The 144179-nt window shown below is 44.4% G+C and overlaps 7 protein-coding genes across 29 annotated transcripts in view; 3 read left to right on the top strand and 4 right to left on the bottom strand.

The window, feature by feature from the left end:
• zbbx (zinc finger, B-box domain containing) overlaps positions 1 to 631 on the bottom strand; it is a 35623-nt gene extending 34992 nt beyond the window's left edge. The window contains exons 1-2 of one of the 2 annotated variants that reach the window (XM_076989136.1): positions 554 to 631; positions 91 to 254 (exon numbers count right to left, since the gene is read on the bottom strand). In XM_076989136.1, coding sequence (XP_076845251.1) covers positions 91 to 152 — 62 coding nt within the window. In that variant the 5' untranslated portion in view covers positions 153 to 254; positions 554 to 631. Of the gene's footprint in view, positions 1 to 90; positions 255 to 553 lie in introns of those variants that run through there. The other variant, XM_076989138.1, reaches the window with a different exon arrangement.
• A 26003-nt stretch (positions 632 to 26634) lies between these two features.
• On the bottom strand, positions 26635 to 46141 carry LOC143490535 (cilia- and flagella-associated protein 337-like). Of its 3 annotated transcripts, none has more exons than XM_076989133.1 (20): positions 45924 to 46141; positions 45105 to 45243; positions 44147 to 44590; positions 43851 to 44027; positions 43533 to 43704; positions 41230 to 41397; positions 40960 to 41108; positions 40345 to 40578; positions 39870 to 40034; positions 39522 to 39637; positions 35628 to 35758; positions 34689 to 34790; positions 34458 to 34601; positions 34131 to 34318; positions 33141 to 33338; positions 32446 to 32621; positions 28825 to 28949; positions 28417 to 28578; positions 27525 to 27669; positions 26635 to 26787 (listed from the first exon to the last, which is right to left on the bottom strand). In XM_076989133.1, exons 2-20 carry the CDS (start codon positions 45183 to 45185, stop codon positions 26745 to 26747), a joined length of 3120 nt encoding a protein of 1039 aa, XP_076845248.1. In that variant the 5' UTR covers positions 45186 to 45243; positions 45924 to 46141; the 3' UTR covers positions 26635 to 26744. The 3 variants fall into 3 exon arrangements, with proteins under 3 accessions (XP_076845248.1, XP_076845249.1, XP_076845250.1); XM_076989134.1 differs by having other exon boundaries at positions 28432 to 28578; XM_076989135.1 differs by lacking the exon at positions 28417 to 28578.
• Positions 46142 to 48445: 2304 nt separating this feature from the next.
• Positions 48446 to 56647, bottom strand: pdcd10a (programmed cell death 10a). Its single transcript, XM_076989228.1, has 8 exons — positions 56498 to 56647; positions 52949 to 53114; positions 51473 to 51526; positions 50565 to 50682; positions 49863 to 49989; positions 49461 to 49539; positions 49270 to 49352; positions 48446 to 48988 (listed from the first exon to the last, which is right to left on the bottom strand). Exons 2-8 carry the CDS (start codon positions 53036 to 53038, stop codon positions 48907 to 48909), a joined length of 633 nt encoding a protein of 210 aa, XP_076845343.1. The 5' UTR covers positions 53039 to 53114; positions 56498 to 56647; the 3' UTR covers positions 48446 to 48906.
• Positions 56648 to 56841: 194 nt separating this feature from the next.
• On the top strand, positions 56842 to 88474 carry serpini1 (serpin peptidase inhibitor, clade I (neuroserpin), member 1). Of its 4 annotated transcripts, XM_076989212.1 has the most exons (10): positions 56842 to 57172; positions 78309 to 78456; positions 80338 to 80609; positions 82932 to 83162; positions 83654 to 83848; positions 85250 to 85454; positions 85651 to 85760; positions 87075 to 87161; positions 87677 to 87766; positions 87967 to 88474. In XM_076989212.1, exons 3-10 carry the CDS (start codon positions 80354 to 80356, stop codon positions 88041 to 88043), a joined length of 1251 nt encoding a protein of 416 aa, XP_076845327.1. In that variant the 5' UTR covers positions 56842 to 57172; positions 78309 to 78456; positions 80338 to 80353; the 3' UTR covers positions 88044 to 88474. The 4 variants fall into 4 exon arrangements, with proteins under 4 accessions (XP_076845327.1, XP_076845334.1, XP_076845317.1 ...); XM_076989219.1 differs by lacking the exon at positions 78309 to 78456 and having other exon boundaries at positions 80298 to 80609; XM_076989202.1 differs by lacking the exon at positions 78309 to 78456 and having other exon boundaries at positions 80295 to 80609.
• A 2683-nt stretch (positions 88475 to 91157) lies between these two features.
• Positions 91158 to 94520, top strand: LOC143508793 (uncharacterized). 2 transcript variants are annotated; one of them, XM_076997420.1, is made up of 7 exons: positions 91158 to 91337; positions 92015 to 92132; positions 92783 to 92876; positions 93010 to 93140; positions 93441 to 93583; positions 93867 to 94064; positions 94220 to 94520. In XM_076997420.1, the coding sequence occupies exons 1-7, from the start codon at positions 91327 to 91329 to the stop codon at positions 94329 to 94331; spliced, it is 807 nt and encodes a 268-aa protein (XP_076853535.1). In that variant the 5' UTR covers positions 91158 to 91326; the 3' UTR covers positions 94332 to 94520. The 2 variants fall into 2 exon arrangements, with proteins under 2 accessions (XP_076853535.1, XP_076853536.1); XM_076997421.1 differs by lacking the exons at positions 91158 to 91337; positions 92015 to 92132 and adding an exon at positions 92155 to 92498.
• Positions 94521 to 96210: 1690 nt separating this feature from the next.
• Positions 96211 to 115701, bottom strand: golim4a (golgi integral membrane protein 4a). Of its 3 annotated transcripts, XM_076989130.1 has the most exons (16): positions 115072 to 115701; positions 109971 to 110045; positions 109390 to 109439; positions 108735 to 108788; positions 108392 to 108542; positions 108015 to 108097; positions 107571 to 107654; positions 106793 to 106954; positions 104683 to 104832; positions 104303 to 104595; positions 103901 to 103974; positions 102437 to 102501; positions 100011 to 100190; positions 99708 to 99776; positions 99467 to 99553; positions 96211 to 98156 (listed from the first exon to the last, which is right to left on the bottom strand). In XM_076989130.1, exons 1-16 carry the CDS (start codon positions 115256 to 115258, stop codon positions 98040 to 98042), a joined length of 1881 nt encoding a protein of 626 aa, XP_076845245.1. In that variant the 5' UTR covers positions 115259 to 115701; the 3' UTR covers positions 96211 to 98039. The 3 variants fall into 3 exon arrangements, with proteins under 3 accessions (XP_076845245.1, XP_076845246.1, XP_076845247.1); XM_076989131.1 differs by lacking the exon at positions 107571 to 107654; XM_076989132.1 differs by lacking the exons at positions 106793 to 106954; positions 107571 to 107654.
• Positions 115702 to 125253: 9552 nt separating this feature from the next.
• Positions 125254 to 144179, top strand: part of ppfia1 (PTPRF interacting protein alpha 1) — a 58658-nt gene continuing 39732 nt past the window's right edge. For 7 of the 14 annotated variants that reach the window (XM_076989176.1, XM_076989145.1, XM_076989147.1 and 4 more), the window contains exons 1-2: positions 125254 to 126099; positions 127548 to 127808. In XM_076989176.1, coding sequence (XP_076845291.1) covers positions 127548 to 127808 — 261 coding nt within the window. In that variant the 5' untranslated portion in view covers positions 125254 to 126099. The remainder of the gene's footprint in view (positions 126100 to 127547; positions 127809 to 144179) is intronic. The other 7 variants (XM_076989183.1, XM_076989149.1, XM_076989169.1 and 4 more) reach the window with 2 other exon arrangements.

The following is a 144179-nucleotide window of genomic DNA, read 5'->3' as shown; positions in this document are numbered from 1 at the left end:
CAGCCATCATAATTTACATAACCAATCTGCAAACTCTAATAATGATGTAAAATCTTAAAGATGGAAGAGGCTCAGAGGAGAATAACCAACCTGACATTTAACTTCACTGATTTGGGCTTACTGGGGAAGACAACGAAGTCGTTTAAATTCATGGCGCTGGTGTTGATGTGGGATGCTATTCCAAAAATAATTTGTCTTGTATGGCTTTGGGCGTCTTCTTGAAAAACAAATGTTTTGAAATGGCCAGAAAGTTGCTAAAGGCAAAACACACAACACAACAAATTATTAAAAGGACCAACAACAGAGCATGTAATTTTAGCAAGATAACTATATTTCCAAATGCATGTGACTTTCTAGTTTTATTATTATTATGTAGTTCCTAGTTAGGTTTACTAAGGTTAGCCAACAGGAGCCAACATGCTAGCTACATAGCTACTTAAGTACAGTCAAAGCTGTGTCGAATACAATAACGTGTGAAATAAATATACTGATACAGGTGTGTTTATTAGCATATTTTATTTATTAGTATAGGAGTGACCAAGCGGACACTCACCTTGGGCGATCCCAGCTCACTAAAATAAACGTTTGTTTAGGTTGTATAACTGAAGCGCTTGTCAGATTGTGTACATGTGTCTCTATGGGAACGCCAGTTCACGCGAGAGTTGGCGCGGTGGCGCTAACGGGATGATGGGTGAGCAGCGCCACTGTGGGAGGCGGAAACGCCGCATAAAAGTCCTATTGACTACCAACCGCTGTAATACTTTTGAATGTATTTATTAAAATGTCTATGTTAACGTTTGCTCACCTCTGACCAGTGTCATTGCTAGGCCCAAGTTACTGAGGTACGTGCTTCAGTAAAATGTCACCGAGCCCAACTATAATCACGGGGATAAAAGTCCATACCAAAGCCATAAAGCGCCGGTTTTAAACCCGGACTGGTGTGCAGACACAAACATTAGCGAATGTGAATTTACTACAGCCACTACAGTCCCTATAAAGCTGCAGCATATTCCCAACATTTGAACACTTTCATGGAGAGCTGGCTTCTTTCAGCTTCTCTGTTCCCTTTGCAAATCCGAACAAATATACGCAAGTATTTACAGGCATGAAAATCTGTCACCTTTCGGCGAAATTCGCCGTTTTGAAGTTGAAAAGGGTGACCTACGTGAATCGTGTAGATCCGATGAGTTTTTTGTTTGGGGGTTTGGGGGGGGGGGGGGGGGGGTCGGGAGATTATATTTTAATTATCATATTGACTTAATTAGCAAACAGAGCACTTCCGAAATTCGCTATTTCAATGACAGTGGCCAGCAGTTTCCGCCCAGAACCATCATAGAGGCCAAATAGCGTTTCAATCATACGAACGTTCTTCATTCATGTTATTCATTTACTGCTAAGCGGGACGAGAAGCAGGACCTAGTGCTACACCGCGGACAAGTCAGAAGAGCGTACATTTACCAGATCGTACATTTACCACTACATTTACCACATCGTACATTTACCACTACATTTACCAGATCGTACATTTACCACTACGTTTACCAGATCGTACATTTTTAATTGGGTGGATTTAATTGGGTTATTAATGGTTTCAATCGTTTTCATATTTTGCGGTAAAACAAAGTTACTGCCGTTCGCTACAGCGTTGAACACTGTCAGATCTAACCACAAGCTCTTGTGATAATAGGCCCATCTATCTACCTATTTAAGTTCGCGTCAACCCCGTGTAGTTAACGGTGACATAAAATAAGAAACAAGATTTTTTTTAGTGTGTCTGTAGTTGTAACTGGTGAATTCAGGGACGTGTGAGGAGAACATTCGCGCCAGGGCTGAAAAGACTGAAGATGAAGTTGTAAACTCTTGTCGTTTGAGTCTACCCTGTGCTTTAGCTCATGTTAGAAAATAAAAACACGTAAACCTGGTATTTTTACAATAATTTTCGCCGCTGATGTATTTATTGGTTCATTAAGACGTAATGGTTTTGACTAAGCCATCCGGAATGGCGAAAGCGGATTCTTGCGTTTACGGATTGCGTTTACATTGAATCCATTGACATGACAGTCAAAAAAATTTTTTTAATGGATTTTACTATATTTTACGGAGCCCGTAAGGTGACATCATGTAAAAAATAAATAAATAACGCGTGGCCACGACTTATTAACGCGTGGGAACGAGATACTAACGTCGCCTTTCACACGCGGCAACAAAGTTTATTTTTTCACAGCAAAGCAAGCAGATCCCAGGGATGTTCGCGAACTGACTGCCCAAGGAAGATAAACCTGGCTTTATATAAAGTAATACTTAATTATCTTGTTCGCACGCGTTAGTAAGTCGTTCGCATGCGTTAGTAAGTCGTGGCCACGCGTTATTATATTTTTTACATGACGTCACCTTACGAGCTCCGTAATATTTGGCATCACCTGTCGCTGTATCCCCGTACACCAGCAGCCACCCCCATCCCCTAAACCCCCCCCCCCCCCCCCCCCCCCCGTCGCAGTATACCCATGACGTCACATGTCAACGCCCCGTCGCCGTATCCCCATGACGTCACATGCCCCGCCCCCCGGTCTTCTCACCTTTTTAACCCCTGACCCATTTTCATGCCTGATTTAAAATCCACACAGCAAATAAGGTAATAACAGTAAATATGTTAAGGCTAATTATAACTATATAACCTACCAAATACCCTACCATATTAGTTTACTAAAGCAAATGAATTAGTTATATTAATAAGGAACATTGCTAACTACCATAAACTTGATCATTATATCTTGTACAACAGTAAAGTGCTAAGATACAAAAGAAGCAACCTCATGTGTGGTATTGATGGTGCCCTTATAAATAAAGAGGCTGCATCCAGCCTCAGACTTGATCCCACACCTGCCAGCTATGTCTGTCCTGCCGGCGACTGGCAATGAACTGGACTCTGCGAAGCCCAAAGCCATGTGGACCACGCCCCCCTTGCACCAGGACATAAAGAGTCGATAATAAGATCTTACTATTTCCCCGGGAAACAATAAGCCCAGTTATTGAAGGTTTGACCTAATCAAGAACCCACTGCTATTATAAAAATGCCCGCAGAGGGGTGAAGAGGGGTTAGCAGGGGCACAGCTGCAGCCTGAGAACAGGACAGTGGCATCTCTCGTATTAAACCAGTCCTAAACCTTTAGTCCTACACTTCTGTTGTGACCATTTCATCCACACCTGACTGATCCGACACCAGCTCTTTGAAATAATAATAATGCTTATGTTTGACTTTAGGCTAGTAGTTCAGTAATCAAGACAGACATACTGTGTGTAGGTTAGGGTACAATTTTTTCTTAGTGGATTTTGAAGATGTGGTTGTAATTCTCCTGCTTTAATAAGCTCTTTGTTATATTTTATATCAATAAGATAAAAGGCCTCTAGCAAGGACAGCTATTAAATCTATTCTAGCCAAAACCACTCATCTGAACAATTGAACTTCATGTATTTATGAATTGGTCTGTTTGTCCTGGTTGGAGATGTGTGCATGAACTGTTGCAGCAATAGTGGAAAAGTACAAAGCTCTTATCTGACTACCATTTTATACTGAGAATTTATTCAGAATATGTGAAATACTTACCTAATCATGACTGAATGTGTAAAACAGTGTGTCTGTGTGTGTAAGTGTGTGTATATGTGTGCAAAAAACCTACCCATGTCTGCCCATAACATCACAAGTACAGACTAATTCACTGGCTTCAGGCTTCATTTGTATTCATCTGAGGCAGGAACGTTCAGATCTGCAATCACAGAGGGAGAAGAACAGGGCACTTCCCCCAGCAGGTGCCCACATTTTCTACCACTCTTACTACGCTGTGCACCACTACCATGGAAGGACCCATTCCTCAAATAATTCCTCCTCTGGCCAGCCTCCACACTCCAGCTGGGGTACGTACGGCACCCCCTGCTGGGGACGCGTGGGGATTCGTGAAACCGCGGCGGGGTGCCATCTTTCATATGCACCACTTAATCAGCTGGACGTAGGATTTCACAAAAAAGAAGTGTAGTCCCATGGTAGCAGTATAGCCAGAAATGAGAAAGAACAGAAAAGGCAGGTAAAAGGGAGAGGCACCAAAGCAGCCCCGCCTCGCCCCTCCCCTCACACCCCCCCCCCCCCCCCCCCCCCCCCCCCCAGGACATGAGCAGTACATAAATATCCCACCTTGCGCAGCATAGCAGTTCCATATGAAAGCAGGTTTGTGCTCAATGTACGAAAATTTCAGGACTATTAGATCCATTACGCTCGGCCATTACCACACCTGATTCAAAATGTCATGTGTAAGTTCGGCTCCTCGCGAAAGAGGTGACCAGATCTGACGCAGAAAGAACCCTTTACTGCCACGGTCGAGGCAACTCGCAGTCATTATGTGTGTGCACATTATGTTCAGTGCTTGTTCTGTTTGTCGGTGTTAACGCACGTACGCGTCTCGTCTTGAGCAACCGTCCTGAAGGAGCTTTCGTGGCTTTCAGTTCTATCAGCATTCCGAGCGATTTTCCAATTCTTCATCAGCCTTAGCCGTAATGAAAAGGAGTCAACAGCACTACATATTCAAAACACGAATGGCAAGTGTGTGGAATTTCAATCGTGAGGGTGCTCTCTGAACAAGACCTTAATAAACACCATCAGCCTAATACACGCAGCACAGGACCCTTGTAGGACAGTTCGAAGGCCAGTAAACACCACGTCTACTGTGACCTGACAAGTTAAAAGCTTCTTTTTTTTTTTTTTACTCAACACTGTCATGCGAGTGTGACAAGAGGTCTGACAGGCTTGTTAGACTTGGTCAGCTGGGCTGCCCACTCATCTAGATGCCCCTGCTCCACACAGCCGTGCTCAGTGAGAGGGCACAGGGCAAAGGTCTGCAAGGTCAAGGGGTCAGATTGTGCATCATGTCACTCTGCGAGCAGTTGAAGATGACGGTGATATAAGAGGAAAGGGAGTGACGCCGAGCATGACCTCCACCACCTTAACCCCACCCCCACACCCCCACACCCCCACCCCCGCATCTCTGTGGAGGAGCGAGGCTACCAGTGACCTTTTCATGGGCAAAACAGACACTCTTCCTGACAGCAGCAGCTTCAAACATGCACCATGGGGAAAAGTGAAGAGAGAGAAACTCAGAGAGCAAGAGAGAGAGTAAGAGCCAGAAAAAAAAAAGAGAGAGAGAGAGAGAGAGAGAGAGGAAGAGAGAGCAGAAGAGATACCCACAGTAGGAGTCTGAGCTCCGTCAGATAGTAGGCGAGAGAGAATCCTGGTGTGAGAAAAATACAAAGCGTGAAAATCGGCAGCTCTCAGGGTTTTGGTGGACCGTGCTGTGCCGGCCCGACCCAGCTGGCTGAGAGAGCAGCCCAGGACCGCACAGCCGTCTGAGCAAAGCGCCCTCTGCCTCAGCCCGGACTCCAGCAGAAGAGAGGCTTCCTCCCACTATGGGACCCAGACGAACTCGGGTCTCTGCAGTCCACTGTGCTGGGAGCTCCCCACAGAAAGAGAAGAAGAGAAGAAAGGATGGCAATAAAGACACATGAGTGAAGGGGAGAAGGAGACTAAAGAAATAGTCTGAACCACCATGTATGGGAAGGTTCAGTCCCAGTACTGGGTATGTGCTAATGCATGTGTAAATTAAGTGATGTTTTTGTTTTGTTTTAGGGAAGATTTTGATTTATTAAAATGGAAAGACTGCAGAAAGCAGGGGGACTTAGTCTTGGGGTAGCAGTGTCAGAGAGAAGCTACTACATACCAGAAATCCATTCCTGACAAACATGTCACTCCTCATCTCTGACAGCCTAGTTCAACACACTCTATCACAAGAGCCAAAACATACACGTCACCAGGTTATTACAACGTTGCACTCTAACTGAGGCGGTTAAAAGCTCTGCTCAATCACGCTGGATCAGATCCTTCTCATGCTGTGATGGCAGGTTTTCTGATATAAGAAATACAGCACTGCATTATCTGCGTTCCATATGGCTCCCTCCCTTATCCGTACGCCATCACTCCTCTCTGCTGCGTTTTAGACAGCGGGGCTCTCAGAAGTGAGTGCGTGGAGTACAAGCAACACGCAGCTCACAACAGCTCGTGCAGTGGTGGAAAACGGTTTGCCACCAGAAAAACGTTCTCTCGCCTGCGCTACCATCTAGAGGCACGGGACTAAACATATCGCTCTTCCATTCCAGAGAGGAGTTTAGCCTGCCTGCGACCCCTCCCCACCAACCTCCACCCATCACCTCCACGCCGCACAAACCCGAGGCTTCATAGGATTTCAAAACATCGAGCCGACTCCTTATCCGGGCCTGTTGTTAAGAACAATCACTATGCGATTGATCCTGTTCTCCTCACGGACACCGCAGGGAGAGTGTGGAATCCCCCCCCCCCTCACCTGAGGTTTGATCCGGTGTCAAGACTCCTCTTCCCAATCTCGGTGTGGCAGTACGATAAGGCGGGCTCTACCCTGGCCACACTGCCCCTGTAGCCAGGTGATAAGGCACTTTCGCTGTGGCCATTCCTGCCACCCCGTGCACGTCTGAATGCTGTGCTCACCCCCTCCAAATCCCAGGGGTCCGTATGATCCACCTCCAGTCATGGATGAGGAGGAAGGTCGATACCTTCCTGACGGAAATGCCAAGCAAAACCTCTTCAGTCTTTGTGTGCTGCAGTGTTTATTTATCAATCTGTTGAGCTTGATTAATATTGTGTTCATTCACTTTATTGTCATGATAAAGTCGAAGGATTCATTCGTCTTTATATAGAGCGTCTGTCGCACTGTTTTGGTTCAGGAGGGCGTCACCTCTGGCCATCCAAGGTTGGGCTCCCCAGAGTACCGAGTGCCCTCTGTGTCTGTCGCCTTAGCCATCACCCGTGATTCATTCATTCATTAGTGGCTGGTTTGATACCCCACTGTCAAAATAAAGTTGTCATGCCACTAGTTGGCAGTTCTGAGCATTTCTTATGCCTGTATTCGTCCACCTGATTTTGCCCCCAACAACCTTTATTTAATTCCAGTACGATTATCCTTGTTTGTCTGGCTACTCTTTGACTCCCAGTTTTGCTGAATTGCAACTGTTCCTTGGATTATTGTGGAGCTCTGGATTTGTTTGTTTCTGATTCTAAATTCCGCACCTGGTCCCACATACTTTGGAACTAAAATGAAAAGTTGTCTAAATAAAAAAAATATTATTATTATTACTACCATTATTCAAGCCCAATGGCTTAACAGTCAATATTTGTACTGCCTAACAGAATGAAGCCTAATGTGCGTCATTGTAATCTTCTTAGGATAATCTTTTAAATCCCTCCTTATAAATGATGTGCAGATTACCTTAGCAGACTGTTTTGTGGAGATTGTAGTCCGGTCAGTCTTTGATGTGTCACTGGATTTAATCATCAGTGAGGGTGCTTGTCAGTGTATTCAGTCTCTTCCTTCAGTAAATAACCCAAATGCTTATTTAACCGTGACTGTCTCAGCAAGGTAGCAACACCAGCTGAGAGGCTGCTGTGGTCTTTAATCACCCAGACATTGTGCCACACCATATAAAACTGCAGGTGATGTCTGCCTCATTTTGCCCCAAATACTTAACAACAATCAGTCCTCCATTTTTCCGTTTCACAACACGTATGTGTAACGTGGCTCGCGCCACGGAGCGAGGAGACGGACACAAATGCTGAGATGAGCGAGATTTAATGAAGGGAATACCAAAATCAGGGTCAAACAGGAATGCACTGGTCAAAGCCGAAAGGGAGTCCGAACACGAAACACTGAGCGACATGACTAGAGACTTAGAAAACAAAACACGGGTAAAACGTAGAGTAACTGAAACAAACAGACAACAGGGCAACTGGGCAGCAAACGGGGAGTACTCACGAGACAGGGTAACGGGCAGGACACAGAGACAAAGCGTATAGCACAAGGCATAGACAAACAGCATGAACAACTGAATAGACAAAACCACGGATACCAGACTGGGGAATGACGGGACTTAAATACAATGACATTAAACGAGGGGCAGGTGACGGTAATAACAAGGAGCGTGGTAATAAACAAGGAATCACGAAGACAAACGAGCGGGGCGGGATAAACAGGCACGGAAACACAGACACAAGGGAACCCGGAGTGACAGCCAAGGGAGGGGGCGAGGCCATACGTGACAGTATGTATTACAACATGTTTCACAACACGTATGTATTACAACACGTTTCACAACACGTATGTATTACAACACGTTTTACAACACGTATGTATTACAACACGTTTCACAACACGTATGCATTACAACATGTTTTACAACACGTATGTATTACAACATGTTTCACAACACGTATGTATTACAACACGTTTTACAACACGTATGTATTACAACACGTTTCACAACACGTATGCATTACAACACGTTTTACAACACGTATGTATTACAACATGTTTCACAACACGTATGTATTACAACACGTTTCACAACACGTATGTATTACAACACATTTCACAACACGTATGTATTACAACACGTTTCACAACACGTATGTATTACAACATGTTTCACAACACGTATGTATTACAACACGTTTCACAACACGTATGTATTACAACATGTTTCACAACACGTATGTATTACAACACGTTTCACAACACGTATGTATTACAACACGTTTCACAACACGTATGTATTACAACACATTTCACAACACGTATGTATTACAACACGTTTCACAACACGTATGTATTACAACATGTTTCACAACACGTATGTATTACAACACGTTTCACAACACGTATGTATTACAACATGTTTCACAACACGTATGTATTACAACACGTTTCACAACACGTATGTATTACAACACGTTTCACAACACGTATGTATTACAACATGTTTCACAACACGTATGTATTACAACACATTTCACAACACGTATGTATTACAACACGTTTTACAACATGTATGTATTACAACACGTTTCACAACACGTATGTATTACAACACGTTTCACAACACGTATGTATTACAACACGTATGTATGTAACTTTCCATTTCCCGTCATTCCAGCAGCTGGCACCGTCTGGCCGGAGAGGTATGAGAGGGCCACACAGCGGGGCCCTGGCCAATCCGGGGGGGGTATGAGAGGACCACACAGCGGGGCCCTGGCCAATCCGGGGGGGGTATGAGAGGACCACACAGCGGGGCCCTGGCCAATCCGGGGGGGTATGAGAGGACCACACAGCGGGGCCCTGGCCAATCCGGGGGGGTATGAGAGGGCCACACAGCGGTGCCCTGGCCAAACCGGGGGGGTATGAGAGGGCCACACAGCGGGACCCTCCTGGCCAAACCGGGGGGGTGGGGGGGGGGGGGGGGGGGGGGGGTGGGTGGATGAGAGGGCCACACAGCGGGGCCCTGGCCAAACCGGGGGGGTATGAGAGGGCCACACAGCGGGGCCCTGGCCAAACCGGGGGGGGGGGGGGGTATGAGAGGGCCACATAGCGGGGCCCTGGCCAAACCGGAGAGGTATAAGAGGGCCACACAGCGGGGCCCTGGCCAAACTGGAGAGGTATGAGAGAGCCACACAGCGGGGCCCTGGCAAGCCGGGGGGGGGGGGGGGGGGGGGGGTATGAGAGGGCCACACAGCGGGGCCCTGGCCAAACCCATAAGGACATGTCCTGGCACTTTCTCTTTAAACACCTACTGATTAGACATGGGCTAAAAGCGCTTTAATTTCATGGAAGAACACACAGAAAGGGCAGGAGATGAGCACACTGACAAAGGCAGGTTGTGCATTATTAAAATTAGGGCAAAAGAGTGAAAAAGTAAGAGGGAATGAGAGAGAAAGGCAAAAGGCATGGGGGATGAAGTGGGAGGTGGGGATGGAGATGGAGAGGGGGTGAGGGTGGGGATGGGTTAGTGGTGGGGGATGGGGAGGGGGAGGGGGTGAGGAAAGGGTGGAGGAGGGGGAGGGGGGTGGGATAGGATAAGGGTGGAGGAGGGGGAGGGGAGGGATGGGATAAGGGTGGAGGAGGGGGAGGGGGTGGGATGGGATAAGGGTGGAGGAGGGGGAGGGGGTGGGATGGGATAAGGGTGGAGGATGGGGATGGGGGCAAGGGAGGTGCTGCACTGAAGATGCAAGAATGATCAAATCTGTTGACTGTGGCACCCCACACCTCCATCTGACTCCCCTCTGACTCCTCACACCTCCCTCTGACCCCCCACACCTACCTCTGACTCCCCACACCTCCCTCTGACTCCCCATGCCTACCTCTGATTCCCCACACCTCCCTCTGACTCCCCACATCTCTTCAGCATCTCTCCCTCTCCCCCCTCTCACCACTGGACTCTTTGCCCTGGAGGGACAAGTGGGGACGTTTGCATGCTCAACCCGTTCCCTGACCCACTACAACATTCGTGAAAAAATCAGAGGAGCAGGATATTGGAGAAGAGACAGTATCAGTGGCAGAGACTTGGAGCAGCATTCCGGGACGTTATTCCGATAGGGTTGGGGTAGAGGTTCACGCCATTCCTGAATGATTTAGTATCTAAAATGACCCGCAGCCGATGGAGTAATATACCTGCTCTAATACATCACCGTTGCCCACGGCTACAGAGAGGAAAGGCTGCTCTCCAGTACTGCTGTTTCATTGGACCAATGTCAGATTGGATTATACCAGTTATCGTTAATCTTTGATGGGACAAACAGTGGTCGTATGGTTGTAATGAGCAAAGCAATCTGCTGTATGTTACATTAGATTACATATATCTCTACATGTTACATTTACAATATTTGGTAGGTATTACCAAGAACAGCACCTGTGCTCTCTGGGAATGAACAGGATGGTCTTGGTGTTGAGGATCGACCCCTTGATCTACCTGCCCTACCTGGTGGCTGCAGTAGCAACATGTATCTGCTGTTTCCACCCCATTCGGTGCCTGAGACGAAATGGCAGATACAGGATGGGGTCTGATACTGATTGTGGTCTCAAGACATGAATTTCTAGCTGATCCTGCCTAACAACACCTTCAGTAGCCTGCATAACAACACCTTCTGTCTATACTGATGACATTTTTTTTCAAAACTGGTCAAAGTTATTATATATTACTTTCCTGTGGATCATCAGAAATGATGGTCTGTCATGAACCAGTGACCTTGAATGATCTTGACCCATGAGGACCGCTGCAGTAGCCCCTTAATAATACACACACACACACTATCAATATCAGATCATAGGACAGGTAGTCATCACCATTAGTCTATGTGTCTCAAGCCCTATCCTGGCCGTCAGGATGATGAAAATGCTTGGTTCTGTGTGTGTGTGTGTGTGTGTGTGTGTGTGTGTGTGTGTGTGTGTGTGTGTGTGTGTGTGTGTGTGTGTGTGTGTGTGTGTGTGTGTGTGTGTGTGTGTGTGTGTGTGTGTGTGTGTGTGTGTGTGTGTGTGTGTGAATGCTGTAGTCTCACCTCCCTCCCTTACATTAAACTTAATAAAAGCACAACGGACAGCTGTCAAAAGAGGATGGAAAGAAGGCAAGAGAAAAATGATAAACAGAAAGAAAGGAAGAAAGATGAGTGTGAGAGGGAGAGAAAACGAGAGAGAAAGAGAAAGACTGGGAGATGAAAGCACAACAGTGGTTGAAATGATGCAGTCGGAGGCAGGCTGAAAGTACGTATGGTACACGTGCTGACATGACTGTGTGATTCATTAGGATATCACAGATAAAAGGACCCAATCAACAGAATCAGTAGCAGGACTTACACAGTCACCCAAGAGGTGCAAATAGGGCCTCTGTACAAAGTCACCCACAGACCCCTGGGAGAGGAGAATGGGAAGAAGTCTGTGTGTGTGTGTGTGTGTGTGTGTGTGTGTGTGTGTGTGTGTGTGTGTGTGTGTGTGTGTGTGTGTGTGTGTGTGTGTCCATCTCGCCGGCCTGGCCAGCTTGCTGTAATGAGGGGCAGGTGGAAGCTGACCAAAGGGGCCCTTTATAGAGGGATCACATCATTAGAGACACATTAGAGAGAGAGACAGACAGACAGACAGAGAAAGAGACAGACAGACAGAGAGAGAGAGAGACAGAGCAAGCTACCAAGAGATACTTTAATGAGCTCGTACATGTACAGCACTGTGATATGTAACTCAATCATTGGTCTCTCCTTCACACACATCTTGTTTTATAGTTGCCTCTGTGGGGTCTTTCCATTAACATGTCTATAACTGGCAGTAAATAATGCTGTCTGAAACTAACCGTAACCTTCACCTTAACCACAATTATCTTAGTCAATAAAAGTATTTTTGTGGCAACTCTTATATTACACCACCACTATGACATTGTAACTGCAACATTCATTGCAGTGTAATTCATTGCAGTCAATGTCTAACAAAACATTAATAATATGTACCATGTAACATGGGTGTTCAATAAAGGCCATTGATAGAAAAACATATAAGGACCCTCAGAAAAGCACCGTCTGAAGCAGCTATGGCCTTGGCAGTGGTTAGACTGATTTGGTCATTATAAAATATGAATATGATTGAGCCACTCTGTCTGATTTAGACTGGTGTTCCCGCCTTTTTTAGTTTTGCATGGCAGTCAGGCGCTACGACGTTCTGCTATAACATTTGCTGAAACAGCTTGGGATTCATTCATTCAGCTACCAGGCCACTGAGACCACAGGGTAGTCCCACACCACCACCACCACCACCACAACACCGCCCACACCACCACCACCCATAATAGTCCCACACCACCACCACAACACCACCCACAACACCACCCACACCAGTACCACAACACCACCACCACAACAACACCCACACCAGTACCACAACACCTACCACACCACCACCACAATCAGTGATGGCTTAGTTACCTTGAAAATGTAATCCGGTTACTGATTACTCCTTTTAAAAGTAACTTAGTTACGTTACTGATTACTTGATTTTAAAAGTAACTACGTTAGATTACAAGTTACTTTTACTGAAGTTACATTCAGCAGCAAAATAAATTTTTCCACGACTCACTTTATTGGAAGTGCATTTTTAACAGTAACAATGTATTGAAGCAGGTTCGGTAACCGAGGCAGAAACTGCTTAATCCAAAAATCCTGAGGAGGGAAACGCACTGTTCGCTCTCTCACCTCTTCCCCACTAGTCTGCTTCACCCCTGGCGCGCGCAGGTACCCCCCACCAGCATCACTTAAAGGGCTAAGACTCCTTGAGTGGTCAAGTGCCTGTCCATTTCTTTACACTACCACATATCGTTACGGACAACACTGCACAGAATGACGTGAACGTGCTCACGCTTTCACAGGTTCGCGCGCAGCGTGCGGAGTCGATCGCTACGTTCAGACGCAAAAGTAGAACTGAGCCAAGAAGAAAGCAAATATATATATTTTTACTAGGGAAAATAAAAATAGTAACGCACAGCAGTGGGGAACCGTCAGGGCCCTCTACGCCCTCTCAGAGGGCCTAAAATATTCTTAAAACATAAATATATATATAATATAATTTATCCAATTTTATTTTATCTACTTACAGTTTGACAATCAACATCTAAACAATTACAAAAATATAAGCAAATAAATTATTCAACCGTGTCTATTCAATCTGTGTTGGAAGGTGAGGGGTTAAGTGGAAGCCTGTGAGCCTGTGTCTCCCCCTATCAGGACTGTGATGCCCGCTGTTCGTTTACAGAAGGCCTGGCAGTTATAATTCAGCGCAATACCAGTTTCAAATGACAGTAAAATTGACCAATCATATCTTCCCTCTTAGTGGGCGGGCTTAACTGTATGATAATTTCCGCCCGCTAGCTGTCGTTAGCTTACCACCGCTAGCTAGTTTCGATTCATTCCTTTGATGCCCTCGTGCGCGTTGTTTACATATTCCGCTCCCGAGGAACACAGAGCTGTGAACCTTATTTTGTTGGAACCTTATTTTGCTTAAGAAGTTATCTAGTTCAGATGTTATTGTTTATTGCGTTTCTAAAGCTGTACTGTCGTCTCAATTTTTATTTTTATTTTTTATTGCAGTTAATTAGGAGAGGAAACTATTTTTTTGGGGAGGGGGATGGGTCCAGGTATAATGGTCACGGTTCGCTACTGACGCACAGTTATTTGGATAAGTAACTTTAATCTGGAAATAGCAACGCGTTATAATACTCGTTACCGAAAAAAGTGGTAAGATTAGAGTAATGCGTTACTAAATAACGTGTTACTGACATCACTGACCACAACACCACCCATACCAGTCCCACACCACCACCACACCAGTCCCACACCACCACCCACACCAGTACCACACCACCACCTCCTACACCAGTACCACACCACCACCCACACCACCACCCACAACACCCACACCACCACCACCCACACCACCACTCAGTACAGTGTGCAGTGTTTTCTGTTCTCCAGGGGTAGTTAGACATAATGTTTCAGTGACATGATTTTAGCCAAAAGTTCAGCAATTGTTGGCCATGTTACACTTAAACACAAACTCATTTTTGAGAAACTCAAGCGCCATTAACCAAAAATGTGTGTGTGTATAGGCTATGAGGACAAGTGCACCTGTGTGTGTGTGTGTGTGTGTGTGTGTGTGTGTGTGTGTGTGTGTGTGTGTGTGTGTGTGTGTGTGTGTGTGTGTTTTGATTGGAACTGACTGGAATACCTGACTCCAATTACCCTCTTTTCAAGAGGTCAATGTTCTAGATCAGGGGTCTTCAACACAAATTACCTGGGGGCCACTATCCAGGCAGTGCTCTCCAAGGGGTGCCGGAATAACAAATATGACAAATGCAATGAACAAATATGAATATCAACACTTAAAATATACACTCATTTCAGCTCTAATTATTCAGTGCTTGCTACCAGAAACTTTGCAGTGCTTCTGCGTAGACAAATGAGCAACATTTGCTATAACAGAGTTTGTGGTCAACACCATCATAAGCGTTTGCAGATGGTCATCAGTCAGTCTGGATCTGTGCTTTGATTTATTAAAGTTCATAGCAGAGAAGAGTTTTTACAAACAGATATGTACTTTCAAAGAGACCTCCATGTCTTCCAGCTCTAGGAAGACTGCGCTCAGATATCTAAGAAAGTGTCCAATAATATCTGGTTTCTCTTGTGCCTCTCAAGATTCTTGCTTTGACATCGCTGTTCCATTATAGATCATATGAACCATTACTGGTGCACTATCTATATCAAAGGATCACAGTATCTCCAAATATCTGAGTCTTGAAGCTGGAATATCTCTGGTCAAACCTCTACTGTAGGTTTTCAATAGCAGCAACTTCATCATCATCATCACTACTGACCCTCTTTCCTGTGTGATGAATTCAGTTCCTGTAATCTATCAACTTTTTAGGTCCATGTGGCTCAGAAACATACAGCCTGTCTTCATTCCTGAATTCCTTGGTTGTGTCTCACCTCAGAGCACCTTTGTAGCTCCTTTCTGTTCAACCTCACCTCTGTACGGTAAAAGACATCACCATATGCTGCATCACGTTCTATAAATGCTCAGTGTCTCAAATGCATGAAAATGAATTTCACCACAACTGACAAAACACAGTAAAATTTTAAGCATTTATAATTTATAATGCCTGTTTACAAAGAAAATCTGAAGCTTCATGGGATCTACATCTTCCAGCTTTCTTTCAATCACATAATCTACACACTCTTTCTCTAACTTTCTCTCAGTCATGTGAACTGCTCACTCTTCCTCCAAATTTCTCTCAATCACATTATCTACACACTGCTCCTCCAGCGTTCTCTGAACCAGCACCACTACACCATCTTTTCTCCCTGTTACTGGTGCGACGCCGCCCACCATTATTCCAACCAATTTATCCCAGGGCAAGCCAGCACAGTTGATGACATCACACAGGAAATCCTGGAATATATCATTAGTGGCCTTTACATGCACTGGACATTCAAATAGCAGTTATTCAGTCACCTCAAACTGGTCCTCCGACAAATGCAGCGAGTTTAGCATTTTCGTCTTATGTCTGTGCTCTCATTGAGTGCCAGTGGAAGGCACTGAATCCTCATGCCTTCATGCACAGCTGATTAGAAATGTCATCAGACCGTTCACCAATTTGCTCAGCCAGTGCATTCGCGGACAGACTTTCTAATTAAAGTTGCCTTTTCTGGGCAGATATACGCAACCTGAAGCATGCAGTCTTAGGAACTGTTTCTCTGCTCCCCCGTGATGAGCCTGCTGCTTCATTTTCTCTGTTAGATTAAATTAAATAAGATTAGATTCGATTCCTTTTATCGTCTTTGCACAGAGTACAAAGAAATATGAAATTGAGAAGGCAACAACACAAGCAACAAGCTTTAAAATAGCAACTATATATATAAGATATATATAAGATATCTCTTTAATGTCAACTGAGTTGTGAGGCTGTGCCTATAGGCATGTTGGCAACATGGCTCCACATAGAAAAATATTGACAGAGATGTTGAATAATCAGACTGTGAAACTTCACATAGATAGAAGAAGGTACAGTAGGATTTATCTCCAATTAAACTTCAGTCAAAATACAGCTGCAGCAGTAATCACCAAGTATAGAACAATCTATAGTACCACTTACTGAAACTAGAGGCAGTGCTCATAAAAAAACACCACAGACAGTCACAGTCTAGAGAACCAGGGGTAAGTACTTGGCACAGGGACTATCAATGAAAAGCAGAGTGTCTGACAGGTCAGACAGTACAAATGACATTACGTAAAGTCAATCTCTATGAACGGAATCCAAGAAAAAAAAAAAAAACATGGTTGATTTCCAGCACAAAGATGCAAGGGTAAACTCTGCATGAAACATGGTTGTGGTAAGAAGCCTGGTGAATATTGAGAGCCCATTCTTTGGCCCAATGAAACTAAGATCAATTTGTTCAGCTCAGATGGGGTCCAGCATGTTTGGCATAAACACGGCAAGGAGTGCCACAGTGAATGCACAGTCCCGACAGACAAAAAGGGGGGGGGGGGGGGGGGGGGGGGCTGAGATGATTTGGGGCTGCATGAGTGCAAATGTCATCAGACGTTTAAAGATGGTACCATGAATGCCGGTGGCTCTACCAAACTATCAGATCAGATGACTCCCAGTCACCAGTATCTTGGCAGAAGAGGAATATTCCACCATGATAATAATCCAAAGCTCAGTGCCAAAATCATAAAGAGTTTCTAAAGCAAAAAAAGTGAAAACCTCCACTTGTCCAAGTATGCTGCCTGTCTTGAAACTAATAAAACCCCTTTGGGCTATTTTAAAATGAACAGTAGAGCAACACAGCTCCTCCACCGCAGAGCAGCTGAAAAGAAATAGTCTCTGAAGAACGGCAGAAAATATCTGCAGGATCTTGGGTCCTCCATGCCAAAGAGGATGGATGAGTCTGTCATCAAAAATAAAGATAGACATACAAAGTATTGAAAAATAAGATTTCAATCTCAGTAATGAAAGGTGTGCTGACTTCAGTTGTTGTACCAAGTTCCTACTGTGAGGCCTGCATTTTCAATACAGTAAATCTAAACAGTTATTTTACAGTTTTACATAAATGCAATTTATGTAGAAGTAATGCAATTACTGTACAGTGATCCAATTAGGATCTAAGTGATATTGTACAAGGGTGTACTCACGTCTGTCCTCTTCCACACATATACATGAATGGTGAAAACAGTGCTACCGAGGGGACAGATGTCCCCCTGTCCCTGTCCTCTCCCTCGTCCCTGGCATACTGATCCTCATGTTTAGTGGTGCAATGGTGCGTGAGATTGTATTCCTTAAGGATGGCTACTTGAAACTGTCCATGTTCCAAGTCAACTTTTATCTTTTGAGAGTTTGAGAAGAGACTTTTGGTCACAAACACTTCGTTTGGTAGCAAATGCTGAGCCAGCGTGCGTGTGTAGCATGAGAAGTGCGGCAAGCTGCGTTTATTTACCCTCAACGTGTTGCCTAGTTACGGGAGTGTTTGGTGAAAATCACTGGGTAATTGGGGGAAAGATGTATGAAACGTTAAGTGATTGCCTTATAACTATAACCAAAAACCAACAAATTAAAATTCATAATAGCTAAATAAAATCCACCGGTGGGCCACATTTAAACCTATATTTTTACATGAGGGACAGTATGAAACAGGAACTAAGGTCTGCAGAGACTTAGAGAGCCCTAACCTAGATGTTCACATACTAATTCCATCCATGTGTGTCAAGAAATATGCAGGCAACAGACGCTGATGTGTGTGCGTGTGAAGACGTAGGTGGAGTGGCAGCATGGGGATCTCCGTGTCCCAAGATGGAGGTTCTCCTTCGGTGAGTCCTTCTCCCTGCGCTCATCTGCAGCCTGCTGCCACTGAGAGGAACCCGGTGGTCACAGCCCTCTTATAAAGTGAGAGCTTTGCTCAGCATCTCCTCAAACTCAGTAGCTCGATGAGCCTGAACAGCTGCTTTGACCCGCGTTAAGCTGCTGGACCTGCTTCTCCTCCAATCCCACCGTTTATGATGTCCTTCTCGTCATGACTGTTAACTGCTGTCAGTGAACGACAGCGACGCCGTGCACCCTCGCCGCCCCATTCCCGCCTCGCTCTCGACGGTGTGCGGACACTTCCCTCACGGGGTGCTGGTGACTCGCTCGGACGCTGTTCTAGTTCTTACTGCCAGAAACAGCTGTCCCCTACGTCCCCGAGGCTCTCATCAACCTCAGGCTGGTGAGGAGACGCAGCGAGACGAGTGGAGACGCGGCGAGACGAGTGGAGACGCACCTGACACCTCCCCTTTCTCACACACCAGAGCCTCCCCAACGAGCTCCTCTTCAGATCCAATTTGCTTCCAGCCTGTTTATCCGGCTGAATCGCTGGCCTGCTGCCTGCCAACCCGGAGAGTCTGCCTTTATCCCGACCAGCAGAGAGACGGAACCGGGGAGAAAACACCTGGAGAGGGAGAGGGAGAGCTCTCAGATCTTGTTACCTCCTCACAGCAGTGGCAAAGATGAGTGGGGGCAAATACATATCTCTCCTGATAGCTCTCTAATGGGCTCTTTTCTCATCTTCTTTTCTTTTCTCTTCCGCTCAGTAAAAGTGTGTCTTGAAAGTGCGTTGCAAACTCCTCAAGAGTCCCAGGTCCCGTGATGTGACTTTTCAAACATATAGATCACAGCAGATTCTCTGTGTGTATATGCGTGTGTGTGTATGCATGTGTGTAAAATCCCCTGCCAGATCTTTACCCAAGATACAGGGGAAGATATAGTGAAGATATGGGCAGCACAGACACCAGATCGTCTTTCTTCCTCTCCACAGAGTAGCTCCCAAACATTCACATCAAAACAAGCTTCGAAAAAGTAACTCATACACACACAGCGAGACACACAGACACACCAGTATTTGCTGTAAATCATGTGTGGGTGCTCCATAGCCTGTTTTTTTAATATAAAAACTCCATTTAAAAGTGTTTAATGGTAATCAAACTGCAATTAAAACACATTAAACAAATAAAGCAATGCAAATACTTCTCAACTCAACTTAATTTGAGAACGGTGACTTTAATGTGTTTTCTAAATGCACCAAAAATGTTTTAAAAACAAATTCAGAAGTCATGAAGGCAAAGAGGTATGGCCACCTGCCAGAAATGGAGCGTGAACATGAAAACCTGAAAGCGTTTCGCCTTGTAATCATGTATTCCCTCTAATTCTCTCTGATTATTCCCTCCAACACCATCCTGGACGCGTGTCGCCTCTCCTCCGACTCAAACACCCAACAGCCACAGCCAGCTCGTCCTCAATAGACGAGCAAAACCACAGCAGACGCTTTCTGAGCCCACGTTCCTCCCAGCAGAACCGCAGGTGCCAAAGGCTTTTGAAGCATACAAGGCTCGCCTGAAGCCAAGTAGCCGGGACTCCGGGAACAGGTTTCCTACTGGACTGGTAACACCAAACACAGACAGATGAAAACCGGGACATGGATCAGAAATGGATCAGTTTAAATGCCTTTAAACCCAGCACTTCAACTTTAAAACCAGCATTTGTACTGTAGACCCATTATTTCGACTTTAAACCCAGCATTTAGACATTCAACCCACTATTCAGAGTGATGCATGTGTGTTGTGGAAACACCTGCCCAGCCCTATAAATGGAAAGATATTATATATATTACTCTGGAGTGTATATTACTCTTGAGTACTCTATATATTATTCTATGGAGTAATGTGCCAAGCCACTCACACATTTTCACTCACACATCTTTCTTCTCCGAGGTTCACCTGGGGAGTAACACTGCAGTCGGAGCCTACAATACAGTATCATCACTCCGACACGGAATGAAAACCTGGCGTTCATCATAAGACATTTACATTGACAATATCAACCCCCAGAACTTTCATTCTAGTTACCTTATACTTAGCCTGATTGTGTGATTTATTTGTAACTTGTGTATTAGTCTGTATTTTTTTTTGTGTAATTTGTGTGTTAGCGGGCCGCCCAATGGAGGATGGGTTCCCTTTTGAGTCTTGGTCCTCCCAAGGTTTCTTCCTAATCCCCACCATCTAGGGAGATTTCCTTGCCACTGTCGCCTTTGGCTTGCTCATTAGGGATTTGGACCCATAGTATTGTTAACCTTGTAAATCCTGTAAAGCGCTTTGTGACAACATATGTTGTGAAAAGCGCTATACAAATATATTTGATTTGATTTGATTTGATTTTGGAGCCCTTTGTTTACTCTGCTTGGTCCGTCTTGGCTTTGCTCTTGGGTACAGGTCCATGTTCCCAGGTCCATGATCCCAGATCCATGATCCCAGGTCTAAGATCCCGGGTCCATGTTCCCAGGTCCAAGATCCCGGTCTGCTTGACTGGACTGGGCATTCAGTTTCAGCACTTACTCTTCAGCAAACCTCATCTTGCCCTATTGAGTTAATCTAAGATGTCAGAAGATGAAGTGCTGAAACCCAGAAAAAAGGCTTTTGGAGAGAAAAAAATATGGGGAAAATAAGGCCACAGACAGATTGCTTAGATAAAGACAGACAAATTAGACATGCTAACAGAAGAAGGGAGTGTACAAAAATAGGTTTTAGTAAATAGCACAGCCACACGCACAAGGAAGCAATACACTTACACAAAGCACACTGGCACTGTAAAAACGAAATAATCAACAAAACAATCAAAGGAAGACTCTCCAAGTTGCTCTCAGTTTATGTCAGGGCCGGCGCCAGAACATATACAGTGAGGGGGCGTCAGAAAATTTCAGGGGGGGGGGGGCGAACGTAAGTTGTTGAGCGGGGGGGGGCACCATGTAGCGATTGTTGTAAAATAAGTGGGTCTTATTTTTTACATTGAGGGGGCGGGACACCTCGGCTGAGGGTGGACACCCATTCGCCCCCCGAATTCGCGGGACACCCATTCGCGCACCCCCCCCCCCCCCCCCCCCCCCCCCCCCCCCCCCCCCGTGGCGCTGGCCCTGGTTTATGTCAAATAAATTGGGATTTTTTTACTTTGTGAAAATTTGTCTGAATACAGCATAAACAAAACAAACAAAAAAACACCAACAGACAAGGCGTACAATGTCATTTCAGAGGAACAACCTAGTGATGCCTGGAGCTAATAGGCTGCTATGGTCATTACGTTTGTCAGACTGTCACCCAGAACAAAAATGTATTACAAAATTATAAAAGATTAAACATATTTTTTTAACAACCACATCTAAAATCAGAGCACTCTGGTTGTATTTATTTTACTTCTCATCCATCTTAGCCGTTTGTGTAGGGTATATAATATAAAAGGCCTTCATTCTCTTCTAATGTGTCAATAGGAAATAGCGGCAGATGATTTGTCTTGTAGGCCCGCAGACTTCTCCCGTTTGTCTCCACGTGTGGAAGTATATAAGTGAATTTACCATCCGTTACGTGCAAACTGCCCAATACTCTGTGAACATTCGCTTGTGTGGAGAACCAGCAAGCAAAAAGAATAAAAATGCTTTTACTGGGTTAGTCAAATGCAAATTCGGGTCGCCACTTTTCCCAATCTGAGTGCGTGTACGCGCATTTTTTCCTGCAGTGTAATCTGCATACATTTCAGTCCCATCCACTTTCCATTTTTGATTTCATCCGAATTGAATAAAAATTTTCCCCTAGATGAAATAACTTAATAATAAAAACAATAACAGTATATTATCTCCCAAAAAGAAGAAGCGAAAGCGGCTTTTGGAACACTATATTTGATGCGGTGACTAATAGGAATATGTAGAAAGGATTTTAACCCCAATGATTAATCTCAGCTCACGTTTACAGCTTCATGTCAGTGTTGCACAAGAAATCATTACAATTTGGGGGTGTTTGTCAATCAGTTGGTATATTTAAAGTAGATTCGTTAGCGTAGTTCCTCAAGGTTCTGCTATAAGTTTCTGTCAGGAATCCAAACAAACATGACTATGTTATTTTGGTAGTAAAATTATATTAAGAGCCCAGCTGATGTACATTACACGTGCTTGTGCTCACAAGACAAACAACGCTTCATTGTAAATAGCAGCAGGCAACGTAGCGCAGCTTGTTTAACCATATATCTCAATTTGAAATGCTAATGCCAGAAATAAGCTCAAGGGCGCAGAGAAAAAGCAGCATATTTCTCGCAAATTTCATTTTGCATTTAGAGTGAAGCAGCGTACAACACATATATTATAGGCTGTGAATAAAATTAATTGAGAAATTGGGGCTGAGATGATTTGTGGTGCCATATTAGAATTTCAAATGGGGAAGGATTTTTTCCCCCTACCAAGAGCAGCGCTATTTCTAGCTCAGCAGGGCGTCTCTGAGCATGTGCAAAGCCAGTCGCATTAATGATAATCACTTTCCCTACAGTCATTAGCATCGACTGAAGAGATCGTTCAGGCTGTTCCAGTGAAGGCGCAGATGCCCAGAAAGGCCTTCTTTAAACGCGACTGCCATCCTTGACCTCCACATAAACGGTGCAAAGTGGAAGTGATGGCGGAGAGATTACCCTGAATCACATCATAGTCATGGAGGAACCATGTGACTGCAGTCAGACTACCATTAGCTCCTCGGCAAGAAGGTGTCCTCCTGCGCCAGGCTAAATGAGTTCAGTGAGTGGATTGGTACACAGTTTCTATTTATACTTCCCCAGTCACGATTTGGGCCCGTACGTAGTGACGAAGGGAGTCTGCTATTGGTTTGTATGCGCGTTGACAGTCGAGTTCCTCTGAGGATGAATCAGTCGATGAATCGAGTACAGACAAGGCACTTACCACGCTTACGTCTCCCCGGGACGTCTGTCTGCTGGGTGAGGTGCAGCTGCATTCTGTCTCTGATGTCCTCTAAAGAAGCATGCAGACATTAACTGAGATGACAAAATTGCAATGTTGAACACGTATCACAACAAATCCGTGGGTGTATATGTCGGTACTGGAATCATTTAGACAGCCACTATCCGAAAAGTCCTGTCCTGCATCCAAAATCATATTCTTCTCTGAAAGGCAAAGTAATACTAAAAGATTACAGCGTCTGAACCTACAGCATCAATCAAAGTTTACAGAAAGTGTCCAGATATACTACTTGATCATGTTTACTCAAAATTCAAAAGTATACGAACACTGTGGTGACATACCAGTTGTACAGAAAGGTGTGATTTCAGTAGTCAACTTGAGCAAAAATTGAAAATGTTTTCAAGTGTCCTTATACATCTTAATACCTGAATCTCACCAAAATAGTTAAAACATACAAACATATGTGATTTTATCCAAACAGATGATAAAGGGGATGTCAGCATGTTTGGAACTAAATAAAAGTGAAACGGAAAATAGCTGTAAATATGTGAATTCTAATTCAATGTCTGGGGACTCATACGATGCTATATGTCCACAAAGATCCACACTCACTAGAATGCTATACACCGTAGGTCAGGAGAACCACATATCCTAGGGTTGTGACTACGTTTACGATATGTAGTACTTGATTATGCATATAGTGTTAGATTGGTGGCGCCCAAGAACTGCAGGAGTCATGGGACAGAGCTGTCCTGAAGCTACTACAGACAGATAACAGTCTTCCCCAGGGGACTACAAAATTCACAATGTCAGGGCTTCACTTTCTCTTCCTTCTCCTCCACCTTCTTCTGTGAGTTGTTCATAGGTTCACAGGCCATTGCCAGCACTGCTATGTTCCCTGTAACAAACCGTTGAGACCCTTTAACAAGTAGTCACACTGGGGCTTTAGATTCTTGAAATAATGTGTTTGTTCTGTCCCCGTCTGTAAGCATTTTGCCCGACTCGCATTGTGAAAAATTATGGAAAATGTAGTTCTGTAAAAACTACAGTACCCAGCACCTGTTCTGCTTCAGTGTATCCTCAGTAAGTTTGGACATGCTGAGGTAGAGTAACTCCCCTCTCCTCTCCAGGGTGTGGTGGAGGTTCAGTGTAGGAAAGGAGCTTATTGGCTCTCAGACAGTAGACGTCAATACAGCTGCCACTTGGAGCTATTTTCAGGTTTTGCTGTAATTATTTTACATTTAGAAACCTTAGAAAACCTCTGGGGTGACGTGCACCAATCTAAGGGTATGATTCTTCACACTGCATTTGATTAGATGATTACTCTTGAATATCTTAGTAAATGATAGCCTAAGTCAATAAAAATCTAATTAGACATAAAATTGGCTTTCTCCTATTTTTCCACAAAATTTGATGAATTAATTAATCAATATTTTTGTCTAAAATGAATCCTCCAGCTTCCATGGCAACAGTTCTCATCTGTTTGAGGTGAAGATATCAAGCAGACGTGGCAACAGGGTGTGCGGCTACTGTTTCTGCAGACTAATGCTTTAACTTTGGTTCCAACGTTTGGGATTAAAAGAAATAAAAGACAAACAGCTCATAAAGCCTTAGACAGTAATTGTGATGGGTACATTTACTCAAAAACTTAAAAAAAAAATGAGTGTACATAAATACAGTGCGAAAAAATTAACACTAACAGTGCATTTTTCAACTTTCATTTTGCAGGCTATTCAGCTCTCACACCCCATTATAATGTGTGTGCCTTAAGGAAATCAGGTTTTCATCTAGTAAAGTCTCATAGCATTTAGCATGTACAAGGAGCAATCACATTAAGATCTGCAGTGCTGTAAGATTACATAAATGTTTTAGTTACTTTTTTAAAACAGATCTAACAAAAAAATTTTTAATCTATGTGTTTCTTTAGAAGTCCTGTTTTGGTGTAAGTTTCTGGGAGCTGCACACTGTCATGTTCAGAATACTGACGGGGACACACCCCCAACTCCTCCACCTCCACCCCAGTAGAAAGATTAGCCGGTGCGTGTGCTGCCATCAATAACAGCGTCCAGGCACCAGGAACCGATTATGGCGCGTGCGGAACTGCAGCTGGAGAGATCGAGAGATCACGAGAAAAGGCACCTGAGGGAACCGCACACCATTCGTTTTCCAGACACGGGGCACTCGTCCAGAGCAGCAGACCGATTGCTCTGCCGAGGCGTTGCGAGAAAGTTGCCCTTGCTGAACGCACCAGCCCCTTCCCCCACTAATAACAGTGTCAGACCTCTGCTCTCGGTCAACATCAAGGCCACGAGGGGAAATGAAGCAGTCGTTAAATGACTTGACCTAGGCAGACTTGTGGACGGAGTCTGTGGTTTGAGAGACCCTGCTCTCTTACACAGCCACCTTCACACATCAGCTGATTCCAAAGTGCACTGGAAGGCAATAACAGCGCGAAACTTGAACCTCCCCTGAAAGGCTGAACGGCCGCCATATTCCGCTCTCACTTAGACAGCTGTGAGGCAGCAGAGCAGTTTATACCGTAGGCACGTTGCCCGTACAATATCCTGAAATCTCCCTCCTATAATTGCTTGAGCGAGAATCAATAGACAGCAATTTAGTTCACATTATGCAAGGACGCAGCTTTAGCAGAGTCTAAATTCCATCAGAGGATGCGAGTCCAACACAGCCCTTTACCCGCCGCTGATAACTAACGCTGCCCGTACGTATCAGGCAAATGAGCAAGACTCTGAATGGCTGTCCTTACCTCATGGTCAAATACACACACACACACACGCAACAGCCCCCCAAGCTTCAGCAGTGCACACACACTCACACAAACACACACACACACACACACACACACACACAAAACAGCCCCCCAGGCTTCAGCAGTGCACACACACACACACACACACACACACACACACACACACACACACACACACACACACACGCATGGCACTCTCTGTGTGGTGAGCAGGACCACACTGAGCTCTGAATGCAGTATTCACTGCACCTGCTGCCTGCTCTCCCGTGCCAGTACTGCACCGCTGCAAGGCAAGCGAGTTCATTTCTAAAGCATTCAAACATGTTTACCAAAGTGTTGCAGGGGGAGTGTGTGAGCACACAGTGGATTTTGTCCTCTATCCCATTCTTCACATGTAGGCGTACCATGACAGTCACAAACTCGTATTACATTCAGCGTTTCCCAAAAGCTACAGTGTAAAAATGGCATCATCACCTTGTTTTAGTTCACACACACACACACACACACACACACACACACACACACACACACACACACACACACACACACACACACATCAAGACATACAAATACAAAATAAATTCTATAATGGTGGATGATTTCATGATAAGTAAAATAAATAGACTTCAGAAAGTCAGAGTTTATTGTAGCAGTATCAACAACAATGAAGACCATAACAACAACAATAATAATAATAATAACAAAGTTGTCCCTTATAACTCTTTACTGCAAGCTTCATTTGCTTTTGAATCCTCCAGACAGGGTGGCTTTGGGTTTCCTGTGACAGTGAGGAAATAAAAGGAGAGACTGTTGAGGATCAATCAAGTTCATCAAGATCACACAGTTACTGCTCATGAGTCATTACCACTCTCTATTACCTAAACCCTACGCAGTCGTGCTAAAAGGGCTCATTTATGATCGTCTACATGACCTCCTGACCTCGCTAACAACATATTCAGCCTTGGAGTGCTATAGAAATGTGTTAAATTGATGTGCAAGTGTGGCTTTCGTTCACACAAAATAACTGATTTAGCCTGCAGTGACATCAGACCGAGTGTCCTACTCGATTATATTGTTACACTCATTGAGGAGGAGCTTCAGGACTTCCTGTCCATGGAGGTGCAGAGATCTTGTATTTGAGCATTTAACTGTTTGCTTACTGGGGTTGGGGTCAATTCCATTACAATTCTGCCAGTTCAGGAAGTGAATTAATCTCGTACATTCCTAAACAGAAATTCCACCTCACAAAGAGCCAGAGCTTCCAAACAGAATGAATGGAAATAGAGCTGACCTGAAGCCAGTTGTTTACTTGGTCTTTTATAACTGCGAAATTACCTGCCCCGAGTTACAACCAGCATCCAATGAAATGAAAAGAGATATTACCCAGAAGGCCCAGCAGCACAGAAAGAACAAGAATGTTCTCCCAGTCGTTATGACCGAGTGGAGAAAAAAATGGGAGAGGAAACAGAATACACACAGACACACACATACACACACACTCACACACACACACACCCCACGTTCCTGCTGATAGCTCTTGCGTAGTTTCTCATCACCGTGACTTTCTGGGTGCAGCGGCGAAACCCAGGAGGCCAGTCCACCTGCTCCAGCACGTCTTTAGGAAACAGACTCCTTTCATCAAATGCTGCTTTCAAACATGCTAGAGAGAACAAAGGGCTGTCACTCCATCCCAAAGGCACAGCCTGATGTTAACTAACACACGTGCACTGTGATGTTAACTAACACACGTGCACTGTGATGTTAACTAACACATGTGCACTGTGATGTTAACTAACACACGTGCACTGTGATGTTAACTAACACACGTTCACTGTGATGTTAATCTACACACATGCACTGTGATGTTAACTAACACACATGCACTGTGATGTTAATCTACACACGTGCACTGAGATAATAACCAACACACGTGCACTGTGATGTTAATCTACACATGTGCACTGTGATGTTAATCTACACACGTGCACTGTGATAATAACCAACACACGTGCACTGTGATGTTAATCTACACACATGCACTGTGATGTTAACCAACACACGTTCACTGTGATGTTAATCTACACACATGCATTGTGATGTTAACCAACACACGTGCACTGTGATATTAACCAACACACGTGCACTGTGATGTTAACCAACACACGTGCACAGATGTTAACCAACACACGTTCACTGTGATATTAACCAACACACGTGCACTATGATATTAACCAACACACATGCACTGTGTGACTATTCTCTGGATGCAACATTTAAGAATGTTGCATTAGGAAAACTGTAGCAAAGGAACCCAGAATCCTATTTAAGCATTCAATCATTACATTAGGCACTTAAGTTATGATGCTTCGGTGTTTGTGTGTCTGAAGCCAATGGCGGTTAAGCGGACCACGTGTTCTCCTACTATCGCTGGTTAGTAGAGGTGGGGGTGGAGTCGGGGTAGAGGAGTCCCACGTCTTTCCGAAGTATAAATGAGGATTGAGGACGAAGTCAGGTTTGGTCAGCTTCACTACCGGCTCAAGCTCCTCCAGCCTGAGCTCCCTGAACGTTCCTGAGATCGAAAAAGCCATGAACACTTAATACAGGAAATGGAAACGTGAGTGGTCCTCTTAACACACCCCCTGGAGTCCTGACACACCCCCTGGAGTCCTGACACACCCCCTGGAATCCTGACACACCCCCTGGAGTCCTGACACACCCCCTGGAGTCCTGGCTAGCAGAGGAACAGTCATACAGAGACAGAGGGAACATGTAATGATATGAGTGTGAATGTTAAAGAGACCAAAGTGGAACTAACCAATAGCAGTGCTCTGAGCTCCATTCATATATGGGTGCTCCTTGATGTCACACTGCCGTAAGCCATGCCCCTTAATAAAGCTCCGCCCCTGCACAGCAACTCTTTCATCAGGGATATGGAGTTGCCTAGGAGACAGGGCGCATGGTAAGGTCATAACGGAAGGCAGTAAGTGTCAGACAGACACACAGAGGTGGTGCATTTCTACATGGTAGTAATAAACTACTACAGAGGTGATGCATTTCTACATGGTAGTAATAAACTAATACAGAGGTGGTGCATTTCTACATGGTAGTAATAAACTACTACAGAGGTGGTGCATTTCTACATGGTAGTAATAAACTACTAATACAGTAGAACCTGGACACCCACGACATCACAGAAGAAGATCTAATGTGGAATTTTCTATAGCATGTATCACCATTGATATCACGTCCTTTGGTATCATAACACAAACGTGTTCTGAAGATGCAGGGTTTTAGTGTAAATAAGAAATTTGAATAATATTATATATATATATATATGTTCTCCACACCCAGATGTTGGTGGCCCTGGTGGGTCTCCACACCCAGATGTGCCAGAACCACCATCAGCTGCTTCTCACCTTCCTCAACCCCACACTTATAGAAAAAAATGGTCACTATGGTGACTGAGTTTCAGGAGCTACACATGTGGTCATGACTACAGACTGAGGCCTATTTTTGGAGAATCCGTGACATACACTCCTTCTCTCTCTCTCTCTCTCTCTCTCTCTCACACACACACACACACACACACACATCTCAGTATTCATGAAGATACACAGAAGCATATGTACACACATGCATGCACACATACACACACAAACACACACACACAAACTCACATTACAAAGCCTGCTCAGGGTTTGGGTCGATGTCTGGCTCGTTGTGGAGGACTTTCTATTGATTGTGAACTTTCTACATCTGAGGACTGTATTGCTGAGATGCTTTCTTAACAAAAGTATATCTGGCTGTTTAAAATGATGTACACTGTAATTTACATGCAGATATAAAGCTTTTTTAAAGAATGCTTCATTGACCTCCAAATTTATACAACACAGGATATCAGTGGGGATTGTGGTTTTTCAGTAGAAGACAAATTATAATGATTTATATAAACACTTGTACACAGTCTACTTGCTGGAAAACATGTTTATATATACAGTGGTGCTTGAAAGTTTGTGAACTCTTGAGTAATTTCGATTTCTTATTGATTTACCATGATTCTCTTATTTTATCATCACCAGTTTGTGAAATGTCAGTTTGTGTTCATCATTTACTTGTTGTGAAGTAAATGTGCCGTGTTGCCAGCAGACCTCATGAAACATGGAATCAGATCATGTGCAAAAGTAAATGAACCACAGCTGCATTTGTAAAGTTAATTAGGTAAAAGACTCAGGTGAAACACTCAGTCTTTTACCTTGAGTGCTCAAGTAATCAATTAAGCAGAACAATCAAATGCAGAGGTGTCAATTCCAGGTTCAGAAAGTAAAAGTCCTCACCAGGATTTTGCTCTGGCTTCCTGGATTGTGTTGATTCCACTAATTTTACCTGGATTGAACTAATTTGAAATTCTAGCAAGCTTGAGCAAAATCCTGGTGAGGACTTTTACTTTCTGAACCTGGAATTGACACCTCTGATCAAATGAAAAGTCCTTGGGAAAAGATTTGAGTCACACTGATTAAAAGGGAGAGGAAACCAACCATTATTGTGCCAAGGTCTAAAGCACACAGATCAACAATGCTGAGAGGAAAGGAGACATTGAGGACATCAGGAAGAAGGTGATGACAGCCCATCAGTCTAAGGAAAGCTACAAAACCATCTCCAAAAATGTCCAGCTGTAAGACAAATCATTTACAAATGGAGGCACTCAACATCACAGCAGCTCTGACCAGAAGTGGGCGGCCATCAAAATGTACACCAAGAAGCACCTGAAAAATAATAATTCAGGTAAAGGCCAAACCCACACATCACCTCCAGAGAGGTGCAGACCTTTCTGGCAGCATCTGGAATAAATGTACATGTCTACAATCAGGCGAAAAATCTATAAACATGGCATTCATGGGAGAGTTGCTAGAAGGAAACTTCTGTTCTCAAGAAAAAAAACAATGTTTAAACTTTGCCAGAGAGCACTTGGACAAACCAGAAGCTTTCTGGAAGTCCATTCTCAGGACAAATGAGTTCAAATCTCAATTTTGTCACACAGTCACAGTGCCATGTTTAGAGAAAAGTCAACACTGCATATAAAATGAAGAACCTGCTCCCAACAGTGAAGCATGGTGGTGGACGTGTGAATTTCTGGGCTTTTCTGCCTCGGCCTGCATGAAAAGTTTTTTCCCATTTCATTAAAAAAGTTTAGTGAAACAATGATTACGTCTGGTTGCTACAGCTTTGCTATATAACATTCAAGCAAAATCTGGATGATCGATTGTTGTAATAAACTGAATTTCAGACTTGTGTTCAGTTACCATAACTGTTCTCACTGATTTTCTCACCACAAAGTGTGCTTTTGCATGAAAGACTTTTATCACCTGAAGTCATTTAAATGGTAGTTTCAGACACTGACTTTTTTATTTATTTATTTATTTTTTCAACAATGGTGAGTGCGTCAAACTTAGATGACTTGACCGCGTTAGAGCAGCAATCCAGACCTGAGGAACGCTTTTGCATAAGGACACCAGCTGCCTTTAACCTTTGATCACAACTGCAGATAACGTTTATGAAACCACAATAAACACATCGGCCCAATATCACAATTCGAGTGAGTAACCATTATGTTTGGGTTCCTCTTTGGTGACCGCTTCATGATCTGTGTTTAAACGACGCAAAACTAGAGTCCAGATGTTACACTGAAATCTGTGAAACAGACATCAGAGACCACACCTAAAATCAGACACCTTAAAATGGTTTTGTTATTTAGTTTGTTCTGATGGTACAGTTGAGTAACGTATTCTGACAACAGACGTCAAATGGTGAGGTGGTTGCTGCTTGATCAACAGTCCCAGAATTCGGAAGTCACAGATTTCGGTGTAAAACCGGAAACAAGCTCAGGCAGACAGGCTGTTTTTGTCCATCTTGCCACTAACAGGCAGTCGGGACTACACGTGAGCAGGCTCTTGATTGAATTTTCTGTAATCAGCATCTTGGCTGATCGCGCTACTGATGGTGACAGGAGAGAATGTAAAAGCGTTTTATCTCCTTTATCTATCCCACAGATGTGGAAACACTAATGAGTTTCTGAGGTAAATGTGTAATCCAGCCTCTCATGTGGAAACCAGCCGTCTGCCGGCATTTAACCAGCAGCTGCCTGTTCCTATCTGTTCATTACCGTGAGTGTATTTGGGGGGGGGGGGGGGGGGGGGGGGGAGGGGAGACCTGAGAAGGAGATGAGATGTAGAAGGAAGGACCTGGAAGATGGAAAGAGATCCTATTGTTCATGTATTTTGCACCCTCATGTGCTCACCTTCACTTCTACACGCACACACACACACACCGATCTGAGCTACACTGGGATTTACACACACGCACACACACACACGCACGCACGCACACACACACACACACACACACACACACAGCCCACACTCACAGCGCATCAGCCTACCCATCATCCTCCTCTGCAGTTGAGCACACCGCTCCTGCCCTGTCAGGGTGGGCCTGCTCGGGGTCCGTCTCCCCGACGACGGCAGGTGCTGCTGTCTCCACACTGCACTCCGGGTTCGCCAGCCTCTCATCCTTCAACGTGGCTCTGCCAACTTCACCCAGGCGCCAGTGCACCTCCTGGTGGAGAGGAAGGGTAGGACAGGAGAGCAATGAAGGAGAGGCAGCTTAAAGGTTGATTGGACAGCCTTCACAAGCTTGGCCTTAGGCTTCAATAACAGCACCAAAAAAGTAGGCCAAACTTTGCAAACATCCATCAGCAACTTCAGGCCAACGGCTTCTGCCATGGCTGTGTGTTTTCCACAACCTGCTATTCCTCAGACAAGTTTCAGACAGGTTTTTAGTTTGCAATTCCGCATCCTGTTTGTGCACATCTTGTGAGAAAAGAAAGAAAGAGAGAGAGAATGAATGCATTTCTATTGCAAATCACAGAGTCCTAAAAATCTTAGTGGGCCAGCATGCAATCAGAACAGCACAGGTTGGTGAAAATTACCTACTTCAAATACCATTTATATAAAATCTTTTATTGAAGACTTGGTCTTGTTTTTGATTCGCCTGCTTTTTTATTTATTTTATTTATTTATTTTTTGCTGCTCCAAACATGTTGCAGCCCACAAATGGCAGATTACCTAAACGCACCTGACCGAAGACGCCCACGATGGGTCCGGGCAGGTAGCTGAGCACCAGGCTGCAGTCTGCAGACGCACTCAGGAGGTAGAGCTGCCCACCATGGACGCACGTCTCAAGGTGAGTGACACAGTCGATGTGGGGGCGGAGGGTGGAGAGCAACAACGGCGCCTGATTGGTTACAGTCTCGCCGGCGTGGAGGCAGTATCCCTGACACAAGACGGGAGCCATTACAGCAGCGGCATCGCACGACAGCTTGCAAGGATCAACGGGGTGTATGTCTAAATGCACGTGGAACAGGCCGTCCTCTGACCTCGCCTTAAACGAGCTCTAGAAATCCATGAGAGTAATTACCATCCTGACAACAGGATTTGGCACGCTGAGAGCGGAGACAGCGGCCTGAGACAGAGGCTCGTCCTCCGGAAGGGACGGCATGTCGGTGGCTGAGAGCGCCATAAGAAAATTACATCAGACAAGTGGACCATCTGACACGTAAACGCGAGGCCACAAATTATCATGAGTTGTTAAACCTGCAGAACGAGAACGAACACCCGATCCATCCTCAGCGGGCCGAGCGGTTCTACTTTGCAGGAAGTTACGGGGGAATTGACTAACACCAGCCCTCCCGTCATAAATCATCGGTGTTTTCCTGTCAGGCTCCATTTGTCTCTCAAGGACAAAAACTTCTGCTTCTGACAGGACAAGTGAGGACAGGAGAAGGCAGCATTTGTCCAGATGAAATACAGCAGAGATCTATGTAATTCTGAGCAGCAGCTGAAACGTAACTTAAAATATGACGCCATGTACTGTGATTCATTTTACATTAGACAGGATGTTTTTATAAAGTTTCACAAACGCAAACTGAATCTTCCTAGATGTAAACAGGTGTTTAATCATCAGTAGATAAATTTTTTTCCTGCATTCCCATTTTAAGTCACAACATATTAGGAATAAACGATTAAACGGCTACATGCTATTGAGCTGCAGCCCCTGCCTTCTCACCTGTATGTCCCACACCTTCAGCCAGCCATCCATGTCTGCTGTGGCCAGGTAGCGGCCCATGCTGTCCACCGTCAGAACGATGGACCTCGAGTCTCTGTGGGCCACAAACTCCCCCACGACACAGCTGTTAGCAGCGTTCCAGAACCGGACCGTGCCTGAACCGCCACACGACACCAGGTCAGCACCGCCTACAGACACACAGACCAGTACGACGTACGGTCTTGTAGAGCTGAACCAAAATTTGCCTAGACTTACATTACACTGTTTTTTCCCTCTTTCTTCATCTCCCTCTCCTTCTCTCTCACTCTCTCTATCTCGTTCTTTTACCTGACACAGCTGCTCCTTTTCGACCTTCCAGAAAAACCAGTCTAGAAACACCACAACACTCTGGGTCCTCGGCACCGGCAGGGTTAGGACACGGCTCATGGTGTGTGGATGGTCGTGCAGCACTGGCCTTCCGTGAGGCCTCATCTGCAAGGATGAGCAAAGGAACTTCGCTAACACAGCAACTGATAAAAATGTCCAGGTTGAACACACAGCAGGTCCGTGGAGTCTAACCTGAGCCGCACCGGAGCAAACCACACGGTTTTCCCAAGCTCAGTTTGCGCAGGGCATTTTCAGTACTGTTGTTCCATGCTATGATCTCACCATCACTGCCCCCTACACAAAAAACATCAGAATGGTCATATGAGAAGCAAATTCACCAGTCACCACTCAAAGCTGCACATGAGAGAGAAACGTTAAAAAGGAAATGTTAAAAGGACCACGTGAGGGCTTTCGGGTCCACAGAAAACTAGACTTCCAGTGTTCATCTGCCCAATGACCATAATTATCCAAGTCTCCTACCAACACGTCCTGTCCCTGCCGCTCCACTAATGGGGAAGCTGAGGGGAGGGGCAGTGGCCAGAGGAACCAATCAGAGCCTCCCGCACTTAAAGACCCAACCATTTACACATCAAACCCCTCAGAAAAGTCAGCTAAGTCCAGCTAAACATTTTAGTAATGAATTGAAATGACGTTCCATAACAGAGACATTGCGAAACTAATTACATTTTTTTCATACTGAATGTAATGTCGTCCGATCTGTATGTAAACCTTCTCCAGAGACACCAACAGCTTCTTGGATACACACAGCTGCTCTCTCCTTCACATTCTTTCCTTCACAAACCCAAGCGCCTGCATGATCTGTGGACTGAGACTGTGACTGTAACTGTGCTGTGCTGTGACTGTGATTATGCAGTAACACTGTGGTGTGTCAGTGATGTCTGTGTTGTACGTGACCTGTGCTGTGGCTGTGTTATTCTGTGGAGTACCTGTTTTCTCCTGTGCCGTGACTGTGCTGTGCCTGTGTTATTCTGTGGTGTACCTGTGCTGGGACTCCTTGTGCTGGGACTCCGTGAAGGGTGTCGAGCACAGGCCAGGGAGTTATGGTAAAATGGCTGATAACAACATGATAAATCCTGAGAAGGACACAAGCTCTTCAGTCAGGCAGAGTACCTGTGACCAAGGACTTAGGTGGTCGAAACGCCGCACACAGGATGTCATCACGGTGATGAACTCCACCCTTCCACTCTGATGGCTCAACAAAGTACTGTGAGAACATGTTGAGTCTGAACACTGTGACCATCCTTAAAGAGAATCAGAGGGGAGGTCAACACACAGCCCAGACCAATACCAACTGATGAGAGAGAATCATGGACTGAGAGGAAGAAGTGAAGAGACAGAGAGCAAAAGTGTCCAGGAGAGATTAGAGGTGCATGTTTGTGTCGAGGAGAAAGGGGAGAGGTGCACGTGTGTGTCGAGGGGAGAGGTGCACGTGTGTGTCGAGGGGAGAGGTGCACGTGTGTGTCGAGGGGAGAGGTGCACGTGTGTGTCGAGGGGAGAGGTGCACGTGTGTGTCGAGGGGAGAGGTGCACGTGTGTATTGAGGGGAGAGGGGAGAGGTGCACGTGTGTATTGAGGGGAGAGGTGCACGTGTGTATTGAGGGGAGAGGGGAGAGGTGCACGTGTGTGTAGAGGGGAGAGGTGCACGTGTGTGTTGAGGGGAGAGGTGCACGTGTGTGTCGAGGGGAGAGGTGCACGTGTGTGTAGAGGGGAGAGGGGAGAGGTGCACGTGTGTGTTGAGGGGAGAGGTGCACGTGTGTGTAGAGGGGAGAGGTGCACGTGTGTGTCGAGGGGAGAGGTGCACGTGTGTGTCGAGGGGAGAGGTGCACGTGTGTGTTGAGGGGAGAGGTGCACGTGTGTGTAGAGGGGAGAGGTGCACGTGTGTGTCGAGGGGAGAGGTGCACGTGTGTATTGAGGGGAGAGGGGAGAGGTGCACGTGTTTGTAGAGGGGAGAGGTGCACGTGTGTGTAGAGGGGAGAGGTGCACGTGTGTGTCGAGGGGAGAGGTGCACGTGTGTGTAGAGGGGAGAGGGGAGAGGTGCACGTGTGCGTTGAGGGGAGAGGTGCACGTGTGTGTAGAGGGGAGAGGTGCACGTGTGTGTAGAGGGGAGAGGTGCACGTGTGTGTCGAGGGGAGAGGTGCACGTGTGTGTAGAGGGGAGAGGTGCACGTGTGTGTAGAGGGGAGAGGTGCACGTGTGTGTTGAGGGGAGAGGTGCACGTGTGTGTAGAGGGGAGAGGTGCACGTGTGTGTAGAGGGGAGAGGTGCACGTGTGTGTTGAGGGGAGAGGTGCACGTGTGTGTTGAGGGGAGAGGTGCACGTGTGTGTTGAGGGGAGAGGTGGAGAGGTGCACGTGTGTGTAGAGGGGAGAGGGGCATGTGTGTGTTGAGGGGAGAGGTGCATGTGTGTGTAGAGGGGAGAGGGGCATGTGTGTGTAGAGGGGAGAGGTGCACGTGTTTGTAGAGGGGAGAGGTGCACGTGTGTGTAGAGGGGAGAGGTGCACGTGTGTGTTGAGGGGAGAGGGGCATGTGTGTGTAGAGGGGAGAGGGGCATGTGTGTGTAGAGGGGAGAGGGGCATGTGTGTGTAGAGGGGAGAGGTGCACGTGTGTGTTGAGGGGAGAGGGGCATGTGTGTGTAGAGGGGAGAGGGGCATGTGTGTGTAGAGGGGAGAGGTGCACGTGTTTGTAGAGGGGAGAGGTGCACGTGTGTTGAGGGGAGAGGTGGAGAGGTGCACGTGTGTGTAGAGGGGAGAGGTGCACGTGTGTGTCGAGGGGAGAGGTGCACGTGTGTGTTGAGGGGAGAGGTGCACGTGTGTGTAGAGGGGAGAGGTGCACGTGTGTGTTGAGGGGAGAGGTGCACGTGTGTGTAGGGACTTGGATATTTCTGCATGACAATGATTGAGCCGCGGCCATTTTTCTCCGGTCGTGCTGTCTAAGCGAAATCAGTGATCGCAAGCGCGCGGTAAAAAAAATCGCTGTTTTCATTGGTTTGTAGGAGGTTTCTTCCCAGAGTTTTGGTAATATGACATAACTGAATGTTCGCTTTCTCTCATCCCGTTAGAAGAATTCGCATTTCGTGCTAGTTTTTTAAGGCTCCCAAGACAACGTGTTGGTCCGATGAACCATGAAAACGGCGGTCACGGACTAGCCACATGCTAAAACTAGCCAGGGTTGCCAGGTCCTACAAAAATATCCCGCACAAAGTCGGTGTAAAACCCGCCCTTCAGCAGCCTAAACTAGCCCAAAGCCCAAAGTTATTGACGGGGAGGGGGGGTGGCGAGTGTTTAAAATGGAGACAAATTAAGTATTATATCGCGATCGATTCTTTGTGTTGACTTGTAACTTCCGCGGTGGCCCAACTCAAAAGTAGCCCAAAAAACTGCACCCCGCAGCCCCAGAATTTTTACCCGCGGCTGGATTTTCAAACAAGCCCAATTTGGCGTGAAAACCTCAAACCTGGCAACTATGGCCACATGCTAAAACTAGCGCACATTTCTTGATCACAAGATTTAGGTTAATTGCATTAAAAAATAGGGCCGATTTAAATGTGAATATCTTTGGACTGGCTTGATCAAATTTGACAATTGAGGCATCTTTTAGTTAAATTAAATATCTTAGTTAAATTGTGCTGCATCTAATAAAGCTATTTTAAATGTGATTAAATAATTTTGAAAAAAAATGTCCAAGTCCCTAGTGTGTGTCGAGGGGAGAGGGGAGAGGTGCACGTGTGTGTAGAGGGGAGAGGTGCACGTGTGTGTAGAGGGGAGAGGTGCACGTGTGTGTCGAGGGGAGAGGTGCACGTGTGTATTGAGGGGAGAGGTGCACGTGTGTATTGAGGGGAGAGGGGAGAGGTGCACGTGTATATTGAGGGGAGAGGTGCACGTGTGTATTGAGGGGAGAGGTGCACGTGTGTCGAGGGGAGAGGGGAGAGGTGCACGTGTGTGTCGAGGGGAGAGGGGAGAGGTGCATGTGTGTGTCGAGGGGAGAGGGGAGAGGTGCACGTGTGTGTCGAGGGGAGAGGGGAGAGGTGCACGTGTGTGTAGAGGGGAGAGGTGCACGTGTGTGTAGAGGGGAGAGGTGCACGTGTGTGTCGAGGGGAGAGGTGCACGTGTGTATTGAGGGGAGAGGTGCACGTGTGTATTGAGGGGAGAGGGGAGAGGTGCACGTGTATATTGAGGGGAGAGGTGCACGTGTGTATTGAGGGGAGAGGGGAGAGGTGCACGTGTATATTGAGGGGAGAGGTGCACGTGTGTCGAGGGGAGAGGGGAGAGGTGCACGTGTGTGTCGAGGGGAGAGGGGAGAGGTGCATGTGTGTGTCGAGGGGAGAGGGGAGAGGTGCACGTGTGTGTCGAGGGGAGAGGGGAGAGGTGCACGTGTGTGTCGAGGGGAGAGGGGAGAGGTGCATGTGTGTGTCGAGGGGAGAGATGCTGGGTGATGACTGTAGGGACACAGAAGTCCAACACAAAACACTGGTTCACAAACATATGCTGCCCCACCCGGTCCGATTGGACCTGACAGCAGCAGAACGAGTGTCAGGACTGATCCTAAGTGACCGTGATGGGCTAGCTAGAAGAGGGAGAGAAAGGGCAAGAGAGAAAAGGAGACAGACAGATGAAGAGATAGACAGGTAGAGAGACATACAGATATAGTACTTGTGATGAAAAGTGTAGCAATGAGAGGTGAGAGACAGAGTGTGTTAATATCACATCTCTCTCTCTCTCTCTCTCTCTCTCTCTCTCTCTCTCTCTCTCACACACACACACACACACACACACACACACACACACACCAGAGTAGTACCCTAAGCTGTAGTGGTAGTAATGACTTCAATGATAAACACACAGCACATAGTCATCTTTCAAATAGTACCGAAATGTTTCTCCCCTGTTCTCTTTTCCCGGTCTCATTGTCTTTCTTTCATACAGCCTCTTTATCTCTTTTTCACTCCCTCTCTTTCCCTCCCTCTCTTTCACTCCTTCACTCTGCCTCCCATCCTGTCCTCCCCTCCTACCTCTCCCAGCCAAACACCAACACCGTTCTCTTCAGCACCAATATCTGAGAAATCTCCACGGCAACTCCTTGGCCCGCGTTCAGTCTGTGATGACAGTGTCCATTAAAATCCCAAACCTGCCACACACACACACACGCTCAAATGGAGGATACAATGTTTTAACAGCCCACACGTACAGAATGATAAATGTAAAGAGGTAAGAAGGGTCATTCCTATGGCAGCCCTGAAGGGTCACACCTTCACTCTCCACTTTAATCCACACGTTGATGCGACTGCTAATCCTGTGGATCTGGGAACTGCAGTTTAAAACATGCATGAGAACGTTTTCAGCTAGTCGCGGCCTCTAACCTTAACGGCACCATCCGTGCCGGCGGTGAACAGCCGCGTTTGTGTCTCGTCCAGTGCCATGGTCGTGATCTCAGCATCGCCGTGGCAATGGGGGAACTGTTTGAGCTTCTGACCTGTGTCCATGAGCCAACAGGTCACACCTGAGCTGGAGTCGCTGCTGATGACCTTGGGTACGACCAGAGCAGAAACAGTGTACGCGTGCGTTTGTGTGCGTATGGGTACACTAGTCTGAGTGTGTGTAAGGCAGATCGAAACTATTTAGACCATCCCCACATCTCCCACACTCACAGACTGTTAAATGTAAAGACCGATAACGTGCGTCCTAAAACCGTGACGCACACAACATGGTGCCCCGTGTGAGGCGGCTCGGCGGTACACGCGATGCGCCAGACCGACCCCGCCCCGCGCTCCCTCATGGCCGAGCCGTGTGAAGGGCACGGTCCTGCCGCGCTGCGCAGCGCCATACTGCCCCCACCTGGCGGAAGAGGGAGTTGTAGAGAGCGCAGGTGACTGCGCTGTCGTGGCTGGCCTCCCTTCTCCCCGCCTCCTTCTGTGTCTGCAGCAGCATCACGGTGCCGTTGAAAGAGAGGAGGAGGTGCGATCGCTCCTCGTAGAAGAACAAGAGTGTCTTACACTCCGGAGTCTTGGGGAAGATCCCCGCGACACGCTGGAGACACAGCTGACTGGCCACATCCCACACTCTCAACACCTGAGGGGGGGGGGGGGGGGGGGGGTCAGAAGAGAGAGAGGGCTTCTTGTTTTAATTAAGCCCTTTATCAGCCGTGTTTAAATACTGCCAATATTACAGGAAATATGAAGTAGCTAACTAAATTTATCTATTATAATATAAAAGAGAGAGCCAGATGAAAATATATGTAGAAGAGAGACAGAGAGTGAGACAGAGAAAGAGAGACAGAGAGTGAGACAGAGAAAGAGAGACAGAGAGAGACAAAGAGAGGGCCAGAGAGGTGGTTCAGAGAGAGAGACAGAGAAAGGGACAAAGAGAGATAGAGAGAGAGAAACGGAGAGAGGGGTACTGTGAAATTAAGACATTTACTCTTCATCATGACTGCTAGCTCTTCCTCTTTACCTTGTCTTTGGAAAAGCTGATCAGCTGTTTCTTTGCCACCATGAACTGCACTGCCACCACGCTGGTCACATGACCCCGGAGGACGCCCACGGGCTTGGAGACAAGGTAGGGGTTCCACAGGCACACCTGGTTATTCAAGCCCGCAGTGGCTACAAGGGATGGGGGGGGGGGGGGGGGGGGTAGTACCTCAGTGCGTCATGCCAGACATTCCAAATCTCACAGCGTGACAGAAATGACCCGCTCGGCCCGACAGAACGGCGGATGACATACCGATGAGGTTGAGGCCGGGATGGTAGTCCAGCCCAGCCAGGCCTTTCTCAGTGTGGAAGGAGGTGACTCGCAGGGATGTGGTGGGGTTCTCCATCCAGGCCAGCACCAGGCTGCTCTGGGACGCACTGCTGCAGGAGGCGAAGGCTTCCAGCGTCCCCAGGAAACGCACTGCAGAAACACGGGGCCACTGAGAACATGCAGCACGGGGCCTAAGAAGAACATCAGAAGAACCTGGGGCTTCCGTGGCGGTACCGAGGGATCACAGAATTTCACAGAATTTCACAGAATTTCAGGAATTTCCCTCTGGGATCAATAAAGTATCTATATATCTATCTATCAGAAGAAACACAGCAGCACATAAATGTGCACAAAACACATTTCTAATGCTTTGTCAAAGTGGTAATAATGTAATTATACAAAAAGCACAGCAATGCACACTTAACTGCAAAAACTGGGGGATATGTTTAAGGTTATAGTCTGCTGTCTCTGCCCAAAGCCATTATTAATTATAATGACCCAAATTAATTATGACCCAAAGTTTTAATTAACAGTTAAAATCTGATGTTATACTGTATAGGTACCTGACATTATTAGCTGTAATTATCTCTACCAATTTGTCTTCACTGTGATACTTTAAAAGAGAAGCTGATTAGGCACTCAGTATATGATCCTTCATTTATAAGAGGGGGGCCCATTACAGTGTTATACCACAGAAAGGTGATCCGAGGTGTTCGCTGTGTATCTGTGCTGACAGGAAACCTGGAAGTTTCACACTTAATGAAAATATGTAATGGAACAATCTGAGACTGAAGACAGGCTGTTGGCAAAGCAAACAAAACATCCAGATAGAAACAAAATATCCCATTTGAAGGACAGGATGTGTCTGGGATCTCCAATCTCCAGTGGCTTTGGGGAAGAGCCTGAGAGCTTCGCCCAGCGTGATAAAGATTAGAGTTGCAGACAACTCACAAATGCGCACGTCCACAAGTGCCGTCGTGTCCAATCCAGAGAACTAGACGCCGCCTTCAGCCAGAGAGATGAAAAGCATCCGGCAATTTTCAATTAACAAGTCTGTTTCATGTTCCGTTGCGTTGTCTTCGGTTCTCTTGTGTTTGTTTGTTTGTTCTCTCTGTCATTACTCTGCTGTCTCAGAGGGGCCCGCATGTGTGCGTGTGTACACACACACACACACACACGCACGTACGCACTCGCACGACTGTACCGATATTAACCGTCCATCGGCAAGGTGCGGATCGCTGCTGGCCGCTCGGAGGATGACCTCAGCAACCTTGCCTTCCTGCGGGACGCCCGGAGCCCCAGAGGGGGGGCTGCCGACAGCAGTCTGAAGGTCACGCAGGTCCCCGTGAGATCCAAGCTGCCAATAATATTTACAGAGCAGTCGTGTGATGACTACAGGAGGGGACAGCGTTAGAAGGGATGCAAATGTCGTGTGTCTGCCTTAATCGAGGATGAGGAAGAGACCCTGAAGAAGCTTTAGTGAGAGGGTGATGGTCGGAGCCCTGCAAGGCGCTCCAGCAGGAGGGTTAAGTGTGGAGTCCTGGGAGGAGGAAGAGGATGAGGTGAAGATGAAGGACTAGTGTGACGAGTTGGGAAAACCAGTGAAGGCTCTTGGAAAAGTGGATAAGTGGATGAGTCCTGCATCTCTGATAACTCGCCTCTGGTGATCACTGCATGTGCGTACGTGTGTGTGAGAGAGAGAAAGAGACAGATGGAGTGTGCATAAGACTTTAGTGTGTGTGCTTGTGTGAGTGCGTGACAGAGTGACTGTGTGTGTTTGTGTGTGTGCCGGAGAAGGAGGACTGTTTGTGTGGGTGTCAGACTGACGGCTCGTATCATGAGCAGGATACAGCTCTCCTCTAATCGCCCAGCTGAAACTCATTGGGTGTGACATCAAAAAAAATCTAAGAACTGCCATGGCAACCCTTTGATGGCCATGAGTAAGCACTTACTAAACTGTGCTGATTTGCATATTAATTGATGTGTGTAGTGGAGGGGGGCGAGCTGTCTGGATTCCAAGAGTCTCATTTTCCAGGCTCCAGTCCTAGAGAAACATCGCGGTCTGAAATGTGCCATTCTTCCCTGATGTGTTCATTACCAGAGGCGGTGTGTGAGTTAGTGTTGGTGTGAGTTAGTGTTTGTGTGAGTTAGTGTTTGTGCATACATGTATCCTACGCTGTAAGGGAACACCACATGACACGTGACACCACATGTCACATGACTCCTACACAAGCATGCTAACCATAGGCTGAAGTGGGATGGTGTTGGTGGGGGGTGTGGCTCACCTGTGCGGACCCAGTGTGCTCCATGGGCCGCGTGAGTCACCGTGTAGCAGCAGCGGTGACAGCCCTGCTGTAGCTCCGCCCAGCTGATGCTGACCACAGACTCATGGTCATCACTCACGCTCGGCCTTTCAAACAGGGAGATGAGTGCGGACCTGAAACAGAGCCCGCTCACCTGGAACAGATGAACACACACACACACACACACACACCCCATGATACGGACTGATCCATCAGTAGACCTAGCCAACTCTGATCAGGTTCATCATTGGAACACTGATGATGATGATGATGATGATGATGATGATGATTAAGGCTCACCTGGCCAGCCACGCCCCCTATGCTCAGCACAGCCTGCTCTGGCCTCTGGGGGTGGTGCCAGTAGTGGAGGCTGATGGGGGTGTGGCGTAGGCTGTGGACTTTATACTGACAGCTGAACTCCTGCTTGGAAAGCAGGTCATAGAAGTAGATCTCCTTACTGGTGAAGGAGACTGCTATCTGAAGGACAACACAAATGAAACAAGACAGACCAATCAAAAGGCAGATATCCACTTGAGTATAAATAACACACTGTGTGAAGTTTATCTTTATGCTTGTTTCTCTCATTGTGGGTTTACCTTGTGCACATTGGTCAGCACCACCATCCCCGTCACCCACAAGTCTTTGGGCTTGACGGAATCATTGGCGAGGCGGTGGGTCTTGAGAAGTCTCAGGTCCTCGGACCACACGGCCAGGGTGCCCTCCTTACTGGCGCTGAGGTAGCGCCCGCTCGTGCCCAGGTGTGCCATGCTCTGGACGGGCCCCGTGTGGGCGGCGGGCAGCAGGCGGGCGGGGCTCCAGCGTGGCACGGACGCAGCCCGCACGAGCTCCTCCTTCTCGGAGAGCCCCAGGAGGAGGAAGGAGGCCAGGCCCCGCCAGTCCACCCATCCCTCCCGCGACACGTCCACACTGTCAAACAAATGTTCGTACTCCTCTCTGGAACCACGGCCCACGGTGGCCCAGGCCCGCTCCGCGAACTCCACCCGCCCCATGGACACCGCCTTGCCGGAGGCATCAGTTTGCTGCAGGTGGAGGTTGTGGAAGTTTGAGAGTTTGAAGAGACTAAAAAGTGATGCTTGGCACTGTAAATTATACATGTAATCATACATGTGTAAATCATACATATATTCTTAACCACGCAGTTAAAGTACATAAGGATAAACGTGCTGGAGGATAACCGGGGGAAAATTGAACTGTGGTGTAAAAGTACACACATTCTCCTTCTCGTCGGTTTTGTGGGTGTGGTTGTGTCTTTAGCATGCAAAGATGTGTTAAAATGATTTGTATATGTATATGTGTGTGTGTGTGTGTGTGTGGTCCAAAGTTAGAACAGAAAAAAACGCATGCTTTTATTCTACAAGACTCTAAATGGATGGCAACATTTGCCTGCTTACTTAAGCATTGCTGAAACAGATCTAATATCACAACAAGACCTCTCCAAGCTCACGATCCACACACACATGGTTCAGTGGTACAGGCACCTATTAAAACACCCTGAGGAGCCGCTCCCTCCCACCACAAACCCACTCGCCTCACCAGAAACAGAGACTGCAGCTTTTTGAAGTCCTCCGTGCTCAACCGACATTCCAGCAGCTCCGCCTCCTTCGCTGTCGCCATGGTTTCAACTCACAGCAGCTGTCAGTCAGAAGCTAGAAGAGAGGAGTGTGGGGTTCCTCTGGGGAAGAAGGCATCAAGTTCACATGGAGATGATCCCACCACGTTGCATCAGATCGCAGGCCGAGAACGCTCATGCATATTAATGAATCAACACAGACGGATGCTATGGCTATGAGAAACACTGAACTACAGCAGGAACATAGAAATCACCATGGAAAATTAACACGCAGTAGTTTGCAGTGCTGCTTTAATAACACCTTTGGAGGTGGACACTTGTGTGCTGAATGAGTAATTACAGGGTTTAGGTATGTGATTGTACGTGTGGTAGGTAGTGGGTTTCTCAGCAGGGTAGGATCCAGCTATAGTGTTACAGGAAGCAAGGATTCAGTAGTCCTACTGAATAGACCTGTCACCATGGCGTCAGGACCATAAAGTGAAGGAGTCCGTAATAAAGCCGAGGGTCTGGCCACCCTTAGCTACTGTGTTTCTTACGGCCACTTTTTTTTTTTTGTTTGTTTAAACCTTAAATTAAATCAGTTCATAGACTGCAAATATTTTTCAATATCACAAATGCATTCATGGCAAAAAAATCACAAGCTACCATACAACTTGCTAAGTTAAAATACCCAATACTACACAGGAAGCAACTAAACAATCCAGGTAGACAAACACGGGAAGGCAGACCAGTGAAGGAGCAGACTTCTAAAATGATATAAGACCACAGTGAAGATCCCCTACCCAGCATCCTGTGTGTGAAGGAGGTCCGAAATGTCCAGGTCTTCAACGCTTCCCACAAGGGTTTTAAGTTGTTATGGGTTTTTTCTCTTAAAAAAACAAACCACCAAACACTACTTCAAATGTCTGCAACGTGGGACTTTTGTGCTCTAACAGCACATCACAATGGAGAGAGCAGCCCTCAAAGTGAGCCGGCCACCGGGGGGCGCTGATGGCGGTGAAGCCCACACCAGCGTCTACAGGGCTCTCAGCTTTTATTAGCCCCCTCTTTTAAAGCCTCGGGTATGTCTCCTGGCAACCAGGGAGCAAGACAGGGCCATGTTTGTGCGTCCAGACCATTGCTCTGTTCACAGATTGGACACTAGAGGAAAGCTTATCTAAGCCTGGGGCACATTTTCCCCAAACACACACACACACACACACACACACACACACACACAGGAGGGTGGAGAGGGAGAGCGTTTTATTAGTTTCCACATCCCTTGTAGCAAGGCTGCCCTCCATCACACTGTTGTTGTCGAGGGCTCTGAGCCACGGAGGTTCAGGACGGGCTTTCTTCTGTTTCAGCCACACCACAACAAAGCCATCGCCCTGGGAACTGGTGACCGAAGGACTCATTGTCACACATCTCAATAACAGCAACATTAAGGAGATGGAAAAATAAAGATCTTTTAAATGTTAAGCGTGCACACTATTTTCCCATTGAGACCAATAAAAAAAATATTTCCTATTACTGTCACTATTGGTCTAACCAGTTTGATCACATCTCACGTTCATGAGCAGACGTGAAATTCGCCCAGCCCTGTTGGAGTAAGGCACAGTAGCAGACTGTGGACTGAAGGGTTAAGCCGTCACCAATTTGGACGTCTAGCAGCAGTTTGGGAGGGAAACACTCACAGATCTGAATTAGCTGACTGAATCATCTTCTAATGGAGACAGGCCTCTGAAATCAGGTCACTGCCATTTAAATAACATCCCTTTCGAAACAGACGGTTTGTTTGTTGGGGGAAAAACCCCACACAGTGTAAACAACTGCACAGTCGGCTGGATGCAGGAGGCGGGAGAGTTGGTACAGTTTTCTCTTTCTATCCAGCATAACAGCAGTTGTCTGACAGCGTGCTCGCAGTGCGGAGTTAGCAGTCCCCTCGAAGCCCATTCACCTTCCCTGTGGCTCCGTGCGAACAGATGCAGCTAGCTTCATGTTTACTACAGTGTGTTTGTGTGTAGAAGGCCTTGCTAATACACCTAGCCAGTAGGTGGGAGACAGCAGATACTGAAACTGTCTAAAAATAAATGAAATACATGGACATGCAGCCCATAGTGGGAATAGCAAGCAAATGTTAAAACATTAAAATATAAGAGAACATATATACACTATATTGCAAAAAGTATTCGCACACCTTCCTTGACTCACATATGAGCTTAAGTGACATCCCATTCTTAATCCATAGAGTTCAGTATGATGTTGGTCCACCCCTTTGCAGCTAGAACAGCTTCAACTCTTCTGGGAAGGCCGTCCACAAGGTTTAGGAGGGTGCTTCTGGAGATTTTTGACCATTCTTCCAGAACCGCATACTGATGTTAGACGAGAAGGCCTGGCTCTCAGTCTCCGCTCTAATTCATCCCAAAGGTGTTCTATCGGGTTGAGGTCAGGACTCTGTGCAGGCCAGTCAAGTTCATCCACTCCAGACTCTGCCATCCATGTCTTTATGGACCTTGCTTTGTGCACTGATGCAATCATGTTGGAAGAGGAAGGGGCCAGCTCCAAACTGTTCCCACAAAGTTGGCAGCATGGACTTGTCTACAATGTCTTGGTATGTTGAAGCATTCAGAGTTCCTTTCACTGGAAAGGGGCCAAGCACAGCTCCTAAAAATCAACCCTACACCATATTCCCCCTCCACCAAACTTTACACTTGGCACAGTGCAGTCAGACAAGTACCATTCTCCTGGCAACCACCAAACCCAGACTCGTACATCAGATTGCCAGATGGAGAAGTGCGATTCTTCACTCCAGAGAACACACCTCCAGTGCTCTAGAGTCCAGTAGCAGCATGCTTTAGACCACTGCATCTGACACTTTGCATTGCACTTGGTGATGGCTTGGATGCAGCTGCTCATTCCATGAAGCTCTCTGTGCACTGTTCTTGATCTAATCTGAAGACCACATGAAGTTTGGATGTCTGTAGTTATTGACTCTGCAGAAAGTTGGCGACCTCTTCACACTACACACTTCAGCATCTGCTGACCCCACTCCGTCAGTTTACATGGCCTACCACTTCGTAGCAGAGTTGTTGTCATTCCCAAAACTTCCATTTTCTTATAATGCAGCTGACAGTTGACCATCACTGAGCTCCTGAGATTGACCCTTTCTTTCACAAATGTTTGTAAAAACAATCTGCTTGCCCAGGTGCTTAATTTTATACACCTGCGGCCACCTGATTCTGATCATTTGGATGGGTGAGCAAAGACTTTTGGCAATACAGTGTATATAAGAAAAATATAACAAACAAGAAACACATTCCACTGAAGCTTTTCTATCATCTGCAGCGTGTTTATTTGAATATTTCTGCTACCAAATATTTATTAAATATACAACTCCCATCTGTCCTCTCAGAACGTCAGACGGGTCAGGAACAGTCCAGTATTTACAGAGAGCGGGTCTGCTGTTGTCTCCTCATCCTCAGCCAAGCAGACACACAGAGAGCGGCAATGGAGGGACGGGGGGGCACTCAGAGAGGAGCGGAGAGGCTCTTCAGGAACAGCAGGATTCAGGTAGTCAGAAATTAAATGGCATGAACAGCCAGGCTCTTATCCCGGCTAGAAGAGGAAAATGGTGGGAAAACAGGAAAGGCGAGGATCCAGCCTGAAGAGTTCGCCCCATAACTCAAGCCTGATAAATTACACAGTCTGAAGTTTGTACATGTTCATATAAAGGATATATTATAGCAAGAAAAGAATGTTTGGGGGGGGGGCAATGACAGTCTTCTATGCAACTGTTTTGAAGGTCTGAAGGATCAGGTTGGTTTGATGGATGAGGCGGTTGGCACTGATGAACACGTTTATTGCCCTGAGAGAAAGAGAGAGAGAATATTAATGAAAACTTTTTCCAGATGACTTATAGCTCCCGCAACAATGTACAATTCATTCATCTGCAGTTCTGCATTGTATCAGTACATATGTCATGCTTTGATCAAAACATCTCACACAATATCGCTGCGGTCAGAAGTCACCTTAGGAATCCATATCAAATAATAAAGCGATTAGACCTGTCCTGAAACACACAGGAGGAGACAAGCTGCCCCCCCCCACGCAGGAGGGGAGACACTGCCGCCCCGGGCAGCTGCTTACTTTCCGTCTTTGAAGTATGTTTTCAGAGTGTCGCTGAAGCTCTTGGAGTATTTCACAAACTCTTTCTTCTGATGCTCCAGGGCCTGTAAAGCACAGAGTGACCGCTCTTAAAGACCAGATCAGACCAGGCACGAGGTGCACAGTTACTAAAGAACGGGTGTCGTCGTCCCCGTTGTGTGAGGGAGTCTCACCCTTCTATTCTGATACTGGTACTTCTTGAAGACATTGTTGACTGTATCCAGCAGTTCTTTGATGGCACTGGCTATATCTCTGTGGGTGGTAATATAGAGCAAGCAGTTAGATGGAGTTTCTGCATCATGTCCTTCACAAACTCTAACGCAGACACACGCCCTGCTGCTCCAACAGCATGCTGGACCCTGGATACTCCAGCCCAGCCTCAGGACCAGTGAAGGATGCGGTCACCAAGTGGATGCTCAGTGTTCATCGGTTGATGTTTTTCTCAACAAATTATAGACAAGTGAATACTGAAATATTCTAAATACCAAGAATGGCAGAGGCAGGGAAAAAAATGGTTGTGAAAATGAAGCTCCCACTGTGTGCCTGTGTGTGTGTGTGTGTGTGTGTGTCCTCACTTGATAGTCTGCAGGAAGCGAACTCGGTCATTGATCTCGTCTGGGATTTTGCTGAGGATCTGTTTCAGCGCCCGGGCTCTTTCATTCAGCTCGTGAAACTCTCGTTCTGGTCTGTCAATCATGTATTCTGCAGACACATAACCCCGCCCACAGAACAGTCATTGTTATTATCATCATGCACATCATACTTTTACACAAAACAATAAGTTCAACCCTTGATCCACACCCAACCTGGGTTAACACACACACACACACACACACACACACACACACACAGCTCTTAAGACTAGATCCACTACACAACTATAATTGCCATCAGCTTATCGTTATAGCAGACTGCTCTCCCTCTCAGTCAACCCCGCCCCCCCGATAAAGGATTACAGTTGAGAGAGCAAATATGGGATTAAGGTATGAAAACGGGCCTGGCTTAATGATGGAGGTACATTTTAAATGCAAACACAAGCCATTGCTTGGACTCTTTTCGTGTGCCCATGAATACATTAGCAGCATAAATCTGAAGATGTCACAAAACTGCTCACAGTGAGGAGGAAATGAAATTATGAGGTGGAAAAAACTATTAGCAAAAAAAAAAAAAAAAAAAGATTTCTATTTGTTGGGAAACAGCTCCACCTAGGCACCAAAAGCTGCACTTGCGGGCCAGACATTGACGCACATAAAACCATAAACATTCAGTACACACACCTTCGACGTCGTCCGCGGCCATGCGTAACAAGGACTCTGTGAAGTTAACCTCCACACTCTTTTTCTCCAAGATCTTCATAATGATCTCCTGGGTGAGTCCCGGGTTCTCCTTCTCTGCCTGGGGAGAGTGGAGAAACATCGCTTGGCTGATGGAGGACGCGCTGAAGTAATACCAGTCCGAGCACACACACACACATCAGACGGTACGGTATTCGGGGCAGGTCTGATCTTTTGGGCTAAAACAAGCTTCCATATATTGCCTTATTGTGCCATTTTTGGTTGCTTGTTTACACCGTGTGTAGTGCACAGTGGGTCATGTTCCATTTGTCACACAGTGTCCTACAGTGCAAAGATTCACAAGCTGCTTGTAGAACAGGAAGAAGTACATTGAGTTCTCTACCCTACAGAGAGGCTAGAGATGTATTTCTGAAGGATAGGACTGCTCCTTCAGTATTTTACACTGATTACTCCAATAACAGGCACTGCAAATGTTATTCATCTTATGATTAATTAGAGAAGAGCTTAGGGAACTGGATGCATTACTGTCTCTTTAGGTCAGTGATAATTACACTGAGTGATAAGGGACAGACTAGGACTGAAAGGAAATGACTGGAGCAAATTGGGTGATATTAGTACTAATACTTAATATTTAACATCTTTTTACCACCCAGATTTTTTTTGCAGGACCCAACATCAATTAAATTAGAATTAAAAGAAGTGAAATCAACAGAAAATATTTCCAAGTCTCTCGGAGAGAGATGAGACTGGGTAGGCTTCAGTTTGCTAAACATGAGCTTAACCATAAAACCATATCAAGGCAAGACCACGCTTGTCTAAAGGCGGACATGGTGGGTGTCCAGCCTGAGCCACGAGGGGCCGGGCTGAGAAAGGTCACGCCCACATCTTACCTTTACGAAAGCCGCCCGTAGGGTCTGTGCTGCGGAGAGGTTGACGCTTTCCAACTGCAGAAACACACACACACACACTGTGAGGATGCTTCTCTCTCTGTGTACATTATTACACACACACACACAAACACACACACACTGTGAGGATCCTTCTCTGTCTGTGTACATTACACACACACACACACACAATGAGGATGCTTCTCTGTGTACATTATTATACACACACAGACTGTGGATGCTTCTCTCTGTGCACATTATTGTACACACACACTGTGAGGATGCTTCTCTCTGTGTACATTATTGTACACACACACACACACTGTGAGGATGCTCTCTGTGTGGTACATTATTACACACAGGAACTGAGCAGACACGAGAATGAATTCATCCAGGAAGAGGGCGAGAAGACAACAGCAGCTTGCGTGTCCCTCAGCCTTCGTCGCATGGCTGCTCGTGAGACATGTTTGGTACTGAGTACCGCAGAGAGGGGAGATTACAGTCTGTAATCTTTGTATGGTACTAGTATTCGAGCTTCAAAGTAGCGGCTTTATGAAAAGCTACCATAAGGCTGGGTACAACTCTATGGCCAGTACCTAGTTATGGAAACTTTTAGATTTGAATAATTTCAGTGGTGCTAATCAAAGCAAATGTAGACACCTGACTAAGCCAGTGCCACTGGGTGAGGTTATATCTGCAGCTCTCTCAGACTCGTGTCACAGGGTGAGGTTATATGTGCAGCTCTCTCAGACTCGTGTCACTGGGTGAGGTTATATCTGCAGCTCTCTCAGACTCGTGTCACTGGGTGAGGTTATATCTGCAGCTCTCTCAGACTCGTGTCACTGGGTGAGGTTATATCTGCAGCTCTCTCAGACTCGTGTCACTGGGTGAGGTTATATCTGCAGCTCTCTCAGACTCGTGTCACTGGGTGAGGTTATATCTGCAGCTCTCTCAGACTTGTGTCACTGGGTGAGGTTATATCTGCAGCTCTCTCAGATTCGTGTCACTGAATCGGCTCAAAATAATTTGCTGCCTGAGCCTTCCAGAAAAACTGCTGCAGGTGCTGGTCAACGGGATGGGCCGCCAACCTGACAAGCTTCTAAACACAGTCGGTCTCAAAGCCACTCAGAATGGCATTCGGTATTTCAAGATTATGTCTAACCATTAATATTCCATGTTTATGCTTAAATGCTCAGGTGTTTTTGTATGATCGCATGGGACAGGATGGGCCTGACAGCTCAGCCCTCCACACCACAGGTCAGGGCTCTGGAGAAGAACCTCAGGTCATAAGTGGCTTTCTGACAGAGAAAAACCTGTTCATGCATACAAAAAACAATTGAAATGTCTGAAGTAGAATTTGCAGGCCTCTCACTTACAGCCTTGTATGAACACATGAACACTAGAGGGAGGGAGAAGATCTGGTTCAGAACCTCTTTGTGAAACGGCGTCTCTGAGGGTGCACAGTCACAGTAAACGCACCTCGCTAAAGACTGGGTACATTACGGCATAGAGTGTCATGGAAACCATCGAGGCCGTTTCCGCGTCATCCTTAATCTCTTCCATTGTCATCGCTGGCGTGGTGCTGAGAGGGTGGGCGGAGCTTCATCCACTCCCGAGCACACTCAGTCTGGAGCTCAGGTGAAGCCTGCAGCAAAGCAGAACAGTGGAGGCAGATTAGCGGAGATCGCAGGCGCACCGCTCAGATGACCGTCGTTCTCACGCAGTATTCGGAGTGGGTATATTAGCACGAGAAATAAGCCTCCTCAGACACAGCCGCATCGTTCTGGGAGGTGGACCAAAACAAAGGGCGTCCTGCAAGATTAGCGTTCTTCAAGTGCGAGTGGCTACCTACATCTTTCCCTGTGTTAAGATGCCTTTTTCATGGGCACCAAGAGTCAAAGCCATCAACACTTCCATTTATCTTGAGGACAGATGACCTAGCATGCTATGCTAAAGCTAGCTCAGAATATCTAAACAATTTCTTTCTGCTACAAACAAAACGCTGAGTGAGTCACTGTTAGTAACAGGTCAACCTATATTGGACACACTTAGTATAAGGAATTTTACTATCCATTAAAACTTCTCTTTAGCATTAGTCATTGCTATTTCAACAGGACTTTGGACAGTGAGTCACAATTTTAGACCCACAGGCAGAATCTAACAATCCAGAGCAATCTGAAGGCCTTTGCACTCAGTGGAATGTCATCTAGTCTTATCAGGCTGACATTCACTGACATTCCCCTGACATCTTCAGACACACCTTGAGAGATTGGACTTGGTATCCCTTCAGACAGATTTTTTAAAGTAACATTGTTTACAGTTCTTCTACAGTGCACACACCATCATGACTCATTTTCCTCACAAAGGCCAGCCAAAACCTGCTCCCTGAAGAGTTCCTATAGCAATCAAGAACGAACACCTTAAAGTTAGCAATAACCTTTCTGACAGGAAGGTACCTTTAACCTGAGCTGTCCACAAATTAAATGTAAAACCTCATGCAAATCAGAAATTTTAATGGCTAGCCTAATCTCGTGGCAGTCATGCAGAAGCTATCAACAGGACGAGGTTCCAAAATTAGGGAGAAAACTGTGAAATTGACGTTTCAATCACATGAAAGACATTTCATTAGTCATCTGGCCATTTCATACAATCAAAAAATGAATAAACAAACAAAAATAAAATGACCACATTGTTTAAGTGGTTTCTTGCATGGCAAGCCATTAAATATCATTTTACATCCTCTCGGCATTTCATAACCCATATGAATTATAAATTACTAATTTATAATGACATGGCATGAGGCCCTAATGCTATAAAGACGTCTTCTGACGCACAGAATCCCTTAGTTATTCATGCAAAAGTACCTGCATTCGCATTAGGGATGCACAGATTACGATATTAATATCTGTATCGGCTCAGATAATGGAAAAAATTCTAGATCGGGTATCGGTGACAATGTGACCGAGCCATAAAAACAGATCTATTCAGTCTAATTCTATGATCAATTTGGGCTGCTCAGAACTAGGGCTGTCATGTTTAGTTGACTAGTCACAATTATGTCAACTATTAAAATAGTCGACGACTAATTTAATAGTAAATTTTTTTACTCTCTCCAAACTGTTGCTGCAGTTTCCACTGACGCACATGCGCAGTAGTGGAAACTGGGATAGGCAGTGGACAACATCCCAGGACGTTATACAGACAGGCTCTGGTATCGTGGCCACCCAGGTACGGATCTCAAAAGTGTGGGAACACTTTAAGAAAATGAAAGAGAAATGCATGCAATGCAATATCTGTAAGGCAGACCTTTCCTTTCACAGCAGCACAACCGCAATGTACGAGCTCCTGAAGCATGTTGTGGCTGATTGCGTCACTGATGAAGAGGGACCATCATCTCTGTAATCTAAATTACTAGTTAGCTGCTAAAATTAGCATAAACAGAGCATTAAGTTAGTACTTATTCATCTTGATAGCTGTAAAACTTAACATTAGCGATGGCGATTTGTTTCATTAGCCTTAGCACGCATTCATGTGTTTTCTGTAACATCAGTGAGACCAAAACTTTATTTTTGTGAATAATTCCTTAGTTTCAGGTACCTACCTAATTTGATTTAAATGTAGCTAAGTTTGATGCCAGAGACATATGAAAGAAAGAAAAACATAAAAAAATAATAATTTACTTCTTTAATGTATTTATTTTTGTGTTGTTTAAGCCAGTGCCTAATCCTAATAATTGTTTGTTGCAACAAGCTGCATAATTCATTAAAGGTTTAATGAATTATGATATGAATAGTTTTTATTTTTAGTTAGAATATAGATTAAATCTAATGATGGTTATATAATAGCAGCTGCATTCTAGTGCGATAAGCTGTATGTTTTATATCCAATTAACATATGATCCGATTAGTCGACTATAAAAATTATCGTTTGTAGCAGCCCTACTCAGGACTGTTTCGGAACTAGATTAGCAGATCATATAAAAAGTATAAATTCGCTAACATCGCTGGCTAAATAGTTACATTTTGAATGTTTATCTTTTCTTTACTTAATGTTGATATACTGACTGACTAATAATCCGCCACTGCTCAGTAGTTCATCCGCATCTATGCTGAAAGTTATTCTGCCCGAGCTGGCTACCTAGCGGCAGCTAGAAAACTAGCTAGCATAGTACACTAGTCATTATAAATTAGACATAACTAGCGACATAACTAGACATGGTGACATATCTACATAACTAGAGAGACACTGGTGTAGCTGGTATAAGATCAGAGTGATGGGGATATAATTACATAACTAGAGAGACACTGATGTAGCTGGTATAAGATCAGGGTGATGGTGACATAACTACATAACTAGAGAGAAACCAGTAGTTGGTATAAGATCAGAGTGGTGGTGAAATAACTACATAACTAGAGACACTGGTGTAGCTGGTATAAGATCAGGGTGGTGGTGACATAACTACATAACTAGAGACACTGGTGTAGCTAGTGGTGTAGTTGTTCAGGGTGATGCGAGCTAGTTGTTCGTTAGCAGTCATTGATTCACGACCGTTCTAGCAAATAAACCATTAGTTTACTATCTTTTTCAACATTCATTTAAACCACAGAAACAGAATATCATTGTATTTCTCAGATTTCATCGACAGTTCCAGTTATCTTCATTTGGTCATGCACCACCGCCAAACGGAGAAGTTGGTCCGCTCGTTCCTGGTGTAGGCCGGCGCCTGTCAGCTAGCCTAGCTGGCCTTTCATTTATTTAACGTTGTAGTTCAGTATTGAATGAAGTTAGCCACGTTAGCATAACTGAACCCGGCTGTTTCTGTGGCGCTACGGATTTAATATCTACCTCTGACATTTCTTATATTGTTATAGTGAAATCTGTGTTATTATGAAGTAGCAGCACTAAGCTAGCTAATACAAACGTGTGGTTAGCAAATCTACAGTAAAGCCATCATGTCAGAACTGTTATTTACTACATTAGTAAACAGCCCATCTCGCTAACTAGAAGATTAAAGCGAACATCTCGTACCTGCTGTGTGTGGGGAGGTGGTCGAATCTCCTGATTCTGGCGATTATCTCCTCAACTTCGAATATTCGCCGTCTGGATAAAGGCGGAAGTGTTCTGCCTGACCAATCAGGCGACGGGCCGTGAACGCGCGGCGAGGGCGCGCCGGATTGTAGTCTTTTTGGCAGTGGAGAACGTGCGCTGCGTGTTAAGAAAAGACTACAATTCCCAGATCAGCTTTTGATTGGCGAGCGAGCTACATGATTGATGCCCAGCTTAACAAATCACCGTTTCTACATTGTCATCTTTCTCTTATCCGTTTAACGGTTTATATAGACGCGCATGGTTGCTGTCAAAATAAAATGGCCAAAGTTAAAATGAGCAAAGCAGCCAAGAAATTTCACTGATGAAATGACATAATTTGTTATTAAGTACCTGTGAGTGCACAGCAGTGCAGGACTAGACCAATCAGAACTAAGAGGGATGGACCACATGTGAAAATATAACAGCGTGAGCGACCTGCCACGGCGTAGTGAGGAGCGCCTCCATCACCTACACCACCTACTCCACCTACCACACAAACACGACGTACTGAAGGACAGCAGGGAGGAGCACCTACACCACCTACATCACCTACTCCAGCTTCACGGCGTAGTGAGGAGCGCCTACACCACCTGCTCCACCTACTCAAGCCACACGGTAAGGGTCGCTCACGGTTTTCCTTCCACATACGGTGGAAATACAGAATACAAATCATTTAAATGCCATGATAGTGGCATTTGATAGTGTGATAGTAATAACTGTAATAATTGGAACCCCATGATTGATGTATTTCTTACCCGTGTAAACTATGGATAGTAAACACACGGTAACAGCTTCACACTAAAATAAAATACATGTAAATGTAGTTAAACTGGAGTAAAATGACACCTCGTAGTTTCAGTAGTGTGGGGGAAGCGCCCTCCACTCTCGCGCGCACACACCTGGACGTTAATCAACTGCGTATATTTAATCTGACCAACATTTGAAGCGAATCGTCTTTTATTTGTACAAAGCTGTTATGTTAAGTCGATGTTGTTTGGTGGATATGTGGGTACCTGCTCCATCAGTATAGATGTTATTTCGTGTATTTCGTGCATATCGTGGGTACCTGCTCCATCAGGTCCGTTAAACGCCTCTTAAACGCTGTCCGGAACATTCAAACACATTCAGATGGCGCTCGGGTTCACTAATCCAGTCAAATGTTATTATCGTTTGCGGATACAAACTAACAAATGGCTGTCGGTGTCTTACTAATTTAGCAATATATGGTTTAGTTTCCTTACTGTCGACGCAATTTATAACCCATTAAATAGACAACTCGTTTAATGTTGTTTGTGTAATGATGCTAAACACTATCTTTGCGTCACCTGTAAGGGTTGGAGTCAGGATGGTGAAGGAGTGTGAGGTAGCATGTCCGAGGTGCGGATGTCCTCTAGAACATCTTATTTTGTAAGCGGAATGTGCAGGGACGAGAAGGGCACTCCAGGGTTCACACCACAGGCCGATGATACTCGACATGCGACCACATTTCACCGTGGCTGTGTGAAACCCGCAAGTTTGTCCTGCTGCTCTGCGTACGTGTCGGTGAAATGCAAGCGCACAAGAACGAGCCCACGGATAGATGGATAGAGAGAGAGAGAATAGGGTGAAAAACTGTTCTCAAGAGCAGACAGAGACTGTAAAAAAATTATTGGAATGTAGTCAGTATTAATATTACAAAATACAGCTCCTCTTCCCAGCAACAGTATAAACTATAAGAGCATCTACCTGGCAACAAAGCAAAGGCAGAATATCTGATCAGAAACAGGACAGTGTTGGTCAACTCAGCAGTGGAAAAGTGCAGCAGTATCTGTGGGTTTCTGCTACAAGAGAGGAATTGTAATAACATTTTAAATATTTAATTATTACTGTTGATTTCATTGGCAGCTGGTGGCAACTCAAAGTGGTCTAAACAGGAAGAAATATGCAGATTGTAATGCGCAGTTTACTGAGGTTTGCAGTGTTTTTTTTAGTATATATGTACATGACATGGGTGCCCATAGCATAAACTGCACCTTGATGTTCCAAGCACTAAAGGAGATGTGTTTGGAGGTGCTAAAGCAGAAATTGTGGCTGTTCTTTAAAATCTATTTAAGGTGTGCTGATAAAGTCCTGAGTCCTGATTCTCTTCTGTTGTGGCACATCTGACCCAAAACAAAATGGCTCCTTTACAATCAGCAGCATGTCTCCCTAAAATAGTTCTGGCTCTAATGTACAAAGTTGCTTTGATTTCAGTATGTTTTGCGGTATGTCTGGGTGTCTGGCTGGTGTTGCTCTAGCTAGTCTCATCTGGCTGGTTTTGTGTAGCCCGATGGATAGGTAGGTTTGTATTGGGCCTCAGTACCCTTGAGAGAGAGACACACACACACACACACCACACCCACTCCCATGCTGGATGAGAACTGTGGGAGTATGCTGCTCCTGTTCACATGTGAGTCAATGGCTCCTTTATTTGTGGGGCTGTTAGCAAGAATTAATAACCTCTTCACCTCTTGGCTTCGACCTGCCGCATCTCCCAGGATTCCTTGAGAGGCTCACATGACGGCCGACTCGATTTTTAAAGATCGCAATGAGTGCTGTGGATTACTTATGTGATTCTGTTGTTTACCTCACATAGCTGTTTTTGGTGTTAATAGATGCAGCCTGGCAAGATGCCCCTGTACTTGAGCCCAGAGAAGAGTGCTCTCGGAGGAAAAAACATCTGGCCATGGTCTGTTAAATCCAGTCACCTCATCTGGGCTCGTTTGGCTGTGTCTGTTAAATCCTGTCACCTCAGCTGGGCTCGTTTGGCTGTGTCTGATAAATCCAGTCACCTCAGCTGGGCTTGGATCCAGTATCCCCTCAGCACTGGCAGAGCTGGAATTTTGCATTTGGCTGATGTTCATATCTAGAGTGACTTGCATGAATTTATTATTGTGGCATCATATGTGCTGCACAGGGATCGAACTCAAGACCTTGGTGGTATACCCTGCTTTATCTACTGTATCACGAGAGCTTACAGGGGCACCACTCCCAGACTCATCATAGAGGAAAATACATTGATCGGATCTGAAGGGTAGGCCTATACAAAAAAGCAAAGGGTGCTGAAAAGAGAAAAATATAGCATGGGACAAAATGTTGTGAATTTTGGATGTAGTGAATTCAACACAGAGCTGGTATTTGTTGATTAAGCAAACAAGCGAAGTTTATTTACATAGCGCTTTTTACAACAGATGTTGTCACATGTTTGTGTCTGGGTCCAGGCCCCAGTAGAGCAAGCCAGTGGCATCATCAGTGGTGAGGAAATACCACCTGAGGCTGAGATGAAGAAACCTCAAAAAGAACCATGACATGAACTGAAGATATTAAACATGAATGGGAATAATGATCACAGCAACATGGGAGCATTACATTGACCACTAAATCCTCTATTGCCATGTAATTTGCTCACTTCAGACTTAATGTGTTCAAGGCCAATTCTGGTGGAAGGCCAACTCAGGAAGGTCAAGGGTTTCCTTCATCAGGCATGCAGCAGCAAATCACCTCATGGTGGTAGAGACTGGTCCAGAAACAGGTGGGTGGGGAGGCTCTGCCTCGGCTGGATTGCACCTGATTATGCTATGACCCATCTCGGTTCAGGGTTGAAGATGAATCAGGGTCTGGTTTTGAGGTAAGGATCGTAATCCAAAGATGGCGAAGACAATACAGAGATTTTATTTTGTTTCTTTTATTTCAATTTTATTATAGTTTAGACTAGCAATGGATGTGACAACATAATACTTAAAAAGATGTGTACAGGTCAGATTAACATTTACGACAGCATTGCATAAGCTTGGTATGCTAACCAAAGGCTTGTGCAAACAGAAGTTTTAAGTCTAGTTTTAAATATTGAGTGTGTCTGAATCCTCTGCTGAGGAAGGAAGTGTATCTCATCATTAGGGTGCCGTTAAAGGACAATGATTTGCTACACGCTGCTGCTGTTTTATTTATTTATTTATTCTTATTCAAGCATCAGCATGCCATCGCCTTGTGCGCAAAGGGTACATGCAGGGTTGTAGGGTTCAATAAGCTCTCTGTTATACAGGGGGGGCAGCCATTTTAGAGCGTTATACATCAAAAGTACTTTATAGTCAATATTAGGGGTGGGAATCGTTTACTATCTCACGATTCGATTCGATTCCAATTTTGGGGATTAAAAATCGATTTTCGATTAAAAACAATTTTCGATTCAAAAAACGATTTGATTTATAAAGATTTCTGCTTCAGTCTATAAAATCTGCATGATCTACAGTGTTCTTTGCAAGACAGAATGACAAATACAGAAAATAAAGTGTCTTTCACTTTTAATTAACAAAAATAATGTGATTTGGTAAAATAAAATGCTTTTTGTTGTGTTACCAAAATTCTTGAGCTTCATTTTGCAAGCTGTCAGGGCTGGCTCGGATGCAGTTCCCCCAGCCGTCGCTAGGGTCACCAGAGTCAGTCCCAGACTATACTGGTGTAACCGTATGTTCTCAGCCAGTCTGCTTTCTCTGTGGTTGCTTCGCGTTAAATTGTGTCTCGCCACCTCTCTCTGTTATGACTGGATAAGTTTCTCTTTACTTATTTGAGTATCTATCTCGCTTCCTGACCCATCTCAAGTTTTCCCAATCCTGTATTTCTTCCTATCCGTTTTGCCTTTATTTTTGGGAAGGGTTTTATTTTGCTGCGGCGTTTTTTGCCAGTCACTTCTGCTGGCATCCTTGGTTTCATTTTCGCGTTGCATTTATCTGCGCTGTTTTTTAGTTACTGTTGTTATTTTGCTTCTTTCTCCCGTCTCTCTGCGGTTGAGTGTTATTTTCCACCCGTTGTATTTTCTATTTATTCCGTGCCCTCATGGTTTTTCTTTCTATTCTTTTGCGCGTTGAGTATTCCGCATTGTTTTGTTTGTTCGTTCTGGGTCGCTGTGCGCGTTTCCCTCTCGCTAATACATTTGACAAAACGGCACTTGGGCACACTGTGTCAAACGGCACTTGGGTCCACCATATTATTTCACGCGGTGTGTACGTTCCCGTGCTCACCGCGTTACACAAGCCTTGCACACGAGCTACATTGTGTCAAGTTCGGTCTTCCCTGGCATTCGGTAAAAACCAAAATGAATCCATATTTTTGCCTTAAATGAAGATGGGACAGGTTGAATATCTCTTTCCTCGATTTGTTTTGAAACTTTTCCGCACATGAGTGTGTCCCAGAGTCTGCTGCGTAAAGTCTCGCGTAATTTTGTAATTACGTAACGCGAGACTTCACCACGACTTAGAATCGATTTTGGGACATTTAAAACCGATTCTGACTCGTAGTAAATGAGAATCGATTTTTGATATATGAATCGATTTTTTGGCACACCTCTAGTCAATATGGAATTTAACTGATAGTCAGTGCATGACAAATAAATAGAAGTAATGTGCTTGAATTTTCTGATTCAAGTGAGAACTCTGGGTGCTGCATTCTAGACCAGTTGGATCCTATTTAGGGATTTACTATAACAGCCAGCTAGAAGAGCATTACAGTAGTTCGGCCTAGAGGTTATGAAGGCATGGAGGAGCATCGCAGCCTCTTTAAGGGTTATCTTCTGCAGTCTGGTAATATTATTTAAGTGGAAGAAAGCTGTTCTGATATTTCATCAACTGGTAACTCAGAATCCAAGATGACACCTAGGATTTTTATATTTGTGGATGGATGAAATAAACAGCTGTCCACATTAAGAGTGTGAGTTGAAATCAGCATAGGAATGAAACCTGATGCCTTTCTTGTGGATTATGGCACCAAGCCATAGAGCAAGTAGAGAAAAAAGCAGAGGGCCAAGCACTGACCCTTGTGGGACACCATACCTAACCTTAGTAAGGCTGAAGGATTCATCATTCACATAGACAAATTGGTGCCCTTGGGCCAGGTTTAAACTGTTAACCACCTGCCTTAATGACCTCTGCTGCTGCAAACAACAGGTCAAAATTTCAAACCCGTTCAGAATCATTCCTGCAGGTCTTCAACTGGAAAAGCGTTGGTAGGAGCTGCGGGGAAATGCCTGCTCTACACACACACACACACACAGTCTGCCGTTTTAGGTGGACTTCATTGTGAAACTGCGTAAAGGGTGTGCTCTTTCTGCTTCTCTGGTTTGGGGGGATTGTTCTTAGTGGATGTATATTCTTTCTCTCTCACTTACTTTCCCTTCCTCTCTTTGTCTCTCACACACACAAATACATTGAATGGCCACTTTATTAGAGACATCCAGAAGTGTGTTTGACTTCAGGACAATTTATCATGGCATAGATTCCATGTTGAAATCAGTCTGCAGGAATTTTGCCCCATGCGGACAGCTACATCTTCTTGCAGTTGCCGCATATTAGATGGAGGTAGAAGAGCCCATCTACCTTGTCTCAGAGATGCTCTATAGGATTAAGAACTGGGGACTGTGAAGGCCAGGGAAGTCGAGACAATTTGTTACTGTGTTCCTGGAACCAGTCCATGACGCAATGCACCTTGTGGCATGGTGTATTGTCCTGAAACAATCCTTCTGTCATAGGTAAACAGCTACCATGTAGAGATGAACTTGGTCAGCTACAATGCTTAGGTAAGCTCTACTGTCCAAAACATCCATCCATAGGTACCAGCAGACCAAGAGAATGTCAAGAAAACATTCTCCACACCATTCTCCATCTGCACCAGCTTAAATTGTTGCTACCTGACCGGAAGGACTTCTGCTATAAATTCATGCTATTTGCTCCAAATTCTGAGCCTTCCATCAGCATGGTGAAACATAAATCTGGATTCATGCGACTCCACTGCTCATTGCCTAGTCTTTTATCCAGTGACCAATCTTTTGGAACCTTGCCTTTCTCTTTCCCTTAGACAGCTATGGCATTCAAACTGACCATGCTGTTGTAGCCCATCTGTGCTAAGGAGATATGTTAGCTGGAGCACCAGCGTTATATTTGGCCAACGTTTTCTTGACTGCACCACCTGTTCCTCAAAATGACTCTTGATGTCCTCCTCTGGGCTCTTTCATCAAGACGTTGTTTACGTCCCCAGTATCTCCTTTTGCTGGATGTTCTCCTGCACCATTCTCAGTATAGTCTCAATAGTGCTGCATGACAGAACCCCACAAGGTTGACAGTTTTTGAAATACTGGTCCTGGCTAGTCCAGCACTGATGACCTTGCCTGTTCAAAGTTGTTCTGATCACTTGATGTTTCCCATTGTAATTTGCATTCATACTGAAACGGATGCTCATCTGATTTTATGCTGCACTCTAGGCTCTAACTGTGAAAGGGCAGTTGTCCTTAATAAAATAGCCATTCAGTGTATATGGAGTGAAAGTATTATGAGAATAGCTACAGGAATAAACATTTGAGTGTAAATATCTACATATGCCCCACTAGTGATTTGACATCTGTGCTGCTGCATTGACATTTACATGGAGCACACACAAGGGCTTTAAAAGGTGCCTATGACAGTAATCTGTGTGTGCGTGTGCATATGCGCACATGCAAAGGATGCAATAATAATGCCAGCATCCCTCATCAAACAGCATGTCTAATAGCTCCAGCCTGGTACTTGGCTACAATCAGTGTTACCCCATCCTGACCTCACAACCCCCCTTCTCCCCATGCCCCTATCCACACCATGGCCATTCTGTCTTTCCCTTTCTGTTTCTCTATACATTTGGATGCATGACAACTTTCTCATCCTAAACACCTGATTAAAAACTGACGTTTTACTGGTTGGTTCTAAGTCATCTGAATCGTCCACCGTCTCTGTGAGTATTGATGATATGCATGTTAAGACTGCACCTGTTGTTAAAAATATTGGTGTTTTACTCACCCCGTCACTTATCCTGGCTACCAGTTATATCCTGTATAATCTCAAATCTGCCTTCTCACCTTCAATGCATTAGCTTGTTCCAGGGGCGTCACCTGGGGTGGGCTTCCGGGGCTTCAGCCCCGAATGATTATCCAGTAGCCCCGAACCTTTTCGCTCAGCTGTACTATTAATGAGGAGGCCAATGCTGCTGTGAGAATAGGAAATCTCTTAACGCCAATCATAGTGCCGCTTCAAGGATAAAGTTCCGCCTTTCAGTAGAAACAGCCAATCAGCTTGCTGGTTTTGCTGGCGCGGAGGAGAGCCCACCCCCACCCCCGTGGAGGAGCGCGCATGCGCTCTAGCCATTTTTGGCAGCAGGTTGCAGGTAGCTGACGGTGAAAGAAAATGGATATACGGCGTTTTTTCAAGGAGAAAGGTAACGGGAGTTAACTATGTAAACTGTGATGACATTGTTTGTGGAGCTATCTGATAGCTGGTTAAAAACACACGTCTCCGAATCGAAACACACATATCAAACCCACTGTGTGCTTAATAAAAATGCAGCTTGTCACAAGTCAGCTTCGGAATTAGTTAGCTAACCTAGTTAGTTAACCTATCTAGCTAGTTAACCTAGATAGCTTAGGTAGTGAAGGTTTGAGGGAAAAAAAACTTATATAGCTATTTATGTTATAGCTATAGTTATAGTATGTTCAACATGCCCTGATGTACCTGATAAGCTAATAACTATTTCATTTTCAAATTGTGTTTAATAATTTAGGATTGTAGGACTGTAAGCTATAATGAATGAAAATCCATTTAGTTAACTAGCAGTTAACTAGTTAGCTAGAAGGTGGACGTTGTGGATAGTCAAAATTTAGTACAATACTTTATGATGGTAGTTTAAAGCAGTTTCTTAACCCTGGTCACTGCCCTAAAATTGTGTTTTCCACTGGAGCCAACTGATCAACTAATAAACAATCCTTTATTGAGTTTACACAGCACAGCATATCACCACTTACTTTATCAAGTGCTTTTAAAAGAAAACTTTAGAATATGCATAAATGAATGAATGTTGTAAAAAATAATTTACTTTTAATAGTTGAGGGTTAGGGTTTGTTAGAGTTTGTTCAAATCTCAAGTATTGTGGTGTAATTTATTTCCTAATACAAACAAAGAGAACTTGAGAGGAGAGAACTGGAGAGGAGAACAGACAACAGGAGAGGAGAGCAGAGGACTAGAGAGGAGAACAGACAACAGGAGAGGAGAACAGAATAGAACTGGAGAGGAGAGGAGATGGGAGAAGACAATACAAGTGGTATGGAAAACAATGCTTAATAAACACATTATTAATAAAATACACGTTTTTAGTATGAAGACTAGCAAAATAATGCCAGATGTAGTTTGTTTTAGCAGTCTTTTGTATTTAAAATATTGTTTCCAGCTTTATTTTAAGCATGCTTTCCTGAATTACTATTTAACAGGGTAGACGAGAGGGTGGAGAGCGAAGATATATGAAATGTGGAGAGACCTGAAATGAACTGAACTGATCAGGACTGGACTGATCTAAAGAAAGAACAGGTTAGGAGAAGAAAGACTGCAAAAACATACAGGATAGATAATAAGTAATTCTTAAAGAGTATTAATTGTGTAGACCCCTTAGCACTAATAATTATTAATATGTCTTTCAATAATTTGTTTCAGTTTGTCATAAAAGGTAAAAGAACAATTTAGAAACAAGTGAATTGTTTACATTATTACACAGTTGCATGAAATCCATTGTTGACATACTGTTTTTCATACTTTATTGAGGAATGGATGTACTGATGGAATATACCTGGTCCATGTCTTTTAGTAAAAGCTCCCTATCTTTAGGTCACCAACAGTCATTCTGCAGAATTTGTGCACCCTTTGTTAAATATATATATAAAAAAATTGGGCTGAGCCCCGGATCTTTCCATACCCAGGCAACGCCCCTGGCTTGTTCCAATCTACCTCTGTGAACAGTCCTTCGTCTCTCTGTCAGGTACTGTAATAACTTTCATTTTGTCCAGTGTACCAGATTTTCCACCTTGAGTGGTACTTTCAACATTGGAAAACATTTCGTCTTCATAAGCATTTTGTGACGGGTAGGGTGTGCGAAAATAAATGGAAGCGATCACACCAAGTCTCAGGGAAATAGGATGGTTTAATATGTAAAGTGCGCAAACCAAAACCCGTGAACTGATCCGAATTAAGGATATAATAACCAGCAGTCAACTGGTACAAAGACAAGACATATATAGACGAACAAACGACCCTCAGGTGAGACGGATTGCGGGCTCCGCCCACCTGAGGAACGAACACAACACCACACCTGCTGTAGACTGGGGCGACCAGTAGGGGGCCGCCGTACCGTGACAGATCCCCCCTCCAAGCCGCACTCCCCTCCACCGGCTGTGCGGCCTACAGCAGCAGCACACAAAACAAAGGGGCAGGCAGGCAGGGACAAGGGACACACCCCCTGTAGTCCCAGAGCTAAAACACAAAACACAAACACAGGTTAGCTCGCCTACCTGGGCGGGACCCTGGACCGACTGGGCCGTCCACAAGACAAAACCACGCCCCGGTCGGTCACGGGGCCCTCACGCCCTAACCGGCCTTAAGCCGCATAGCCCCACAGGTGCGAGGACGGCGGGCCACGGCTCCGTGTCCGTCCGGGGTGTATGTGTGCAGGTTACCTCCCTGGGGCGTGGCTAAGTCACCTCCTGGACCTACCTCCTCCCGGAGCTGGCCCCTGCCTTCTGCTAGGGGCCACCCCAGCCTCCTGGGGAGTCAGCCCCAGCCGGGGCCTGACTTTACGAGGTGGACTCCTCCACCAAACCCAGGAGCGCCAGAGACCGAGGCCCAGAGCACCCTTATCGCGGGCTGGGGAACAGCCCCCAAGGGCCTCCTGGTCACCCCGAGCAGGAGGGAGGATCTCCATCTTCAGCAGGAGCTCTTCGGAACAGAGCCCTATCGTCCCCAAACATCCGGGGGCCCCAGCCCTCTAGGGAGGGGCTCTTTCCGACCGGGCTCCGGTCACCCCACAACATAAGGGGGCTCCTGCCAGCTGGAGACCCCCACAAGGTCCAGGACTGCCACGATCCACCGCCAGGGAGAAGCACCTGCACATAAAACACAAAATGCACACACACACACCAACACAAAACATAGACGCGCACTGCCCTGATCCCCCTTACAATGGGGGAGGGGTCTCCGTCTTAGCAGGGGTCTCCGTTTTAGCAGGGGACCTCCACCTGCTCAGGAGAACCCCCCACATTCCTGGCCAGGGCCTCCCTCAGGAGCGACGCCCTCCGTGCCACTCCCCGTGGCACAGGACCATCACTGGTCCACCCCAACACACACTCAAGGGGGAGGAGCATGTATGGAATTACACAAAACAAATCACGCTAGGACAAAACGAACACGAAAAGACAAAATACAAAAGACAAATGGACAGGACCAACACACGCGCGCTCTGTAAACGGTGACGCAACCACTCCGGCTCGCAGTCGCTCCCCAATTCCAACACGGAACACATGGGGAGCGAGGCGACAAAAGCGAGTGATACTCGCGTCACGGTCCACAGGGACGTGCCTGCTCAGCTCGCATTCGCTCACAACATACAACACAACACAGAGAGCGAGGCGACAATGCCGAGAGGCTCTCGCGTCTCACACGCACAACATTCAAACGTGTGCGTGCAGCACGCTTCGGTCCCGCTGTCCACACACACATTACGACAAAAAAAAAAACGAAACGCACATCCATAAAAGAGGAGCTTTACGGGGGTAACGGACTCCAGTCCTCGCCGTGTTACAAACAATACACTAAACAAACGAACATCTAAACACGGCGGGACGAGTGGAGCTCACTCTCATACGAAACATACAACACCACGCAGACAAACACTTACCACGAGATATGACCACGAACGAAGGAAAAAGTAAAGGAGACTGGCGGCTTCCGAAGGTGGCTGGTTATTCTGTGACGGGTAGGGTGAGCGAAAATAAATGGAAGCGATCATGCCAAGTCTCAGGGAAATAGGATGGTTTAATATGTAAAGTGCGCAAACCAAAACCCGTGAACTGATCCGAATTAAGGATATAATAACCAGCAGTCAACTGGTACAAAGACAAGACATATATAGACGAACAAACAACCCTCAGGTGAGACGGATCGCGGGCTCCGCCCACCTGAGGAACTAACACAACACCACACCCACAGGACAAGCTGCTGCTGTAGACGGGGGCGACCAGTAGGGGGCCGCCGTACCGTGACACATTTCCTTTCTTCCTTTTATTCTTGGTTTCTCTATTTTTTTCCTCCTTTGTTTTATAAAGCAACCTTGTTGAAGGTACATCATATTTTTCTTATCACACCTGTTTCCCTTACCTCAAATTAAAAAGGCCAGAATGCCATTGTTGGGTAATGGATTTGCTTATCTGATATTTCCACAAACTGAAGCAAAAGGAGCAGGTGCAGCTATTAGTCATTCACATGGCGTGAATTGGAAGGAGTCCTTGCAGAGTTGAGAGGGACATGGGTTTTAGACCATGTCCTGAAGGCTCGTGGGCATGTCTGCACAGTCTAATTAGATTGTCATGATAACCCCTGCCCTGCTGGCATTTGAATCACGCTCTGTCTTTTTCAGACCCTTTTAAGTACCTGAAATTATATTCATTGTTTTTGTATTATTATTAAATTATTACAACCATGTTTTGGCCTGAATTGGGCCTACATGATTGCCTCCCCTTTTCCAGAATTGGGGCTAATGTATATGAAGGGAGGAATGACACTGATGGCCTCCCATCTTCTAAAACTGGTTGGGAGCAGTTGGATGCATGTCCACCACAGGCTGGTGTACTCTGGCTGTTCTTCAGGCTACGCTGTGATTTTGCCAAGAACATTCAGGCAGAATGGCCAAATAGGGAGAGGAAGATGCTTGGTGCGGCACAGATATCATGACAAAGAGACAGCTGGGTTTCATGCACACAGATACAAGCGCACGGGGGCTGAGAGAGGATGATGCCCTACCCCACATCAGTCCCGAGAGTCGTCCATATCCACATTCAATCCAGTTCTGGGGCAGAACTTGAAGATCTTTTGCCTTTTGAAGTCAGTGAAGATCAAGCTCTGGCCACAAGTTTAAATGTGATGGTGGTAGAACACAGGAGAGAGACAGACTATCCTGAGGAGATGGAGAAAGGAGGACACAAGATTGCAGGAGAAACTTGCCTCACAGCCATTTTTGAATGACAGTGCTGAGCAACCTACTGAAAAGGCAAGTTCTAACGGTTCATTTCCTGCACAGGGTCCAAGCATTTGCCAAGTCATGCCAGTGATTAATGAGATTTATTGTAGTTTCTGGTCTGTTTCTTTTACACCACTAATCTGTTTGGGAAAGACTGTGTCTGACATGTGGCAAGTGATAAGCCTGATACTGAAACCTGGCTGAATTGTTGGGTGTTGTGGGTTAAATTGTGTTAAATTTGTTTCCCCACCCACCACCTTTAATAATAAGATCTTGTGTTTGCTTAACAAGTAGCTTGTAAAATCTCTGTGATTTCACTAAATCTTTTAAAATCACAAGTGTCAGTTCCAGATCTGTAACCAGTGTTAGGCAGCTTAAGTGAGGGCCCATCATTTGTCATTTGTATTTATTTTTGGTGTTTTGGTGAATGTATTTATTTATACAATATGTTGGGACATGCTCCATGAATTCTTAAATCTCTGGAGAACAGAAGATGGGACACAAGGGACAAAGTCAAGAGAGGAGATAATTTAGTGCAAAATGGAGGCAGAGCCACAACTACATAAACAGGTGACTTCATCATAGCTTTACATCTTTTGCCCTGCCTTGTTTGCATTTCCAAAATGGCAGGTAAAAGAAACCATGTACCTTCCACAATGGTGGGTGGAGTGGAAAGGGTTTCAGACACTGGTGGAAGTGTGGAAACACTCACAGGAACAGATAATATCAACGACATCGTATGAAGAAAGCCGTGTAATATGTTGAGGCCTCTTAGAGGCCCTGGGCTGTAGGGACAAGCTGCCTCAGAGTGATGGATTAGTTCTGCCTTGCCAAGATCATAGATCATAAGAGTGCAGGGGATAGAGAGGTTAAGAGCTGAGGGTTCGGGCCTGGACCCTCTCCCATCAACATGGCCGTATATTCCAGCTAAGAATCCTCATCACCTTTCCCACTGCACCATGGAAAGCTCGGCAGACAGCCCTGTCCTGCCCTTCTCGTTCTCTGCCTCTGTACCTCTGCGTTTCTGTCCCTCTCTCCATCTGTCTGTCCCTCTCTCGCTGTCTGCTCCTCACTCCACACCAGCCTCAACACCCCTCTAACGTCCCACACACACTGTTGTGTTTCCTCTCCTTATTCTCATTTATCTTTAATGACCTGTTTCTGCTTCTACTCACTCCTGCTTCCACCATCTTCCTTCCACTCTTCATTGTTCCATTATCTGCACAACTAGGGCTACACCATGGACGAAATTCTGATTTCATAGGTGGGGGGGACACAAATGGCTTGAGAACTGGGGCGCGGGTTATCAAAACCGGCTTTTAAAAAAGTGCAGGGGACATGTGGGACATGTCTCCCACCCCCCCCCCCCCCCCTAAATTATGTCTGTGGGCTACACAATATGGACAAAATATGATACTGTTAAACCCCCACACAGTGGGGCAGTCATGGCCTGGTGGTAGGGAACTGGTCTTGTGACCGGAGGGTCGTGGGTTCGATTCCCAGACCTGAAGCCATGACTGAGGTGTCCTTGAGCAAGGCACGTGTGATCCACAGCCCCCTAGTAATCACTAGTGTGTGTGTGTGTGTGTGGGGGTGTGTTCTAACTGCACAGATGGGTAAAAAGCAGAGGACAAATTTCGATTGCGGTGAAAAATCACAATTGACAAAATATGGCACATTTATTGCAATTATACTGCTGAATCACCCATTTCTCATTCCCAGCTTCTCATATGTTAACACTTGGGCAGAACCCATTGGTGTAAGTCCATAGCAAACCTTGGCCCTCTGATGGCATGGGTCACAATGCAAGGACGACCATGACGGTTCCACACTGGCATCAGTAAGAGTTCTGATTCACCCTTTTTGTGGTTATCACAGTATTCAAAGAGACACACACAGTTCTGAACAAATGCTAATGAACTGTTGAACCTCCACCACGCTTCACTGTTGCCTCCATTATTCTACTGCTCTCCAACCCTTTGTCGAACAACCTGCCTTCTGTTACAGATATTTGTTATGTTTGTTAATTATGGTACTTGTGTAGTGACTAGTTCCAAATTTCTTGTGAATCCATTCCTAGTTTTCTGTAGAGTTTTCCAAAGCATGTGGTTATGGACTGAGAGTGTTGTGAACTAGCCTATGTCCTGGTGTAGTCTTGATTCTCTTGTCCTTATTATGTGTATATCTATGTCTCCTTTTTGTGCTCTTTAGTAAGTGCCTGGTTTATGTAGTGAAAGTGTTTGGCCCATTTGTAGAAGAAGGTGTTCCTTACCTAACCCCACCTCTAGAAGGTGTTCCTTACCTAACCGCACCTCTAGAAGGTGTTCATTGCTAATCAATCTGTTCCTGAATTATTCAGCCTCTCCTTATCATATCCCTGGTCAATCTTGGTGAGTATATAGTAGAGTTTTAAGTGTTTAGCCCATTGGTAGAAGATACTTACTATGGTGGTGTTGTGTTTTGTGTGCCTCCTTACCTAATCCCTCCTCTAGTAAGTGTTCATTACTGATCAATCTGGTTCTGAGTTACAGATTGTGTCTTTAGTGTATCCCTGATCAATCCTACCCTGTATTCCCTTTAGAGATATTCCTGCTTTGTTTTCTTGTAGAATGGGTTTTAGTCCCCTGTGTCTAAAGTTATACTTAAGCTATGGAGGTGTTCTTGAATCTTTGTATGAAATGTTGTGGGGTTCTCATCAGGGTTTGTTCTGTGTGTATGTAGTTGTATTTTGAGTGGTCAGGGGGCTTATCCAGTGGAACGCCACCCTTTTAATAAAAAGTCCTCACCTGCAATTGTGTTCGCTTATTGATGACCAATCGTTAAACTTGAAAAATAGTGACAGTGTCAATTCAAATCATACTAAACAATCTACCAGTTTGAAGTATCCACGCAAGTTTGACACTTTTAACTATATTGCATACTACACTCACCGCCCACTTTATTAGGTACTCCTTGCTAGTACCAGGTTGGATCCCCTTTTGCCTTCAGAACTGCCTTAATCCTTCATTGCATAGATTCAGGGTACTGGAAACATTCCTCCAAATGACAAGGTATTCAAAATGCATGTTCTATTATTATAGACCCCTTAATGCAATTTACCAGTGCTTCATTTGAGCAGTTTTCAACTGGTTGAAATATCACTCTGTACTAGGGCTGCCACAAACGATTATTTTAATAGTCGACTAATCACCGAATAATTTTTATGATTAGTCGACTAATCGGCTTATCACACTAGAATGCAACTGCTATTATATAATCATTAGATTTCAGCTAAAAATAAAAACAATTAAGATCATAGTTCATTAAACCTTTAATGAAATATGCAACTTGTTGCAACAATTATTAAAAAAAATAAGTATAAGGCACTGGCTTAAACAACGCAAAAATAAATACAATAATAAAGAATTTTTTTTTTTAGGTTTTTCTTTCTTTCATTTGTCTCTGGCATCAAACGTAGCTACATATAAATCAAATTAGGTAGGTACCTGAAACTAAGGAATTATTCACAAAAATAAAATTTTGGTCTCACTGACGTTACAGAAAACACACGAATGCGTGCTAAGGCTAATGAAACAAATCGCCATCACTAATGTTATCTTTTACAGTTACCACGATAAGTAAGTACAAAGTTAGCGCTCTGTTACGGTAACAGTTAGCAGCTAACTAGCGATTTAGATTACAGAGATGACGGTCCCTCTTCATCATTGTCATAATAAGCCACAACATGCTTCAGGTGCTCGTACATCGCGGTTGTGCTGCCTTGGAAGGAAAGTTCTGCCTTGCAGATATTGCACGCGTTTCGAAACCCGGTTACGGAAAATGATCCCACACTTTTGAGTTCCGTAGACGGGTAGCCATGATACAAGTCTGTATAATGTCCTGGGATGTCGTCCACTGTCTACCTCGGTTTCCACTACTGCGCATGTGCGTTAGGGACAGAAAGGCAGACGCGACCGCAGCAGTATGGAGAGAAGAAAAAAAAAACACGACGCATCGACTATTAGTCATCGACTATTTTAATAGTCGACATAATCGTGACTAGTCAACTAGTCGTGGCAGCCCTACTCTGTACACACAAAACTCACAAAAGTGTAAAAAGTTTGATTGACAGTATCATGGTAATTACTGCAAAATCTGCATCATAGAAGCTGTTCAGACAGGATGTGACCGTATCCATATGACCTTTGTTTATGTCTTAAGGTACAATGGTGACTATTAGTATGGACATGGACTAAATGTAATTGTGACAAAGGCTGAAGGCAGCCACCATACCCGGGACTTGAACCAAAAGGAGCTCTGACCACCAGACCAAAGAACCATCTCACGGGCATAGCAGCCAAAGTACCCATTTAATCTTCTTAAGTGACGGTCTCTGTGACACCATCCCCCCCTCCCCCTGCGTGGGACACATGTTTCTCCGCCCTTTTCATTAGGGTCATGCACATGCCTTGTCAGAGGACCACTGGGGTGAACATCGTAGGTCATAGGGCACGCTCCTGATAGCCTCACTGCCATCCCACCTCCTGACACCATGAAGAACCATTCAGCTTGAAATCAATGGGACTGCAGTGTGCATTAGAGTCTGCAGAAGGACACCTTCAGCGTGGATATACTGACGCCGAAAGGTTCTGCCCATGTGTCAACGTATGATGAGTTGGCAAGGAGAACGGATTAAGGGTTGAGCAGTATATCAGTATTAAAATCAACACAGTGAAGAAAAGATCATTCAAAAACAGTCCTGCTCATGAGACAAAACAAACACCAGCTTCAACAGGAAAATATGCAGAACCCACATACACACACACACACACACACACACACACACAAAACCACAAATGTGCACAATTTTTATCCATTTTACATTTATCTACTTGCAGTGGTCATGCAGGCAGACTGTTAGTTTGCATTCATTTACCTCTTTGCTGGACAAAACACATGTTAGCACACTTGAAATTTGGCTGCCTTTGCCAAGTCAATAACTGAACATTTTGGAAAGACGCAGCAGAACTGAGTGAAACTGGAACAAGGAGACACTGGCAATTGCAAGCAAGGCTGAAACAGATTTCAATGAATCGGTCCGTTCCAGAAAAGGCAGGTCCTCAGTCATTTGTAGTTGGTTTGGATACATACGTTCATCCCACAGCATGTACTCTTCCATTTATGTCAGCGGACTCTACTAGATAAAGGTAGAGACATCAACACTCCTCCGTTACATTTCTCTGTGAGATTGAGGAGTTGACTAGAGTTATTCACTTAATACCTTTTAATTATATTTCTTGCTTGCATAGATCTACCTCAAGTGTAAATAATATATATTTGCCCAATAAAGCAATTTATTCACTCTCATGTTTAAGATTTATTATGGTCTCCTACTTTTAAGGGTATATAAAAGTAGTATAAAAATCTATTTTCTTTTCTGGTATATTGTGATATCATCTGATTAGTTGAAAATACTCTAACATTAATTTTTGCTCATATCGCCCACCTCTACTGAATAGTACGATTGTCATATTTCTCAAAACGCCTACAGAACACCTCTTGAGATGGCAGACAGCCCACAGTAGGGGGGAAGTCAGAGAGTGTGTGTTGCATGCAGTAGGCCTATAGCATCCGAGCGTATAAGTCTTCTGAGCTCCTGATCCATCTCTCCTTGCCCCCATCACCCCCCCCCGCCTACAGCCAGGTGTGTGCTCTGTAGCAGATTTCCGGCTCCAGATCCAGGGACGGGGCGCTGGCTGGGAACCCAGCCTTCACTGCTCTAACTAGGGCAGCCCATCTGACCAAACCCTGCTGTGTCCTGCCTGGCAATGCATCATATATCATTTTCACTCCTGCCTCATTAAGAATGAAGAATGATTTCATTTCTCCCTTGTTAAAATGTGCCATCTACCCTGGATGCATAAAGTGTCTTCACATAGCAAAGATTTTTTTTGTTAGATAATGCAGGCTGTCTGAGATTGTTTGGTTATTTATCTTGCACAATATGCTGTTTGTTAATTGCGATCATGGTGTCTGTATTTGCAGTACTGATACTGCAGAAGCCTGTAATATGCAAATGTGGCCAAAAACATCACTTTTTAATTGTGTGCAATGAATGATGACCAGTCTCTGACATTCTAGTGGAGTATTTTGCGTTTATCAAGGAAAAATGGCATTTGCATGATCCAACCATCAATTTTAGTCAAAAAAGTCTTCATCATATCTTCTTAATCATATCACATCACAGGTTGGCCAGATGTGTTCTAACTAGTGGTGGGCTTAGATAAAAAAATGTCTAGATTAATCAGACTGAAATCTTGAAATTAATCTAGATTAAAATGGCTCATTCAGAATATGCGTGCTACCCAAGTAATGACTAAAAGTCAGTCTTTGAGATAGGGTTTCTTAATACAGAGGGTGCATTAGACCAGGGGCTCATCTCCTGTTTACAAAATACATCAATGACTGCTTGAGAAAGCTGTTCTACTTTGATACTTGAAGAGAAAAAAAGAAAGAGAAAAAACGTTTAAATGGTACTTCAGACTGGTAAAACTTTTACAATAAATTAATTCCGTGTTGCATAAGGTGCAAACAACTTTAGTCTAGTCAATGTCTCCATTTGTCTCTTCTTAAAAATGAATTTTCCATGAAGCAAACCTGGCGGCTTCGTGGCTGCATCCATGTAAGCACACGTGTGATTTGTTGTGGGTGGTATTTCATAGGTTTGAAAACTCGTTCTCGCCCCCTACTGTGCAATTTGGTTAGGAATACAACAGAGCTAAACTATCAAGGTGAATGTCATCAATTTGCTTACCTATTTTGCCCCAGTTCCCAACCCAACTTTAAGAATAGATTAACGGCGATATTTTTTATATCGCCCGATAAGAGTATCACATTATCGAACGCCGATAACGGCCCACCACTAGTTCTAATGTATTGCAATATTTTCCTTATGGCAATAAGGAATATACAACTATTCTTTCAGTGAACCTTTTTCATTCCTGGAATGATAAAAATATTGAACAGAGCTGGACATTGTTTACACTGCGGTTCAGGCCTGGCACAGCACATGCTCTGCAGACGTGCCGTGTGGACAGTGTAGTGCAGATGCTGTGAGGAGCATGGCAGCATGGTGTGCGTCCTTCAGCCCAGGGTTGTGTCTGTGCTCCTGCGTTGGGAGCAGGTTTTCTCTGCTGCAGGTGGAGCTCGGGAGGTGCTCGTGTGTCTGTACAGCTGCTTACGAGGGAGCCTTCACCAACTTTACGTCGCTTCACCTACAGAGATATAACTATATAACCTATATATATATAGTGAGTGGTGACAGATCTGGAGCATCTGGAGTGTGTGTGTGTGTGTGTGTGTGTGTGTGTGTGTGTGTGTGTGTGTGTGTGTGTGTGTGTGTGTGTGTGTGTGTGTGTGTGTGTATCAAAATATCTACAGGTCATTTATCCAGGAACGTTCATCCAGATGCTCAAGGCACATATAGTTTCTCGATTAGCTTATTTGCATCCTGCAGTCTTCTGTGACACCTTTACTGCAAAGGGCAGTATTGCAGTAGTGGTTAACCAGCCATCTATTGTGTAGCCCCATGTGACCTGCTAGTGGCGCCTGCCGCATGGCTGTGTGGAGCTGTGCCATTCCTACTCGCTCCATTGGATGCTGACTGGATCCTAAGTAATGCAATCATAGACTGACAGAGAAGGGCTGTATTTGTCTTAGGAGGGAAACCTGATAAATAAATGCCTCCTCCCCCACCCTGCGACTGACTGTTGGTACTCACCATCAGTGTTGGGAACGTTACTTTTTTTGCACTACAGTTAAACGTTTTTGCATTACGTGCATAACGTTTAACTATTTGCATTACAGTTTAAAAAAAGTTATGTACCAATGAGTAAGGATTTTTTGAAAAAGCAGTTTTCAGTCAGTTGAAATGAGTAGATCAGAAAGGTGTTTAACTTTTGATATTTATTGCACATCAACAGACCAGTGCAGGATTACACTATATAAAGTAAATTTACATCTATCAAATTAAATTAAATTCTCTCAACCTGAGTCAACTGGTTTGTTCACAACAGAAGTAAACTTAACAATAAAACCTCTATTCTTAATTAAATAAATCAAATACCCAGTCTGGTAGACATTCAGGAACTTCAAGTATTTTCTTAAATAATGTTTATATCGCCACCTTGAAAATGCTAATGCTTCGGCTTGCTCCTGACTCGCCATTTCTCGCCAGGGGTAACATTTGTGGTTTGATTTAAGTTGGTGGTTCTGAAGATGTCAGTCAGTTCCATTCACTTCTAACAGTCACAGGCTGCTGTTAAATCCCTCATAAATCCCTCATTACAAAAACATTGCATAGTTTTTGTACCTGCTACAGGATTCATCCCTGACTAAGGCCCAGCTATCCCTTCTCTCTGAGCCCATGGCACTAATTGTGTCTCAGGCTGAAAGGCAAAGCAGAGCAACACCTGAACTTTAGAAGTGTTGCCCCAAAAACAAGAATTACACCCTAAAAAGGAGAATCGTTTGTCACTTATTTCTACCTAAAGGCCTAGACAATGTGAGTATATAGGCAGTAGTTTCAGTTGTTTTTCACCTCTATGTCCATTCAGGCCAGTATGCTTTGGTTTTCACCACAATAGTTTACTTAATGCACTTTCTGTCTTTTCTACCGCTCTCACAGGGTTGTGAAGTACACCAGAATTTGGATTTAATGTCAGCGAGGCCTGGGAGAGAGAGTTGTAGTTCCCTGTCTGGGCTGCCGCCACCTCCCTTGTGGCCACAGAGCCTTTGTCCTCCAACCCCAGTTGCGCCGGCCCGCCGGGTTTCAGGTGCCCTCCACAACTCTTTTCTTCCGCGCTTACAGTGGGGGTTGGTTTTTGACAGTGGGTGATGGGTTTTTGACAGTGGGTGATGGTTTTTCACCCGTGGGTGTTGGTTTTCACCAGTAGAGGGTGGTGTTCTAGCAGGGAGGGGCTCAAGAAAAGTCAAGAAAGTTCCAGAGCTTAGAACAGGTGAAGTTTTAAGAGATACAACAAAAATGACTTTTTTTAAAGTCATGGAATAGGTTTTACTGCATTGCCATACTTTTTGGAAAGTTACAATTAACAATGTTTCTTAGTGTGAAATATGGAATGATGCCTTTAAACGGAAGAGTTATAGGCCAGTAACAATGAGTTGAAATACCATTTAGTCCTAGTGCATTGTTGAGGTCAGGGACCTCTACAGATAATTTCAGCATTAAGCCACAATTTGACAGAAAATGAAAATAAAAATAAAGGTTCCAGCATTACACACTGACAGGCTCTTTTCCAGGAACAGCATATGCCTTGTGATATGTGTGACATCCCTGGGAATTGAACCCATGACATGGGAGTTACCAGCACCTTGTTTTAGGTGTCATGATGTATAGGAGCCATACAGCATTTAAAAATAATATCAGAATCATGTTTGGTGTTTTGCTTATTTCAGGCTTCAGATGAAATTTACAGGCCACAGACCTGTTTAAAATGGTCTTGTACCATTTTACAAACTTTGTAAACTTTACAAAACATTTCAATATGCTCTGGTCATTGTGTCAATTATGTATTACTTTTCATTTGTTTTGCTTTTTTAAACGTATTAATTAAAGCTGGATGCACTACCTTCTTTTGCATAAGTTTTTTCTGACAATTATTATTTAATATTATTATTATTATTTTGGCTTGTTTACATGATTCGTCATGCTGAAGTTACAAACTGAAGTTGTGCACATGACTGCAGAGAAAGCAGCAACTCATCATTGGCCACAACACTCATGTTGGGAACGAAGCTGCAAAATGGTCTCCTGCATATTTAATCTTCTGTTGGCAGAACATTTTGCCATTTTGCTCTGTGCTCAGTTGAAGCCGTGTGAAGAAAGGTTTTGGTTTGGTGTGTAGATGAGGGTGCGCTGGAAGTGTGAGACATGGGAGCCAGAGGCTCTTCACCTGCAGAGTGAGAGAAGACTGGAGTGATATGGCGACACTGTTCGCTCGCTATGAGATCAACCTTTTTGTGCTCAGAGGTGTAGCGTCGGTGCAACACTTACTGCTTACAGGCACAACGGGGGAGAAAACCCGCTCTGTTCTCCCCCACCAAGAAATGCTTAACACACACTCTCTCTCTAACTCGTACACAAACTGTACTATAGCTCACTGTTTCTCACACAAACAGGAGGCATACTTTCTGTTTTCCCTGTTTGTGCGGAAAACAATGTTGCCAAGCAACGGCAGAAGCAGAGTGATGGTGGATATAGGTGTGTGTGTGTGTGTGTGTATGTGTGGATTGTGGATATAAGTAGTGTGGGGTAGGGGGAGGGGCTAACGGTTGTGGTGTGTGGGGAGGGAGAGGTGGTGCATCATGGGAGATGTGAATAGAGTGATGGTGGACATTGGTACCAGAGACTGTGTTTGTGTAAATGCTAATGGACAAGGGAGCAGAGAGAGTGTGTGTATAATATGGTGTATAAGGGTAGCAGTGTGTGTACACTGGAGTATGTGTATGAAAAGTAATCCTACAATGGGTTCATGAACAATGGGGGTTCATCAATCCATAGGAGGTACCTGTATGCTAAAGCTAGTTCCTGATATTGTTTGTGTGTGTGTGTGTGTGTGTGTGTGTGTGTGTGTGTGTGTGTGTGTGTGTGCAGCAGTGGGTAAAGGGGGTCTATCACTGTATTTCTCCTTCTCTAGCTCTTTCTAATTCACCATGTTGATGCTCGGCCTCGCACTGCTGCTGTTGCTACGGGCACGTGGCTGCCGGGCAACGGACGCCCCCGACGACGTGACGGCCGAGTTCTCGGTCAGACTGTACCACCAGCTCCAGATGGCAGGGGGAGAGGAGGACAACATCATCTTTTCCCCGCTGAGTGTGGCGGTGGGCCTGGGCATGGTGGAGCTGGGGGCCAGGGGGTCCTCGCTGGAGCAGATCAGGCAGGCTGTGGGCTACAACCACATACGAGAAGGTACGGACCGTCCGGGGGGGCGCGTACTCCGGCCGTGTGTTTGTCATGTTCGTCTGTAAGAACGTACTTCCAGAGTATGAGGCAGCAAGCATTACAAAGCATATACGCAATATACAGGGTGTCTCAACAGGAGGGAAAGACCCATTTTTTAGGCCGTCTTCGTCTCCCAGTCCTGATGAACTTTCACTGAAAGCCGAGTGCTAGCACAAGTAGCCACAGTCTTGTCTTTAACATTCTGTATGTTCATACAGTATTAGAGGTGTCTTCAACTAAGGATTTTCATAGTCTAATCTGATTCGTCAGATTTTCCCTTTAGTCGACTAATAGTCAAATCAGGGTTTTTTTTTATCTAGAGCTCCTTAAATGGGATCCCGTTCTCATTCAGGTCTTTTTTCCACTTCAAAGTAACCTAAACCTAAAACACTCAGATAAATGAATAAACATGGTAGGTTGGCTTTATTCAGCTTTTATTTATTTATTTATTTACTTATTTATTTTTTAATGAAACGTTAGAGAACATTCACAAAAAAAGTCACCGTCAGTGCGCAGTGCGTATATCTAACTGTCAGACAGGCACTGTGCAAAATGTAAAAAATATTTTAAAAAATAAAATATGCCTGCTTGAAAATATTTTTAAAATTGCCACACAACAGCAAAAAAATTAAAAGTAAAGGTTCAAAGGGGTTTAAAAAGCAAACAACAACAAAAAATGTTTATAGGCCTACTTGCCGAGACACACCGCAACAAGACGAGACGACATGACCGAAACGACAAACGGCTGAACTGTTTTTTTTTTTTCTGCCTTACGCGTTTTAAATGGTATGCCATGTTGGTTGTTGTCGTATGAAATGAAAGATGTTGATGACATAACTTGCACTTTACTTTGTTTGATTCATCTTTATCTTTTTCAAAATACTCCCACACTTTTGAAGTTTTTTTATTAGCCATTATAATCTCGGCAGACGCTGGCTATCGTGTAGCGTGTTCCGCTCATTTGGATTGTGCAACTGCAGGGTGTGATTTATTAATGTGTAGTAAGGAAGATGCCTATTGTTAATGCGCACACATCATTTAAAAATATTTATTAACAGAATTTTTTTTTGACAAAAGGCTATATATAACGAAAACAAAGACATTTCATGTAACAACTAATTCTTAGCAGCATCCTTGGTCACCCCCATGCAGTTAGAATGGTACATTCGACTATGACGTTCATAGTCGACTAGGGGGTCAAATCAAATCAAATCAAATCAAAGTTTATTTGTATAGCGCTTTTCACAACACATGTTGTCACAAAGCGCTTTACAGGATTTAAAAGGTTAACAATACTATGGGTCCAGAACCCTAATGAGCAAGCCAAAGGCGACAGTGGCGAGGAAAAACTCCCTATGATGGTGGGGATTAGGAAGAAACCTCGGGAGAACCAAGACTCAAAAGGGAACCCATCCTCCATTGGGCGGCCCGTTAACACACAAATTACACAAAATACAGACAAATAACCAAGTCACACACAAATCACACAATCAGACTAAGTAAAGGTAAAAATGAAAGTTCTGGGTTTTGATATTGTCACTGTAAATGTCTGTTGATGAACGCCAAGCTTTCATTCCATGTCGGAGCAGTGATGCTGGTATTGTAGGCTCCGACTGCAATGTTACTCTCCAGGTGAACCTCGGAGAAAAGATACGAGATGTAGTAACTATGTAACAGATTAATCAAAGGCCAAACTAAACAGATGAGTCTTTAATCGAGTTTTAAACATTGAGACTGTGTCTGAGTCCCGAATAGAGGCAGGAAGATTATTCCACAATTGTGGAGCTTTAAAAGAAAAGGCTCTTCCACCTGCTGTGATCTTTTTGATCCTAGGAACAGTTAATAACCCTGCGTCCTGCGAGCGAAATGAACGCGCTGGGTTATATTGTTCAATAAGTTCACTAAGATAGTCTGGAGCTAAGCCAGTCAAGGGGTGTAGTCAACTATAGTCGAATCAGCGACTATTGCAAGTCACCCCTACACTGTATATTCATTTTGTATGGCTCTTTTGAGATACCCTGTATAATCAAATTGAAGTGTTATAAATGGAGTTGTGCAGTAGTTGGGGGTTGGGAAGACACTTTCTTCTGATCTTCCTCTACATGTTTCCAGCTCTTCCCCCATTAGGGCTTTTCCTTCGCCTCTACAGTTGTATGTGTTTTCATCAGTTGATTAAGTGAAGCCGTGCTCCTCACTCACAAACCCTGTCTCAGTCAAGGATTCTCAGAAGGATCCAATCGCACGCATCGTGTTGAATCGTCGCTGACGGGTAGGGGGGTCTCTCCGCAGACGAGGAGTTCTCCGCTCTGAGGAACCTGACGCAGGCGCTGGCCACAGACGAGGCGCAGTACGTGGTGCGTCTGGCCAACTCGCTCTTCCTGCAGACAGGAGTGAGCTTCAGCCCGGACTTCCTGCGCCTGACAAAGCACTACTTCCACGCCCAGGCAGAGACGGTGGACTTCAGCGAGGCGGCGGCCGTGGCCGAACACATCAACTCCTGGGTGCAGAACCACACCGAGAGTGAGTCTCACACGATGTCAGCAGACGTTTGGAGCTAACCTCCTTGTAGCATCATCTCACCTATGATGAGCAAATTATTCTCTGTTCAAGTGTGTCTCTGTTTATTTTTCATATTATTATTATAGTGAAGTTTGAAAGGGAGTCAGAGAGATGAACATAATCTGAAGGAACTACAGGACTAAACCAGGTCTGCCAGGTTCAGCTAGGTGGTTTAGAGCATTTGGTCATGTACCTGTCAGCGCCTCACAGCACTCTGTAGCTTTTCCACACTGTCACAATGACAGAACAGCATGCCAAACTCCAGGTGGAAGTCCAGCAGACACCAGGACAGATCCAGGAGTTTAGCCTGGGGATGATTTGACTGAAGCTGAGAGGATGATCTCTTTATTCCTGCACTGAGATGGATGGAGCTGAAACGGTGAGGAAAGAGAATGGAGAGCTGGATACGTTTCCCACTCACTGTGATTTTTCCTTTGCTACTATCGCTGCAGATAAGATCCAGGACCTGGTGTCCCCAGAAGACTTCAGCAGTGTGACCAGGATCACCCTGGTCAACGCTGTCTACTTCAGGGGCAGCTGGAAGAACCAGTTCCGGCCCGAGAACACAAGGACCTTCTCCTTCAGCAAGGATGATGGCAGTGAGGTGCAGACGCTAATGATGTACCAGCTAGGAGACTTCTACTACGGTGAGGAGCACGAGGGGTTTGGGGGGAGTGGATTATCATGTAAGGGAGGACTGCAGGTGAGCCAATATTGTACTGCAGTTTACTCTTTACCGCTAATGCTAATGGCAACCTAATACTAACACCATAATACGATTTTTAAATGTCGTTACATTACAGCAGATGTCCTGATCAGTCTCAAACCAGCTCAGTAATGGGGGAGCAGACGATCTTTCTATAAGTACCTAATGTTGACAAGCCAGCAAAAGATCCAGCAGCTGTTCCACAGAACATAAATCTCTGTTACAGATCATAAGAACGTGAAGCCTTGGGGAGGCTGTAGAATGTTCCAGCTGGTATTTGTCTGATAGAGCGCCATTTGATACGGGACATGAGAAGTAGTGGAGGAGAGAAGCTGCACTTTTCTACACGTGTGCGATTCTGATCCACGTGCACTTGCGTGCATCTGCTCCCCCGCATAGATCTGCAGCCAGTGTGATGGCGAGAGCCCAGCTTCAGTGTTCCTGAGCCCCCTCTGCTCTTGCCCCATGAGGACACTGCAGATGTGGAGGAGAGGAGGGAGGGAGAGGAGTGGAGAAGGAGAGAGAGGGGGAGACGGATGGGAAAGGAAAGATAGAGAGAGAGAGAGAGAGAGAGAGAGAGAGATTACGAAATCACAAGCCAGAAACAAGACAAAGACAAATCAATAAAGATGTGAGATGATGTCTGATCAGCAGGATCTATTCCTGTCCGAGCCATTTTAGACCTGCCGCTGGACCAATCACACGTTCCTTTAGGTTCCTGTGTCAGATGCTGCTGCAGTGGGGGGTGTGTAGAGGTGCGGCGCTTCTCTGATGCAGCTTGTATGCCGTGTGGCTTTACAGAGCTGGATGTTGTGACATGAAGACGCTTGTATATGTTGTATGTGGGAGGAGCAGGCTGGAGGATTTGGAGATGTGGCACAATCTGACAACTCCCTGTAATGTACCGCCAACCTTCTCATGTGGGTTGGATTGCATCCTGCACTAGATAAAGCACGTTATGAAACGGGAGGATCGATCCTTTATCCTGCAGGGCCACAACTCTGCAGAATGAGTTTGCTTTTTAGCATCTGCAAATCATCTCCCTGTTGACCTGTTTGTGAGGTTGTGAGGTTAAGGTTGTGTTATTGTCACACTTGGGAGAAAATTGCCTTGGATCACGGAGACGTTATTTGCTAAACTTGCTTAATTTTCCACAGTTACAATACAATTCGTACAATTCGTACTGTCTGCGTGTCTAGCCACCAATCCTCCTAGCCATCAGATGTTATTTATGAATCAAATAAAAACTACAAACTGTGCTGCCCCCCACCCAACAACTGAAGATTGACAGCCATGCTGCCCAATGAAATTGTAAACTGTGCAGCTTGTTCCCTGTTGACAGGTGAGTTTAGCGACGGCACCACGGAGGCGGGCGGCATCTACCAGGTGCTGGAGATGCCGTACGAGGGTGAAGACTTGAGCATGACAATTGTGCTGCCCAGGCAGGAGGTCCCTCTGGCCAGCCTGGAGCCCATCATCAAGGCCCAGTTGCTGGAGGACTGGGCCAACAATGTGAAGAAACAGAAGGTGGAGGTCTACCTGCCCAGGTGAGAGACTCCAGCACATCGGCGTTGAGTCCACCTCCTCTCACTCTGGAGCGCGTGGCCTGGTGTTTGGATCAGATGGGTTTTGGAATGAGGCTCAGGGGTTTTGTGTGCCTTTGTTGGGTGTGCTGTGTGATTGGCCTGAGATTTTGCACATGGTTTTTACTGGACGTTTTCTCCTATTGGGTCTGGTTTCAAGGTTTAAAGTGGAGCAGAAGATTGACCTGAGAGACACTCTGCAACAACTGGGCATCAAAAACATCTTCACTAAAGACGCAGACCTGTCAGCCATGATGGCTGAGATGTCAGGTACAAAGCACAGCTCAGGCAGACTTGGGAGTGAGGTGTTGGCCTCTACGGACATTACAGTGTACACACACACACACACACACACACACACACACACACACACACACACACACACAGACAGGTCATGCTTTTGTGTATGACAGGTCTGATTTTTCTGCATATATTTTTACCTATATTTATTTTTTCATGTTGTGCCTCCCAGTTGCTGTTTTAGCTGTGGAGAGAAAATGCGCTGGTAGAAAGCAGCAGTGGAGAGACACAGATACGCTGGCGTGTGAAGTGTTGTGGTGGGGGTGATATTCTCAGAGAGAGTGAAGCTTCAGGCCATGACTGCAGATTTTCTGCGGTCTGAAATGTGGAGCTCCATGTCTCAGAACTCCACTGCCAAATCTGTCCGCCAAGACTCATGAACCGCTCCCCAAGGGTGTTAAAAATAGACAGGAGAGCTTGTGAATTCAGTGTGTTTTCTAATCTGAATTGTGAGGAGCACATTGTAAATGCCTTGGGTTTGTTAGCGTAGACTTTAGCCCTTTGTTATAAAATGCATCTGGGGACCATATACTCACCAGCTAGTTTATTAGCAAGTCCTCTCTTGTTTTCCCACTCACTGGCTAGTTTATTCACTAGTTTATTCACTATTTCAGATCGTAGCCCATCTAATACCATTTACAGTGAATCAGCACCATTCATCACCAGTGCGTTTCTGATCACAGGACCAATGCTGATCACATGTTATGTAGTCATTGTCTACACAACAGGGCAGTCATGGTCTGGTGGTTAGGGAGCCGGTCTTGTGACTAGAGGGTCGTGGGTTTGATTTCCAGGCCCTAGGCTTTGACTGAAGTGCCCGTGAGCAAGGCACTTAACCCCAACTGCTCATCTAGTGATCACTAGTGTGTTTGTGTGTGTGTTCTCACTGCACAGATGGGAAAATGCGGAGGACTAACGTCAATTGGGGTGAAAATCAAAATGGACAGTATGGCAACTTAACTAATAACTTAACACACACTGTTATGGTAATGCTATGGAGCTGATTGAAGTTCATCACGCACAGCAGTGTTGCTGGGAGTTTTGAACCGGCCAGTGTCACTGCTGATTTAAGAGATGACCACCACTAAAAACACAGCCACCAGCAGTGTGTACCTACAGTATAGGTGTTTCTACTAGAGTATCTGCTAGACTCTCTTAAAACCATATTCATACAAATCTATTTTGCAAAACGACCATAGACGAGAGAGAAGCGAGTTAATGAATTTGTCAGTACGACCGTAGCAGGCCCGATCTCTCCTACCAACCTTCTGCTCTGGTCCACAGAGGGGAAGGAGCTGTTCATAGGGAAAGCTGTGCAGAAGACTTATCTGGAAGTGACAGAGGAGGGGGCGGAGGGGGCAGCCGGCTCAGGTGAGCTCCTCCACCTTCATCTCCCCATCATTACTACGCTCCTCTCCAAAGGCACAAGAGCGTGCACTTAGGAGCGTGCACTCAGGGGCGTGCACTCAGGGGCGTGCACTCAGGAGCGTGCACTCAGGGGCGTGCACTGTCCTCTGTCTTTCTTGCCCTTTTTCACTACCCTTTTATTTCCTCTTATATTTGCATAATGCCCCTTTAAAGTCTCTTCATCTTCCATGTCGCTTCTTCTAATTCTCTCTCTCTCTCTCTCTCTCTCTCTCTCTCACTCTCTCTCTTTCTCTCTCTCTCTCTCATCTTGTCTATTTCTATCGGAGGCAGTGATTCTTCCTCCCATACTGTATATCACTGCAACATAGTGGACATAAAGCCAAACATTCACAAGTGCTCATAGCGCCATCTCTTGTTCGGTCTGTGCCACTGTGCTGTGCCGCATGCAGTTGTTGTGTTTTGTGTGGAGGGGGCTGACTGACTCATGCACACGATGGCGCTGATTCTGCCCTCCCCAGGGATGATTACTCTCACCAGGACCATGGTGCTGTACCCACAGGTCATGGCTGACCACCCATTCTTCTTTGTCATCAGAAATAGGAAGACAGGTATGAATCAGCAGTCACTCTGAGCACCACCACATGTAATGACACTTTCCTGTTTTAGAGCAACCACATATGTGGCAGGTTGTAGTTGTAGCTGGTGTTTAACTGCGTTTACTACACATCGCTACATGTAGGCATTAGAAATCCTGCGTGGAGAATGTGTGTCAGCTGTTCTGAGACTAAACTTGGAAATGTGCCTCCAGGATCCGTTCTTTTCATGGGCAGAGTCATGAACCCTGAGGTCATCGAACCCTTCGATCAGGATTTTGACTCCGTGTAAACGCACTGACGTTCATCTCGGGAGCGGGTTCATCTGCACTCTCACACCCTAAAGAGTGCAATGTCACGACAGCAAACACCATCGCTCCCCCTCATGGTTTTCTACAAAGAGAACCCTAAATACTCAGAATATATTATATATAATATTTGATTGTGTTTTATACTCTAAGATTTAATCCCACAAAGAATATTTGTAAATATATCTCTGGAATAATTGCCTCGCGTGTCCAGTGCTAATAACAGTAATAGATAAGTTCATTTGCGTTGTTTGTTTTCACAGGCCTTAGAGCATGCATCCATCTTTGTTACTGTACATTTGCTATTGTGTCATAAAAAGAAATGTAGATATTTATTGCAAAACAATGTGCAATTATCTCTCGCTCATGTGTGAATGTATGTGTGTGTGGGGGGAAATAAATATATATAAATTTCTTTTAATAGAATCTTTTTTTTACTTGAATGGGGCTGAAGTACTGCTGAAATACAGATATGCCTTATAAATAGTTTTTTGATTTAATGAACAGGTAGCGAAGCAGGGTTACCATGGTGACCCTGAATGCAGACTGACTGACAGAGACTGTGTTTGGTGTACAAGAGTGAAAAGGAACACCAGCTGTATTCTCGATTTAAAAAAATAAACATGAATGTGGAGAAAGTGTGTTTCATTTGTCATCTGTGGTAAAAGGAACATTGTTAGGCATAATTTATTCATCACTCATACGCATGGACACACCCCTGGATGCTGAGTTACGGTGTTGCACTCACACTTATACACTGTTGTGTATGATCAAGCCATGTGCTCTCCGTATACACTAGCAGTAGAGGTTATACTGATGAACTCTGTGATGTGAAACATGGTACTGTCGTAGGATGCCACCTTAGCCATTGCCCTAGTCAACTTCGTTATGACTGTGTGAACAGTGTGAAATGGAAGCATCTAGGAGCAACAGCCACTCTGCCATGAAGACTGCACACACTCAGGGAAGGGTCTCCATGTGTGGTGTCTGTCCTCTGAGCAGCTGCACACAAGTCTAAGATCACTATGCTCTATGCACCAAGCATCAGCAGTGTAAAGTGCGGTGCTGTATAAAGTACTGCCACTCACCTACAGTAACGAATCACACTTTACCCTCTGCCTGCAGTAACGAATCACACTTTACCCTCTGTCTGCAGTAACGAATCACACTTCACTCTCTGCCAGTCTGATGGATGAATCTGGATTCAGCAGATTCCAAGAGACACAATGTGCACATGAACTTTGGTGGAGGATAATGAGGTTGTTTTACAGGGTTGATGTTCTCATGCTGCTATTATAGACAAGAATGGATCATTCAATTTTGGGCCAACAGTTTGTGAAAGCTCCTTGGTCCAGCATGACTGTGTCCCTGTACTCAAAGCGAAGCCAATAAAGTCATGATTTTATCAGTCTGTTGTGTAGACCCCATGACCTGCACAGAGCCCTGACCTCCTCAACCCCACTAAACACTTTCAGGAGTAACCAGAATGTTGATTATGAGCCAGGTGTCCAGCAGCACTGCCAACAAGCTTACAGTAGGTGTGACAGTCATGTGTCCACATACTTTTGACAATAGTCTTTGAATGCATCCACAGCAGATTGTGCATGCCATATTTATATCCTCAGCCTAGTACCTGTAAATGTACCCATATAATTCACAAAATTAATGAACCATATGTTTTATTCCTGACTGCAAAACCTGATAAAACCCTCCAGCAGTGCCAAACGGGTAAAGCCTGGATATGTGCCACTGGTGTCCTGCACAGCATCCTTTAGAGTTGAAGGTCAGAAGCTTTAATATCTCCAATGATACAGGTTCAGCGTGATGACACCCAGCACCATCTGTTGTCAGAATGAGCCATTAAAGCTCTGTGATAAGTGTTCCGTTGGGCTGAGTCTGCGATGAGTCGTCCAGGTTTTTCTAATCAGCTGTGTGATGCCACAGACCAGCAGCACATGTCTGTACGGGAGACAGAATACCGCTCAACATAGCCGAAGGCACTCTTGGCACGCTTAGCAGGGGGGAGACCAGACTGGACCATACTGGGCCAGTCTGGACAGGTAGGGCAGGATGTGGGCAAGTGGCAGAGTTCAGATGCACCATCTTCAGGCCTGTGTTGATAGGCCTGTGTTGTGCTGCACATCCACTAAAGGCCTTTAGTCAAGTCAGGCTTAACCTGAAGAGATGAAAATTACCAGCACTTCCAAGCGAGCTCTTAGTGAGTTAGCTATATACTGAATTTACACAGAGTTATTAAAACACTTAGGCCAATAATGTAGACATGTATGACTAACCATTATTAGCTGCATTAAGATAGGATGACCTCACCAGTGAACAAGGTCATGTGCATGCTCGTGCATCTGGAAACAAGGCAGGCAGTGGCGGAGCTAGACTTTTTATCAAGGGGTGGCCAAAGGTTGACCAAGGCTTTATCAGAGGGGTCTACAAATGATATTTGTATATCATTTGTATGATACAAATCACCCCCCCCCCCCCCCCCCCGGCTCCGCCACTGAAGGCATGCTGGAATACTGTGGATCTGTGATTGCAATCAACATGTTTTCTTTGCAGGTATGACCCCTTTTGCGCTAATAAACTTCTAAATTTAAAATTAATCTACTTTTATTTGAAGCTGGAACTGTGGAGTTTTTGGACAATACAATACGGGGTTTTCAATCCAGTCCAGTGCCAGTCCAGGTTTTTGATTGGTCCCTGTTCCTTTTTACCTGAAATCAAGAAATCGGGCCTTTTTATCTCCTGACCAATGGGGAATGGAGATGGAACTGAATGAAAATGTGGAAGAAACTAGAAGTTCCAGAGGACACGATCAAAAGGTTTACAAAACATCACAAAAAAATTGACACACGGGCATGGGTGAAATTAAATAACTTTTAATATTTATTAATTGCAAATCACAGAACGGCCACCGGCCAACCTAACCTCAGACCGACACATATCTATTTATTCTCGATTTTCTAAATTATTGAATATATCTACTACTGGGCCCATCACTAAGGCTAATGAGATGAGGTCGGTGAAGAATGTCCCCGCGTCAGGAACACTGGACGATGACTTAGGATCCTGCGTTGCTTGGCAACGCTTCCTGCCGCAGGTCCGTGGCCGCGGGCGCGCGGCCGTCGTCCCCACATCACCGGTGTCCTTCACCGACGAGCCTTTAGTCCCAATGGGAAACCAAACAGTCCGCCTCATAAATGGACACTTTTACTACGCACTAAATGCCAAAGGGATTCACGACACTCGACGGACATGTCCGAAAGGTAAGAAATGTCATTATAGTTTTAAAATAGCTCGGCAGTCTATATACGTGTGAAATAATGCACCTCTCCAGATTAAATCACTTACTCTGGCCTCAATCATTAGGGGTTTTAACAGATTTGTCTTTTTCCTTCGGCTACTGTTGCGCTTTGGTGACTGAACCTTGGGAATGTTGTCATCGCCTAAACGTTTCACATAGTCTAACATATACACGAAACTGAAGTGTTTGGACATTTCACGACAGCTCACCAGTAGATGATATAAAATAAGAACACCTGCTCAGGTAGTGGCTGTTGTAGCGGCCGCTTTAATCCGGTGCAGGGTGCAGAGTTCACGGTAACCTACACCTTAAAGAAAGAGGTCAGCAGCGCACGGGCTCCAGTTACAGCCAGTCCAACCTGATTTGTCAAGGTCGCAAAAACCACCTTGGAGCTAATCTGCGCCCCTACAATACAGCAACAGAATACCAATGCAAGTTCAAACAATAGTGCTTTATAAGCACTAGAATTATAACCATCCTATTGATTACAGTACATAAATAAGCAGAGTACAGGTAAGAGATGCAAACCGTATCCGAAACCTGCATTAAACAGGAAAGCAGAATAATCTTTTTCAAATGTCTTTTCCTCCCTGGTCTCCCCTCACTCCAACCCCCGTGGTAACCGCCGCACCCCTCCAGTTCTTCGGGAGTGAACACGAACAGCGGCAGTTTCCCGATATCTCACTCCTCCCACTGCTCTGAGATCAGTGAGACACACACCCCTCTCTCCGCGGACTCGGGCATCGACGCCACTCCTGTAAGCCACTCAAGCACGTCTACCCTCAGACTGCTATATCTAAAAGGACAGCATTGTTTCACACACCACACGCTCTACATTCTGGTGTTTTATATGTGCAGGCCCAGAAACAAAATACAAGGAATTATTGTTTTCTTTGAAGCCAGAGATTTTTTAAAAACCTTCATCTGACATTCATCATTCAACAGATGTTGATAATTCAATGATGAATTAAATGTAGATGTATTTCTCTCAGCTCGTGTAATGTAGCCTGTCACAGTACAGCATGGGTGAGCATAAAGGACTCTCCCTGCAGATAGGGTTACTAGTCATGACTGAACCACGAATGCACTCAGAATGGACGTAAAGGTGATCCTGGTCTTAGAGGTAGGCACATTCCCCTGGGGTCAGTGCGGGTCACCGAGCATGGGTTTACACACAGCCCACCCAACTTCTTCATTAATGATTCAAAGTAGTAAAAGAATAATTTTGTGTTTAAAGGTAAAGGTCATGTATAAATATTAACTTGGCTAGCAATTAGTGGGCCGATGTTAATTGCTGGCTGGTGTCTTGCTAGCATCATGGTGGTCTTTGTAACAGACGAGCCAGGGCCTCCTGCATCTCGGGATTTTGCAGCTATGTCTGTCTCTCTCGTTCTGGATTTGTTTCAGCTGCCCTCCAACCGCTTCAGGTTCATCTCCTGGCATCACCTCGAGGAGCACGACATTCGTGGAGACCAGCTCGCTTGCCCCAGGGTCAGAGAAGGTAAGGTCATGACCTTCGACCTCCAGCTACCACTCCCCCAATGATAGGTGTTGTATCCAGTGCATGTCACACATATACAATGGCCCGAATCAGGTTGTCTGAATATCGGGAACTCAGAATGTGACATTAACAGGACCGGAGGATGAACGCTGCGTCAGAGGTGAAGAGGTCTCCCCCAGGAATGTCGGTGGGAGGAGGAGGAGGAGACGGGATGAAGCTCAAAGGTGGGAGGAGAGGCTACAGGAGAACTGGGAAAACTGCGTGGTGAGGCACCACACACACACACTAACATTTATTCCTTAAGCTTTTCCTTCTGCTTATCCTCCTCAGACCCAGGACCTACTGCTGCTGACTTCCAAAATGTCCTCAGATAAGCAAATGGTGTCACACTGGGTTAAACTACTATTCTAATCCCAATATACTCCTGTGGCCTGTCGGAATAAGGCTCCCCCCAAAGGGGAAAAGAACTTAAAATGGTGCCTACCACCTCTCTGACTGTACCTAACACCCCTCTGACTGTACCCAACACCCCTTGATACTGCTCCATGCTCCCTCTGTCCACAGGAGTTGAATCTGTCCTACCAGGACCTGGGGGATCCGTACCAGCTGGAGAACTTCACGCGGATCCTCAAGAGACTGATCCGTGTGGAGCACCTGCAGCTGGTGGACAACGCGCTGCGGGACCTCAGCTCTGTCCGACTGCCACGGTACGCCACACCGAGCACCTGGCCACCCGCACGCGGGGCAGAGAGATGCGGCCAGTTACTCAGCGGGACTGATGGGGCATGTTTAAGTGGAGAGAGCACAGTAGAAGTGATCCAATACAATGTCATAGTAAAACAACTGCATTCTCCCTGTGTGATGTGGTATTGGACAATACAAGAATGTCCAATTCATTACATGACAGAAATAAATATTTTTTTCCATCATAAATAAACAGATGCATCTTGCCAACTGAGATGTGTGTGTGCAAACATATCTCTATTGTAGATGTAAAAGACTGAATCTGCACCGGAACCATTTTACGTCCTTCGGTCAGCTGCCAAAGGTTCCCGCGCTCCAGCACCTGTGCCTGTCTGAGAACAGGATCTCCTGTCTGGGAGAGCTGTGGCTCCTGGGGACCGCCCCACTACAGTCGCTCACCCTCAAACACAACCCCTGTGAGTTCCTGGAGGACTACCGCTCACGGTGAGGACACAGTGAGCAGAGCAAAGGAACAACATGAGAACATTCCACCTTTCCTATTCTTATATACTGACTAGAATCATTAGATCTCACAGCGCCATATTCTAAAACTTGTCTGACTCTTAGATTTATGAGATTTCCCTCTTTCCTTGATGCAGAGTGTTCACCTGTTTGCCAAAGCTCAAAGTTTTGGATGGCATTCCAAAATTGCCAGAAGATTCCGTGCCTCCACAGCTCCCAGCATGCTCCAGGCTCTGTGTCATTCTATGACACCGCAAGGTGCGAGCAGGAAGCCCAACTGCATCACTTCCTGTACTCCACAGAGAGGAAGCTGCACAAGCCATGAACATACCTTATGTACTGTAGCGGAAAGGGAATTTTCATATGTTGAAACGCACTGTTTGCAGGAATGTGTGTGTACACCATCTGTTTGTATGGCAAATAAAAGCTTTGCGATTTTTTGTATTTATCTTGTTGTATTTATCATTCAAATGGTGTTCCAATTATGTATGGCTCTAGACATGGAAGCAATATCAAAATATTGTATACACAATATTCAAGATGCAAAATCCTCACAGGAGGTTTACTGCAGCGGTGGCAGGGCCCAACTCCAGCGTGGAGCAGTCCAGATTGAGACTTCTGAATGGCTGCTCCTCTCCCATGTTATTGGAGGTCTCTTGGGGACACTCTGCGGAGGGTGACTCAGGATAGTCACCTGGCCTTGAGCTCCGTTCTTCACTCAGACACAGAGACGATTCCCCTAGAGGTGAGTTGGTTATCAGCCCACATCAGCGGCCGCCCGCGGGCCAGGCCGCTAGACGAAGGTCGTCCGGGTGGATCAGGTTGTCATGGTGACCTGTGGCAGGGGGAGATCTAGAGGTTGCCAGTTCATTTTACTCAGAAGGGCTTTGTGGAACATGCTACACTACAGAGAGAAAGCCTTGAATTCATCCAATAAATTGGAGGTAATGTTACACACACAGGCCTAATAAACACAAACACTGCCAACTGATTCATGCGACAAATGCAATCACAGGGCTTTGAATTTCAAACAGAAAAAAAAAGCCCTCCACACACACACACACACACACACACACACACACACGCACGCACACACTGCCTTGCCCCAAAGACAACTGGTCCATCCTTTCAGCAGTGCTTCATTAATTCATATCCACTCCAGTGTTTTGTTTTAAATTTGGTGTCGATGTCCGTTCCACTGAAACCTGAGCTGAGGAGCTAGGACCTTTTAGGACGCTGAAGAGGAACAGATGAACAGGGTGAAGAGGAGAGCAGGAGACATGGGGGAGGAGAGGAGAGGATGTAGATGGAGGTGCTGGACTCCGAGGTCTGGGTCTGGGTGGAGGCGTTTCATGGGCAGCAGACACCTCGGCTGAGGTAACAAAGACGGATTGATTACCACTGTGTGCACTGGTAAACACCCTTGCAAGTACAACTACATGATCTCTGAATAACTTAAAAGCAATACATCAAATAAACATCACCACAAATGCAAATGAAACGTGGTAAAAAGCTAAACAAACACCACAAGTGTAATGCTGGAAGCTATTAGTTTGGTTTAAAACCACACAATAAATGATACTGCCCAATTATTTCCATTGTAAATATAAAGGCCCTGCAATGCCAGCACATCATTTCAGCTAGATGTTCGTCTGAAGTCCAACTAGAGGCATATGTCATTTCACAGCGTCCTGCAAACGAGGGTGGGGGCTATGGCAGGAGGCGGAGAGTGGGGGAGTGAGAGCGGGAGTCTCTCGGGTGACGGCCATTTGTCTTTGTTCTCTTCAACTTTTAATTCACACTTGCACCTCTCAGAAGTCCCTCCGTGTCCAGAGAAGCAGCCCTCCGGAGTGAATTAAATTTATCCGGCTCCCGTCCTCTGGCTATAGTTCACCTACCTTCCCGTTAGCCAGATCTCATGGTTCGCTAAAAAACGGCTCTGTTGCCGTTCAGATCTCTATGCTTCACTGTGATTTTTCCAGAGAATGGCCCAGTTTCCTGGTTCACCGCTCAAGGCCGACTGACAAAACGCTGACCCATCTCCTGCTGGACACATGTACTAGAATGTGTCTAGAGTAATGAGTCAACAGCCAAGCCAAGAAAATGTTTTGATACATAAAAAAAAAAATCCTTTACCATTTTTTATTTCACACATGACACCAAAAACAGACAATTCTGTGCTAAACACATTCTCTTGTAACCGCAGACACTCCCACCATCTCCCAACGTCTTTGCAAAGCCTTTGGAAATAAATGAGTAGAAATATACATCTCATTTAATACAGTGCATTAAATTAAACACTTAACCAAAAGATTGTTCCTGCAATATGATGAGTAATCAATGACAAGTCCATTGAAAGAAAAAAAAAAAAAGATTGGCAACAGAATTTTCTTCATTTAAAAAAATGTAAAAATACTTCACCAAAATAAATACAATAAATCTTTGTAATGACGTAGTCAACATGAGCAAATGCTCTGCTTCCTCTCTCAATACTCGCATTCTTCACAAAAGCAACTCATATCTGCATGTACGCATGGATCTCGAAGATGTCATTCTGTCTGCTAATCACTGTCAGAACAAACCATGACACAAATGTGTGACCAGAATGGTGTATGAGGACACGGGGCTGGTCATTGAATACATAAAGCTACCAGCTGCTCCATGTTAGCTTGTAATAAAAATACCCCTGGCTAATGCATAAAAGATAGCCGAGATATGGGGTCATGCTAATCTGGGATCAGCAAGTCAGAGTACAGAATTGTTTTAAAGTAAAAGCTTTTTCTATCAAGTATGTACCTGGATCAGTGGTAACAATACAGACTTTGAAACCTGAGAGGGGAGTATTAATTAGGAATATCAATATTAGATCTTTACCATTAAAATGTCTTTGTAAGGGTAAAAAGCAACAACTATATGATTGGTCATTAATTAATGTCTCATTATGTAACAGTAAAATAACAATAAAAGAACTTCTTGAATGCTGTGGTAGATTAACTGGTAGTTTACAACTCTGAGTTGCATTTGATGCAGAGGGGAACCAGCCACTACTGAAACTACAGAAACACTGAGCATTTGGCTGGTGTGAGGAACAGACCATGAGAGAGGGGCAGAAAACCACGGCTGATGGAACAGAGCAATGGAAGAACATGGGAGAGAAGACCAGAGAAGCAACGGGTGAAAGTTCCCTGGTTAAAGGAGCAAGCTGACGGCAGACAGCCATGAGCCAGACTGGTACAGTGTTATATGCACGTTAGCAAGAAACTTCAGCAAAAGACCAAAACTTATGGACACAGGGAACAAAATCACCCGCTGAATTGCAAATCTTAAAAAGGGAAAACAGTCCCATTCATAATAATAATATATGAAAGGAGAGGCAATTTAAAGAGCATTTGCATGCATCTGCCAAATGACATTCATGGAGTGAGTTTGCACCCAACAGAGATCAGCCTTAGAATAATGTGACATCTGACTGTACCATCAAGAAATTACCATCAAAAAAAAAAAAAAAAAAAAAAAAAAAAAAAAAAAAAAAAAAAAAAAAGACACCTATACAAAAAGAATTTAGTATTTTAAAAATTAATAATGCCACTTCAACCACAGATTCTTCGAGCAGAATGCACTCTGGTCAAACCTTTCCTGTTTATGATCAAACAGATTTTATTCCTAAAGCATCTAATGCTAGTGTTTCATTCGGATTTCAACACTAATGCAAAAGGCCCAGTTACGACGTACAGGATCCTGCAGACAGAGAAGCAGGCTGCTTGCTGGTCTAAACAGTTGGTCTGTCCTGCCTCGGGTTCGCACGTGTCCACTTAAAACCCAAGCAGAGGGGCCAAGTTGCGTCCCCTGCAGACCTGAACACGCTGGCAGTCCCTGTGTTACACTGTCTTCAGCTACAGGAGAGGAGGAGAGATGTCCAGAGGGGGCAGGGCGGGACTGGCCATACTCTCCGCCCACTCACATCTCTGCCCTGTGATTGCCGTCTTCCTCTGGCTCCTCCTCCTCCTCTTCTTCGTAGTTCTCCTCCTCATTGGCCCCTTTGACGGGTTGTCGGTCTTCAGGCTCCGCCTCCTCCTGGGCACACACGTACACACACGCTCATTTTGAATACAAACATCATAGCGCAAGCTATTTCTGTAAAAATATCATGTAAATATGTGTAAATAGGTAAAACAAAAACATGTCAAGGAGCCAGTGGCTCCTACAAGGGAAAAAAATCAGGTGCCAATAACTTTTCTAGGCGCCATAATAATATACAAACTAATAAGCATTGCAGCACTCACCTCATCCAACATTTTTCGCTTCTCCATTTTCAACAAGCTAACACTTAGTAATAAAGTTTCAGCTCGGTGGGAGTGGGAGCTAACGTACTCTATTTTTTTAAATACAAACTCAAAAGAAAAATGGTGGAATTTTTTTCCAATTACAAAAAAATCCTCCAATATACAAAAAATATATATAATGCTGTTATATCACCGGTCACCACTGGCGAGTGAAATAATTATATTACCCGCAAATTAATATTTATGGTCGTGATTGCGACCATTTCAGTCGCAGTCTGGAGCCCTATAAAAATATTAGACAGATACTGTGCAATGAATCTGAACATATAGCTCTGACTTCTATCATGCACTATATACCACTCTAAAGAGTTTAGAGACACATGAGCGAAAGAATGAGAGAGTGAGATGTTTGTGAACTTGCTCTGTTACGGGCAGTCGTGGGGTGAGGAAGCAGTAACCACACACCAATACCAAACCTTCATTCAGCACCCTGTGTCCCAGCCAACAGCCTATAGTCACCCCAACAGCTCCTCTAAGGTGGAGCTCACACGCTCGCTCACATGGACAGAAGCACGCGTGTACACAATGCTTCTCAGACACCTTCCATCAGCAGTACAAAAACGAGGAGAAATATTCATCCGAGAAACAGTTTAGCCCTATGTTCTGTCGCTCGCCACGTGAGCCCAGCTAGTTTGGAGAAGGTCAGAACGCAAACGAACAAATTAATGGGAGATGTGGAAACTTAGGAACCTAGGTTGAGTGACAAATCTGAGTGACAACAAGAGTCTCCAGGTTAATTTCGGTATCCTAGGTGGTCAATCATGGGTCCACACTTTTGTCAGAACTTATTCAGCCGCTGATGCGATTCCTCCCAACACCTCTCATCTCCTGATCTCATCCTCCCATCTCCTGCCTCGTTTTAAAGTTCAGGATCCATGCTCAAGTTTGTGTCACTGAACATATATATTTTTTTAAAGCTTCGAAAAATCATAAATATTCATCTGAGAATCTTCCCCACTGGATCCTGGACATTTCTACAGCCCAGGAATTCTGGATGGAGAGATCCTCCTCTGTATATAAGCATCTTCACCCTGGACGTACCTGCTCTCCGTTCTCCTCGTTGTAAGGGTCTGTCTCATGTTCCCCAAGCTCCTCTGCTTTCTGATCATCAGCCAACTCATCCTGAGCCTGGCAGACAAAGGACTCAAATGTTTAAAAATATCAAGAGGGTGTGTGTGTGAGGGTGTGTGTGTGTGTGCGCGATGGTGTGTGCGATAGTGTGTGTGTGTGTGTGTGTGTGTGTGTGTGTGTGTGTGTGTGTGTGTGTGTGTGTGTGTGAGACCTCGTCATCTCCCTCCTCCTGATACTGCTCTTCCAAGTTGTCTTCCTGCTGGTCTGGATTTCCTGCCATCTGCGCAAAAGCACAACACATTTCAGTCAATCTCCACCCTGAAATACATTTTCTGCAAACCTCATGTTGAATCCCCTAGTTGCATCTTACAGAGGAATCCCTGCATGATGCAGCCTTTCCATCCCTCCCTCGCTCGCTCTCCCTCACTCCATCCCTCCCTCGCTCGCTCTCTCTCCCTCTCTCCCTCCCTCCCTCCCTCCATCCCTCACTCCCTCCCACATCGCTCTGACTCACCACCAGCTGTTCGTCTGCTGGAGGCTCATGTCTGCGCTCACGGTTTGCGTCACGGTGGCCGGGGTGGACGTGTTCTTCATCGGCCTCTTCCTCGTGGACCTGCTGCTCGGCCTCCTCAAACTCGTCCTCTCCCTGGTTGTTGGGGTCATCTGCTGGATCGACCTCTGACTCCATGTGGTGCTGAGGGAGGTCAATGAACTGTTCAATCACCAACGTGTGTCATTTTGAGACGCTTTCTGAAGCCTTTGACTTAAAAGCAGCGAATCAGGTGTTCAGAAAGTGTTCACCAGATGTTTTTTCTCTTTGATGAAGACAGCATTTCAGCATGGCTTCCACTAAAGGTCTGATGTAACCAATCTGAGACTCATACAGTCATCATCCTCAATCTCAACACACAATTCAGCTTGGCAGACTCAATACATACATTAGAAATATGAACATACATATAAATATGAACACAATTGTTATGAACCATAACAATTTGATTATTGATGAATTGGTTAAATGATGAGCAGAGGCATCTCAGAGACACTGTGTTTAACTAATCCGAGGTGTTTGCGTCAGCCTGGACTGCATTATTTAGTGCTTTGCTTTCTCCAACACACCCTGAGACACTGAGAAATTGGGGCAGCTGTGTCATGAACGTGGTGAGACGGGGGGGGGTTCAGCAGACCCTGCTCCCAGGATCCTGCACTTTTGAGCATTTCTGCTGCTCTAGTCTCCAGTCTTAGGGTCCAGCCCATGTACTGATCAATTTTGTGTTTTGCTTGCACTGCTGAAGATCCGGCGTTGGGGGGGGGGGGGTGGCAAATGTAATTTGTTGATTGGGGGGGGGGGGGGGGGGGGGGTTCATTAAAAAGGTTCATTTCTTCCAATTGTTTGCGCCTCACCTGCAATACCCATCTGCGCCCCACACTTTGAGAAACGCTGATTCAATCTGTGTTGGAAGGTGAGGGGTTAAGTGGAAGCCTGTGAGCCTGTGTTTCCCCCTATCAGGACTGTGATGCCCGCTGTTCGTTTAGAGGGCCTGGCAGTTATAATTCAGCGCAATACCAGTTTCAAACGACAGTAGGCATGTCACGATAATTACATTATCGACTTATCATACGATAATTTTTTTTACCGCGACCATTTTTGCTGATGTCGATAATTGGCCATTGGGTTTCCGCGCACATTTTTTTACATGAGAATAAACCGCAACTACGTTAGATTTCAGAAAGGCACGCAGTGCTGCTCTCTCGCTGCCCCCTGCCCCCTTAAGGAAAGACGAATCTGTGATCAAAGAGCGACATCTACCGGTTAGGAAATGAGTGCAGTACACGGAGAGCGTATGAGACAATAACAGTGCCTCCACACACACAGGTGGAGATGTGTTAGCTCGCGAACATATTAGAGGCTAATAGGACTCGAAATGAATGGAGACAAATTAAGTATTATATCACGATTGATTCTTAGTGTTGACTTGTAACTCCTGCGGTAGCCTAACTCAAAAGTAGCCCAAAAAACCGCACCCCGTGACCCCAGAATTTTTACCCGCAACCCCAATTTGTGTGAAAACCGCAAACCTGGCAACTCTGGAGGTGCACGACCTCGCAAATCGACAGCGCGCGACGCCCTCGCACACGGGTGGAGCCACTGCGATTATGTCATTTTCGCCGCGTGGACCCTCGAGCCGCTTGCGACGCGTCAAGTATAAATATAATATTATCGTTTATCGCGATAATTTCTGGGACAATATATCGTTCTGAAAATTTTGTTACCGTGACAGGCCTAAATGACAGCAAAATTGACCAATCATATCTTCCCTCTTAGTGGGCGGGCTTAACTGTATGGTAATTTCCGTTCCACTTAGGCGACGCTAGCTGGCGTTAGCGTACCACTGCTAGCTAGTTTCGATTCATTTCTTTGATGCCCTCGTGCGCGTTGTTTACATATTCCGCTCCCGAGGAACACAGAGCTGTGAACCTTATTTTGCTTAAGAAGTTATCTAGTACAGATATTATTGTTTATTGTGTTTCTAAAGCTGTACTGTCGTCTCAATTTTTTGTTCTTTATTGCAGTTAATTAGGAGAGGAAACAGATTTTTTTTTCGGGGGGTGGGGGGGGGGGGGTGTGGGATGAGAGCGGGCCCAGGTTTAATGGTCACAGTTCGCTACTGCACTACATTAATATGTGGATCGTGGTCTTTATTATGTGTTCCCTCTTTACTCATCGTTTACCACTGCAAGCCTCGATTTCCCCTTTGTGATCAATAACGTATCTTAACTGACCTTTACATTACATGTTATTGAAAGCCCTAATCAAGAAACAACATAGAGAGTGGGCCGAATTTGAGCAGAGAAAACATTAAACATGTGTTTGCAAGAGTGTGTGTGTGTGGGTATATATGTGTGTGTACGTACAAGAGGGGAGAAATGTGATCTTACCTCATCCTGATGCCCATGCTGATCTCCATCAAACCTCTGCTCTTCTTCGTGCAGATCATTTCCCTCTTCAAAAGATACAAAGACGTATATTAACCATCACCAGTACTACCAGCAGCCCTTAACGCCTGCATTGTTACACTTTTCTTAGTCTCGTCCTCTTCCCAATGAAAAACGAAGGAGATGAATACCTCTTAGTCATGTTCATGCAATACATGTTCTCCAAAATATCTTCTAGTTTGGTAAATACCAGTGGCATCTCGTCAGCAGGGGACGCTGGGATGCTGCCCCCAACAAATTGTCCAGAGAATAAATGCTACTTAAACAACCAAACCTAAATCACTTATTACAAAAGTATTATGAAACTAGTCATAATAGCCATATCTTTTTTATTTTTATTTATTTATTTATTTTTTAAAGGTCAAGAATTATATCCACTGTATTTATGTGACATTAAATGTATAGCGTATACTTCCTGTGTGGGGCACTAGACTAATGGGTGTTTCTGTAGGGCCTTAAACTTTTGGCAAGCACGTGATCTGGAGAAGCTTTTAATTGGTTGCCTTCAAGTTTGCCGCACTTGTGTGGGGTTGACGAAAGGCGTGAACAGAGAGAGCGCTGCACCCCGGACACACCTACTTTTATTAGTATATTTTTCCTCTTATTTCATTGGATTATCCTCAATGATTTCCATTAGCATTCCAACAGCTTGTTAGCTTATCAAGAGGACAGGGAAGATTCAACTCAGTTTACATTTCAAGTTGGCACATAATTTTTCTAAGTGAAGGAAAATTCTGTTTTATTCTTATAAACAAGCATCTTCACCAGGTGTTCAGGTGAAGAAAAAAAGGATAAAGGAGCTTGGAGCAGACAGACCTAATTTCCGTGTTTGTACAGGTGCTTGAAATCCTTGAAAATGCTTGAATTTTAATGTTTCATTTTGCAGATTTAAAAAAAGTGCTAGTTTAGTTTCACAACAAATAGCTATCTGACTGAATGGTTCACTTGTATTGTGTTACAAATATAAGCTTGTATTACATTACTAATATTTGTATTATGTTACAAACATACAGTGCAAGTTACAAATATATAAGAAATAAACCACGTCTTGTTCCAGTGGGAAACTTGAGAGAACGCTAGGATATTTGGCAGGGATTTGGGTGTTACCTCTTTGCACCTTTGTATTTAAATTTTTCAGTGTATATGCAGCCCCCTCAAAACAGCTACCACTGGAGAATACCCCAGTGGGTACTAATTTAATCCAGGTTCACTGACACTGCCCTGTAGTTTACCCTCTCAGGTACACCCTAATGGGGTAATCATTAAGGCAAACCTGCAAAACGGACAAAACAACCTGCTTTGCTTATTTGGAAGGCAGTCTCAGTAGTTCCATGTTAGGACATCACCTTGGACATTTAGGTTTGCATGTGCATGGTGTCATAACCAAAGCTCATCCAAATTACTGACCTGCATCACCCTCAGCCTCTGGGTCCTCATCTCCATGGACAACACCAGAATCCATGTTAAACCGTTGCCCATTTCTGAAACGATAAATTATACATCATTTTAAATCCAAGTACAGTAACCTACAAAATGTGCTCCGTCACTTAATTGGTACATTAAGTGCTAGGCTATAGATTTTAAAAGGTTTTTTTTCTTCATTCAATGTTCCTTGCGTAAACATGTTGTAACACTGATTTAGCAAGAATGTTATGTAGCAGATGACTGTTAATAAACAGCATAAATTTTGGCAGAAGAACAGCCGACCCATCACCAGTGTAAATCACCAGAATCCAAATTAAATAATGGCTGAAGATGTCCAGAAACATCTGCGAAATACGTGAAACACGTTTATGCACATTTATGCACCTGAGCTGGTCCTCCCGGAGCTGCTGCTCCCGGAGCTCCGCCCCCCTGCGCTGTTGCTCCTCCCTCTCCCTGCGCTGTTGCTCCTCCCTCTCCCTGCGCTGTTGCTCCTCCCTCTCCCTGTGCTGTTGCTCCTCCCTCTCCCTGTGCTGTTGCTCCTCCCTCTCCCTGCGCTGTTGCTCCTCCCTCTCCCTGCGCTGTTGCTCCTCCCTCTGCTGCCGCTCTTTAGCCAGTCGTTGTTGCTCCTGCTGTTGTACATACAGCGGCTTCTCCAGCTCCACCCGTCCTCCCTCCACCTGCGGACACACACAGGTGGTGTAGGTGTAATACTGGACCTGTGCACAGTGTGAATGGTTTAAGACCCCCCTGGGCCCGGTTCTCACCCTCTCTGTGACGTGTTGATCCACCATGTTCTCATCGGGCAGGTTGTGCCGCAGGTCTTCCTCTTGCTGACCGTGCTCCTCCTCTTCCTCAGCTCCGGGCGGCTGCCCCTCCACCTCGTTCTCCACAGGTTTCTCCTCACGCTGCTGCGGCTGGGGGGGGGGGGGGGGGGGGGGGGGGGGGTGAAAGAGCACACACTGAAACCGTGGGAACGCCCCAGGTTTCCATAGGGATGGGGAGGTTGAGGTGTTCCTTCCAGCGCGTGCAGGGCCTTTCGTCGACCCCACACTGAGTGCGTCAGAGAAGACTGTTACCATTTCACGGAAGAGCTGCACATCGACAATACACACAAGCACCTCAATGTGTAACAGGGAATTAAATTGCAATAGAAAGGTAGAAAAAATATCCTGTAATCCTGTAAACACGACATGACAGCCCCACTCCTGCGTTAGTTCTCTCAGCGTCTATACAATAACTGTCGCTACGGCTACGGTCACCCATAACGGACACTACGTGACGGAGCTTTCTGGAGCGGAGAGAGAGAACTGGACCAGGAGAGAACGGTCCTGCACACGTACTACAGGTCTGTAAAAACCACTGTGAGATTCCTTACATCATTACACCATCTTAAACTTTTAAAGTCAGATTTCTTTATTTATTTACAAATATTTTTTCAAATGTAATTATTTTAAATTACACAGCTGATATTTGAATCAGCGCAATAAATATAGCACAATAATATTATTAATACAGTGTACAGTGTATGTGTGTATATTTACAGACCTCTTGCACATATGTGAAAGGTGCCAAGATGACCGACCCACACCAAGCGCACACATTCCATGTAGCAGGCCTCACATAGGAACGCTTTCCCAGCTAAACATCCTCCTTGTGGTGTGAAGGCAGTGGGCTAAAACACGCTGCGTCCCAGTAGATCTAATCAAGTCTAGGAGCTTGTGCTCAGAAGAACTGAACATCAACGCAGCTAACAGCTCCAGAAATGCCTTAGATGGTCACAAGCCCTGCCCTTGTTTCTGGCTGTTAGGGTCATTCAAAAAAGGGCAAAATCACCATAACGTCTGTAGTGGAATTATAGAAACTATGAACTGCTAAAGCAAATATATGGGAAATGATTAAATATGAATAAAAATTTTTCAGAATAATTCTTTAAAAAAGTCAAAATTAGGCTCGTCAGTGCAAGCTGAGAATGTCCTACATGTGGTCGTCAAGACATGTGTTACTGCAAGACAGTCATTACAGTACACCGATCCATGTTGGTTACCAAACATCACCACAGACGTTGGACAGAAGAGTGATGTGTACCCCAAATCTGCCTGCGTTAGCTAAGCTGCTTAATGGAGGACACAGCAACAACTCGGAGGTTATGGGACAGGCATAAGGCCTCTGACTGTTGAGAGTAAACGTTTAAATAAGCTTTACCCAACACAAGGATGAACCACTACGTATCAGAAGGGGAGAAAATGTGGTGAAAAACTGTATTTACAGTACACGCATTTTTACAATTATGTGCGTACACCCAGCAAAGCTTAAGATTAATCTCATTGGTCAGAAAACACATTCAGATTTTCTGGGTCAGATTTTCTTAAAGTCTGCAATGGCACAGAAATTTTAAAGAAATGATTAGCTGTAAAATGTAATTAAAAAAAACTCCTACAAAAAGCAAAGTAGCTTGTGACAAAAACGAAAACTGCTTGAGGAGATGATGAGAAACAATCAAAGGATCACGCTATGGATCAGAACCACACGGTACGACTGAGCAGTAATCATAAACACGGTACAGGCCTCGCCAGAAAGCTCCAATATGCGAATAAACCCTTTAACAAACCCAATTTGTTTTGAGTGTCCCGTGAGAGCCCTAATCAAGTACTGGGAGTGCTTCACTGAACGACAGTATCCACTTGACAAAGCAAACCAAGTTTTGGTCCATATAATACAGACCAGCTTTTAGCTCCGTCACATCAAGAGGTCAACAAGGTGCTTCAAATCTACCACAACTGGCATTGCAATGGTAGTGTGTAGCAGTGCAGTGTCTGAGTCCATACGGTGGAGCCCGTGTGGACCTCGTCATGAAGGCAAAGCGACTAGGGTTACCCGGGCCGCGGCGTCTTGGCGCTGGGCGAGTGGGGCGACGTGGTCACGCCCGGCCGGGTGGATGTGCAGACCCGCTGTGGGTGGCTGCTTCTCCGCTGGCTCCCTCACACTGGGCATTTTATTCAGTCTCTCCTTCAGATGCTTAAACTCATCCACCTGGACCTACAACAGTAGGGCCCCCGTTAGATACCTACACCCCACTCACCTGTGGTCAAAAACCATGGATAAGACAGCCTAGAACATACTGCTATCAACATACTGCTGTGCATGCAGCAAACATGCAGACTCTATAGACTCTGTAACTGACACAAGGTCTAATATGTAAAGTGGAAATGACTCAACTAGAATCATTTTTAGATTATTTTCTGTCAGTACAAGTGTTCTGTATTCACTGGAGATTCATCTAAAACAAATGTCTTGTTGTGTGCTACTATAGTGCAATAAAAATGACCAATGATGACATTGAATCGTTGTAATGAGATGACAAGATGGTGGGGGTGACTGACATAGGACTGTGTAGTGAATGCACACCGACACACAGAACACTTCACTGCGAGGTTAGTTAGACATGCAGGGTGGAGGGTGGATCAGCCAGACAGCACAGTGTTGGTCACAGGTGTACAGAGAGGTGGCGGCGTGATAGAAAACAGGGCTTTGCTGTAGAAGCTCCACACGCTGGAACAAAGGAGCAGACGGCTCCACACCTCAGAGGACGTGAATGCAGCAGCATGCGTGCATGCACACACACACGCACACACGCGAACACACACGCCCTGACCTGCGCTGCCGCTAGCGCACTCTTGTGGTCCTCCAGGGTCAGCACAAGCTGTTCGTGGGCTGCTTTTAAGTCCTTGTGCTGGTGCTGAAGGGAGCATGGGTCACAGGCAAAAGCTCAAAGTCAAACACCCACGAATCATCGCTCACAAAACCGCCTCTCGAATCATCGCTCACAAAACCGCCTCTCAGAGCGCCTGGTGCAGTTAGCACAGTGAGTCGTATGGACACCATGCCACCTAGAGGCTATTTAATGCAAACAACGAAAAAAGTACATATTCTAAAACAAGGGCTGAATACATATAGGAGAGGATGTTAATCTACTGCCCTATAGAGTGGTGAAATGATGGTACATAGAGTAGCGAGCTATTCTAACTACAGTCTACTGCCTTTGATGCTGTATTACCCATACTGCATCTGTATTACCCATACTGCATCTGGGTCTTACCCTTGTATCCTGAAGTTGAACATGGATCTCTTGATGAGCCTTCCTGAGCTGTTTATTCTCCTCCCGCAGATTATACACGCTTTCTATAGGAGAGATTTTAAAAAGAGCAACATAGACTACATTACCCAGAGTTCAACTGTGGTAGCATACATACCTCATAACCATTAGATGGAGGGACAATGATAAGCATAGCTGAGGTAAATGGAGTGAACTGTACATATGATCTACATGCAGCCCCTTGGAGACGGGGTAAAAGTGGAGCACCCCGCGCACCCAGAGGGTGGAGCACCCCGCGCACCCAGAGGGTGGAGCACCCCGCGCACCCAGAGGGTGGAGCACCCCGCGCACCCAGAGGGTGGAGCACAGAGCTGCAGCACCTTTCAGCTTGGCCATCTCCAGCTCCTTGGTGTGTTGCAGCTCGTCGAACTTCTGCTGGTGTTCATTCAGGACCTTGCTGTGGTCTTGGCCCTGGGCCTGGTGTTGGTCCTGGAGCTCGTAGAACTGCTTCTTCAGGTCATCGTGCTGGTTCTGGGCAGCCACAAACACAACGTAGGCACATGCAGGCAGAAGAAGAAAAATGATTAGTGCTAAAACCACAATTCGTTAAAAAGGTGTAGTGTTGCAAATGTCAAATGCCTTGGATCAAGAACGTTCCGTGGCCTTCACATTGGGGTGGGGGGGTGGGGTGTACCATTCCTTCTTAAACGGACTCTTACTGACCTTAAGCATCTGGTGCTGAGAGTGTAGGGAGCTGAACTTGTTTTGGGCATCTTGCTGTTGAAAAAATTAATAAACTTAATCAAAAGGGCCTTTGTCCTCATTAACATCTCAGGCAGCAGAGTTGTGTCACGGGCCATGAACCACAGCGGGTACTGTAGGGACTCGCCCCAGCCTGTAGAGACAAGCAGACGCACAGCCCACAATGCCAGACAGACAGAACCACAAACCCAATCACAGACGTGCAGCTGGTGCGGCCGAGCAGAAAGCCTGGTTTTATGGCCAACATGGAGACATGCAAACATGCAAGCACAGACAGACACAAAGCAAACACAGCCCAGCATATCTGCCGTCAAGCAGCCATGCAAACAGCCATGCAGACACGCAAGCGCACACACAAAACCAAGCAGACACGCAGTCCCAATTACATGAAGCAGCCTCTGGGCCATTTATGATTATTACTCAGATGATTGTCCCACTGAACATGAGATTGTGGAAGCCAAACCAAACTTTACATTACTCCATGATAAAGAATATTAGAGTACATGGCACCGCAGCATTCCTGTGAACTATAGTGGAATGTGGTCGGAGCATGAACATGTCCTCCCTAACACACACACACACACACACACACACACACCAGCTGTGCCACCCTTACCTTCTCCTTACTGAGAGACTGCTGAGCCTCTAGTTTAAACAGCATGAAGTCTGATGGAACAAAAGGAAAAATATATAAACGAGTCACCTCTAGACTCAAAGATGGGAATCATATCTGAATTTTGTCAAGGTTATCAATGTTGTGGAATTCAGCACTGTATTCTGATACTAATTATTCTGATTGTTGTAGTCTGTATTGTTATTGTACAGTACTTTGTAGTTTACAGTAGTGGTTTTGTGTTGTATGAGGTATGACTATATGCAAGCATGCAATAAGTGGTTAGGATCTTTTTTGTGATAATAAACACGACCATAATAATGATCAAAGCTTTTAGGATATAACCAAGATAAGTAACATGTACAAGAATTTGTAGAATTTAAGCCACGGGCAATTGGAAGTTTCCTCATTTGTAGTTGCAGTTGCTACACAAATGCCAGTTTTATTGAGAGCAATCTTAATTATACGATTCCAACTTATTACACAACATCTCTGAGAAATCTTTTATTAGCCATGCGTTAACATAACACATCTATCAGAGTAACACAGCAGAACTGACACAGGTCAGAGGAAGTCAGACTCGCCTTCTTTGGCTTTCTTGTGCTCCACACGCTCTTTCTGTAGAGATTTCTCCAGTCTGGACCGATGCTCGTACACAACTAAGAGGAGAGAATTGTGGAGCAGTGAATAGATCAGAAAAACAAAATCTCTCACACCACACACAAGCCAAATGCATGACAAAGCAAAATGTTAAACATTTTATGACTGAGGCATGCCCTCTCCCAAAAGCTCGCGTGCACACACACTCATAAATGCACGCACACGGAGCACCACGCGTGGGTCAAGGCCAGTACCACACCAGAAAAAGAAAGTGCTCTCTCTATGTCTCTCTCTCTCACACACACACAAAAACAAACAAACACACACAAACAAACACAGGAAAGACCCCTGCACAAACCAAGGGAGCCATCGACCACCGAGTGTGGCCTTCATTCCCTCTGTAATGTGTGTAATACCATGTCTGGCTCTGTCACCCAGCCTGTGATGTGCACTGGCGTGAGTGACTGAGTGAACCCCGTGGACTTAACCCCCCCCCCCCCCCCCCCCCAACAACAGTGATGTCACAGGGCAGGGTTTTCTAAATCACTGAATTGAAGTAGACATGTAATGCAAATTTCTCATCACCAACACCTTCCTTTCATGTTTGGTCAATTTACCGGTTAGTCTGCTGAGAAGTTGAGTCATGAGAGGTGGTGTAGACAGGCAGGACTGAAGCACCCCACTTCTACCCCTGGGTAATACTAGCGTTTTGCCCCTTCCCTTTACCCAAGCCCCAGCTCTACTCTCTACTGTGTACAAATCACCATCTCTAACATGGAAAAAGACAAACACTCAAGATTCTCACAAACCCCTTCATCATCATTACTTCCTGTTGTAATTGAACAGGTTCCACTGTGCTGAGCACTGTACTAAGATGAATGACCTTCATTAGCAGAGAGGGATCCTCAAAATGGTTCATATGATTGAGCGTTTCCCCAATGGTGCCTGCCCTGCCAGTCCATTACAGATTCAAACATCTACTTCCTCAAGGACAGATAGGGGCTGCAACAGGTCAGAGAAACAGCACCAGCATGCATCGCCAAGGTGACCCATAAGTTCCATTTTAGAACAATGACATCATAGGGTGCAGCACCTTTGATATTCCAGTTTGTAGGCATTATATAACACACATTATAAAATACCATGCATGAAATACACCAAATAGACATTTGCTTCTAGGATAAACCAGTTGAACTGCATGTAGAATTGTGTCGAGGGCAAGCTGACATAAGTCATCCAGTCATAATATACAGGGCAGCATTCTAGGTGGGTTCTTCATGCTGCTGGTAAGAAAGAAATAGCAAGTATGTCCTAGTATGTACTTTTTTGCACAGTGTGTACTTTTGCAAGTATATACTTTTAAAATGGTATAGTATTCAAACAAGGATAAAGAGTGAAAGTATAGAGATCTTTTATTCCATCTGCCCAATGTATTCTTTTTCTGGATTTTGACCTTGTGTGTTACAATGTTAACCCTCAGTACTGGGGAGCTCCCTGGCAAAGGCACTGAGCCCACAATGCAAAAACAATGATTCTCAGTAAGGTATGAAGCTAGGGTTGCATCTCATGTTGTTGCATCATACAACAGGAGACACCTGCAGCAGGGTGTAGCCTATTAGCTGCAGCTTAGCTGGGTGGGTACAAAATATCGATACAGCAATAGATCATGAATAAACATATTGATATGTGAAGCAATATCACAGCTATATTAATGTTTGAACATTTCAATCCAGTGTGCTCTTTTGCATTGTGAAAGATTGCACCCAATTTTTATTGTACGTTACAATGATGTACAATGGAATTCTTATTCTGAAAGGTTAAATCTGGTGATTAAAACATCTAGTACGCAGCTCCTCAAAAACATGCAAACAAAAAAAATATTTTTAAAAAATCAGCTGGTTTTACAAAAACAATCCGTGCTTTTGGCTAGGAAAACCATGGAAGCTGCAAGCAGCCCCTTCAAAGTTTAAATAATTTAATACAAGTTATAATTGGAAGGGTTTCAGTATTTGTGAGTTCTAATTAATATTCAGAGTTAAATCCTTGCAAATGACTACAACCTTGCATTCAGGATTACAGAGCTGCTTGTGACCACTAAAGATTATAGAGCGCTGCAGACCAATATTTACCATGAAGGCCTTTTCCCTGTTGCCCAGGATCAATTTGGGAGGTCTGAATGAGATTTTAAATCCCACATTTCCCACATCCAACTTCTTTTGTTTCCCCCGAGGGACTGTTCATGGCTCTATTTTCAAGATTACCTCCTTCTATAGGTCTACCAAAATAGCAGGCTTGTGACTGAGTTTTGCCTGGTCAAATTTCCTTTTTTGTAATAATAGGTAGTTCTGAGCCACATTAAGGGCTGAAAAGCACCATACTCTCTAGAGTATAGCAGTGCGAGCCTACAGAAACCTGGATTCACTTCAACATGTACATTAGTGTTGGAATGACACTGTGCACTGTGGCACTGACACCCTAGAGCAGTCACTTAACTGAGGAGTGTTTCTCAACCAGATCACCCACATTTTTGCTCTTACCTTGCTTACAACAGATACGTACCAGGTGTTCAGTGTTCTTTAGAGCTTGGTTCTGGTGAACACAAATATCTATGATGTAAAATGCACCCAGTTCATGATTTAATAGTTAACAGTGAAGGAAACAAAAAGGTACCAGAACAGAACTAGATGGAATGTAGGAACAAGAAAGGGAGATGGAGTAATTTAGCTTTAATAATTAATTAAATAAAGAATAATCGACCACAGAGGGTCTGACGAAAGTCCTGTTTGACCAGTCCACCCCAGCTCAGCAGCTTTTAGTCTCACACTGTACCAGCCTCCCACTTTACTATTCAAGAGATTTTTTTAACAAAATCCTTTATGCAATTTGTTTAGGCTACATTTGCATGTTGTCATTCAAAAGTAATGGAAAGTAAATGGAGATTGATGTGTTAACCTGTAGATTAGGAACCTACAGCTCCAACACTAGACACACCACATTTTTCTTCCATGTGTCCCCTCCTCTGAACCCCCCCCCCCCCCCCCCCCAATTTAGCACCCGATTATCAGGTTCCACCCAAGTTTACTCTAGCACAGGAAGTCAAATTCAGGTCATGCAGGACCAGCACTTTATAGTCACAGGCCCTATAAGACCTCTACACAGCAGTTTAGCAGTCCATTCTGCTCCAACACACCCATTTCTGCAACATTGCTAACCAACTAATGGAATGAACCAGGTGTGTTCGTCTCCGTTTGCTGATGAGAATGAGGAATGAGAATAGTTTGAACAGATGAGGAGCGATAAACAGACCAAATGTTAAAAAGATCTCGCCCAATGTCAAGGGTTAGTAAATAAATAAAGCATTAGGTCTTGCAGAAAGCATATTACTTTAAGTTCTTGACTCTTCCAAAACCTAAAGCCTGAAAGTTTAATTTTATTTTGCAAATACTGGACAGTATCCCAGTTAGTTCCAGTTATACTCCCGAACCAAGTTCACTCTGAAGGAATCCTCTATCTGACATATTTAAAATAACTTGAGAATGATCCTATACCACAAAATGATTCATTGGTGCCTAAGAAATGCACATTTTCACAGGCTTTCAGCCTCCCCAAGCACCACAAACACTGTGAGGCTTTGCAATGTTCAACCCTGTCCCTGTCAAGCTGAAGGAACCTAAACTGGAGCATGTTTATGTTTAGTGTAGGATCTGCTGCCAGAAGGAGCTCAAGATGATCAGACCAGCAGCATCTTGAACAGCTGTTGGGTGGACCATCACGTCAGGACAGCGTGTCCTGGAGTCTTTAAGTCTCCAAGTACCAAGTCAACCAGGCAAGCTGCTCAAGAAAGCAGTACTACACAATACAAAATTCCACTCCTCTAGACCAAATATTTCATAGGTTTATTAAGTCTGTCTGCTCAGCCGCACCAAGTTATCATGTCAACAAAGCAGGCAACACAATAGTTTGTTTGTGACTGAACATTTGCCTATGAGTATACTGAAGAAAGCTGTAATGCACTCACACACAGGTCCTCACACAAAGGCCTTACTCTCAGGTGTCTGTTCCTGGTGGTTGCCCCTTTGTGAATGATGGGACATGTTTTGGAAGTGTAGTTGCAGTGTGTGTGTGTGTGTGTGTGTGTAATATATATATATATATATATATATATATATATATATATAAATAAAGTACAGGAGTGTTTACTATGCAAATGACAGGAATGTTCTCTACATATTGACACTATGGTAGATCCTTGCAATATGAACAATACAGTGCTGAACCAGTGATGACATGGTCCAAAATTCACCTGCTCACCAAAACTTTGTTACATGAAGAGCTCACTGGTGTTTTTAATACATCCCAAACCATACAGCACTCCCAATATTTAGTAACAGAACTGCCATATAGTTATTTATTGTCATGTCATACAGCCCTACATGACAAGCATCTGTCAGTTCCAGGCTCAAACCACTAGGCCAAAGCTGTAGTGAACCACAGTCTTTGTACATTACTATTAGAGAGAGTTTGCAGTGTGGTATCCTGTCCATCAAGTTTCACTTACTGTGTTGACACCTCTGGGCCCACCAGATGGTCCACATTTTTCTACCAATTCATCTCCCAGTGCACGTGTAGCAGGTATTAAGAATTATTTTACTTTAAGGTGTGTGGGGAGTTGGGTTAAAGCCAAAAAATTAGGAAACTCCAGTGGGTTCCAAGGACGAGGCAGCCTGGAGACCAGTAACTACAGGAACAACAAATTCATGCAGTACATGTATAGCCCATTAGTGAGTATAGTAGTTAACCAACCCCAGCCACATACCTACAGTCTCTAATCTTAGTAAAATACAATATAGACTATGAACCAACAACCGACGCATGTTTGATTAACAACCAACAACAAGAAGGAAAACAAACTCTAGTAACTTCTTTCTTGGGGGCAATAACCTAAATGGTAACAATAAGCCGGGATTAACAACTCCACAAGCAAAGTTTTTATCTTTTTAGCTTCGCTGTAACCACTCAAATCTTCGAACAGTTTCACGTTGTTTCATTCGTTATAGTCTCATTAATACTTTACATCATTGATACCTTGAAGCTGTGCGGACAGTGATTCTTGGTGCTGTTGGTACTTCAGTGCCAGCGCCTCCGTCCTCTTCAGTTGTTTATGCATTTCGTACGACACCATCCCACCGTATATTACTCCAAAAACCACCGTGATGAGCAGAAGCCACTGGAAGATCTTGCGCTGTTTCCTGGAGCATGCCCCGTTGCCCATGTTGGATCGCCTTGCAAACCCTGCTGACTGTGCGCTCGAACCGCCGAGATTCTCCAACTTTAGGACTCACCAAACTTTCCTCTTAGCTTATAAGTACAGAGATAACTCGTTCGACTCCAATCTCTCTCATTAAGTTATGGTATTTGAACCAAATTTGACGAAATCACCTGCGTGTACGACACGTCCATTATTGGGATGTAGAAAATCCTATTTACATAGGCTTCTATCACTTTCTGATTTTAAAGGCAGCAAGTTTTAAAACAGAGCAGCTTTTGGTACCAGTTCGCTTCTCGTTAGAACCTACTACACTACGTCTTGAAAATAAGGTTAACGAAAAGTTTGGATTTCATGTTATATTAAAAGGCCTAATCCGTAAACAGCACTTTTAATTTTAGTTACGTGTCACCTAACTGCGGCTGCAGTCCAGCAGCGAACCTGAAGGAAGTCCCTCCTTGCTTAAAAAAACACTCCCTACGCCAAACACACGACGTGATTGGTGGAGCTTCTGCTCCGTCATAAAAGGATCGCAGTAGGTTGTGGTTGCGGGACGAGGGCACATAGCAGGCCCTCCCCTCCCCAGGGCCTGCAGGCCTGCTTATTACCAACCACGCTATGTCTTACATGCGCTAAAACTGGTTCGTTAACGAGGGAAAATCAGACTCTAATTTTGGCTTTTTAAACTTTTTTTTAAATAACAGAGGATTCGAAACATATTGCTTACTGTTTGTAGATTTTAAGAAAAAAATTTCACTATTAAGGCCTTTATGAGTTTAGGCGATCCTCTAACAGCGTTTAGTTTGTACATGCATGAATGGGTCAGTACAATGTAAAACTGCTTCATCTGTAAAACAAACAAACCAAAAGACATTTGCGGTTTCTTTATATTACATCATTTGCGTCCACAGAGGTAACAGAGTCTAACTCTGCTAACATTCTATACATAATTTCATGTCTAAGAAGGTCCACATAACCTTCTCAGGTTCTTCAAGTTCGTTTGCAGTGTACATTCCTTTACATATACAGTGATTTGAAAATGACTTAAAAAAAACTATACCCCTCCCAAAATTCATAGTAGCCTATGAAATGGCTGGTAATTATGGTATGTCTCTAACATTTAGCCAACATTTACCAATCCCATATAGCCATCAAAACAAAATAAAACAATAAATAGATAGATCAAATATTTGCCATGAATCAATGTGATTCAATGTAATGGTATCATGTGATCAAATGTTACATTAAACATCACCACGAAAGCCCATGTGAGAGACAGTAAGCACTGTAACACGAGGTTGAGTTGTAACCCGGGACCTGTTTGATAAATGTAAAGTAGGCCTACTGCAATTCTGCGGTTGCACTGTACCCCAAGCAGAGCAGCACGCAGATGGAGCCTTTAATTTGAATCAGCTTTTACTGAGATTCACTTTCCAATACTAAACCAATTTGAATACTACTACATTGCCACCTATTTTTAAGAGGAACTGATCCATGTAAGACAACCAACCTTGTGGCCGTCCCTCAATGCATTTGACAGTAGGTAGAAAACGTATAGGACTTCAGTAATGCACGAGATGATTTTTCATGAGGTTTTTCGCATTTAATTTGGAATTTCTTCATAATCCACTAGTCCTTCTTTGGGTCACAAAAACACATAGTAAACACATTTGCTTTCTGGGAGAGTGAACTCTTCATGTAGAAAGTTCTGGAAGAGAGAGGAGTTGGACTGCTCTCCTCTCTCTATGGTTTAAATGTGCAAGATATTTTACCCCTCAAATTCCTACATGATTAAATAAATACAGATGGAGACGAATAGTCAAATCTCCAATAGTGGAACTGCTTTTTTATGCCAACCACTGCTGTGACACTCTGCATGGTAGAGAGACCCTTGGGGTGGATGACACAATCACGGTAGCAGCAATGATATACGAGACTCACCCACACCCTTTGTAAGTGTAGCTCATTTTCCCAGCAATTTGCTGGGACCTCTTTATATGTGTATTGTGTGTGACTAAATTAAAGCCTGGTCTACCAGTCAACCTGTAACCGTGATGCATACATGTAATGCACCAGTGTCCTTTTGGTGAGAGCTTTCTTCAGATACATGAGGAAATAGAGTAAATAATGTACAGTGCTATGGACCAGTATGTTGACATTTCAGTCTGTGGTTTGGATGAATTACGGTTCTCAGTGGCAAAAAAATGTGACTCCTTTACCCAAGGGTTCTGTAAATAAGGTGAAGAGGTCTTATTCAGTGGTTTTGGGGGTGGCGCAGTCACTGATATTCTGCTTAAAGTATTCCTCTGCACTAATTACAACAATGTCACCAACTGAAACCCCTTCTGTTGCTTTTCAAATTATGCGTTAAATGACATAAAAAGGCCCATTTAGCAAACAGAATCATGCTGAATTCTGTACAGATCAGTATGTATTGTTAACGCTAGAGACGTGCAGAACCGATTCTAAAATGTTATGACTGCACGGAATGGATATACTCAAATACCACTGTATCATCTGCACTCAGATACCACTACATTATGCAACATATTTTCCCTGAAATGTGAAATGGAGCCTTATACAAAGACATAAATAAATCGCCTTAAGCGCTGATAATAAATCAGGATTGTCTTCATGCCAGAAGAGGAATTCCTTGTTCACAATTCTGGTCTACTATGTTTAGCTTTGATTACAAATGTTTTTTTTTTCAATCTGTATCTGATTTTGATATAATTTGGCAATACTTATGCAATTTACTGATGTAATATGTATTATTTAGCAATGAATCATAATATTGAAAGGTGTATGAAACAATATTGTCACAATCGGTGCAGTCACAATCAACTCTCCTTCGCGGCCCACGTTGCTAACACAACACGATCATGCAGATTCACCCTTCACAACATTCGGAGGATTCGGCCATTTCTCTCTAGGGAGGCCACTCAGGTCCTTGTCCAGTCCCTTGTCATCTCAAGACTGGACTACTGCAACTCCCTTCTGGCTGGTCTTCCTATACATGCCATCAAACCCCTGCAACTGATCCAGAACGCTGCAGCTCGGTTGGTCTTCAACCTTCCCAAGTTCAGCCATGTCACTCCCTTGCTGTGCTCCCTCCACTGGCTTCCGGTAGCTGCCTGCATCAAATATAAAACCCTGGTGCTGGCCTACAAAACAAAGAATGGTCCAGCTCCTCCTTACTTGATGGCCATGGTAAAACCCAGATGCATACCTAGAGCCCTCCGTGTCTCAAGTATGTCTCGTCTTGACCCTCCATCATCCAGGACACATGGGAGACAAGCATCCAGACTTTTCTCTGTCCTGGCTCCAAGGTGGTGGAATGAACTTCCCTTGTGTGTCCGAACTTCGCAGTCACTTGCTGTCTTCAGACGCCGACTGAAGACCCACCTCTTTCAAGTGCACTTTGCATAATTATGCTTCGTCTATTGTGCTTTATCGTCTCTTTCCTCAGGTGTTTGTTACAGGTATTGCTAACTGTCTTTTTCTCAGGTATTGTGCATAATTGGATTATAGGAATTGTTTACTGTCTTTTTCCTCAGGTGATGTGTATATTCAGGTATAATTGTTAGGTATCATTTGACTTTCGTCTAGTGGTTTTTCCAGCTTAGAGTACCTTGTGTTCAGGACTATCTATTCTACCTTGGAGATTCCAAGCAACTACATAGCACTTTTGTAAGTCGCTCTGGATAAGAGCGTCTGCTAAATGCCATACATGTAAATGTAAATGTCCTGCAGCTCAGTAGTCAGATAACAAGATAACAATGATTCAGTGAGATTTAAACCAGTAGAACTGATAGGTGCATTAAAAAGGCCCAGCTGGTGCCATTCTTTGTAGGCTGTGAATTGTTGCCATTGTTTGAGCTCCTCAGATCACCACACAAGCTGCAGTATTGTTGCTACACTTTGGATAGAGTCTCTGATCCATCTTAAATTGCACTGAACTAGATTGATGTTCATTCTTAGCTATTAAGATCCCCACTCTTGAATTTTTTGAGTGTTTTCAGGTCCCAGATGGATAAAAGCTAATTAGGCATAATGTAACAGAATTTCAGTGAACATATTTGAAAAAGAAGCAACCGTTTTAAAATAGGATTGCCCAGAGCAAAACATCTGAGTCTCCAATGTCAGTAGTGGTTATCAACACTGTCTTGGCAAAGTACACCACTCTATACACTCCAACACTGTTTGCCAAACTGTCACAGGATTGAATGTGGCTCTTTTTACATTACATTCACATACTTGTGTGTGCTGAGTGTGCAAATGTAATTCCTTCTCATTCATCACTGATCAGCCCAGGACAGGCCATTTCAAGTCATTCAGTTCACCTGATAGAACTGGTGCATGATACCATTTGTGAAAACATTAGTCTACCTCAATGTTATCTTCAGAAATCATTTCACAGGGACAAAAGACATGTTGTATTCAAAATAATTAGATATTTAGATTCAATTTTAGATTATTTAGATTATTCTTGGCTTATGACCCAGATGGAAATGACCTGAGGTTCATGTTTCATTCCAAAACCTGTTCATCCTTTTCTCAGGAGCAAAACATTGTTGAGGGTGAGGTACTATGTGAGGTACTATTTTATTATTGTTACGTTAGCATGGAGGGAGTAAGATGCAAGAGCTGATAAGGAGGGTATTTCCACAAAGACAAAACAAAGGAGCAAAGTATCAAGCTGGCCAAATTAGAACCTGAAAAAGGAAGTGAACACACTGCTAATAACAACTTGACATTGACTCGTGGTACCATCTGTGGTGCAGTAAGAGCAACAGTGCACAGTACTGGAGGAGAGCACCTGTGGACTTGGTACTCATGTGACTGGGAGGGGCGTGTGTGTGTGTGTGTGTGTGTGTGTGTGTGTGTGTGTGTGTGTGTGTGTGTGTGTGTGTGTGTGTGTGTGTGTCTACAGCTGGGTGTTCAGTGTACTGTGGCAATAATGCATACAAACCATATTTGTATGCATCCTTGCGGTTGGAATTTTCTGAATATTAAATATTCCCTCTGATTAGAATTAAGCATTTAAATTAGTTTTCCACTGTTTAATATCATCAAACTAAAAGGCAAAGTAATTTAGAAGGTGAATCACCAATTTGAAGTATAATATTTATAACTGTGGAATTGATTTTCAATTTGTATTTCATTCACCAAAAGTGTTAATGGCAAAAATATATATCAGTGATTTATAGTAATTTTGTGAAGCAATTTGTTGTGTTGCACATGCTCCATGAAACATAACTATATATTTTAGAGTTCTCCCATATAAAATGCTTATGTCAATGCTAATGCTTGGGCTCAGTTGTAAAAAGGGCTATATACAAATGCATTTGACTTGGCTTTGACCTTTTAAACATATGGTTGCCTGTATAGTCTTTTATTCAGTTTGAGATGAGATGCTTCAGGATGATCCCCTGTTCCTCTGAATCAGATATATATTCATTAGATTCACATATTGTGTAGAAACACAGAACTTTAGTTAATATTATGTAGAGTAATTAAATCATAATTGGAGCTGTCCGTGGTCCTGTTCCTTATCTCTATTGTTTTAAATTGATTAAACTAATGAACCTAGGCACTGATAGTTAAATGGGTAAGTTCTTATTATCCTATTATCGGCATCTGATTATAAAGTCTAATTTATTCTGTGCTACTTACTGTTTTTAAAGGTAATGAATAATTTAGCTTCCACACAGTTTGTGAAATATTGGGTATCACTGTATTCCTGGTATTCTGTTAACTCATAATCAAAGCCTCAAGATAACAAATAAAAATTTCTTTTTTTTTTCATATTCATATAAAATTCAGTACTTAATATAGTTCATAGATATTCATGTTGAATATCTGTTGAATTTCCTATAGGACTTTTATTTACCTATAGAACTTATATGACTATACCTATAGGACTTATTTTCACCTATATGATTTATAAGATTATACCTATAGGACCTATGCACAAAAAAACCAGGCGTCATCACAAGAGCCCTGACACAGATACCAGCAAAGACCAGGGTGCTGAAGCATCTTCAGAGACCCTCGCCCTGATCCCTGCAGAGCTGGGTGCACACAGATTGGAGCTCTTTCAGCAGCTGCTAAAAACTGTTTAAACAGTACTTAGAGTTGCTAAGCAAACTGTATACATTTTACATTTAGTAGGCAACTTAAGCCTCTCAAAAGAATGTATCTTTAAAAAAATCTGATTTGGAAAAGTTGTTTATGCAGAATCACGTGAAAATGATTACCAAAAAATAAACAATACACTCCTTTATTACTTTGAGTTGCAGTGTTAATCAGAGATTTCATGAAGAATACAAGCATTGTCTACCTTGTCAAAGTGTCCTACTGTAGTACAGAGCAATTGTATGAGTTGCCTTATCTATATGAATTGTGCACTATATAATGTAGCCAGTCTATATAGCTTCCATACAATGTAATCAGAGATATATTAAAAATAAACATACAAAAAAATCTCCTACTAATTCTAAAGCACTTGCCATGATGAGATCATTTGTGCTTTGTGTACTTTACTGCATTGTTTTTATATATTTACATTTAAAATACACTGCAGAGGACCAGGCCCGTCGCTATGGGGCAGGCAAACCAGGCAATTGCTTGGGGCCCCAAGCTGGCCTGGGGCCCCCAGACAACAACAGGTTAAGAATTAAATGCAGCGACAAACTGTGTGAGCCCCCCTTTACATTCTCAAAGTCATGAGCAATGACACTGTTCTCAGAATCCCCCTCAAGGGGCCCCTCCCACCAGCTGCTGAAGGCAGGCAGACACTGTCCTGGCAGACAGCCAAGTTTTAGACGCCGGCAAATATGAAACTTAACCATGAAGCGAATTTATCCATCAGGAAGCCAAAAGAGAAAACAAAAGAAGGAAGAGGAACACAAAAAAACTAGTGGTGGGCCGTTAACGGCGTTCGTTAATTTGATACTCTTATCGGGCGATATAAAAATTATCGCCGTTAATATATCTACTAAATGGGTAAGCAAACTATGATGACTTTCAACTTGACAGTTTAGCTCGGCTGTATTCCTAACCAAATTGCACAGTAGGGGCGAGAACGAGTTTTCAAACCTGTGAATTAAAAATCGTACGTGTGTTTACATGGAAGCAGCCACGAAGTCGCCAGGTTTGCTTCATGGAAAATTCATTTTTAGGAACGTAAAATATTACCGGAGCGGAGCTCGGAGCGGTCGTTTTCTGCATGGTCCTAGCGCTAGATTCGTCGCTATTTAAATATTTATTTTTAACCGTTAAAACTTCAGAGGACCAAACCGGCTTTTGAAAAAGTCCCCCCCAAATTATGTCCGTGAGATTAAATGTACTAAATGTTGGCTTACATTTCAAATATCATGTTTAGCTGAATAAACATGTTATCAACCCCTTTTAATGTACAGTATGTAGGCTTACAAATTCATGTTTAACTGAATAAACCGTTGAACACGAGTAGCCTACATTTTATTGAGTATGTTTTTTTCTTCAAGTATCAAATTTTGGAAACAGGAGATGAGCCCCTGGTCTAATGCACCCTCTGTATTAAGAAACCCTATCTCAAAAGCTGACTTTTAGTTATTACTTGGGTAGCACACATATGAGCCATTTTAATATAGATTAATCTAGATTAATTTCAAGATTTCAGTGAGATTAATCTAGATTAAAAAAATTAATCTATGCCCACCCCTAAAAAAAACACAAGACAGTGGTAAGTGATGATTTACACTGGATAAATTAGGCCTACCTGTACAAATGGTGTAATTTAGCAGCAGGTAGGCTAAAAACAATATATACGTCCCGGGTAATCCCATACTTAAATCTGCTATGTTCAGCTACAAGTAGTAAATTTGTAAAGTAGTTAGTTTGAGGTGTATATGCTGTGGTTCTTGAAGGTGGACTGCGGCCAGATATGTTTTTTTTTTTGGCCGGAGGGGGGTTTGGGCATGAGATTTCTGGTGTGGAGGTTGGGGGGGCCCCGGTTGGTGTCTTTGCTTGGGGCCCCCAAATACCTTGAAACGGCACTGCAGAGGACCCAAGCTTGAAGGAAAAAATACCACCAGGAAGGACGAAATGTGAATTTACATTCACACATTTTCATACACATTTTAATTATTCGTGAATAAAACGTTCAGAAAGAGAAGAAACCTGTAGTGTAACAGTGAAGTGCAACAACCTTTGAGGGATCTGTCGGAAAAAAAGTTGATTGTTCTGCATCACAGCCTTTTGTATGCTTATACGACCACTAGAGGGCGCACGTTCTTTATAATATCAAATCCTGATCATTTGGTTTACTTGCTAATTCCAATTAAATTATTTTAAAAGCAAGACATAAAATGTAAAGCAAGACAAAACACATATTTCTGTATAAGACATATTGCTGTATAGTGCTACTGAGCCATGAATGTGCAAAATTTGCTGGACCACAGTTAATAAATTTTATTTAGAGGAAACAATTCAACTTCACACCAGTCTCCAGTCAGGATAATTGCATTAACTGCAAATATAGCATCTCACACACAAATGCAAGAAACTATTGAAACGGGATTAACATGCTGTGTTCAATGTGACACTTTGAAGTGATTGAGCACAGGTCAGACTCACCCTCAGACTCACTGTTTGTCTGTTGTGTCAGTGATGTCAGTATGAGGTCTGCCACATTCCTGACCTCCCTGCAAACTGTCACCCTGTGGATAAGCGAATGGAGACCCACAATTCACCAGACCTGGACAGGCGAGGGAGAGATGAAAAGTTCACAGGGCTAAATATGCAACGGGCTCGTCATTTAGCTCCAGTGAGCAAAATAAAAGACTTGGACTTACTTTGTGATTGAATATATTGCATATATAAACTGAATATAACTTTATTTATATTGAGCTTTTAATAACAGATACAGATGTTGGGTCAAAACAACATTAAAGGAATCCAGATCTAGACCGCTAATCAGCAAACTCAAGTGGCAAGAAAAAAGCATTTGGCAGCATAAGGAAAAACCTTGGAAGAAGTCAGACTCAAAAGAAAACAGGTCCTTCTGTGCAACACTAGTGATTATAGATAGTGAACGTGCAATAGAGTGATGTAAAATTAATATTCAAGAGGTAAATGTATAATTGTACATACCAAATCATGCAGGCACAGACTTGCCTAATCTTTCTCTTGTCCTGTTGATTAAGTTACATTCACCACATAAAGGAAACCAAGTGGTATTTAAGATACCCTACAATACTTTCACGAGATCACAGACAACTTAACCCTGAGTGAATTGGATTAGGCAGTTAAGGTTGTTCTGTTGATTGGGGAATCTGGGCACTTTTTTGCTGTAATAACCCAGGTCGGATTACTACTGTTTTTTTCTCTGTGACATAGCTACACAAGCTGTTCAGGACAATGTTCACCATTAACTAGGATATCTGAAGTGGACTATCTACAGCAACAAGCTCTGAGCTGATTGAATGGGGCAGTATTCTGAGTACCTATGTCATAAATTATTTACACCAAACAGGAAACACGGGATAACAGACACTGGCACTTATGCTATAAAAATCACGAAAGAATTGGTTTACATAAGCACACATGGCTACACAGACATGGCTATTGTGAGTTTCTCTGTAGGTTTATTTTTCTCTTGTGAATGGTAATTGTGTAACATATTGCAGGGAATTTTTTGAATGCGATACATTTTATTTAAAATATCCAATGAAAGTAATCAGTTAAAAGAACTACCTGAATCCACTCCCGTCAGAATTTTAGTACATTTTCCTACCGGTTTTCTTTTAAGTTTGACTTCAACAGGTGTTAAAATGTACACTTATTCCTTACAATATAAATGTAACACTTAATACTTTTAGTGGGGCTTTAAAATAGACATGCCCAGTAAACATGCCGGAATTAAACCGTTCGGTTTTGTAGGTTTGTGTAATCTGCAGTGATCAAATTGCTGTTGGGGGCATTTTGTGTGCGCGCGTTCCCGCGAGGCCGCGCACGGACGTCATCAGTGAGTTCTGGAGAGCCGACCGGGAAGAGTCGGGGAGCAGCGAGCTTTACACCACAAAGTCCTGGATTTTAACAAAACATTTCGGAGTTACTGGCTAGAACTCAAGTGAAAGCGGACGTGTTTGGAGAAAGTGACATTTTATATTTGAGATTTGTTTTTAGTTGAGGAATTTGGCGTTTTTACGGTCTTTTTTCCCGACGTCTGTGCTGGATCACAGCGAGTCTCGTCTGTGGTGACGCGGCTCAGCAGCTGAGGATAAAACTGAAGGATTTACACGATACACGTTCACTGTTTGGCCTCTTTTTTGCCTTAAATACAATTTTTGTAATCGACAAGAGGAACAAAAGCACTTTTTAAAGGCCCATCCTAGTGTTTTATCTAGCTGGCAGCTAGCTGGTTGCTAACTGTTCTCCTGTCCTTAGCTTCATGCTAGCTGCCGTTTCTCTGCAGGGTTTCTGTACATGTTTCTTGGTCAGAATGAATTTGTAATTATATTTTCTAAACCTGTCTTAAATATAAATAGGCACAACAATGGTTTTGGAGTGTAGATAATGTCAACAGTTTAACCATATTAGTTTTGTACTTTAGCTATGAATTGTTTTCAGAGTATATGAGAGGTTAACGTTGAGAATAATGTTAGTCTGGGCTGATTGAGATCTTTTGGGGACCTTCTCCAACTCGTGAGGTGTTTGTGAGTTACTTAATCCAGTGGACGGCTCGGTATTTTGGATGGCTTGGAGGATCACCTTCAACTAACCGGTGTGATTGAGTCTGACTATATTGGAGTTACCCTAACGCCACAAACACTGGCTGAAACTTCATCCTTTCTGCAAAGGTATTTCTAACAAAGGCAAGATACTGGGCAGAGTTTATAACGTTGGCGTGTGTGAAAGCAAATAATAGTTTCAGAGTACATTTCGTTCTTTCTTCCATGCTGAGTTTTGCTTTTCTCCCCAAAACATTGTGAATATGCAGAAATTGACATTTTGATAAGTAGGGATAACTGTCAATACTTTTTAATTTTGGTGATTTACTTGTCTGTGGTAAATTATTTTCTTTTCATTAAAGTTATTTCTCGCTTTTCTCACAGAACCAGTAGACTTGCACTAAACAGTATTTGTGAAGGATGGCCGTGTGGAACACCCTCTGTAGCTCACCCAGGCCGTCAGGGTGATCTATAAGTAGCCCAACCTGCGTTATTACAGCTCACCTTTCAGGTGTCACGCAGCAGTGTCACGTGACTCCATTCACGCGCGGGCCGCACTGCGACGATAAAAGCCTCGTGGAGGTTCGGTTACGCGCCATTGTGTAGCTTTGGCGAAAGGTGAGCGTGACTGATGCCCATTGGCTGATTTCATGCTCAGCGGCCGCGCGGTTCCCAGGTATCCCGCAAGTGCCATCTGTCAATCAGAGCCGCAGAATTCACCCCCTCCTCTCAAAATTACTATTGTAAATCTCTGAGTTTGACCTCTTTTTGGGTCTGTAGCCACATTTGCCAAGGCAAAATTGGGTTACGTTTTCTCACACTCCCTGCCATTCATTCTCCATCTCCGTTAGATGTGCAGTGTCTGACGGCGTGGGGGAGGGGCTGGCTGTGAACAGCTTCCCTCTCCTGAGGAGAAGTTGGATGGAGCTAAGGAGCTACTGTAGAGAATATCTTGGGCACTGATCTGAGCACAGTGTTCTTTGAAAGGAAGTGCGTTGTGGCTGAGGATTGTGATGAATGATGCATCTCCATCACTGTGCTGGCTCTCCGTTAGTTTTCTTTAGATAATTTCAGCCAATTCCCCGCACCTATAAATCTGTGCAAATCCACCTGGTTTGAAATGAGGCTTTACCTATGGTGAGTAGGCCTGATTCAGCAGAACAGCGGCCCTGTCCACTGGTCTTCATGGTATATGAAGGTTCCCCCCCTTTTAGCCGAATTTGTTACACTAGTTTTTGTGATTTCCTCAGTGATACTGTGCCCTGGATTGGGAATGTATGTTTGAAAGTCATTGCTAGGTTTCTGCTATCGTGGCCCTTCTTGTTGGTAAGCTTATGGTTACGTAGTGATTTTGATTTATTGGTCAGATGTTCTAGGTTGCTGAATAACCACATTTTTGTCTTGACAGATCAGTGTTTTTTATCGATTTATAGGTTTTTTGCAGTGTGTGATTTCAAAACTATCCCTGACAGTTTTCAGATGGCTTCAAAACTGAGGGAAAACAAGACAGCATTTCTGATTGCTTTCTCAAGTTCTAGACCCCCATGTTCAGGATGTTTTGTGTTTTAACCTCCCAGATGATGTGCGAGGTGATGCCCACCATTAGCGAATCAGAGGTGGGGAGTAACGGCAGTGGGCGGGGCTCTGGCTCACCACTGCAGTCCGACTCGGAGGGCCACTTTGAGTCGCTGATGGTGTCCATGCTGGAGGAGCGAGACCGGCTGCTGGAGACCCTCCGGGAGACCCAGGAGAACCTTGGCCTCACGCAGAGCAAGCTCCATGAGATCAGCCATGAACGAGACTCCCTCCAGAGGCAGCTCAACACCGCCCTTCCTCAGGTAAGGGTGCCCAGAGGGGCTGTCTGCTTGACATGCAATCCTCACTTCCTACCGCTCATTACTGTCAAAGAAATACACTCTGAACTAAAGGGTTGGAAATTCTTCATGTCAGCTGGGTGAAATCTGAATATGAAATACGTTTATTATATTCCTAAACCAGACTTAACACCACCCTGTCCCCTACCAAGTAACACATCCACTAAAGGCTTTTTTAAAGGTTTTTAAACAGCAGCTGGTTTGCACCCAGTATGCTACAAGTGGTTCAGGAGGACTGCAGAAAGAGAGGGTGGAGTTCAGGCTGGTTCATTGTGCAGTGTTGAGTTTGCTGCTGTGGCTCGTCTGACTTCATTGTCATGTGGAATTGTTGCAGTCTCAGTGTTTTTCTACAAGTGTGTAGGGATGGTGCTACTTTTAGCAAATGATTGTAAGATTGTTTCAGCATTATATGAAATTAAATTATGTGAAAAACAGCTGCTGTTCTGGGAGGCGTCTCCATGAATTGTGGAAACCAAAATGATTAAATTTGGAAATAAGTATTACATTTAGTTGTACTAAATACATTTGGATTTGAAAGGTGATGCTTTCATACTCAGGGGTAAGCTTTTCATTTATTCTCTGTCCCTGACATTTTCAGCTATTTTCATTTTCTAGAGCTGTCCTTCATTGTTATTTTTAAAGAAAGAAACAGTCTTATTAAAATAACATTCCTGTTGTCACTACAAGGGCAGATTTTGGAATGTTTCGGTGGGCTGGGGCTTTCACTCTTGCTGTCTCTTAGCAGATGGCAATACTGATTGAGGCCCAACATGGCCCGTCTGTTGAGTGGGTGCTGCTCAGGTGGAAGAGAGGTTTGAGTGTTAAACCTCACACATGCAGCAGGCAGGTTTCACCTCATTTGGGTTTTGCATCAGCGATTCACAGCGTGCTGCACACAGCACAGCAGCATCACATGGCGGAAGTGGAAAAGTGGAATGAGAGTCTGTTTCCCTTCAGAGCTAAACAGCTACGGGGTGAAAGTGCTGCACATGAGACGCCTGCCTGTGTGTGTGTGTGTGTGTTTGTGTTTGTACCATTTGTGTTTCCCAATCTATGTTTGGGAATTCAGAACAGTTCAATCGCCATAGTGGTGTGATTAATCCTTTTAGCTTATCTGGATCTGTACATCTTTATCCGTTTGGGTGGAATGATTGTGATTGATCCCAGCTGTGTTTACATGTGTGTAATGTTGTCAGTGTTGTAAGTGTAGGCTCATCTTGAATACCTAAAGTAATATTGAATTGTCTGATTATTGTTATTTATACCTGTTTAATGTTTGAATCGATATCTGCACATCACACTATCTGTGTGTTTACGACCAGATAGTAATTTAGGTTTATTTTACATAGCCTAAACTGTGGACAGATCTTTTAAGGCTCAAAGTACAGGTGGATCGAAGTGCAGTCCATTTAGTCCTGGGTAACAAAATGATTATTTGATTCTGAAATCCACTGATAGAATTAGTTTGGTTTAGACATTTTGAGTGAGAGAAGGGTCCCTCGTCCACAGGGTGGGAAACGTGTTGTAGCTATCATTCAGCAAGGCCTGCTGCCCTCACCTAACACCTAACTAACCTAGGTCCTTTGTACAAGATAGCTAAGTGCTCATTCTCTCAAGCGCTGCACTACATAGCGTTTCAAAATTGTGGGTTAATTTGATTAATGCTAATTAGTGTTAATTAATCAGCTATGCCAGATCGTTGCCAGAGCTCTTGAAAAGCCACATCCAGCCATGTAGGTCAGCATCACTGAAAGTGTGCTCACCTCTCATCACATCTTGGCGTGTGTATCTGCTGGTAGCATATCATTACGTATTACATTATGAATTCTACAACGTGTTTTAATGTCCTCAGTTTGCCACATTATTAAAAATAATAATATAGAACTACTTAATCACATATTATCTGTATGATACTATATGTGTCTACTGCTATACATGTGTGTGTGCTTGTGTGTGAACAAAAACACGATGATTTGATCCTTTAAACAACAGTCGGGGGGGGGGGGGACAACCTTTATTTGGGTTCTAGTTAACGTCATGCCGGTGTGAGCGGTGCTGCTAGCTGCAGGTGTTTTCGCTTCTATCCTATCGCCAGGCTATCGATAACGGTAGCTTCCTGCTCCTGGTCTGCATTTAGCACACGCACTGATTGAATTTCTGTTTTGTTGTCTGACTCACGTTTTCTCTTTCTGCGTTTTGGAGCCAGGCCAACATCATTATTTAGCCATACCATTACTGTGACTATTAACGTTACTGTGACTAGTATTAACATTGCTGTGACTAGTATTAACATTGCTGTGACTAGCCTCACCATTACTGTGACTATTAACGTTACTGTGACTAGTATTAACATTGCTGTGACTAGCCTCACCATTACTGGGACTAGCATTAACGTTACTGTGACTAGTATTAACATTGCTGTGACTAGCCTCACCATTACTGTGACTATTAACGTTACTGTGACTAGTATTAACATTGCTGTGACTAGCCTCACCATTACTGTGACTATTAACGTTACTGTGACTAGTATTAACATTGCTGTGACTAGTATTAACATTGCTGTGACTAGCCTCACCATTACTGGGACTAGCATTAACATTACTGTGACTAGTATTAACATTGCTGTGACTAGCCTCACCATTACTGGGACTAGCATTAACGTTACTGTGACTAGTATTAACATTGCTGTGACTAGCATTAACGTTACTGTGACTAGTATTAACATTGCTGTGACTAGCCTCACCATTACTGGGACTAGTATTAACGTTACTGTGACTAGTATTAACATTGCTGTGACTAGCATTAACGTTACTGTGACTAGTATTAACATTGCTGTGACTAGCCTCACCATTACTGGGACTAGTATTAACGTTACTGTGACTAGTATTAACATTGCTGTGACTAGCATTAACGTTACTGTGACTAGTATTAACATTGCTGTGACTAGCCTCACCATTACTGGGACTAGTATTAACATTGCTGTGACTAGCCTCACCATTGCTGTGACTAGCATTAACGTTACTGTGACTAGTATTAACATTGCTGTGACTAGCATTAACGTTACTGTGACTAGTATTAACATTGCTGTGACTAGCCTCACCATTACTGGGACTAGTATTAACGTTACTGTGACTAGTATTAACATTGCTGTGACTAGTATTAACGTTACTGTGACTAGTATTAACATTGCTGTGACTAGCCTCACCATTACTGGGACTAGTATTAACGTTACTGTGACTAGTATTAACATTGCTGTGACTAGTATTAACGTTACTGTGACTAGTATTAACGTTACTGTGACTAGTATTAACATTGCTGTGACTAGCCTCACCATTACTGGGACTAGCATTAACGTTACTGTGACTAGTATTAACATTGCTGTGACTAGCCTCACCATTACTGGGACTAGCATTAACGTTACTGTGACTAGTATTAACATTGCTGTGACTAGTATTAACGTTACTGTGACTAGTATTAACATTGCTGTGACTAGCCTCACCATTACTGGGACTAGTATTAACGTTACTGTGACTAGTATTAACATTGCTGTGACTAGTATTAACGTTACTGTGACTAGTATTAACATTGCTGTGACTAGCCTCACCATTACTGGGACTAGTATTAACGTTACTGTGACTAGTATTAACATTGCTGTGACTAGTATTAACGTTACTGTGACTAGTATTAACATTGCTGTGACTAGCCTCACCATTACTGGGACTAGTATTAACGTTACTGGGACTAGTATTAACGTTACTGTGACTAGTATTAACATTGCTGTGACTAGTATTAACGTTACTGTGACTAGTATTAACATTGCTGTGACTAGCCTCACCATTACTGGGACTAGTATTAATGTTACTGTGACTAGTATTAACATTGCTGTGACTAGTATTAACGTTACTGTGACTAGTATTAACATTGCTGTGACTAGCCTCACCATTACTGGGACTAGTATTAACGTTACTGTGACTAGTATTAACATTGCTGTGACTAGTATTAACGTTACTGTGACTAGTATTAACATTGCTGTGACTAGTATTAACGTTACTGTGACTAGTATTAACATTGCTGTGACTAGCATTAACGTTACTGTGACTAGTATTAACATTGCTGTGACTAGCCTCACCATTACTGGGACTAGCATTAACGTTACTGTGACTAGTATTAACATTGCTGTGACTAGTATTAACGTTACTGTGACTAGTATTAACATTGCTGTGACTAGCCTCACCATTACTGGGACTAGTATTAACGTTACTGTGACTAGTATTAACATTGCTGTGACTAGTATTAACGTTACTGTGACTAGTATTAACATTGCTGTGACTAGCCTCACCATTACTGGGACTAGTATTAACGTTACTGTGACTAGTATTAACATTGCTGTGACTAGTATTAACGTTACTGTGACTAGTATTAACATTGCTGTGACTAGCCTCACCATTACTGGGACTAGTATTAACGTTACTGTGACTAGTATTAACATTGCTGTGACTAGTATTAACGTTACTGTGACTAGTATTAACATTGCTGTGACTAGCCTCACCATTACTGGGACTAGTATTAACGTTACTGTGACTAGTATTAACATTGCTGTGACTAGTATTAACGTTACTGTGACTAGTATTAACATTGCTGTGACTAGTATTAACGTTACTGTGACTAGTATTAACATTGCTGTGACTAGCCTCACCATTACTGGGACTAGTATTAACGTTACTGTGACTAGTATTAACATTGCTGTGACTAGTATTAACATTGCTGTGACTAGTATTAACGTTACTGTGACTAGTATTAACATTGCTGTGACTAGCCTCACCATTACTGGGACTAGTATTAACGTTACTGTGACTAGTATTAACATTGCTGTGACTAGTATTAACGTTACTGTGACTAGTATTAACATTGCTGTGACTAGTATTAACGTTACTGTGACTAGTATTAACATTGCTGTGACTAGCATTAACGTTACTGTGACTAGTATTAACATTGCTGTGACTAGCCTCACCATTACTGGGACTAGCATTAACGTTACTGTGACTAGTATTAACGTTACTGTGACTAGTATTAACATTGCTGTGACTAGCCTCACCATTACTGGGACTAGTATTAACGTTACTGTGACTAGTATTAACATTGCTGTGACTAGTATTAACGTTACTGTGACTAGTATTAACATTGCTGTGACTAGCCTCACCATTACTGGGACTAGTATTAACGTTACTGTGACTAGTATTAACATTGCTGTGACTAGTATTAACGTTACTGTGACTAGTATTAACATTGCTGTGACTAGCCTCACCATTACTGGGACTAGTATTAACGTTACTGTGACTAGTATTAACATTGCTGTGACTAGTATTAACGTTACTGTGACTAGTATTAACATTGCTGTGACTAGCCTCACCATTACTGGGACTAGTATTAACGTTACTGTGACTAGTATTAACATTGCTGTGACTAGTATTAACGTTACTGTGACTAGTATTAACATTGCTGTGACTAGCCTCACCATTACTGGGACTAGTATTAACGTTACTGTGACTAGTATTAACATTGCTGTGACTAGTATTAACGTTACTGTGACTAGTATTAACATTGCTGTGACTAGCCTCACCATTACTGGGACTAGTATTAACGTTACTGTGACTAGTATTAACATTGCTGTGACTAGTATTAACGTTACTGTGACTAGTATTAACATTGCTGTGACTAGCCTCACCATTACTGGGACTAGTATTAACGTTACTGTGACTAGTATTAACATTGCTGTGACTAGTATTAACGTTACTGTGACTAGTATTAACATTGCTGTGACTAGCCTCACCATTACTGGGACTAGTATTAACGTTACTGTGACTAGTATTAACATTGCTGTGACTAGTATTAACGTTACTGTGACTAGTATTAACATTGCTGTGACTAGCCTCACCATTACTGGGACTAGTATTAACGTTACTGTGACTAGTATTAACATTGCTGTGACTAGTATTAACGTTACTGTGACTAGTATTAACATTGCTGTGACTAGCCTCACCATTACTGGGACTAGTATTAACGTTACTGTGACTAGTATTAACATTGCTGTGACTAGTATTAACGTTACTGTGACTAGTATTAACATTGCTGTGACTAGCCTCACCATTACTGGGACTAGTATTAACGTTACTGTGACTAGTATTAACATTGCTGTGACTAGTATTAACGTTACTGTGACTAGTATTAACATTGCTGTGACTAGCCTCACCATTACTGGGACTAGTATTAACGTTACTGTGACTAGTATTAACATTGCTGTGACTAGTATTAACGTTACTGTGACTAGTATTAACATTGCTGTGACTAGTATTAACGTTACTGTGACTAGTATTAACATTGCTGTGACTAGTATTAACGTTACTGTGACTAGTATTAACATTGCTGTGACTAGCCTCACCATTACTGGGACTAGTATTAACGTTACTGTGACTAGTATTAACATTGCTGTGACTAGTATTAATGTTACTGTGACTAGTATTAACATTGCTGTGACTAGCCTCACCATTACTGGGACTAGTATTAACGTTACTGTGACTAGTATTAACATTGCTGTGACTAGTATTAACGTTACTGTGACTAGTATTAACATTGCTGTGACTAGCCTCACCATTACTGGGACTAGTATTAACGTTACTGTGACTAGTATTAACATTGCTGTGACTAGTATTAACGTTACTGTGACTAGTATTAACATTGCTGTGACTAGCCTCACCATTACTGGGACTAGTATTAACGTTACTGTGACTAGTATTAACATTGCTGTGACTAGTATTAACGTTACTGTGACTAGTATTAACGTTACTGTGACTAGTATTAACATTGCTGTGACTAGTATTAACGTTACTGTGACTAGTATTAACATTGCTGTGACTAGTATTAACGTTACTGTGACTAGTATTAACATTGCTGTGACTAGTATTAACGTTACTGTGACTAGTATTAACATTGCTGTGACTAGTATTAACATTGCTGTGACTAGTATTAACGTTACTGTGACTAGTATTAACATTGCTGTGACTAGTATTAACGTTACTGTGACTAGTATTAACATTGCTGTGACTAGCCTCACCATTACTGGGACTAGTATTAACGTTACTGTGACTAGCCTCACCATTACTTTCGATTGAGTACTGGCCCACTTTGAGTGCTGAAGGATGTGTTTTTTTCCTTCTCCACCCACACTAATAATGGCATGTGATTATATGTAGTTATTATGTGTCCATTGGGCATAGTAGTAGTAGTATATGTGTAATAAGTGTTCATACTTGTAGTGTAAAGTCTTTCATTCTCAAATAAACGTATGAGATCCTTCATCAGTACTCAGTCACGGAGTTTGGCTGGCCTTAGTTTGGATGTGATGATCTGATAATTTGATTTGATGACCCTGAGCTGTGTTAGTCACAGGCACACAGGGGTCCCTCAAAGTGTCATTTGCTATGGAAAGAGCCGTCTTCTCCAACACTTCCCTTCTCCCCGTCGGGGGCCTTTCTGATTCTGTCTGCACTGAGACTGACCGATGGCTCCGTGGGGAGGAGGCGGAGACTTTGCTCCGGAAGCGAGCGAGATGATTGGCGCTCGGCCTGTAGTGCTGCTCCTTGTCGGGCGGGCTTGTCCTGCTGATGACGCTGGAGTCCCGGAGTGGCGAGCAGACACACCATGCGCACTGTGGCTGAGGTGCAGGAGGACACGTTCGTTAGCGCTTCATAGCTGCGGCCCTGTAGACCCGTTCTCTTCATTGGCATCTTTAAATCCAGGCTGAAATTCATAAGTAATTATTAGTGTTATATACTGCAAATATTTTTAAATTATTATTTAAGCCACAATGAGTATATATTTGTTAAGGTAAAAGGTTTGTGAAGAAAATTAGTTCTGTGTTTTTAATAGCTATTGTTTTGGATGAAGGAATGATAAACAGATGGTGTACCACTGGGGGGGGGGGTCTGTGTAGCCATCTCATACAATCTCTTAAAGAGGATGAATTCTAGTCAGCCTCCTATAAACTGAAGCTTCCTATTTCTTCAATCAACTCTTTTAACATATTCATAACAGCTGACACTTTTTATCACGGAGATGTACTTGTGTTCACTCCTTTGGTTATCCGGATGGGGGGGGTGTATGTGTGGGTTGCATGTTACTGTTTAAGAGCACAACTAAACTCCCTGTTTCCTTCCTGTTCCACCACTAGAGCTTTTTAAATAGATAACTGCCCCCCCCCCCCCCCCCCCCCTTAGAAGGCTTAGAAGGCTGGCTTTGAAACCCCACCCCTCCCCTCTCCCCCAGCCCTCAGCGCCCCTCCTCTCTCCCCCAGCCCTCAGTGCCCCCCCCCCTCTCTCCTCCCCCAGCCCTCAGCGCCCCCCCCCTCCTCCCCCAGCCCTCCCCGCTGCCATTCCTGCGTCCTGCCCAGGCTCTTCCCGGAGCGAGCGCCTCTCCTGAGGAATGTTCAAACATTCCAGAGACCAGGACTCACTGCAAGGCAGGCAGGGCTGCACACCTCACCGGGTCTGCGCTGGTCGTGCCACGTGTGTGTGTGTGTGTGTGTGTGTGTGTGTGTGTGTGTGTGTGTGTGTGTGTGTGTGTGTGTGTGTGTGTGTGTGTGTGCGCGAGTGCTTGGCTTGAACTGTGATTTCACCATGAAGTACATACGAAGTAGCACTACCACCACTTGTGTATATATTATAATTTCATTTTATGTGTATGTATGGTAAAAGCTTTTTTTAAATTTTGCTAAACTTTAACTTTTATTGTTCATATAGGAGTCTCCATCACGAGCTCTTCTGAACTGTTCTTAGACAAGCATGAAAGCGTCATGGTATTGGGAAAAGCTTTCAAAGCTCTGAGCACTTTTCCTATTCAGATGAGCCTTCCAGTCCAGCGGCACCCACCGATTGTGCCGCCGGTGCCAACTCCAAAGGCTCTGGCTGCAGTTTCATTACAGCTTTGGCTTTCTGCGCCTCCTATTTCACATTTCCTCACTAGCTGAAACGCCTCTAGCTCACCAGAATCTGCAGCTCCATCCAACTCCTGCTGTTGCCAGACTGAACGTGTGCAGGGAAACTAAGTGAATATAGTATGATTATAGTATGATTTTACTTCAGGCTACTTGTGATCAAGTTGCAGACGTTGGTGTTTTTACTCTGGCCCATTTCTCCAGTGTTTCCTCCTCTGTTTCTCAGGCCGGTTCCCCAAGCAGGGGAAAGGGGGGTGTGGAGCCCTGTCCTATTCTCTTTAATTGGGCTAACGGGGGCTGATCTCTGTGTGGCTGTGGAATATTGTGGTTTGGGTTAAGTGTGTGTCTGTGTGAGAGAGTGTAAGAGCACTGTTTAGTCTTTAACCTCTGTCAGCACATTGGATGCTTTGTGATTGTGGGAAAGCCAAACCCGATTCACGTGATCCTATTATTTATTTATTTATTTTTCCCTTTTTTGTAATGAAAAAAAAGAAGTGTTGAGAGTGCTCATTAGCTCTGTAATGACGTGAGGAGAGAAGGGTGGAAACAGTGGCACATCCACCTTAACTTCTTTACCTTTACCATTTAACTTCAAACTCATTTAGCTCTTCCACCTAGAGGACTGCATGTGTGTGTGTGTACACATGCACTCCCTACACAGTTGCTTACCCTGTTGCCAAATACCTCTTCTACCTTGAGGTATGTGAAAGATTTTGGTAGATGCAGTGATTTCTGCTTGATGTGGATAGTTGTAATTGTGCATCTTAGGCTGGAGTGTAGTTTCCTAACCCAAGCCTTTAACAGGGGGCTCATCAGACTTCTCAGCTGAGTCTTCTAACACACCGCTCCGGAGACATTTTGAGTAGGCAGTGGACTCTTATTGATTTTACACTGCAATCCAGCCGCTTTATCCATGAAAAGCCCTTACTAATCCCAGCTGCTATAAGGAGACACTCTCCCTCTGACTCTTCATCTCTAATCCCAGCTGCTATAAGGAGACACTCTCCCTCTGACTTTTCATCTTTAATCCCAGCTGCTGTAAGGAGACACACTCTCCCTCTGACTCTTCATCTCTAATCCCAGCTGATGTGAGGAGACACTCTCCCTCTGACTCTTCATCTTTAATCCCAGCTGCTGTAAGGAGACACACTCTCCCTCTGACTCTTCATCTTTAATCCCAGCTGATGTGAGGAGACACTCTCCCTCTGACTCTTCGTCTTTAATCCCAGCTGCTATAAGGAGACACACTCTCCCTCTGACTCTTCATCTCTAATCCCAGCTGCTATAAGGAGACACACTCTCCCTCTGACTCTTCATCTTTAATCCCAGCTGCTATAAGGAGACACACTCTCCCTCTGACTCTTCATCTTTAATCCCAGCTGCTATAAGGAGACACACTCTCCCTCTGACTCTTCATCTCTAATCCCAGCTGCTATAAGGAGACACTCTCCCTCTGACTCTTCATCTCTAATTCCAGCTGCTGTAAGGAGACACACTCTCCCTCTGACTCTTCATCTCTAATCCCAGCTGCTATAAGGAGACACACTCTCCCTCTGACTCTTCATCTCTAATCCCAGCTGCTATAAGGAGACACACTCTCCCTCTGACTCTTCATCTCTAATCCCAGCTGCTGTAAGGAGACACACTCTCCCTCTGACTCTTCATCTCTAATCCCAGCTGCTATAAGGAGACACACTCTCCCTCTGACTCTTCATCTCTAATCCCAGCTGCTATAAGGAGACACACTCTCCCTCTGACTCTTCATCTTTAATCCCAGCTGCTATAAGGAGACACACTCTCCCTCTGACTCTTCATCTCTAATCCCAGCTGCTATAAGGAGACACACTCTCCCTCTGACTCTTCATCTCTAATCCCAGCTGCTATAAGGAGACACACTCTCCCTCTGACTCTTCATCTCTAATCCCAGCTGCTATAAGGAGACACACTCTCCCTCTGACTCTTCATCTCTAATCCCAGCTGCTGTAAGGAGACACACTCTCCCTCTGACTCTTCATCTCTAATCCCAGCTGCTGTAAGGAGACACACTCTCCCTCTGACTCTTCATCTCTAATCCCAGCTGCTGTAAGGAGACACACTCTCCCTCTGACTCTTCATCTCTAATCCCAGCTGCTGTAAGGAGACACACTCTCCCTCTGACTCTTCATCTCTAATCCCAGCTGCTATAAGGAGACACACTCTCCCTCTGACTCTTCATCTCTAATCCCAGCTGCTATAAGGAGACACTCTCTCCCTCTGACTCTTCATCTCTAATCCCAGCTGCTATAAGGAGACACACTCTCCCTCTGACTCTTCATCTCTAATCCCAGCCGCTATAAGGAGACACACTCTCCCTCTGACTCTTCATCTTTAATCCCAGCCGCTATAAGGAGACACACTCTCCCTCTGACTCTTCATCTTTAATCCCAGCTGCTATAAGGAGACACACTCTCCCTCTGACTCTTCATCTCTAATCCCAGCTGCTATAAGGAGACACTCTCCCTCTGACTCTTCATCTCTAATTCCAGCTGCTGTAAGGAGACACACTCTCCCTCTGACTCTTCATCTCTAATCCCAGCTGCTATAAGGAGACACACTCTCCCTCTGACTCTTCATCTCTAATCCCAGCTGCTATAAGGAGACACACTCTCCCTCTGACTCTTCATCTCTAATCCCAGCTGCTATAAGGAGACACTCTCCCTCTGACTCTTCATCTCTAATCCCAGCTGCTGTAAGGAGACACACTCTCCCTCTGACTCTTCATCTCTAATCCCAGCTGCTATAAGGAGACACACTCTCCCTCTGACTCTTCATCTCTAATCCCAGCTGCTATAAGGAGACACACTCTCCCTCTGACTCTTCATCTCTAATCCCAGCTGCTATAAGGAGACACACTCTCCCTCTGACTCTTCATCTCTAATCCCAGCTGCTATAAGGAGACACACTCTCCCTCTGACTCTTCATCTCTAATCCCAGCTGCTATAAGGAGACACACTCTCCCTCTGACTCTTCATCTCTAATCCCAGCTGCTATAAGGAGACACACTCTCCCTCTGACTCTTCATCTCTAATCCCAGCTGCTGTAAGGAGACACACTCTCCCTCTGACTCTTCATCTCTAATCCCAGCTGCTGTAAGGAGACACACTCTCCCTCTGACTCTTCATCTCTAATCCCAGCTGCTGTAAGGAGACACACTCTCCCTCTGACTCTTCATCTCTAATCCCAGCTGCTATAAGGAGACACACTCTCCCTCTGACTCTTCATCTCTAATCCCAGCTGCTATAAGGAGACACTCTCTCCCTCTGACTCTTCATCTCTAATCCCAGCTGCTATAAGGAGACACACTCTCCCTCTGACTCTTCATCTCTAATCCCAGCTGCTGTAAGGAGACACACTCTCCCTCTGACTCTTCATCTCTAATCCCAGCTGCTATAAGGAGACACACTCTCCCTCTGACTCTTCATCTCTAATCCCAGCTGCTATAAGGAGACACTCTCTCCCTCTGACTCTTCATCTCTAATCCCAGCTGCTATAAGGAGACACTCTCCCTCTGACTCTTCATCTCTAATCCCAGCTGCTATAAGGAGACACTCTCCCTCTGACTCTTCATCTCTAATCCCAGCTGCTATAAGGAGACACACTCTCCCTCTGACTCTTCATCTCTAATCCCAGCTGCTATAAGGAGACACACTCTCCCTCTGACTCTTCATCTCTAATCCCAGCTGCTATAAGGAGACACTCTCCCTCTGACTCTTCATCTCTAATCCCAGCTGCTATAAGGAGACACTCTCCCAGCTGCTGGAGTTCCTCCCTCCACACCTCTGCTCTGCCTTCCTTGCGGAATCTCTCAGGATTTGTTTCCCACAGGTTTTCTTTCTCCGTTTTATTTCTCTGATCCTGCCTCGCCTGTGCAGCTGCATTCGATGATCTCCTCCTCCTCCTCTCAGTCTGGCCAGGCCCTGTGGAGGCGGGGCCTGGCTCTCCACACAGAACTGCACGCACTGTGCACCGTTTCTCTCAGTCATGCCAGTTCACCGAGTTTGTAATGTGGGAAATTCCAGCAAACTTGGAATCAGTAAGTGAATTTGCAGAAATAAGTGGATCTGATCAATACCACAGGTGGTGTGTTATCGGTTCAGACTGTAGTTACACAGCCAGTAGGCATTCCTGCATCTTCTAATATCTGGTGTTGGTCAGCAGGTCTTATCAGCATCTTCATAGTGTGCTGAACATTTACATGTCAGATAAAAACGAGCTGCTCTTCATCAGCGGGAATGACGTAGAGGAAGTAAAGGAAAACGTCAGATAAAATTAAAGATTAGAACAGAAAAGGGCTTTTGCGTATTTTAACTGTGCATATGGTATGGGTAAGATTATCTGCTTCCTGAGTGGGATTCCTCCCAAAAGTGCATAAGCCTCCATCTTGGGTGTTTCTTGGAAACTCTACCCCATCAATCCAGAAATTCATTTAGGGCACTCTGGGCTGGGGAATCTTTGTTTCATGTACTATTTGCTTTAATAAAAGGATTCTAGCTATGACATTCCCATTACTGTGTGACCTTTGTTGTTTTGGTTCTTTATATTGATAATCCATAAGCGAAATGCATTCTGATATTCCATGAATCCACCAGAATATAATTGCTTCATCTAAGCTTCCCTCTAGGCCTTGGACTGGAAGTCGAGGCTGTTGGTAGAACATCTCTGGGTTGGGTGGGTGGGTGTTGTATTTCCCCCCTCCATGCCTGTATCTGTGTGTGTTCTTTTAGCCCAGCTATGCCTGGGATCCAAACCTGATCTGTAGTACCCTGAAAATATTGTTCCTAGCGTTTTATGTAGTAAGAATGGCACACGATAGGGGTGAGTGTGTTGATGGTTATAGGAGTGTTGATGAGTAAAGACTTCACCCAGTGTTTCACAAGTGTGTGTCTGAAACTCCTCTATTACAGCTGACATTTTATAGTAGGCCTTTGTGACGTCAGCCGTGTTGCTCACGCTAGCAAGTCTGGACACCCAGCCAAGATAATACGTCCTGCCTTCTGCCGTGGCATTGAGGTTTTAAAAAACAGACTGATTGTGTGGACTGTGCTAGTGTCACTGTAGTCATAATTACGTATAGTAATTAATTTGAAATCAGCGCTGCAATCTTTTTCCTTAATGTCCTGCTTCCAGCGCCTCAGCACAGGGCATGCGGTTAATTTTGCTGCCCTGTAGTTCATCACGGGGTTTGTCAGATGGTTTTAGCCGTCAGCTCGTGGAGCTTGTTGTCCTTCGCCCATAACCCATGGGTTACTGTGAGTCTTTGATCCTGGCCCCGCAGGCAGAGATGGACGCTGTCTCTGCAGCCGTCTCGCCCACGGCACGTCAAATTGTCTATTTCTTGCCCCACGGGTGCCGTGTGCAGTGACCTCTGCGTGTTGTGTCCTGCGAGTTTCTTGTTCTGTCGGCGTGCCTGTGTCTGAGTGTCTGTCTGAGTTGCCGTGACGGACTCCACTGATGCTCCAGAGCTCCATGCACTTCCATGAGCAGCAGTTCAGTTTCAGGAGTTTCAGCACTGTCCCCTCATGGGTGTAAAAACACCCTTCCCTTCTGTTAATCTTGGATTTTCACAGATTTGTGGAAATTAAGGAACTGTGTTGGGCAAATGGGACCCCGGGCATGATTAACAATAATTAAAACACTGTATGAATGATGTATTGTTGTTTTATTGTTTTACTTCTCACAGCAGCTAAAGTGCTTTGTTTGCATTAGCTCTGGAGTTCTAGATCAGCTGTTTGCTACTTTGCAAAATGTACGGTTCCTTCTTTTTTTCTTTTTTTTTTTAACGTGCTGAAAAAAAAATGTCATTTGAAAATTTATTTTGGTAGAACTTAAAACTAGAATACTTCCCTCCCACAGTGGAAGAAGATAGTTTGGGGAAAGTTTGAAATATTTGGGACGATATTGGGCCCATGAGTTTGCCGGCGCACTGTTTGCTTGCCTGTCAGTCTGGGCTTGTATATTCTACATCTGTGAAGTTACAAGATATTTTTGGCCTTTGCCTTTCCTTTTTTTCCTTTTTTTGTCCCCCACATTTCTTTTTTTATACATCCAAAAACTCTGCAATATTTTACAAGGGGAAAAAATTACGCCGCTCCTTTAAAAACCTTCACATTCCTTTTATGTACTGGTATGTTTTGAGCAATATATCTTTACACTGAATGGGATGACAAAAACCAGGGGGGGGGGGGGGGGGGGGGGGCTCTGTCGTTGGAGACAAAGGCCGGTCTGTTCCAACTGCAGTGGCAGGTTTGCCAGGCCGGTTCAGCACCAGATGTGAGTTGAAATAGCAGGCTCGTGAGAGGCCCGTGTCGTCAGCAGTCGTGGCCACCGGCCCGGCCATGCAGAGCGCGGACCCTGCGTGGGGCCCCTTGGCGCCGGTCGATGCAGTCGATGACCTGCTGCACCAGCCTCAGCTGGATTTCACAGTGGCTTATGTAACGCCCAGTGGCCAGTCAGCACTCTGTGAACCCTGGGACTGTGAGAGCTCCACCGAGCTACTGGAGAGTCACGGTGCTCCTGAAAGGAGTTGACCATGATGAAAGCTCTTCAGGAATAAAGTTGCAGTGCAGTAAAAGCAGAACTGGCTGCATTCTACAGCTTCTAAGAAAACAGACAGAAATATGGCAGGACTTTAAGGAAGAACATGATTGGATCCAAATATCATTTATGGAGTGGTTTTGGATTGGTTCTGAGGAAAATGATTTGATTAGGTGGATACAGTTTGTGGATAAAGTTTGTCTTCATGTGACATTGATTGTTAATTAAGTTATTCTGGTCAAACACATATTACTGGAGTTTGTCAAATCCATGTTGCATCCCACGGTCTTCAGCTCAGATTAATCTTATCAAACCAGATAATAAGATTCTGTTTAGACTATTTGTAATCTGGTGGGAGAACCCAGATCATAATTATTTTTCTAAGATGCGTCTCCTTCTCAACTGAGCAAAGGGGAAATGAAACTACAGTTTAATCATAGTTCAGTTGTCTTATTTAAATGAATGTTTTAATTGTTTGGATATTCATTTGTCCTCATATCGTGCAGGTCTAGTAGGGATTGGGCCTTCTGCAGCAAAGCACCTTCTCAGGAATGTTGTACTACCAGCGATGGGACAGGTCGGTTAAATGGATGTTTACACATCTCCTGAGCTGTTCATTAGTCTGCATAGTGGAAAACCATCAAAGGCTTTTGGTGGCCGCACAGGCTGGAACTATCCTGAAATTCTTGGGAAGGTGATGTTACAAAAGAAACCTAAGTAATCAGATTGCTACTTAATACATTAGTCATTTGGATTAGGTTACGGATACAGAT

Source organism: Brachyhypopomus gauderio, chromosome 2, assembly GCF_052324685.1.
Source record: "Brachyhypopomus gauderio isolate BG-103 chromosome 2, BGAUD_0.2, whole genome shotgun sequence".
Taxonomy (NCBI): Eukaryota; Metazoa; Chordata; class Actinopteri; order Gymnotiformes; family Hypopomidae; genus Brachyhypopomus; species Brachyhypopomus gauderio.
This window is presented reverse-complemented; position numbering and strand designations above follow the sequence as displayed.

What these genes read in the sequence shown, in the direction of transcription:
- LOC143508793 (XM_076997420.1), top strand. An exon ending in CGGGCATCGACGCCACTCCT is followed by an intron (nt 92,133 to 92,782) that starts GTAAGCCACTCA and finishes GATTTGTTTCAG; the next exon opens with CTGCCCTCCAACCGCTTCAG. An exon ending in TTGCCCCAGGGTCAGAGAAG is followed by an intron (nt 92,877 to 93,009) that starts GTAAGGTCATGA and finishes TGACATTAACAG; the next exon opens with GACCGGAGGATGAACGCTGC.
- LOC143490535 (XM_076989133.1), bottom strand. Translation starts at nt 45,185, where the DNA reads ATGGCGACAGCGAAGGAGGCGGAGCTGCTGGAATGTCGGTTGAGCACG. An exon ending in TGCTGACCAATGTGCACAAG is followed by an intron (nt 44,028 to 44,146) that starts GTAAACCCACAA and finishes GTTGTCCTTCAG; the next exon opens with ATAGCAGTCTCCTTCACCAG. An exon ending in AAAAGGAGCAGCTGTGTCAG is followed by an intron (nt 34,319 to 34,457) that starts GTAAAAGAACGA and finishes GTGTGTCTGTAG; the next exon opens with GCGGTGCTGACCTGGTGTCG.
- pdcd10a (XM_076989228.1), bottom strand. Translation starts at nt 53,038, where the DNA reads ATGACAATGGAAGAGATTAAGGATGACGCGGAAACGGCCTCGATGGTT. An exon ending in TGTACCCAGTCTTTAGCGAG is followed by an intron (nt 51,527 to 52,948) that starts GTGCGTTTACTG and finishes GTGTTTCTGCAG; the next exon opens with TTGGAAAGCGTCAACCTCTC. An exon ending in ACCAGTATCAGAATAGAAGG is followed by an intron (nt 49,353 to 49,460) that starts GTGAGACTCCCT and finishes TGTGCTTTACAG; the next exon opens with GCCCTGGAGCATCAGAAGAA.
- golim4a (XM_076989130.1), bottom strand. Translation starts at nt 115,258, where the DNA reads ATGGGCAACGGGGCATGCTCCAGGAAACAGCGCAAGATCTTCCAGTGG. An exon ending in AGTCTCTCAGTAAGGAGAAG is followed by an intron (nt 108,789 to 109,389) that starts GTAAGGGTGGCA and finishes TTTTTTCAACAG; the next exon opens with CAAGATGCCCAAAACAAGTT. An exon ending in AGAGGCTGAGGGTGATGCAG is followed by an intron (nt 102,502 to 103,900) that starts GTCAGTAATTTG and finishes TATCTTTTGAAG; the next exon opens with AGGGAAATGATCTGCACGAA.
- serpini1 (XM_076989219.1), top strand. Translation starts at nt 80,354, where the DNA reads ATGTTGATGCTCGGCCTCGCACTGCTGCTGTTGCTACGGGCACGTGGC. An exon ending in GCTAGGAGACTTCTACTACG is followed by an intron (nt 83,849 to 85,249) that starts GTGAGGAGCACG and finishes CCCTGTTGACAG; the next exon opens with GTGAGTTTAGCGACGGCACC. An exon ending in GGAGGGGGCAGCCGGCTCAG is followed by an intron (nt 87,162 to 87,676) that starts GTGAGCTCCTCC and finishes TGCCCTCCCCAG; the next exon opens with GGATGATTACTCTCACCAGG.